General features: G+C 41.8%; 3 protein-coding genes across 5 annotated transcripts; 1 reads left to right on the top strand and 2 right to left on the bottom strand.

The window, feature by feature from the left end:
* Positions 1-80376: 80376 nt before the first annotated feature.
* On the bottom strand, positions 80377-89790 carry bag5 (BCL2 associated athanogene 5). Its single transcript, XM_041215254.1, has 2 exons — positions 89728-89790; positions 80377-85301 (listed from the first exon to the last, which is right to left on the bottom strand). The coding sequence occupies exon 2, from the start codon at positions 85267-85269 to the stop codon at positions 83923-83925; it is 1347 nt and encodes a 448-aa protein (XP_041071188.1). The 5' UTR covers positions 85270-85301; positions 89728-89790; the 3' UTR covers positions 80377-83922.
* A 5631-nt stretch (positions 89791-95421) lies between these two features.
* Positions 95422-112191, bottom strand: LOC121292616 (40S ribosomal protein S26). Of its 2 annotated transcripts, XM_041214812.1 has the most exons (3): positions 112056-112135; positions 96987-97066; positions 95422-95852 (listed from the first exon to the last, which is right to left on the bottom strand). In XM_041214812.1, the coding sequence occupies exon 3, from the start codon at positions 95828-95830 to the stop codon at positions 95480-95482; it is 351 nt and encodes a 116-aa protein (XP_041070746.1). In that variant the 5' UTR covers positions 95831-95852; positions 96987-97066; positions 112056-112135; the 3' UTR covers positions 95422-95479. The 2 variants fall into 2 exon arrangements, 1 of the variants encoding a protein (XP_041070746.1); XR_005946299.1 differs by lacking the exon at positions 96987-97066 and having other exon boundaries at positions 112056-112191.
* Positions 112192-112284: 93 nt separating this feature from the next.
* On the top strand, positions 112285-132885 carry LOC121292615 (cytochrome c oxidase assembly factor 8). 2 transcript variants are annotated; one of them, XM_041214810.1, is made up of 5 exons: positions 112285-112600; positions 118647-118844; positions 127135-127198; positions 131862-131952; positions 132627-132885. In XM_041214810.1, the coding sequence occupies exons 1-5, from the start codon at positions 112430-112432 to the stop codon at positions 132724-132726; spliced, it is 624 nt and encodes a 207-aa protein (XP_041070744.1). In that variant the 5' UTR covers positions 112285-112429; the 3' UTR covers positions 132727-132885. The 2 variants fall into 2 exon arrangements, with proteins under 2 accessions (XP_041070744.1, XP_041070745.1); XM_041214811.1 differs by lacking the exon at positions 132627-132885 and adding an exon at positions 132179-132582.
* Positions 132886-133885: the final 1000 nt, after the last annotated feature.

Raw genomic sequence — 133885 nt, 5'->3', positions numbered from 1 at the left:
TCGCATTGGTCCCTCAGCTCTTCATCACTCTTGTCCTGCGTGGCCCCAGATGCAGTTGGATGAGAGCCCTCTTGAAGCAACTCACAACGTGATGTCACAATGGCTTTTGAAAGCCTGGGTCTTCTCCTGCAATGAGTCTCGCTCAGTTGCAGGTAGCTCAGTCTCTGCCTATATACTATTGGTAGCATAAGATCTTCTGCACCTCCGCTGAGGGTCTCTGGGCTCTTCCTGACCCTCACGGTCTGGCGCTGCTCCAACCTCTTCCTTAAGGGTCACAGCATCCTAAGCCTCCCTGTCTTCTTCCACTCACCTTTCTCCTCCTCCTAATCCTTCTCTCCGCCTCATTGGATGTTGTGTCTCCATCTGAGACCACAATGCCCATCTGTCTCAGAGACTTCACACCCCTGGGCAATGGACAGGAAAGAAAATCATTCAAAAGAGCCCTCTGATTCAGAGGAGAATCCTCCTGATGAAACAATCTCCAAAAGGTTCCTCTACATTCACATGAGCAGTCCCTGCAGTCACTGAAGTGTTAATTGCAAAGCTGAGCCTCTGGTCTCAGCTGCAGTTTTAAAATCTGCCCAAACATGTTTGCCCATCAAAAAACAGATTCCCCACCTGTCATGATTCTTCACCCTGAAGGCTTATTATTGCCTTGCGAGTGTATTATTGCTGAGAGTTGGGTCATTAAGAACCTTAATTGCCTTCTCAATTTCCATTTGAATAACAGGGCGATTTTCTGACTTTTTGACACTCCCCATGTACAGTATTATTGCAAACTGGCGTGGTGACGTCAGAAACGGTGCCTGACATCATCACACTTCATATTACGCTCTGCGAAGCAGCAAACACTCCCGATCTGGCAGCATATTATTTAGCCCAGCGTTTCAAGTCGATGAACTTTCTCAAACTGGAAAATGTTAGAAATGTAACAAGACTGCCCCCCTAGACCCAATATTTCAGTTTGCTCTTGCCCCACAGAATTTATTCCTTCCTATCTTGACTCTATTTTCTCCCCTTGTCTCTTCCCACCTAAGTCCGCAAATCTTCCAATACCCTCCACAACTTTAATGGTTCCAGTTTCTTGGCCTTAACAGTCTCCTTTTCAACACGGACATCCAGTTCTTCTATACCTCCATCCCCACTAGGATGGCCTGAGAGCCTTTCACTTCTTCCTTGAATGGAGGCTCAACTAGTCCCTCTGCACCTCTATCTTCCTCCACCTGGCTGAGCGTGACCCTACATTCTTCTTCTTTGGCTCCATTCACTTCCTCCAAGCAAAAGGAATTGCTATGAGAATTCGTATGCATCCTAGCTATGTCTGCTTTATCTTGGGTTATGTGGAACATTCTTTGTTCTGGCTCTACTTGTGTCCCTTCCCTCACCTCCCTTCTGTATCACTACCACTTCCTGCTCTCTCCCTGAACTGGAAAATTTTATCGACTTTGCTTCCAATTTCCACCTCTCCTTCACCCTCAGTCCACCTCCAACTCTACCCTTTCCTTGTTCGACTTCCCTAGCTCCATTTCTAGGGATGGGCTGTCAACCAACATCCACTATAAACCCACAGCTACCGTGATGACACATCCTCCAGCCCTGTTTACTGTAAGGACTCCATTTTATTCTCCTAGTTTCTCCATCTCTGTTGCTGTTCTGACAATGCCACCTTCCACACCAGTGCTTCTGCTATGTCTTTTTTCCTCAACTGAGAATTCCTCTCCAGCATTGTTGATCGGGCCCTGGACTCTGCCAGTTCCATTTACTGCACTCCTGCTCTTACTCTAACCTCTCCCTCCCAGAATCACAATAGGATTCCCCTTATACTCACCTTTCACCCAACCAGCCTCCATATTTAAAAGATCTTCCTCTGCCACTTCCAGCCTGATGCCACCATCAAACACATCTTTCCCACCCTTTCAGCATTCTGAAGAATGTGTGACCCTGGCCCACTCTTTAATCACCCCCAATAGCCCCTTCCCATCTCTCAGCCCCTTCCAGTGCAAATGCAGGTGATGCAATACCTGCCATTTTACCTCCTCCATTCCCACCATCCAGGACCCCAAACACTCTTTTCGGGTGAAACAGGGGTTTACTTGCACTTCTTTTAATTTAGAATACTGTACTTGTTGCTCAGGTTATGCTCTGCTCTACGGGGAGACCAAACACAGATGAGTAATCACTGTACTGAACCCCTGGTGTTTAGTCAACAAGCATGTCCCTGATATTCTAATCACTTCTCATTTTAATTCTGCAAACTGGCATGGATTAAGGATTGGTAACAGATAGAAAACAGAGATTAGGAAAAAACAAGTCATTCTTGCATTGGCAGGTTGTGACCAGTGGGATACCACAAGGATCAGTATTTGGGGCCCTAATACATAACAATGATTTGGATGTGGGGACTAAATGTAATATTTCTAAGTTCGTGGATGACACAAAGCTAAGTGGGAATGCGTGTTGTGAGGAAGATGCAAAGTGGCTTCAAGGGGATTTGGACAGACTTGGTGAGTGGGCAAGATCATGGTAGATGGGATACATGTGGAAAAATGTGAGGTAATCCACTTTGGCAAGAGGAACAGATGTGCAGAGTATTTCTTAAATGGTAAGAGATAAAGAAAGTGTAGATGTATAAAGGCACGTGGGTGTCCTCATCAATAAGTCACTGAAAGTTAACATGCAAGTGCAGCAAGCAATTAGGAAGGCTAATGATATGTTAGCCTTTATTGCAAGAGGATTTGAGTAAAGGAGCAGCAAAGTCTTGCTTCAATTTTATAGAATCTTGGTTGGGCTGCACCTGGAGTACTTTTTGCAGTTTTAGTCCCCTTATCTTAGGAAGGATATTATTGCGTAGAGAGAGTGCAACAAAGGTTCACCGGACTTGTTCCTGGGTTAGCGGGCATGTCTTATGAAGAGAGATTGGGGAAACTGGCCCTTATTCCCTAGAGTTATGAAGAATGAGAGGTGATCTAATTGAAACCTATAAAATACTTAAAGGGGTAGACAGGGTAGATGCAAGTAAGAAGTTTCCCCTGGTTGGGGAGTCTAGAACTAGGGGACGCAATTTCAAAATTAGGAGGAAGCCAATTAGGACCCAGATAAGAAGAAATGTTTTTACTCGGAGGGTTGTGAATGTTTGGAATTCTCTACCCAGAGGTTTGTGGAAGCTCAGTCAGAGAGTATGTTTAAAGCAGGGATCGACAGATTTCTAAATACCAATGATATAAAGGGATATGGGGATAGTCTGGGGAAAATGGCATTGAAATCAATGATCAGCCATGATTGTATTGAATGGCACAGCGGGCTCGATGGGTTGAATGGCGTACTCTTGTTGCTATGTTCCTATGTCCCTCTCTCTCTCTAACCCTCTACATCATTCGAATGAAGCTCAACAGGACGAGAGGACAGCAGCTCATCTTTTGATGAGGCATTTTTCAGCCTTCCAAACTCAACTTTGAGTTCAACAATTTCAGTCATAAGTACTCTTCCCATTTTTTTTCCAGACAGCAGTTGCTGATAATGTATGTATCATTTTCAGCTCTTCCAGACCCACTTTCTATCTATTCTATTGTCCCATTACCATCCCTTTTGCCTTGCACCATCGTCTTTTTTGTCATTTAATCACTCCTACTTTCCCTTTTCTTTCTTTCTCATCTCCCACCCCCCATCCCTTTCAAACTTGATTAAAACTGTTACATTTCTAACTTTTTCCAGTTCCATGATAGGTCACTAACCTGAATCATCAATTCTGTTTCCCTCTCCACAGATGCTGCCAGGTCTGCTGAGTAACCCAATCTCTTGTCTCCAGAATGCAGGAGGCAGCTATAGCATAGCATTATAAAATATCATGCAACAAATTGTTTTGAAAATTGATTATCGTATCATTCATTCTTCAAATTTTGTACTGGAAATTTCTAAACTTCTATTTGTGAAATTCATCCTCTGCTGAAAGTGTCTGCCTATCTTCTCCAGTTCTGCCAAATACAGGATCTCCCTTCTTCAATCATCAAATGGAATGTCAATTTTTACAATTTGTCAGTATACATTTTCTTTCTATTAAGAAACCATCAATACTAGTTTAAACTTAGATGCAAGGCTGAAGGTCAAACCAGTTATCAAAGATTACCAGAAATAGAGACATGAACAAATTAATTTTCAACTCAGCCAGAAATGCTAAAATTACAGTTCCAATAAATGGCAATTCAGTTGCCATCAAATAGTTTCATTAGATATGTGACTCAACCCAGATGAGTTAGGAACTTGCAATAGTAGAGAACACATTAGGCAGGATTTTCTGGCCCTGCCCAACATTTGGGATCATCCATGGACTTCTGGCTGGGCCGTAGAATCTCCCATGAGAGGTCCCACCACAACGGGGCGTTAACTCACTCAGTGTCATGAAAGCTCAGCAGAGTGAAGTTCAAATGGTTCATTAATGTAATTTCAACTCAAGTTCATTTATCAGCTTATAATACAGTCCACAGTGGATTATTTTGCATGTGTCAGAGATATGGACAATGTATAGCAGACACCTTAAATCCCTGGAGAAATATCACCAGAGATGCTGCCGCAAAATCCTACAAATTCAATGGCAGGATAGGCGCTTCAATATCAGTGTCCTCTCTCAGGCCAACATCCCCAGTATCGAGACACTGGTTATGGTTAATTAGTTATGTTGGACAGGCCACATCGTCCGCATGCCTGACACAAGATTGCCAAAACAAGCTCTTTACCCTGAGCCTCATCATGGTAAGTGGTTACCAGTAGGGCAGAGGAAACATTTTAGAAACGTCCTCAAAGCCTCCCTGAAAAAATGCGACATCCTCACTAATATGTTACGACTGGGATAGGAGGAGCGTGCGAATTATCAAACCCCACTACTCCACAGGCCATACCATTAATGTAAATGGACAACGGTGTACCTATACCTCTAGTACCCAGGAGAAAAGAGATTCTGACTCCCAGGCTTCTTTCAAAATTTCAGAATGATTATTTTATTTTAAAACAAAACTTTTTAACAAGTTACCAGTACTGGTTAACACACAATTGTAATTGTGAAGTATAACTATCTATTTCTTCCTAAAGAATTCCCCCAGCACACACACAGGCACACAAAGGCAAACAAAGGGGAAACAGATGGATTCTCTCTACAGGGATGGGCTTTGGAGGATGGGCATTATAAAATAAAGGATTAAGTCTGCAGGGTTGTGATGCTGTCAACCTAGAATTCTCTCGTGTGAAGACGGGCCGCTGGTCCTGGTGGATGCCTGGAAATTCTCACTGCTGGTCTCAGCCTGCAGGTCCAAATGCAGACTAGTTACGCTCAGATGAGGGTTGTCTGGCTACAGGTTGATAGCCACACACAATTTTAGGCTAGAGAGAAGGAGGCAGTCAAGGTAGCCTTCTTTTCTCAGTTTGGTATCCAAGAAAACAGCCTTCAAAACAAGCAGGTCCACAACTGAAGTTCGTTTCCTCTCTCCTGTGCAATTGCCTTTTGTCTCCCAGCTTTTCATTAATGAAAGTGTTTTGCAGTTCAACACAAAGAAACAACTCCTTCTCAAGTACCATATAGGTCAGATGATTTCTTAGAAGAGGCCTGCTTGTTGACAGTTACAAAGTGAATTTATAACCTTTTTAAAATAAAATCCCCGGTTAGCTTCCAGATGACCAGATGTCTCCATTTTGTAAAAGAAAACTTCAGTCTTGAGAGAAATGGTTCTAACAATGGGAATCTCTTGCTTGACACCACCCAAGCTGGAGAAGAAGCATCTGTGAAGGTGCCAAACAGTTTGATCGTCTCCGACAGACCCAGGTGGAGGCCAAGTGCAAACAAAGGAGCATACCAAAATCCGAGCATCCCACCCACTTGCCTCATCAAGCACTACCTGCCCCACCTGTAGCAGTATGTGCGGGTCCAGCATTGGATTTTTTATTCAGCTCAGGACCCACAACCCCGAGTTGAAGAAAGTCATCCTCTGCCCTGAGGGACTGGCGAAGAAGATTTTGTATAAAATGCAGAATCACGGTGATTTCTTGCTTTTTCCAAAATTTTATTTAGTTCTGATAAAACTATGGTGAATGACACTGGCTAAATGAATTCCTCATTTTCATTGCTTATACTTGTGCTTTGTGGATTTGCAAAGCAGTGATGTCTGGATTTATTTTTCTGACTGATTTAATTTGTAAGCACTGGAATGAAAATCCTTGTCTTTCAATGATAATCAGACCAAGTATTAGATTAATCTGATGGGAGGGATCTACAAAATCTCTTGACAAATATGTGGTCTGATTGTTTCATATGTTCTTTACTATGGGGTTTCTGCTCAGTGTACTTATTATTGGCATCTTATTTGACAGCATTTTATTACCAACTTTAATTGTGATGGAATCTAGTTTGTAATTTTCTTGACCAAGTTCTGTGCTTGACTCTATGACTCAGAAATGACAAATTTAGCATACATACCCATGCTTTCTAAAGGGCACCTTCACAGTTGTCCTAATATCTGTTTATTTGTACATGCGCATATTGCTGAACTACATTGGTGGCACAAGTTGCTATGGTAACAAAGGAACTTGACTCTAGAGGTGAATATTTGCCAAATCTGCAGCCTGCTGCCTGCAGATTCATTCCAGCATGAAGCCTGTCCTTGGGGGTAATGTTCCTTCATGCAAGAATGACTTTGCTGCTTATAATTTATAAAGTTTACATCATTTAAAAAAAATAATTCCTACACACACATATTTACTTGACATCAAAGACAAAAGGTAAATTAATTTTTTTCTATGTTATGATAGTAGCTGCTGTGTGCTGCCACCTGATACAGGCTGCCTAGGTTTGTAGCTTGTGTATCGTCAGGAATGTATGAGGAGTGAGGAAGTGCAGCCATTACTGGCCAATGGAAGCATTTAAACAACTATCATTGTATTTTGGAAGTAAACCAGATGGAGAAATAAAAACACAATGTAATTTTACAATAAATACTGCAGAATTTGTTCACTAAAAGAATTGATTGCTCATCTGAATAAAAACAATAAATACCTGATGGAACAGTAAATATTTCTCATGGGCTTTATTTAGTACTTGGTCATTTACAGTAAAGCTCTATCTTTATGAAATAAAATGTCTCTCTTTTTAAAGCCACAAAAATGAGTTACAGCAGTATCACGCCCAATAAAAGGAGCAATTTCTTTGTGAAAATGGTTGGCAAAACCTTTTTTGTTTGGGATGAGAAAAATTCAGGAGAGTCAAGTATCTGTGGTAATTCACCTGCAAAAGGCACAAGATATCGATTGGCAGAATTTATTTAATTATGTTAGTATTTCATCTGTTGGTAAACAAACAAGATATTTTGCAGACACTTTTTCTTGAAATTTGTTTTATTTAATAATTACATATTGGAGAATTGGAAAGTACATTAATTAAACTGACAGAGCACTGAAGAATTTTACCTGTGGTAGTGCAGTGACCTATACTAGGAATCAGAATGTCATGCAGCTTGGCTGAAAATACTGATACGTGACTCTTTGCTTGAGTCATTAGGAAGCTCTTTAAAGTCCCCTTTAATCAATTGCACACCAACAGTCATGTGTCTGATATATTTGTTCAGGAATACATAACCTTGCACTGAAAGGTTTTTAGTGAAAGCAGGCAATCTAACACCAGTGAGAGATGTCTGCTTCCATAGATTAATTTATTTTGACTTTGATATAGATTCAGATTATTTTAAGAAAGATAACATGAAAGATTAAGCCAAAATGTCTTAATTAACTAATTGCACGTAAGTATAGTATTTAATATTCTTTCATAGTTTTTCTTGATAACTAAATTATCTGATTTTACTTTGGAACTTAATTATATTTTTCAACCTGAAATTTGATTGTAACTAATAAGCAACTGAGATTTTACACAAGGGTAGAACTAAAATAAATGGGCCTGAATTTGTGAACTAGGCATTTTTGGGTTATAAAAACCAACATATTACCATAGCCAAGAAAGCTGTACTGATAGAAATGATCATGGATCTTGTTACTTACAATATTTTCATATATCACTCCTGAGTTATTTTTCCATGTCAGTTTTCTTCTGTCCCATGCTGTCCTGAATGCATTGAAGCTTTGCTGGGGAATGTTTCCATGGATACTGGCCACCCTCTGCTGCGCCATCAGTATCCATGTGTGGCTTTTACTAATGATTTCTGGCAGGCTATTTAACTACAGGGGGCAATGCAATTGATCCAGTCCTGTCCTCACCCAATATCCCCACAGCCATGTTTCCAGCAGGGGTATCCAGATAATGGTTACAAGCAGCACCAACACTGGCATTACTTTCCCTAATACATGGGTACAGAAGCAAAACTGCAGCCTGTTGAGATCAGCTATTCAGCATAAACTAGTGATTTGAATGTGGGATCTGTTGTTCTACACAGCTCTGCTGTCAACAGATAAGCTTGCTGAATCATACGGTAGGCCTCAATTTCCAGTTTTAATGTTAACTATTTTTTGTTTTATGGTGTAAATTTTATTCTTGTTCTAGGTTTGCTTCCAATGAAAAGTTAAAAAATAATATAATGGAGCCATAAAGACAAATCCAGAAGGTCGTTTAACATTAATCACCTCAATTCTGTTCCATAAGTTATTTTCTCTTCACTTTAAAGCCTTCAACTCTACACTTTACTTTCTTAATGTGAGTAGAAAAGCAACCAGGCCTCTGGCATTCTTTTGTGTTCAGTGAATAACTGAACTGGAAGAGTTCATAGATTGACTTATCTTTGAAGTATTTCTCTTCCTCCAGTAATATTTGTCTGCTCGGTGGCTCTTTCAAGTAGACTGAGTAACAACAGGAACTCATGCCATGGGAATCACCTATTGCTCTCTAGTACCAATATATTAGTGTGCCAACATACAGGGTCTTTCTAGTGTGAAAGGATTAACGAATCAGAGGTTCCAATGTCTATTGCAGTTCCTTTATTAAAACAGTGACAAACTTCAAAAAGTATTGGCTATAAAGTGCTTTTGGTTATCCTGAGGTTGCTATATAAATGCAAGTCTGTCTTCTCTTTCTATTTACTAGCTTATTTATAATAATGTTTGATAACACACCCAACTTCATCCTTGCTACAACAATGGCTTAAAGGTCATCAGCTATCAAAGCACATCAAATAAGAGTAAAGATAATGCAACAAAAGATAAATCTCAAGGACACCTATACATAAGAGTATGAAAATAAGAAATCCTCCTAACATAATTTCCAATGCAACTGTCTAAGGCTGAACCAGGCTATCCGTAAATCTCCCAACCACGTATCCGCACAATTACTAGGACCACTTATTTCAATCTCCATAATATCACCTGATTCCATCCCTGTCTCAGATCATCCATGACTTTGTTACCTCCAGACATGACTATTGCTTAACTGGCCTCCAACATTCTATTCTGTGTAAACTTGAGATCTCTAAACACTGCTATCAGTATCCTACGTTGCATAGCATCATACCTGTTTTCGCTCTGGAATTCCCTCCCTAACCCTCTCCAACTCTCTAACTCTCAAGATACCCCTTTAAACCAATGATCAAGCTTCTGGTCATCTTTCCCAATATCTATGTATGCAGCTTGGTGTCAGATTTTGTTGTATAAATGCTCCTCTGAAAGGCCTTGGGATATTTTATTACACTAAAGGTGCTATGTAAATATAAGTCGATGTATTGTATATCCTGATCTATGCACTAATCTGCAAATTCAACTGCTTTTAAATAAAGTAACCATAATCATTGTTAGCAATAGAATGTAATCTTTAAAAATTGCATGCAATTACTATTCTAAATATATTGTGGCTTTTTCCAGTAGTTTACTAGAATAGCTAATGAAGGAGTATAAGATGAAACATGATTGCTACTTCCCTGTCTTCCTTTTTCTGTCAATTTTCTTCCCTTTGCTATCTTGCTATCCTTCATACTAACCTAGACACTCAGTATCAGCAGAGTATGAACCTCTCTTGAAAATAACCTACATGTCACCTTGCAGTAGATATTTCTTTGTGACAAGCTAAAGAGCAGCATTGGCAGAGATTTGAGAGCAAGTCATCTAGCAGGCTAATATATGAGACAGTTAAAATGAGGAAGTCAAGACTAAGCAGAATTCAGAGGCACTTTTTCAAAAATGATAATAGATATCTGATGGACAAAAAGTGCATTCATGTAACACAAGGGCACCAGTAATGGAAATTTTACATGATCTGGATAGGCCAGAAAGGAGGAGAAAATAATTCAAGATGAATTGGGGGAGTGGGAGGACAGGGAGAAAATAAGTCACATTTGCACATAGATTGGTCATTGTGCCCGTTCCTTTCTCTATATTTAATCTTATTAAAATAAAAATAGAACAACTAGATCAAAAATATCAGAAATGTGGATTTATGACTGCTGAACTAGAGACCATGGTCCCGAAATTGGATAATCCTGAAGATGGACAAGGGAATTTTGATGCACAATTAACCTCAGTCGCTTTCAATGCAGGAGCATGCAAACTTCTTGTTGCCTTCTCATTTAAATGATTGTAGCATGCAGCCAGCACTAAGTGTGCTGTCGAGCGGCTGCATGCCTGAGCAGGAGATACAGGATTATGAGAAGCTAGCACAAGTTCAAGCCAGCCTGTGCTATTTAAAGCCAGCCTACACAGCTAAAAAGGGAGGTGCAATTTAACTGGAGCAGTAGCTGGAAGTCGTTGTGAAAGTGAGTTTGACCTGGGAAAGACAAGAGAATGGCTCAACATGACAGAAAGTGGGCTCCGAGATTTGCTGATGCTGCAATGGGGGCCTTGATGCGGGAGGTGCAGAGGAGTAGAGATGTCATTTATCCACAGGAGATCACGAGGCCATCCAGACAAGTATTGCAAAGGCACTGAGAGCAGATAACAATGTCAGCAATCTAGCCCTGAGGACATGGATGCAATGGTATAAGAAATTTCATGAGCTCACACAAGTGGTCAAGGCCTGTGAATATATCTTCAAATGCCATATGCCACCACCTGCACTGCATGCTTCACACGCTGCCCAATTCACCACACCCTTATCACTCACATACCAATAATCATTACTAACTCCAGCCCATACTTAAGTTCATAGCTTCACCGCACTGTCACACACTTAGCACTACTGCAGGACTCACCCATAAATCAATCTGACAATTGTTCAACCATGAGAGCCACGATCACCCAAACACATTACACCACACTCACTGACACTCTCTCCTGCAGGACAAGATGGTACATAACCAGGGGCAGTAACAGCTAAGCAGCAGGGACAGGCATGACTGTCTTTCCTTACCCACCACCACCCCCCCACCACGCACCCCCCCAATTGGAGGAGATGGTGGTTGGCATCATTAGCGTGGCCATGAATGAGATTGTGTCCAACAGTGGAGCTGAAACCCACTGTCTCAGTCTCCATTGCCGCACTAACAGAAGCCACGCAATGTGTGGTTCAGACTTCTCTTAAGCAGGCTCTGTTTGCTGCCATAGAAATTCAGACTGCTGCCACTATGACCGCAAATACCAGTATTCAAAAGGGCTCTCACAGCAGTCCAGCTACTGTACTCCAACATGTGATGCCCCAGGGGAGTGGCAATGGAACCATGGAACAAGAACCTCTGTCCTCTGTCAGGATGACAGCATTCATCCTCCCACCTCTGCCACTTAACCAGTGACCTTGCTGCTATCAGCAGCCTTCCCAGACTGTTGTCACCTATGCCAAGATGGTGCAGTCCAAAGCTGAGCATTGTAGGGCCTGAGCAACTGAAAGGTCAATCTTGCAAAGCCACCTGTAGTCTCCCCATTGAAAATCAGCAGCCTTCACCAACCATGCTGCAGCAATGGGAGTAACACTGTGTTGGAGTGCTAGACTTGGCAAAGCACCAGGAAGATAGGCGCTATGGAAATAAACAATGACAATTAGTTAACATTTATGTGAAATAAGGCATGGTTTGATTTATAAATTTGGTTTGGAATGTGCATTTTGTTGACATTTTTATTTTTGCATAATGGACAGGTGGGTGCTGTTGATGGCAGAGTGACGGAGGAAATGTAAGGTGTGGGACTTTTGCAGAATGTGCTATTGGGTTTGCATACATAGTTGATGAGTCAATCATTGGCAACTTGGCTGTACAGGGGCCTGTTGGTTGCCTCTCCCCTTCCTCCTCCTCAGCAACTTGCCATGTAGATGCTAGCAAGGACTGTGCTCTCATGATGGCGAGGTTGTGAATGTGCAGTGTGCAGTGTGCAGCAGACCACCATGAATCTTGACACCCATAATGCCAATGCTGCATGACTCCTCCAGACCGGCCCAGGCAGCAGGAGAATTGTTTTAGCACTCCAATGGTCTGCTCCATCACAATTTGTGTGACAGTATGGTTTTCAAAGGTTACGGGGAGAAGGCGGGAGAATGGGGTTGAGAAACTTATCAGCCATGATTGAATGGCAGAGCAGACTCGATGGGCCAAATGGCCTAATCTCTGCTCCTATGTCTTATGGTTTTCATCGTAAGCATTTGGTCTACGTGTGCATGGCTTATGCACCGCTGTCAGGAGCCATGTCATCAAAGGATATCCCTTGTCACCCAAAAGCAACCTTCTGGTTTGCCATAGTGGCTCAAATGCTAATGGCATAGTGCACTGTGGCAGAATGAAAGTATCCTGATCACTGCCAGGATACTGGGCATTGACCTGCATGATATGCTGCATATAGTAGCACACCAGCTGGAGGTTGAAGGAGCAGAATCCTTTTCGGTTGCGGTACATCTCAGAGTTGACGTGTGGTAGACACAAAGTGACGTGTGCAGGCAATACCCAGCACCATGGTGGAGCCTGCAATCCTCGCAAAGCTGAGTGCCTACTGCCTACTTTTTTTATTATTATTCATTCATGAGATGTGGGCTTTGCTGGCTGAGCCAGCATTTATTGCCCATCCCTAGTTGCCCGTGAGAAGGTGGTGGTGAACTGCCTTCTTGAACCGCTGCAGTCCATGTGGTGTGGGTACACCCACAGTTCTGAATGCACACTCCACCTGCTGCTGCCTGGCAACAATGAACCAAATGTTTTCAGCTGCCTTTGTCCTTCTAGCTGGTACAGCTTGTGGGTTTAGAAGGTACTATTAAAGGAGCTTTGGTGAGTTGCTGCAGTGCATCTTGTAAATGGCACTGCTGCCACTCTGCATTGGTGGTGGAGGGAGAGAATGCTTAAGGTGGTCGATGGGGTGCTAATCAAGCAGGCTGCTTTGTCCTGGATGGTGTTGAGCTTCCAGCGAGGAAACATCCATTATTTCGAGAAATTCCGAAAATCAATGTGATTGAAGCATGCAATGTTTGAGCCAGCCTAGGCAGTCACTCATTCTCTCTTTTCTCCATCCCAGGTTCCAGCAAGAAGTGAGAGAGGCCAGTCTCCTCCACTGAACAAAGCCCAAACCCCCAGACCTCCTCGGGGGAAGAAGAGTTCTTACCTGTAGAGCTGTCACAGCATTCACTTGCAGCCTCCACCGGCCCAGAGACACACACCTCAAAGATCTAGTGTAAGTTCAGGTTCACACTCTGGTGATCACGGGTCCACAGCAGGTGGAGACAGGGACAGTCAAGATCTCTGGCACTTGGAGGACTGTTAGAGACTAGGCCCAAGCTAAGTCCAAATCCAATGACCAGCCTCTGGAATCAACTATAGAGAAAATGCTGGAGATACAAAGAGAAACATGGGGACATCAGTCAGAGCTGTCAGAGACCTTCAACAGAGTGGAACGAGAGATGGAGGAGTCTGTCCACCTACTCTCTGATGTCGAGGCTCTGACCTGTGAACACATTGAAGTCTCCCTGAGGAGGATGGCAGATGTCATGGAGACCCAGGGTTAGCAGAACGCACAGCTTCAGCCGGAAATGCACTCGGACCTGGACACCATCATGGCTGTGTTCCAGCAGTGGTTAGGTGAGACGTGGATGGGGCACCTCAATCTCCCACCAGGTGGTCCTTCTCCTCAAGGAGTCAGGGCGGGGCCCTTAGTCATGCAAAGGGAGGAAGAGCATCAGCCAAACATCCCAGGGAATCCACCCAGGACACTCCAAGGGTCTCCTGGCATTCCCAATCCCTTCTGCCTGTGACTCGATCAGCTCCAGCTGCTCAGGCCAAGAAAGGTGCACCTGCCCCTGAGCAGGAGACCCAAAGCAGGCTGGGATCCTCCAGACCTCAGACTTCCAGAAGATGTCTGCAAAAGTCATCACAGACCAGAGGGCATAGCAGTCATCAGGCTGCCTCCACCTCTGCAGTGAATGCCAGGGATGCACTCAGACATGACGGTAGGGTTAGAAGGATTAAGAAGTTCTCAATTCACACTGGTGGCACAGATGTACAATCATTGCATATAGTTTGGGCACTTGTAAATATATGTTCAATTGAACTATTTGGAAGTTTCACGGATGCATTCTTGCTGCTAGTTGCTTTAATGTTCACCTATACGCCATCCCTCCCAGGTGAAGGACATCTGGGAGGACCAAGGACGGGTGTCTCGCCCCTTAATGCATGCTTGCGCATGGAGCCATTGCTCTTTGACAAGGGTGATGACAGCCAAGTGCGAGAAGCTTCAGTCTCACACTATTGCACTTGCCTCCACTGCCCTTGAAACTATTAGAAAGACTAACTACTTGAACCCTTGTCAGGCATGACCCCCGGGAGGATGGAGGTTTGCAGTCGTGGTTTGTCTGCCATTCATCTGCATGCCCCTTGTAGGCATACATCTCCCTCTCTCCTTTCACCCCTAGCTATGAATGGAGCTGATGCCAAATGGCTCAGAGTGAACGGCAGCTCTAAACCTTGCTGGGACTTCGTTATGAGAACCCTCTGGGCCAGACCTGCTGCCATATGAGCTTCACCAGGCAGTGAGGATTTCAAAAGAACAAAGCTCTCATAGTTTCCTCATGATTATAAGGGTATACCTTTAATTATCCAGTTGTGCTAACCTTCAGCTCCACTCACCCAAGAAGACTCTGCTTCCACCTTGATGTTTTTCAGTTGGACATCAAGGGCATTGCCTTGCTAGCAAGCTGCCTTTATATTAAGATGCTGTATAACCTTTCAGACTGTCTCCACCACATTTTACCCTCCTCCTGTCACCCACCAACTTCTCCCATCACCATTGAACCCCCCACAATGTAACCTTCTCTCTCCCCTCTATCACACTTGAACCACCCCCCCTTCACCTTGGACCGATAACTGTTAACCTCGACCTGCCTTCCCTGCCAGCTGAGCCCACCCCAGTCACAGTGCCCATGCCCACCCTGAAACTGCCCACTCCTGTTATCCATGGCACCATTCTTGTCCCCATCAATGACCCTCCCAATGAGAACTACACCCACCACACCCACACCCTGACCCTCCTACCGCATCCCACTTCCCCCTCTCACAGTGACCATTCCTTCCTACCACCAGCACCCTCAATTCTCACCCCCAGGACTCTACCACTGACTCGATGGACTCTGCCCTATGAATCACTCTGCCCCATTAAGCACTCTGCCCCCACCCCACCTTCCCCGCTCACTCCCTTCTTCCATTTCAAGCCTTCCTTCCCTGTTCACTCCACCACACCCCTCGTCTCTTCCAACACCCCTTCCCCTGTGTCTTTCACCCCTACCCCTTTGTCTCTTCCAGCAGCCCTTCCCCTCATGTCTTCCACCCCTTCCCCTCCCTTCGTCTCTTCCGTGTGCATCATGTCCTGTGGTCATCAGCAATGGTGCTGACAGCGTTGATTGGCTGGTGAGTAATTAAAGTTTCCCCTGCTGGGATCATGCCACGTTTGTAAAATTGGGAAATAGGACAGTGCAAGTTCCCGCTGGTGGGGTAGTAGATTGGATGGGGCCTGATGATTCCAGTCTATTGGGGTTTTAATGCACATTTATGGGATGCAAAATGGGTTCCCAACATTGACCAGTGGGAAAGGTGACCTGCCATTAACCCCCATGAAAATCTGGTGAGGAAGATTGTGAAATGATTTCCCAATGTCGGGAAACTGATATTTGGTCCACCACCACATCTTCCTTCCCTCCCTTATGCAACAATAGATGGCAAATTGGGAGATATTGCAACTATTGCCTGCTTCATCCTGGATGCATAAACATTTATGGCTACGGTCGCCTTCATAGCTACTGGCAATGCCATCTTCGTCCTGCATAAGGCTGTTGTCCTAGTTACAGCAGGTGACAGATTTCAGCGATGACTCCTTATTGAAACAGTGATGACTGGCACATTGTTCCTTCTTAAAGTTCTGCTAAGAGAAATACTCCCTGAACACCCTGGATGAACATGACTTCCTGCTGAGACCCCTTCTCACACTCCTCCTTCTTCCAGCAGCTTGTCCAGTTCTGTGCCACCTCTGCTTATCCTTCTGTCATGCTGTAGACCAAGGAGGATGCATACTAATATATCCATGTCTGGAACCAAGTGCAGAATATTTGAAGTCAGGACATGTGCCATACCACACCCTGTAGACTACAGGAACTTAAAACAACTCTGGAGACCACCAAATACTTCTACAATCACAGAAATGGCTAGTAGAAACCATTCAGCAACTATCCTGAAAGTAACTGATGACTTTTTTAAATAGTGCCAGTTAGTGGGTGGGAATCCTTCCCTTTGCTAATCACTTGTTCAGTGTTTAAGAGACAGCAGACCATTAAACTCCAAAATGGCAGTGTTGGAATCAAATCAGCAGACTGATGTCACACTCCGCCTCCTCTGCAAACTTCTAGTGGATATTCATTGTGTGCACTAATGCTCTCATCCGTTGACTAGTGTGACTAGCCCCAGAAGCTTACATGGGCACTATGGAAGCGATTTTGAAGGCAACACAGCAACTTGTTGCATTGTTAAATCAAGTGCCCTGGAGCTGAATTTCACTGCATATGCAATTAAACACATGAAGAACAATAAATGAAGAAGAATTATAAAAGCAAATTTAGTATGTTTCTCAATTGTTTAATCTGTATTGATGTATATTGGGTGAGCTTTTTTTGTATCACAATGTAGTTTTTGACCAATGAAGCAAACAAATGTTTTATCCTTTGCAAGGTAGGCAATGGATTAAGATTGCTCAGAGTTGTGGTTCCCGTTCTTTTGCCTCACTTTTTATTTCGGGACTTATAAATCACACCAATGGTCTCTATTATGAGTTAAGATACCACTTGATTATGATTCAGACTGATAGCTGTGACCTTGTTTCCTTGCAGCTACATTTGTAAAGTATTTTAAATGGGGATGGCCAGCGAGACCTCATAGGCAAGGCCTCTCATTAACAAGGATATTTCTGCATGGTAGAAACACTCAGAGCTCATTAGTAATTCTACTTAAGATTTTTAAACAGTTGGTGGTCTCAGCAGTAGACAACCTCCACAATCTTACTAACGGCCAACTGTCTATTCAAATCATTTCCAAACACAAGTTTATTGAAATTCATTTTACTTCATTCATCATTTTATAAGCAGTTAAGTCCAATCTACTTTTCACACACACCATTAGCCTCTTCTACTGAAAACAGCAAATGGGAGACTGTTTCTTTCATCTTTTAGATTTAGTGAAATCTTAAGCTTTTGATGTGTATAGTTATTTTTAACAACACTTTAACAAATACAGTTTATTTCTATCTTTTTTGTTTATGCATTTAATCAAATTTTGCTTTCAAGCAGACATCCATTAATGGAATTTATATAAAATAGGTAAGATTCTGGTCAGCAACTTAGGAGAAGGAAAGGGACAAATTGCATTTCTTCCAGTTGTTATTTAAGTGGAAAGACAAAATAGCTACTTCAGGAACGTCATAAAGCTTGTATTTGTACTGAAAAATTACTCACTTTACTATAAGTAATAACTTATTGGCAGCATTATTTTCATCAGAACTGGAAAAAGCTAGAGATGTAACAAGTTTTTTCACAAGTACAGAGGCACGGTATAAAACAACAGAGGAGATTAATGTTGTTTGTCTCTCACAGATGCTGCCTGGCTGGCTGAATGTTTCCAGTATTTCTTTTTTCAGTTTATAGTTCCAGGTGTTAATGTTGGGATTACCCTTATTAAATTTAATGATTCAGATGTTAGGTAGGCCTCTTGTGGAATATTAGCCAAGATACGGGATTTTCTTATCTCTCTTTCTCTACGGTTGGTGATTCTTCTTCAGCCCCCATATAGCCATACACTTATTGAGCAGGGTATTGGAATGGTCCAGATTGCTTACAGTTCCACACATACCTTTAATACTGACGCCTGATAGACCTTGTGACCAGTTTTGCCTCTTTCCCTCAGATGATCTGGGTAGGACCATTAACCCACCTGTGGAAACCCAACTGTGTGTGTGTCACTTACAACTACAAAGGGCATAACTGAAGGATTTTAAAATATATATATTATTTCACAGGATGTGTGCATTGTTAGCTAGGCCAGCATTTATTGCCCGTCCATAATTCTCCTTGAGAAGGTGGCAGTGAGCCATCTTTTTGAACCACTGCAGTCCTCATGGTGCAGGAACACCCACAGTGCTATTAGGAAGGGAGTTTCAGAATTTTGATCCAGTGACAGTGTAGAAATGGAGATATGATTCCAAGTCAGAATGGTGTTGGCTTGGAGAGGAACTTCCAGGCGGTGGTGTTCCCATGCATTTGCTGCCCTTGTCCTTCTAAGTGGTAGAGGTCATGTGTTTGGAAGGTGCTGTTGAAGGAGCCTCGGTAAGTTGCTGCACTGCATCTTGTAGATTGTACAGACTGCCGCCCCTGTGCATCAGCGGTGGAGGGAGTGAATGTTAAGAGTGGTGGATGGAGTGCCAGTCAAGTGGGCTACTTTGTCCTGGATGGTGTTGAGCTTCTTGAGTGTTATTGAGTGAATATGCTAGTTGCTCAGTTGAATGTCACTTAATTTTCCAATTTTTTTAAGATTAAAATCTATATAACGTGATGGGTAAAATGTTTAGAATTTAAAAGACTCCATAATTTTTGTGAAAATTCCAAATTATCCAAAGGTGCATGCTCCTGGATCCATTTAGAAGTTCACAGGGTGGATTGGTGGTGTTGTGGGGTGACGAGGGTGCAGGGGTGGTGGGCGGGTAATGAAGTGGCATAATTGGAAAGAATTGCTTGTAAATTTCTTACCTTGAGTCCTGGTTGGTAGTGGTGATAAGAATATTAGCATTGTGCATGCCTGTGATATTTACTGCACTTCACTGACATAGGGCTGAATCTTTGGCTCGGCAAGCCGGGGCAGGGCCCACTTGCTCTACTACTGCAAAGTGCTCCATATAGTGATCTAGCTAAAAGCTGATGAAGCTTAGCTACTGATCGTAGTCAAAGCCAAGGTTTCAACTCTAAGCCCTGACTTTCTGCATCATCTTCTGACTTGCTTCTTACCACTGAATCACACTTTGCACAGTAACATTTCTCTAGGAATTACTTACAGAGTCCTCCAGCTACTCCTTTTAGAAATAGTAATACAAGGTCACTTTCAAAGGATCAATGCATGAATAAAAAGCTAGCAGTGAGTCATTACCTTTCAATCCAATGTTTTCTTTATTATTTACAAAGTATTATGCAAAACATTCCACTTTTTGCACCTCGTCTCATTTTCCAGGAGCATTATTAGTAACACCTGAATGGGCTAGTTCTTTGACACTGGCAAAAAATTAAAACAGAAATGATCTCTACAAAGAAATAAAAAAGGAAAACAACAAATACTGGAAACTTGAAATGGAATGATTGGCTAACCTTTCAGGTGTGATTCTTCACCAGAACTGTAATATTTTTAGAAATATTGAGGCAAAACTTAGGATTTACAGAAGGATTCAAATTTCGGGTGGGTGGAGGGTTAAATTCAACTACCACAGAGGTGGAAAACATTAAAAAATTAATTGACAGCCAATGAGAAGGAAGTTTAGTTGGGTGTATAACTTGTTACTAATCCAGCTGTTTTGCGCACCAGCCAAAGTAGCATTTCACCCCCATCTTGTGTAAAAACCTCTTTAGCAGTAGCAATTTTTGCTATGTAGAAAGGTCTTTATGCATTTGTGATAAAACATTGCACAAACACAATTGTGTAAATTTTCATGGAATTATGGAATGGTTACAGCACAGAAAGAGGTCATTTGGCCCAATGTGTCCATGCAGTTCTCTGCAAGAGCACCTCAGCTGGTTCTACTCCCCTATTCTTTTCCTGAAGGCTTTCCTCTTCAGGTACTTACCCAATTGCCTTTTGAAAGTCCCTACTGTATCTGCCATCTGCACACTCTCAGGCAATGCATTCCAGGTCCCAACCACCTGCTGCCTAAAGCTCAGGTTTCCTGCCATGCCTCTAATTATTAGACTAAGTAACCTTAATAAAAGTAAACTAAAGACTTTTTAAAGACTTAGGTAAAAATAACTCACCAGCTGCTCACCAATCGGCAGTTTCCTTTATGTTGATGTCACTTTTAGTCTTAAAGTCATGTGCAATTCACTTATTTTTCATTTGCTCAATAGACAGGTGTTCAATTATTCAGGGAAAGTATTATATTTTGTGATGTATCAGTATCATTATGGTAACATAATGCTTGTGTTTCTAGACTTTTAATCCAGAGGACTGGACTAATGAACCAGAGATGTGGGGCTGAATTTCTAGCCCCTGATGGGATAGGCATGGAATTTCGTGCTGCCGACCAGCATGTTGGTTTCCTGGCTCCATCCCACCCCTGGGCCGTTTTCCTGGAGACAGGATGGGAGGGGCAGGGCTAACCACCTGCAAGCAACGGGTAGCCAATTGACCTGGTGAACAAATTTTCCAGTCACCTTCCAGGTCCCCACATATGGCAAGGGACAGTTTAGCTGCTTGGAGAAGGCTTCCCAGTAGCAGACTGGGGGGAGGGGTGGGGGGTTGTCAGTGGACCAGGCAAGTTTAGAGAACCTCCCTGCTTGCCTAGGTTCAGCTGCAGCCACAGGTCGCCCTATGGAGACATTTGCCATGCCCCCCTTGCCCCCACAATGGTGGCCCAGCTGCAAAAGCCTGTTTCCATTGTAAATTTGTAAAAGTTAGAGAAGGTTTCAGTTTAGGGTGCCCTCTCCCTCACTTGCCTGCCATGGCATCCTGCTGTAGCTTCCAAGCTGCAGGGCCTGCTATTGGCCCTCGAACATCAAGAGTCTGCCCAACATCCTATTAGCTATTCATTTGCTAATTCAGAGAAAATCACAGGTGAGTGACTTTGCCTCACACAGTGAGGCCTCTGGTCCCCATTTGAGCTGGAAGGTGGATCTGAAGCCCATGAACTCAAATCCCATCATGGTAGCTGAGGTATTTAAAATCTGTTAATTAATTAAAGTTAAAAATAGTATCAGAAATGATGTTATTTCAACTATTGATTATCATAAAAAAAACATCTGGTTCACCTTTAGGGAAGGAAATCTGCCATCCTTGGCCAGTTTGGTCTACGTGTGACACCAGACCCAAAGCAATGTGGTTGACTCTTAAATCAGAAATGGCCCAGCAAGCCACTCAGCTGTACGAAACTACTACACAAAAGTATAATAATAAAACAGGATGAACCACCCAGTATCAACCTAAGCACCAGACTGGGATACAACAAAGGCCGACCCTGCTCAGTTGACCCTGCAAAATCCTCCTTATTAACATCTGGGTACTTATGCCAAAATTGGGATAGGTGGCCCACAACCTTGTAAAGCACACACCCTTCATAATCACAGAGTCATATTTTTCAGACAGCATCCTAGAGACATCTGGGAGTCCTCAGTGTTGACTTCAGACCCCATGAATTCTCACAGCATTAGGTCAAACATGGGCAAGGAAACCTCATGCTGATTACCACATAAGGCCTTCTCTCAGCTGATGAATCAGTACTCCTCCATGTTTAACACCACTTGGAAGAAACACTGAAGGTAGCAAGGGCACAAAATGCACTACAAGTGGGGACTTCAATGTCCATCACCCGATAGTGGCTCAGCAGCACCACGACTGACCAAGTTGGCTGAGTTCTGACAAACATATCTACCAGACTGGACCTACAACAAGTTGTGCAAAAACCAGCATGAGGTTAGAAACCTACTTGATCCCATCCTCACAAGCCTACCTGGCACAGCTAGATCTGTCCATGATAGGTAGGAGTGACCACACCATAATCATTGTAGAGACAAAGACTCACCTTAATACTGATGACACCCTCCATCATGTTGTGTGGCTCTACTACCGTGCTAAATGTGATCAGTTAAAGACAGATCTAACAGCTCAAAAGTAGACATCCATGTGGTGTGGACCACTAGCAGCAGCAGAATTGTATTCAACCAATTCTGAAGAAAGGTCCTTGACCTGACTTTTTCCCATGTCGGGCGGGCGATCGGGTGTGCATTGCCATTTTACACGGGCGGGCCAATTAAGGCCCGCCCAGCATAATACACAATTGGTAGCGCTCAGCGCTACCTGTGCGGGCAGGGGGAGGAGGGAGAGTCAGTGCCAACAGTCTTTCACACTGAGCTGCCTCAGGGAGATTGAAGCGCCTTTGAAAACAATAAATAAAATCAATAGAAATTTAATGAAACATGTCCCCTCATGTGACTGTGTCACATGAGATGGGACATGTTTTTATTTTTCAGACAAACTTTTTACTTAATTCATAAAAGCTTTAGGAAACCTCATCCCGCTTGTGGATGAAGTTTCCTAAAAAATGTAAAGGCCGCTTGGCCTTTTCGCCTGCCCGCCAACCTTAAGGTTGGATGGGCAGCATAAATTTAACATTAATTACTTCTCTAATGGCCTTAATAGGCCTAGCAATTATTGGCTGGCGTGCAGCCGACTCTGGTGTGCGCCCGCCAAAAGAAACATCGCGAGACAGCGCCATGACATCCCGACATCAGGACGCACGTCCAACGTCATCGCGCATCATTTTACGCACTGGCATGTCGGGCCCACCCCCACACACCAACTGAAAAATCCTGGCCATTAACACTGCTTCTCTCTTCACAGATGTGGGCAGACCTGCTGTTTTCATTTCAGATTTCCAGCGTCCACAGTATTTTGCTTTTTATTCAACTACATTCTGTAACCTCATGGCCTTCACATATCCCTCACGCTACCAAAGTCAGGTGACAAACCCTGGTTCAATGCCAGAGGCAGCACCAGGTGTACATTAAAAAAAGGGTGCATGCATGGTGAAGTTACAACACAGGACCACAAGCATGCTAAACAACAGAAGTAGCATGCTTTAGTTGGAGGTAAGTGATTTCACAACCAATGGATCAGATCAAAGCTCTATAGTCCTGCAAATTTAGTCATGAATTGTGGTGGACAATTAATTCACAACAGGAGGAGGAGGCTCCACACACATGTCCTTCCTCAATGATTTGGGAGCCCAGCATGTCAGTGCAAAGGATGAAACTGAAGCATCTTCAACCAGAAGTACCAATTGGATGATCTACCTTACTCTCCTGCTGTGGTCCGCACAATCACAGAAGCCAATTTTTATCCAATTTGGTTCACATCCATGTGGTATCAAGAAATGGTTGAGCACGCTGGACACTGCAAAGGCTATTGTCCCAACAAGATCCTGGCTGTAGTACTGAAGATTTATGTGCCAGAACTAGTTGTGCCTCTAACCAGCTGCAGTTATAACACCTGCATTTACCCAACAAAGTGGAAAATTGTTCAGGTATGACCTGTTCAGAAGAAGCAGGACAAATCTGCCCTGTTAGACTACCCTCAAGCAGATGAATATTATCAAGTGGCACTTACCCATTGATAACCTGCTCATCAATGCCCAGTCTGGGTTCCACCAGGGCCAGTCAACTCCAGAGCTCATAACAGCCTTGGTCCAAACATGGACAAAAGAGCTGAATTCCAGAGATGAGATAGAAGTGACTACTCTTGCCATCAAGACAGCATTTAATTGAGTGTGGCTTCAAGTAAAATTGAAGTCAATGTAAATGGGGTGGGGATACTCTCCATTGGCTGGAATCTTGCCTAGCACAAAGGAAGATGGTTGTTTTTGTTGGAGGCCATTCATCTCAGCCCCAGGACATAGCTACAGGAGTTCCTCAGCACAATGTCTTAGGCCGAACCATCATCAGCTGTTTCATTTCAGCTGAGTTCAGTTCCATTCACAACTCCTTAGATAATGAAGCCATCCATGCCTGCATACAGCAAGACCTGGACAATATTCAGGCTTGGGCCAATACTTATCCTTTAGTCAACATCACAAAATAATTATCTGGTCATTGTGGGAGTTTGCTGTGCACATATTATCTGCCACGTTTCCTACATTACAACAGTGACTACACTTCAAAAAGTACTTGAGACATCCAGTGGTTGTGAAAAATGCTTTATAACTGCAAGTCTTTCTTTTTTATTGCTATCGCTAAATCTCCCACCACCAACATTCTGGGGTTTACCATTGATCAGAAACTTAACTGGATCAGTCATATAGATATAGTACATTATCTGTGAGGCACATGTCAGGAATGTGATGTAATACTCTCACTTGTCTGGGTGAGTGTAACTCCAACAACGCTCAAGAAGCACAACAACAGCCAGAACAACAGCCTTTTTGATTGGCCACCATAAACATTTACTCCCTTTGCAACCTGCATACAATGGCTGCAGTATCTACAACCATCTGCAAGATGCACTACAGCAACTTGTCACGCTTATTTAACATCAACTCCCAAATCCAAGTCGCATGAGAACACTACCAAGTTCCTCGCCAAATCACACACCATCCTGACTTGGAAATATATTGCCGTCCTTTCATTATCATTGGGTCAAAGCCCTGAAACTCCATGCCTAACACCATTACAGGATAACGCTCACCACAATGACTGCAGCAGTTCAAGAAGGCGGCTCACCATGACTTTCTCAAGGGCAATTAGGCATGAACAATTAATACTGGTCTTGCCTACATCTCATAAATGAATTATATAGACATTCTATTTTGTAGGGGTACTCATTTGGAGGAATTTTAGCTTTTTTTATTTTGTGCAGATTATTTAAAATCTATTCTCAGAATGTGGGCAAGGCTGCATTTGTCCATCCCTGGTTGCACTAAGAAGGTAATGTTTGCTCAATGTTAGCTCTTACAACTGAGTGATGTGCTGACCATTTTAGAGGATATTAAATGTCAACTACGTACAGTAGTGTGAAGCTGAAGTCACGTGCAAGTGTGGCAAGTCCCGTCACTCATGAGCATTCGTGAACCAGTTGAGTTTTCATGACAATCAACAGTGTTTCTCCAGGTATTTAAGCAAAAGTCTCTTTCTTCATGTCCAGTAATGCTTGAAAAAGAAATTAAACTGCCACTAACAAATGAAAAAGCTGAAACACTGAATACTAGGCTACCTCTTAGTTAAGTAATTCCCCTGGAAACATGAATTTAGATTATGTGTACTAGACAAAAGCAGTTAAACCCAAATGATCTCATTTTATGGGATTATTATATTTGTATACTGAAACTGAACAAAGTTTAGGTTTCTGACATAGTATAATAAAGATATATGAATGTTAGTGGACTTTGTTCATTTGAAAGTTGAATTTACTGTGTTGGTAAAAGTTGTGAAAGAACCAGCATGAGATTAGAAACCTACTTGATCCCATTCTCACAAGCTGGCACAGCTAGATCTGTCCATGATAGTATTGGTATGAGTGACCATACCATAATCATTTTAGAGACAAAGACTCACCTTAATACTGATGGCACTCTCCATCATGTTGTGTGGCTCTACTACCGTGCTAAATGTGATCAGTTAAAGACAGATCTAACAGCTCAAAACTAGACATCAATGTGGTGTGGACTGCTGGTAGCAGCAGAATTGTATTCAACCAATTCTGAAGAAAGGTCCTTGACCTGAAACATTGGCCTGACTTTTTCCCATGTTGGGCGGGCAATCGGGAACTAAGCACAGCAATATAAGTGTTAATGTGATATAAACCATACACTTTAAATGAACTTTGTTCATAGTTCAGTCAGGGGCAAAACATTTTAGAAATCCTCACACTTAATTGTCTGGTGTACATTGTTCTTATTGGAACTATGCAATTGTTAAACTTAATCAAAGATAAGAAACCTGCAGTACTTTACAATTTTAATGATTAAAGCTAGGAAAGTCAGTTTCTGCAGAGTCACTTGTTTTCTCTACTGAATTGTTCATGTTGCTATGGAGATAAATAGTAGAATGGATTTTACCAATAGGAACTAGCGATAAGCTGTGGAAAGCTGCATGCTAACATTTGAATGACACTGTGCCCTCTGCTACTAGGAGATGGATTCCAGCATGCAATTCTAAGAATTTTAATCATTGCATTGTTTTTTTTCTATAGGCAACCTGTTAAGCTGGAGAGTGACCCAGAACAGATAAATATCAGTCTTGAAGCACCCATTATTATTTCTGACTAAAAAACAGGTCTAACGATCAAAAAAGGGCACAGTCTGCATTAGAGTTAAAAAATACAAGGCCATTTGGGTGCTTTCTCATCAGATCATCAACCTACCCTCATGAAATTTCATGGTCAACAACCCAACCTTTTCTCATTTGAGGGGAAAAACAGGGAAAAGCAAATGATAAAAGTCTCCTTAGCCCAGAATATTAACATACAACTCAGGCTCTGCACCAAAATAAATGCTGCTTTCTAAAACTGTTTGTGTCACTACCTCAATAACCAGTCCTTTGCTACCAGGCAGTTGGAATGACATTTTGAATTTTTTAATTCTCCATTTATGTTTTATATACAAGCAACTCAATCATTTTCCTTGTTTTGTGGGTCATCTGGAAAAAGTGCAGTTTGAACAATGTGTGATTTGGTTGAATCACTTGCTTATAAACATTAATGAAAGATCTTACACGATAGGTTAGATCTTAATATATTTAAATGTTACTGCGTATATCCTGTCACATATGCTCATACAGAAACAAATTATGAATGTGTCCTTGGTGCGTTTATTAAAAAATATTTTGAGAGTCTGTGTTTAACTTTCCTAAATAAAAGAAGCAGGTACCACTTTGATTGGCACCCCATCCACAAACATTCACTTCTTCCACCACTGACACAGTGGCAGCAGTGTGTACTATCTACAAGATACACTGCAGGAACTCACCAACGCTCCTTAGACAGCACCTTCCAAACCCACGACCACTATCACCTAGGACAAGGACAGCAGACACATGGGAACATCACCGCCTGGAAGATCCCCATCAAGCCACTACCATCCTGACTTGAAAATGTATCGCCATTCCTTCACTGTCGCTGGGTCAAAATCCTGGAACTCCCTCTCTAACAGCACTGTGGGTATACCTACACCACATAAACTGCAGCGGTTCATGAAGACAGCTCACCACCACCTTCTCAAGGGAAATTAGGGATGGGCAATAAATGCTGACCTAGCCAGTGACACCCATATTCTATGACTGCATAAAAACAGCTCCATGCTATTTAATTTTCAGTTCTTTTGCGAAATAAATCACTGATTGTACGGTTGCCTCAAATTCTTTCCGTAATCCCTGGTCATCTACAACAATAAAAATAATTTATATTTATATAATGCTTTTAACATAATAAGACATCAGAAGGTGCTTCAAATGGTCATTATGAAACAAAGTATGACACCAAATTGCATAAGGAAATATTAAGTTAGGCCTAGGCAACTGAAGGCAAATTGACATTGCTTGTCTGGGAGCCAAAGTAAGTCAAAAAACACAGGGATGATAGGTAAATGGGACTTGGTGCGAATTAGGAATGGGCAGCAGAGTTTTGCATGACCTCAAGCTTACGGAGGGTAGAATGTGGGATACCATTCAGGAGTGCATTGGAATAGTTAAGACTAGAGGTAACAAAGTCATAATTGAGGTTTTTTCAACAGCAGATGAGCCAATAGAGGGGTGATGTTACAGAGGTGGAAATAAGCAGTCTTATTGATGGTGTGAACATATGATTGGAAGCTCATCTCAGAATCAAATATGACACTAATATTGCAGATAGGCTGATTCCGTCTCAGACTGTTGCCAAAGAGTGGGATGAGATCAGTAGCTATGGAATGGAGTTTGGAGGGAAACTAAAAACAATGGGTGGAATTTTAACTGCGATGTGCTGTTCCCTTCAGTGTAACTGGCACCATGCATCACTTTCACTTTCTTGTTCTTTCCCGTTTCCCACACAATTCTAAATAAAAATCTGACAGCTGGCAGTGTGGATGGGAAACACATGTGATTCTGTAGCAGGAATCATTGGTGAAACCCACTGTCAGCTGACAAGACAGCAGCTACTAGATTATAAAAGAGCCTCCTGGACAGAAAGGAAGGCTCTGGCCACAACTTTGCTGGCAAGTGGCAGTGCCCGTCTTTTACAATGTCGTCCCTGGATGGCTGCATCTTTGATCAGCCTCCCCCTCTGGTGCTGCCTGCTGCTGACATTGGGGTCTCTGTTGTTGACCAGCAGGAGCCCTCCTTTGTCACATCCTATCCTCCTGCTCCCAAAGTTTCAGGAATATTGGGTGTATGAGACCCGTAGGTATTCCAGCAATTGAACTGTGTGAAGAAAGCAGACGTTGTTATGAGAACATGTGTGTCCATGGATTTCACCTATGGAAGCGATGAGCAATGAGATTTTCAACACCTTCTATTGTCCACAACCAAAACTCCAACCACCACACACTCGGCTCCTCCCATTTCAATCTCCAATACTGGCATCACACGTGCTTCTGGAGACATTGCAAAAATGGTCATTGTAAGATTTGTGATAGAAACCGTTGACCTCCACTTCTCCTGTCACCTTCAAATCATCCCTATCACCGATGTGCTGTTTGTTTTATGTTGAAGGTAGGATGTAATTATAAAAAGTTTCATGCTGATGTTTTACAAATATGAACCCACCACAAGCCTGCCTGAGGCACAATACGCTACAAACATGCCACTGACTTGATCTCGGCATTTTAACCCACTGTCAGGAAATTGGAATTTCAGCTCCCACCTAATTTCGATGCCTAACTAGCCACTGAAGACCACACAGGAGAAAGTAAGTCTTCAACAGCCCTCCACCCCTGTACCTCCGCACCCCAGCCATCCCCACCCCCCAACCCTACCACAGCCATCAAGCCTGTAGAAGCCTGTTGACTGGGCCGAAGTGGAAAAGACCTCTTGGATTTCAGCCCTGTTTTTAAAGTGCTGATTTGCTTAGCACAAATAAGTCACTGGCATTGTAATAATGAACAATCTAAACAGAGAGGATTAGAATCAACTTGGTGTCAACAGGAGGTTGTCTGAGAAAAAAGCCATTAAGTAAGATTTAAATTCATACATACAATATAACAACAAAGAATTTATGATTAAAGATTAATGCTTGATCCACAGAAATGCATTTGCAGAGGATCTTTGTTCAGGATCACATAATAATTTTAAAAAGTCATGAAACAATTGATATTATGCATGTTCTAAAAATCTGTTAAAATAACTTAATAAATACAAAAATATTCTGAATTTTTGTTGGATGGTTCTTTATTAATATTTACTGCAGCCCTTTGTGTTCTTCAGGCAGGATTCCCACAACGTTCAATTACAGAGATTTAGGCAGCACATAATGACTTTTTGTTTTCACAAGTTACCAGCAATTGCAAAGATTTCAAGGGGGCATTGATCGCCGTGTCACTTTGCTAAAAGGAGAGTAGGGAAAGTGGGACAGAAGCCACATGTGGCGGTTGTCATGGAGCTTTCACCCATTAAGTTTCGTGAGAAGAATAGCTATAGAAGGCTGTTTGGTACATTGAAGACCAAGTAAATTGAAGTTTTGCTGGTGTTGCTGTGAGACCATTAGAAAGTATTCAGATACTTTCTATAAATGATGGCCCTGTCTTGTAGAAAATAGACAGTCCTCAGCAAAGCTCTATGACAAAAGAATCAGGGAAGTATTTTAAAAACCTTGATCTTAGCAACAGTCCTTGCAATGCAATAAAAGAATCCATTAGTGATACTGAGTGTTTTGTGAGGCTTAAAATTATAACAGATTACCTTTAATTTTCTCATCGAAGTGCCAACAAAACACCTTACAGTGCAAACATAAATGAAATTCTGAAATAAATGTTGTTAGTTTTTTTAAAAATCTCTTATATTCTGTTATAACTATTGTTATTTTCAAAAGAAGTTTAACATTTTAAGGGTAATAATATAACATCACTAAATTACATAATTTAAACAAGAATTATGGCCCAAATTTTGCTGTGATAATGACAGCAAAATTGTGTGTTCATCATCATTACTGCACTAAAATTGACAGCAACTTTGGTGTTCAGACGTGCAGAATAGCACAAAAATCCATAAGTTGTGTCAGTGTGTGTGTGTTCTGCCATCGGGTGCACTGAAGAGGTTCTCACAAAGTGCAATTTCCGTTGAAATCATGATTTAGCGAGAACTTCCATGCCATTAAAACCATTGAAAAAGTCACAACTTGTTGAATGAAATGTAACCGGGCTTTTAACAGCATAGTAACTTGGAAGGATGATTTTATATTTGTAGAATGTCAAATTCCTCCACAATGATTAAAAAAGATCCACATTTTTTCGAAAAGTATTTTTTTCTTTTATTAAAAGTCTGTTTATCTTTATTTTAGCTTCTGCCTTATTACAGTCACTTTCTTCTCTGAAAATTTAAATTAGAAGTTAAGAATTTTAAACGTTTTTAACTCCCTGGTTTGCTGTGTGTGAATACTTCAGTGTCATTGATTGTCTACCTCCTTGCTGACATCGCTGTTGTTGTATGCCAAGACATCCCCTTGATGTGGTGCCAGGTTTGAACTGCTGCCTGAAAGAGGAAAGTCCTGCCACAAAAGATTACTGGATAGTTGTGGACAGTTTTCTTCGAGGTCAGCAGCGAACACCCTTGCTTCACCATTGACCATGGAATCTAAGCCAATGTAACTGTGCTATCAAGTAAAAATCAATGGTTCATAGCTATGATTTGCCCTGTGGTGACTTCCTCATTTTAATCACCACTGTAAAAGTAGATAGTAAATGCAGGTTAGCTACTTTTGCATGGTGATGTAGTGAATATTTGCCAGGCAAACCAGCCTGGGATGTTCTTGTATACCTCACAACACCTATCCATCCACTCAGAAATGAGATTGGTAGAGACATAGGAATAGATTATCTTCTCAATCCTTCTTGGTTAGAAATGGTATATATAGATATATATATATATATACACACACATATATATCTAAAACGTATGAGGCCCAAAAGGTATGGAGAAAAACAAACTTTAAGTTTGCATGTTTTTCTCTAATTACCAACCCACCTACTAAATCATTTTTTCAAAACTAAGTATTGTCTCAATTTTGTCAGTTATTTACAGAGTGAAATAGGCATTCTCCTGGTTTCACCAAAAGGGGAACTTCACTCCCATTTTAAAATGTTTAAATTCTGGAGAGGAAATAAATGTGTTTCAGGACTTATCCTTTAAGTACTTAATGCTGAAGCACTTAAACATGACTTAAATTTCTTATTTCACTTATCTGTGTGTATTTTAAAAAAATCCTAACTATGACCTTTATATTGCCTTCTAAACATACTGTTCAACAAAGGATCGATCATTCAAACTTATGTTAGAAAGATCCCATTAAGTGGAGCATAAATTGACATTTTTTAAAATCAAATATTGCCTTTACATCTTGGGTTGGGTTGAGTTGATAAAATATATTTAGAATGGCACAAATGTAAAGAATATTTGTGAAGAGAATAATTAGACAGGAGTAATCTAATCAAGAGGTGCAAATTATGTCATAAACCATGAGAGTAAAGCTTAAGTGTTATATACTAGTTATCTGATGCCACCTCTCCACTAACCCTCCCCACCCCTTATTAAGATCAGATTACTCTTTAGAAGTATTTTCTAATACTTCTTTTCTTTCAGAATCCAGAACTTCAATTTTATGTGAGCACTTTATTTGGTTTAGGTCTATTTTTGTGCCAGCAGCCATCATCAATAGAAACCACTACAGCCAAAGTATTTCAAGTTATTGATTACTGATGACCTTCTCACTGGAGCAATAGCAGCCAGAACATAATTACTGTCAGTTGATTGAAAAATAAACTAAATGTTTATTGGAAAATGCTAAGTCCAGTGCATCTTATAGGCATTGACTCATAATGTTTACAGCACAGAAAGAGGCCATTTGGCCCTTGTGTCTGTGCTGGTTAACAAAGGTCTGACTATACTAATCCCATTTTCCAGTGCTAGGCCCATAGTTCTGGAGGCTATGGCAATGCAAGTGCACATCTAAATAATTCTTAAGTGTTACTATATTTTCTCACTCAACCACCATTTCAGGCAGTGAGTTCCAGACTCCCACCAGCCTCTGGGTGAAAAATGTTTTCCTTAACTGCCCCTCTTAACCTTCTACATCTTACCTTAAATCTATGCCCCCTGGTTATTGACCCTTCTATTAATGGAAAAATTGTCTTCCTATCCATCCTATCTATGTCCCTCAATCTTATACACCTCTATCAGGTCCTCTTTCAACCTTGACTGCTTCAAGGAAAACAACCCCGGCCTTTCCAATCTTTCCTCATAGCTCAGACCCTCCAGCAGCAGCCTGGTAAATCTCCTCTGCACCCTCTCCAGTGCAACCACATCCTTCCCATAATGTGGTGACCAGAACTGCATGCAGTACTCCAGCTGTGGCCTAACCAGCATTTTATACAGCTCCAGCATAACCTCCCTGCTCTTGTATTCTATGCTTCGGCTAATAAAGGCAAGTATCCCATATGTCTTCTTAACCACCTTATCTACCTGCCCTGCTACCTTCAGGGATCAGTGGATATGCACACCAAGGTCCCTCTGATCTTCAGTACTTTCCAGGATCCTACCATTCATAGCATAATCCCTTGCCTTGTTAGTCCACCCCAAGTGCATTTCCTCACACTTTTCCAGGTTGAATTCCATTTGCCACTGCTCTGCCTACCTGACCAGTCCATTGATATCCTCCTGCAGTTTTCAATATCCTCCTCACTATTTACCACCCTACTAATTTTTGTGTCATCCGCAAACTTCTTGATCATGCCCCCTACATTTAAGTTCAAATCATTTATCACCACAAACAACAAGGGCTCCAGCACCGAGCCCTGTGGAACCCCACTGGAAACAGACTTCTAGCCACAGAAACATCTCTCTACCATCACCCTCTGCTCTCTACCATCACCCTCTGCTTCCTGCCTCTCAGCCAATCTTGGATCCAACATGCCACTTTGCCTTGGATCCAATGGGCTCTTACTTTCTTGACCAGTCTGCCATGAGGGACCTTATCAAAAGCTTTGCTAAAGTCCGTGTAGACCACATCAAATGCATTACACTCATCAACACTCCTGGTTACCTCCTCAAAAAACTCGATCAAATTTGTCAAACTTGATTTTCCCTTAATAAATCCATGCTGACTATCCCTGATTAACTCATGTCTCTCCAAGTGCAGATATATTCTGTCCCTCAGAATTCTTTCTAGTTACTTCCCCATCACCGAGGTTTGACTGACTGGCCTGTAATTTCCTGGTCTCTCCCCCCCTCCCTTTTTTAATAATGGGACAATGTTAGCAGCCCTCCAGTCCTCTGGCACCTCACCTGTGGCCAGAGAGGGTTTGAAAATTACTGCCAGAGCCCCTGATATCTCTTCCCTTGCCTTCTCCAACAGTCTGGGATACATCTCATCCAGCCTGTGGATTTATCCACTTTTGAGGCTGCTAAACCCACTAGTACCTCCTCTCTCTCCTGTTAATTTCCTCTAATATTTCGCAGTCTTCCACCCTGATGTCTATACCTGCGTCGTCCTTTTCCATTATGAAGACCGACGCAAAGTATTCATTGAGGACAATACCCACATCTTCCGGGTCCCCATACAGATTACCTCTCTGGTCCCTAATTAGCCCTAGTTATTCTCTTGCTCTTTATATATTTAAAAAAAACCCCTTTGGGTTTTCCTTTATTCTACCCACCAATGCTTTCTCATGCACTCTCTTAGCTTTCCTAGCTTCCTTTTTAAGTTCCCCTCTGTACTTTTTATATTGTGCTAGGGACTCTTCCATATGCAGCCCTCGTTATCTGCCATAAGCTTCTCTTGATTTCTTAATCCTAACCTTTATGTCCCTTGACATCTAGGGTTCTCCGGACTTGGTACCGCCTTTGTCTTTACGGGGACATATTTGCCCTGTACTTTCACTATTTCCTCCTTGAATGCCTCCCACTGCTCTGACACAGTTTTATCTGCAAGTAGCTACTTCCAGTCCACTTGGGCCAATATCTCATCTTAGTAAAATTAGCTTTTCCCCAGTTTAGAACTTTTATTCCTCGCCCAACCTTATTCTTTTCCATAACTATCCTAAATCTAACTGAGTTATGGTCACCAGCTCCAAAATGTTCCCCTACTGATACGCCTTCCACCTGTCCGGGCTCATTTCCGAATATTAGGTCCAGAACTGCCCCCTCCCTTGTTGGGCTTTCTACATACTGGCTAAAAAAGTTCTCCTGGGTGCAACTTAAGAATTTTGCTCCCTCCCTACCTTGCACACTAAAACTATCCCAGTTCATAATTGGGTAGCTAAAATCCCCTATTACTGCCTTATTATTCTTACACTTCTCTGAAATTTGATTACATATTTGATCCTCTATCTCTCTCTGACTGTTTGGGGGACCTATAGCACACACCCAACAGTGTGTTTGCCCCTTTTGTGTTTTTTACTTCTACCCTTATAGCCTGATTTGATGATTCTTCCAAGGTATCATCCCTCTTCACTGCTATAATTGATTCCTTGATCAATATTGCGACCCCCCCTCTTCTATACCCCTCTCTATCTCGTCTGAATACCCTGTAACCAGGAATGTTGAGCTGCCAATCTGCCTTTATTTTAGCCAAGTCTCAGTAATAGCTATGATATCGTACTCCCATGTGCCTTTCTCAGCTCATCTGTCTTATTCCTCAAGCTCCTTGCATTAAAATATATCCCTTTAGCCTTGCTAAACTCACTTCTTCCTTATCTAACCTATGTTTCCCCTACCTTCCAGACTCACTAGCATTTTAACTTCTAATTCGATCTCAGCTTCTCTCCATGCTGAACTACTTTTCGGGATCCCATCCCCCTGCCAATTTAGTTTAAATCCGCCCAAACAGCATTAGCAAATCTCCCCTTAAGGCAGTTAAGCTCTTAGAATTATTTCTTAAATTAAGAAAAAAAGACTTCTATTTATATCGTAGGCTGAATTTTGCTTCAGGTGCAGGAAGCAAGAGTCTTAACAATTTGCAAGTCCAGAACCTGCATCCCGCCACACCCCCACTCCACATCTCCCAACCCCCCTCCTCCACCACCACCACCCCCCCCCACCCACCCACCCAAACAACGGATATAGTCAATGGTCTGGGGTTTACATGGAGATGCCCTTTTAATCAACATGGGGACTGTTCCATGAAGCTGAAGGGCCAGAGAGCAAGCTGCAGTATAGGGTAAGTAATTGAGAGGGTGCTTCAACATGGAGATGCCCTCTCGCCAACTTCTTTAAAATTTAAATAAAAAGCAGAAAAAGCAATCAGGCCACCAAGGTTAGGGTTTAGGGGTGAGGCTGTGGAATCCCTCTACTGCACCCACAACTAGGCAGACAGGGAGGGCCTGCAGGCCTGCCTGGAAGACTGGGCCCCTAGCCTGAGTGCCCATCTCCAGGTAATTAAACTGCTCTCCATCGCATCAGGAAACTGGACGTCAATTGGAAAATCCTAGTCGGCCTCCTTTCATTGCTCTTAACAAGGTTCTTAATGAGCCTAATTGGCTAGATGCCTTGTGGGGGGCATGGGTGTGTTTGGGGGCGGGGGGTGCGTGTAACCTTGTCAGCCCCACACCTGCCTCGGCTAGGAATGCTGCCAGCGTCTACATTTTCAGGCCAGTCTGCCTTTGTTGCTGACCTTGGTGGGGCCCAAAATTTCTGCCCAATGCCTTTCATTACTACCAAAGTGCTTTGCAGCTTTTGGAGTGTAATCATGGATGTAATGTAGGAAAAGATACCATCAGTTAGGCAATGGATCAATTACACTGACTTTTAATTATTTAAGGTAATTTAGGATGTCACTGAGTTAGGCAGTGTGTACAATTCAAAATATACTGTATTTCTCTCCACTCTCTTCATTGTGACATTTGAGTTAAGACACAGTATTCAAAGAATGACTGGTAGGTTTTACAGCTGTATAAATGGTTTAAGCATTTGTCCCAATGATCCAGCTGGAAACAGTAATACACTTAAATATTTCAGCAGTTAATTTTTTAATATTTATCTTCCTATTCCCTATTATTTACCATAATACACCTCATGACAACTCACATTTTGTGAAAACGTTGGTATAAGAATAACTTTAAAGTATGTCCAACAGGTCGATGTGATGTGTCTAGTGTGTGGGTGAAGAGAGTTAGCATGCTTTCTGCTTTTATGTGCTAGTTTGTTTCTCATTTCCAGCTACACTACTGGCTAGCAGCAATGTGAGAAAGAGAACCAAGGCCAGAATCTTTGGCTCGGCGAGTGGAGGCGGGCACAACTTGCCGGCACGTAAAATGACACGCAGTGACTTCGGGTGTACATCCTGATGTCACCATGATAAAAACAAAAAAACTGCGGATGCTGGAAATCCAAAACAAAAACAGAACTAGTTCTGTCGAAGGGTCATGAGGACTCGAAACGTCAACTCTTTTCTTCTCCGCCGATGCTACCAGACCTGCTGAGTTTTTCCAGGTAATTCTGTTTTTGTTCTGACGTCACCATGCGTCATTCAGATCTTCAGTTCGGCGAGCGTGCACTGGAGTGGGTTATTAAGGTCATTTAAAAACTAATTTAACAACTTAACATAGTTTGCCGTCCAACCTTAAGGCTGGCAGGCAGACGAAGAACCCAGGCAGCCTTTGCATTTTTCATGAAACCTCGTCCATGGGCAGGATGAGGTTTCATGAATGATTTATAAGTGAAATAGAGATTTTCATTAAAATTCATAGACATGTCCCAGCTTACGTGACACTTTCACATGAAGGGGACGTGTCCTAAATTTTTTTTCTTTATCAAAATTTTTGAACTCAAACTGATCAAAGTTGCATAGTACAGGACCAGATGAGTATGGTGTTCTCATGGCACGATAGGGAGGTGAAGCCCGAGAAAAGGGGAGAGAGGGGTGGAGGTGCAGGGGTCTTGATGGGACAGAACATGGCAGGGGGGGGGAGGGTGGAGAGAGGAGGGAGCACCTGTGGGAGCAGACTTTGTAGGGTGGGGAGGGGTTGGTTGTTTGATGTGGAAAGAAGGCCTGTAAGGGAGGATTCTTCCCCCCCCCCACCCCCCCCGCCCCCCCCCCCCACCCCTCCCCGCCCATTCCTCATGCTTGAGGCCTGAGCAGGGTTACTTGCCAGGCTTCCCTTGGCCCCTGAACTCCTCCTGTTAGCCTCAAAATTGAGACTGGTGGAAAATGGCCTTAAGTGGTCATTTATTGTTCACTTAAGGGTCTCAATGGACCAAGAGGGGGCCAGCCAGCCTAGGCCTCACCCATCCCCTGTAAAATTGCAGACAGGTCAGGGCAGGTGGAAGGGCGGTGAGAAGGTCATCCAGGGAAATTTACAGGCCCCTGCCTGTGAACCTAGTAGTGGGGGAACCGTAAAATTCTGCCTCTGGAGATCCAATATCAGGGCATTGGCACTAACTGGATTTGATCATCACCATATCTGAACAGCATTATCAACACACAAATCTACCACAGTGCTGACTGCGATACAGGTCACACCCTGGTGTGTGCCAGAGTTAGAATGCAACACTTGAAGCTTTTTCATTCAAAGTAGAGATGCCATCCTTGTATCAAATTTAGCCATACTACCTACCCAGATAAAAACCCAACAGTCCCTCAGCTCAATTAAACAGGTGCTCACCAGCATTCCAATACATAGCGCAGAAGTGAAATGGAACATACTTCGAGACACCATCTACAATCCTGCACTCTCAGTATATGGGAAGCAAGAGCGGGAAAAAGCTGACAGGTTTGAAGTTAACATGGCTACGATGGAACCTGTTTATGAAGCCGAATAGTCCACTCTCATTAATTACAGGAGAGATCCAAGTGACAAGACTCTGAATGTACTAAGAGCTGCTCAAAGTAAAGTCCAACAGACTGCTATGCAGTGCGCCAGTGACTACTGGCTATGACTGGAGTCAAACATGATTGTGTTCTGGCACTGACAATCTTTGGCATATTCTTTGCTGCTGTTCTAATGCCTTAAGATCATCTACAGAGGGTGTCTACTTACAAAGCAGAAAGATGTTCAGAATTGCTCACCTGAGATCCAATGCAAAGATGCACTAAGCCCTCATCGCTGAGGAACATTTTCAACAGCAAATGGGCAGAGCCTCTCAAGTCTGTAAAGAGTTTGATAAAAGCAAAATACTGCGGATGCTGGAAATCTGAAACAAAAGCAAAAAATGCTTGAAAAACTCAGCAGGTCTGACAGCATCTGTGGAGAGAAAGACAGAGTTAACATTTCAAGTCCATATGACTCTTCTTCAGAACTAAAGAGAATTACAAATGTGTGAAATATATACTATTAAGGGGAGGGGCGGAGGGTGTGGAACAGATGAAGCTGGATAGAAGGCCAGCGATAGGTGGAGGCAAAGGAGAGATTGCAAAAGCTGTCACAAACAAAAGGTCAAAGGGGTGTTAATGGTGGTGGTAGTGGCTAAAGAAAAGTGCTAATGGTGGCATTAAGAGTAGAAAGCAGAATGAGCAAGTGATAGATGGCCCTAGTAGGGGGTGGGGTGCAGGGAGGGGACAGTGGTGGGAATTTAGCCTATTTTCGATCTTTTATCCCCACCAGTGTCCCCTCCCCCCACCCCACCCCCACCGCGACAGAGCCATAAAATTCCACTGACATTTGACATTTCTTGGCAGGCCAATGTCACCACTCAGAGGTCCCAGAACTTGCTAATCCCATCAGCAGACACTCATTGCTAAGCCAACAACATCTGCGCTGGCTCAGCCATATTAATCGGATGGATGACGGCTGTATTTCCAAAGACTTTCTGTACGGTGAACTGGCCATTGGGTCATGATCTCCTGGGCATCCACACCTCCACTACGAGGACACATGCAAGCGAGATATGAAGATGACAGACATTGACACTGACAACTGGGAAACAGTCACTGATGGCTGTGACCTCTAGAGGCTGGCTGTTTGGAAGGGTAATGGAAGAGGTGAGCAGAAACGAATAAGCTCAGCTGGCCAAGAAGAGGGCCCAGAGAAAACAGAGGCCATTGAACCATGCACCTTCTCAGTCCATTGTCTTCCTCTGCAGCAAATGCAGCAGAGACTGCTATGCCAAAGTAGGACTCCTAAGCCACATCAGGTGATGCTTAACACATAGTTGACCACCACGGTGCAAACCATCATCTTATGAGACAGAAGGCTGCCACTGGTATAAAAGGCCTTAATGTGACTGATGCCTGTGTTACTAACTTTAGACATTGCTGACATTAATATGTAAATCCAACATGTTCATGTGGACTTTAAATGCCCCCTTGAGGACAATTTAATTTTGCCTGCAGACTCTTTCATTTCAGAGTGATAAATAAGAGAACCAGTATTGCTAATGTACAAACAGATTATCAAAGCAGAGATTTGAGAGTGTCAGTGTCACTGAGAGTTGTACATTATTTCTGTCCCTGCTATGATGAGCAGTTGTTGATAATTTTTCATATATACATATGCAGCAAGTTCAAAGAATATCGTAAAACTGATAGAGATCACAATTGATTTTATATAAAGTATGCAAAAACAATTTTGCATACCAAAAGCTGACTGATTTTCATGTTTTTTTCTGAGCGGCTGTCTGTTTGTCTATGGTGCATGGAGCAACTCACCAAGGATATTTCAAAAGTACCTCCTTCCCCATAACTTCTACCCACTTGAAGGACAACAGCAGCAATGTCATGTGATTTTCTCCCAGTTCCCCTCAGAATCACAAATCATGAAAACTTGGATGTATATTGCTGTCCTTCCACCATTGCTGATTCAAAATCCTGAAATTCTCTATTTAATACCAGTGTGGGAGTTTTCTCATCACAAGGATGGCATAAGCTCAAGGAGAAAGCAAATAAGGGCAACTAGGAATGAGCAACAAATATGTTTTTCCAATGGCTGCCCACATTCTGAGAACAAATAAAAATTTGCATGGGAGGGAGAAAAATAGTTCTAAAAATAATAGACTAGTAATATTATTATTTCATCTAATTTTAATATAACTATTAATATTAAGGATGAAGGGCTTATCTTATGAAAAAAAGTTGAACAGGTTAAGCCTATACCCATTGGATTTTAGAAGAATGAGAGGTGATCTTATTGAGACATAAGATCCTGAGGGGACTTGATAGGGTGGATAGTGGAAGGATGTTTCCTCTTGTGGGGGAGACTAGAACTAGGGGACACAGTTTAAGAATAAGAGGCCTCCCTTTAAATGTTTACAGGGTTGTTAGTTTGTGGGATGGTCTTCCCTAGAAAGCAGTGGAGGCTGGGACTTCGAATTTATTCAAGGCTGAGTTAGATGGATTTTTGATAGACAAAGATCAAGGTTGGCTGGGGGCGGGGGGTGGGGGGGGGGGGGTTGGTGTTGTGGGTGGGGGGAGTGGGTGTGGTGCAGACAGGAAAGTGGATTGAGACCACAATCAGATCACCCATGATCTTATCAAATGGTAGAGCAGGCTTGAAGGAAAGAATGGCCTGCTCCTGCTCAAAGGTCCTAGGTTCCTATGTTCCAATTGCTTACATGTCTGTTGTAGTTTTTTGTGAAGATAGAACTTTGCATTTATATACTATTACGACTTCAGCCGATGTTATTCATTGAGAAAGCCAAATCCCAGAGGGAAATTTGTCTTACTGATCATAACTTTTTTTTTGTATTCTGAAATCAAGTGAAAAACTACTAATCCCAGAAGCATTGAATACCAGTAACACTTCTCGGATTTTAAAATTAGAAAATTTATTAACAAGAAGAAAAAAAACTTACACATACAAGATTAGAATTACAGAGTTAAACGGTCTTACAAAACATTCACCCTAAAAAACCCACTTGGTCAAAACACACATAAACTACTTGGCAACAGCTCTTAAATTGATTTTTAACCATAAAAATCCAGTACTATTACCCAAGGCAAAAACAGCTGTTACTTTAGTAATGTGTACCACACAACTTCTCACTCTCTTCCACTCTGCTGTGGAAATCCAGAAACAGACTGCTTTCTGAAAACAAAGACTTCTCTGGCTTGAAACTGGATAGCTGCTTCAAATTCATAACTTCTCTCAGCACAGAGCTGCTCTGAGGGCATCTCCCTCACAGAGCTACCACAACTCAACTAAACATCTTTCCTTAAGTAAAAATAAAAATACCTGGAAAAACTCAGCAGCTCTGACAGCATCTGCGGAGAGGAACACAGTTAACATTTTGAGTCTGTATGACTCTTCAACAGAACTAAGGAAAAATAGAAGAGGTGAAATATAAGCTGGTTTAAGGGGGGGCGGTGGTGGGGTGGGACAGGTAGAGCTGGATAGAGAGCCAGTGATAGGCGGAGTTAGCCAAAAAATGTCATAGACAAAAGGACAAAGAGGTGTTGAAGGTGGTGATAGTATCTAAGGAATGAGCTAATAGGTGACATTAAGGGTAGAAAGCAGGATGAGCAAGGTACAGATAGCCCTAGTGGGGCTGGGGTGGGCGGAAGGATCAAAATAGGCTAAAAGGTAGAGATAAAACAATGGATGGAAATACATTTAAAAATAATGGAAATAGGTGGGAAAAAACCCCCACCAGGGCTATCTGTACCTTGCTTGTCCTGCTTTCTACCCTTAATGTCACCAATAGCACATTCCTTAGATAATATCACCACCTTCAACACCTCTTTGTCCTTTTGTCTATGACATCTTTTGGCTATCTCCATCTATCACTGGCTCTCTATCCAGGTCTACCTGTCCCACACCGCCCCTGCTCCCCACCGCAAACTCCCCGCCACCCCCCCCCCCCCCCCCACCCACCCACCCCCCACCCCCCCCACCGCCCTTAAACCAGCTTATATTTCACCTCTTTTCTATTTTTCCTTATTCTGTTGAAGAGTCATACAGACTGGAAACAGTAACTGTGCTCCTCTGCGCAGATGCTGTCAGACCTGCTGAGTTTTTCCGGGTATTTTATTTTTGTTTTGGATTTCCAGCATCCGCAGTTTTTTGCTTTTATCTTTCCTTAAGTTTTCTTTTCCCCTTTGATCTTAGACTCCATTGATTTAAGCACCACTTTGAACTCATTTTTTCCAAAATATAAAAATCCTTTGTGTTTCCCTACTGTCTCTACTTTCAGATAAAATAAAATGTAATAACCTCCCCTTGTTTACTTCTGACACCTTTGTGAGTTGTAAAAGTCCTTTGTCACTTCTAAACTCCCTTTGAAACTTAAAAGTCAAGTTCCTACTTACAATGCAAATTTCAAATCCAATCTATTTATTCACAGGGGAGAATTTTCCCCATGTCGGGCAGAAGCAGGCACGAGTGGGCACGGACCTGCTGCCCGTGGTTGGGTCTGCATACCCATTTTACATGGGTGAACCAATTAAGGCCCGCCCAGCGTAGTTCACGATTCCTGAGGATAGCAGCAGCGGGTGTGCACAGACTGCTGGGTCCAATGGCGATCCGGTAGCCTGTTTAAATGAAGGCCTGGCAGCCTTTGCAAGGCTGCTTACAATGGCCGGGAGAAGAGCACATCAGAGAGGCAATGTGCATGACGCAAGTCTGGAGGGTAGGCTATCGGGGCAGGCCAGGCCGGAGGGTCGGCCATCGGGGCAGGCCAGGCCGGAGGGTAGGCCATCGGGGCAGGCCAGGCCGGAGGGTAGGCCATCGGGGCAGGCCAGGCCGGAGGGTAGACCATCGGGGCAGGCTAGGCCGGAGGGTAGGCCATCGGGGCAGGCCAGGCTGGAGGGCAGGCCAGCGGGGCAGGCCAGGCTGGAGGGTAGGCCAGCGGGGCAGTGTGCCCCTCATTTCTCCGATGAGTGCCTAGACGCCCTCCTGGAGGAGGTGGCAGCACGGCAGAAGGTCCTTCTTCCGAGGGACAGGAGGTAGAGGCCTCCCCACCTGACCAAATGTGCATGGGAGGAGGTGGCCAAGAGTGTCAGCTCCCATGATGTGTGGCGCATACGGCTCCAGTGCCGCAAAAGATTCAATGACCTCCTGCACTCGGGAAGGGTTAGTACCATGTTGCCTCAGGTCACTTGCAGCCGTCACCCTTTCGCCCCAACCAGCACCCCCCACCCGGCAACTCTGAGTATAGTAATGGCATTGAATCCTTCACAGCATGTATCCCTCGCTGGATGTGCCAGCAGATATTGCCCATGCCTAGTTAACCCTGACAGGTTTGAGCTAGGATGTGTTCTGCATCCGCAGCATGTGTGACACTGACACCCAGAGTATAGAATGGGGGTGAAAGTCAAGGGTCTGCGCCTAGGCAGAGTGCTGGAACTGGGAAGCATGTCAAAGTCAGGGTGCTAACATGCTGGGATGGGAGCTTCCAGGCGGTGGGGCACCAATCCATCTGCTAGACTTTGTGCTCCACGTGCTTGTGCCTCCTTGCTTAGCAAAGTTACACCTTGTCGTGCCACATGTGAAGGAGGCAGCATTTGGGCAATGGGTGGTGGGGGTGTCAGCCCTGGCTTGTTTGGGTGAGTGTGCAGCAGCTGCAGGGTGAAGAAGAACTGGAGTCCTGCAATGTCCCCCTCTGGTTGGGTTGGCAGGGTGGTTCAGGTGCAGGCTGGACTAATCAATGCTCCTCCCTCCTTTTCAGGAGAAGATTGCGCACAATTCCACAGAATGGATGGGGACTGGCAGAAGCCAGGCCCAGTGGTGATTCTAACACCTTACAAGCAGCAGGCCATGGATCTGGAGAGGCACCATGCGCCCAGGTCCACTGGTGATGGTGAGGCTGGGGAGGTATGTTTGGCGAGCACTCAGGTCACCACGTGCGTCCCAGAAGCCATGGCACTACTGAAGGCTCAGTGATTGAAGTTAGCAACATGAGTTGACAATTGAAAATGGAAGGATGAGTGCATAATGCTCCGGGCGAGCAGCATGCAAGTTGACATTGTCTGCACTGTAACTAATCAAATGTCCTTTTTCTTCCTTTCAGCATCACCAGAGCAGGGCCAGGAGGAGGAGGCAAAACGCCCATCTTTCACCCCTGAGGCCCCAAAGCAAATCCATTCACCAGCATCACACTATCTTAACCAGGCAGGCACCAGCGCAGATACTAGCACCTTGGTGGGAATTAGATCTTCAGCTAGTGTCCCAGGGCACGGCGGTGAGGGCACTTCATACTTGTTTGAGGTGTGGGCAGAGACAGTGCCCAGAGCGGCGGCAGTCGGAGGACTGCTGGGGACCAGGTACATGCTCGGTCGGTGGCTGATGATGTGCGTCTGGAGTCGTTCCTGAGGCAGCGAACGCTGGAAATACAGCAGGGTATGCAGGACGATCTGGCGGAGTTACGTGGGGCTATGCATGGCATGGTGCCTATGCTGGAGGAGTCCATATGGAGCATCACCAATGCAATGAGCCTCAAGGCTGAGTCCCATGTTTCCTCCATGGAAAGATTGGCGACTCTCATGGAGAGGCTCCTCCAGGAGACCAAGCAGGGCCTCCTGGGGTTGTGCTCAGACCTGCAAGCCCTAACATCGGCACTGGCCTCAGATGGTCAGTGCCTGTGTGGGAGATGGTTTAGGCACCATGTATCCCAGCTCGGTGCCCATCCATCCACGGTGAGCAGGGAGGCCTGAAGCAACCTCACGTTGGCACAGCAGCTGCTTGTCGTCTCTGCTAGCTCCTCTCAGGGCGCCCCGGATGAGGGCAGCAGCAACTTCACCCCTCTCCCGTTGACTGTCTCATCCAGTGAGGCTGCTATGACTGGGGTGATGCCAGCTGTGGAACTGGCAGCTCCCTCCCAGGTGGGGCCAGCACAGGCTCCACGGGCCAGAGGACAACTGCCAAGGTCATCGAGGCCAGCAGAGTCAGCAGGCTGTCTCAGATGCCACTCCGAGCGATGGAGCAGCACCAAAATGTAGCACTCAGAAACGAAAGCATAAGGCACCATAGGCACACCACGGGTTTGTCACTGGTGGTTATTAGTTGGCCTGAGATGAGGTCCTCATGATTTTATTTGATCTGTAACATTCTTGCCTTTTTTTTTAATAAGCTGCTTTGTTTCACACTTTAAATTCAGATATGTCACCAAGGCTGAGGGTGCTTCTTTTCTTCTGCTTGTGTATGGTTTCCAAAACTGTAATGAGTGCTTTTTTGGATAGTCAGCTTTATTAACAATTCCTTTAGTAACTGTTGCTAACCTGACAGATTTTGCACTTAGATGTCGAGTGCCGAGCTGACAGGCCAGGCTTGACATGATCGACCATCTGTGGTGTGCTAGCTGAAGGTTCGTTGGATTATAGCCTCCCAGGTATCCCTGCTTTCCTGGAATATGCCCAGGTCAGCGTCTACCCCCTCAGCATTTCCCTGTGCATGCTCATCCTCAGACTCACTACTGGACTCATTGTGTGCAGCCGCAGCCACTGCGTTGACATCTTCATCATCCACAGCATCCCCCCACTATCACCGAGACATGATTTGGGGGGTACTGGAGTGCACCCCCTGAGCGGTCCAGGCATCGGAAGCGCATCTGGAGAAGACCGATGGTTCTCTCTACCACAGCCTTTGTGGAGGCGTGACTCCTACTGTACTGCTGCTCAGCCTCTGATCATGGATGGCGGAGAGGCGTCATGAGCCACATTTTGTGGGGATAGCCCTTGTCACCCAGCAGCCACATCCAGCCGGGCTGGAGCACTGAAGAGCCCCGGCACCTGGGAGTATCTGAGGATGTAGGCGTTGTGAGAGCTGCCTGGGTAACTTGCACAGAATTGTAGAATCAGCATCCTATGGTAACACACTATCAGCGCGTTCATGGAGTGGAAGCCCTTCCTGTTGACAAAGGCACCAGGCTCACCTGCTGGCGCCTCGATGGCCACATGTGTGCAGTCTATAGCACCCTGGACATGGGGGAAACCAGCAATTGCTGCGAAACCTCTGGCTCGCTGTATCTGGCTTGCCTGGTCCCAATGGTAGTGGATGAAGGTCAATGCACGCCTGAATAGAGCATCTGTAACCTGCTTGACACAAGTGTGGACAGCTGATTGAGAGACACCGCAAAGATCACCCATCGAGCCCTGGAAGGAGCCAGAAGTATAGAAGTTAAGGGCAGCTGTGACCTTTAGAGCCACTGATATGTCCACCCACACAGTTAGCGGAGATCTCAGGCCCAATCATCTGACAGATAAAGTTGACTGTCTCCCTTGAGAGATGGAGCCTCCTTCGGCACTGCAGCTCAAACCTCTTGAGGTAGCTGCTTTGCTGCATGTATACCCTGGCAGCAGGATAGTGGCGTCTTCTGCAGCCCCTTGTACCTTGGACTTGCTGTTGGCCCTGTGCCCCTTGTGCCTGTGCCTGTACTCCCAAAGGTGGCTCCCCTGGAAGCTGAATGTGCACTCCTGGCCTCCTCCCCTTTCTAGCCCTCCCTTACTCCTCAGAGGAGCTGCCTCTAGTGGACATTACAGCTCCCATTCCCAGGCTAAGGGAAGGCTTCCTGAGACTTTCAGGCCCAGAAGATTCCTCACTGCAGGATGCTGAACTGAAGGTTAAGAGTCCAGAAAAAGCAGCTGCTATGCGTTCTGAAATACTGCAGATCACACAGGCAAATTTGTAAAACTTTCACAAATAAATACTTGACTGTGCACATTCACGACCCCAGTCAGCCCTCTTATCCCACCCGTGAATGAGGTTAAGTCAAATATGTCCTACCCGCCTGCCCGTTGCGCCCGTGCGCCGACCCGAAGATTGCACCGGTGCAGAAAAATTGATGTCAGTTGAACACTTAAGGGCTTTAAGTGGCCCATTAATTAATGGCGGGCGTGGATCAGACATCATCACGCACCTGCCCAGCCAAATATTGCGATGACAACGTCACCACGCGTCATTTTACACGCAGAAGTGCAGGGCCTGCCCCCACATAACAACGGGAAAATTCTGTCCATTAATATATATCAGGAGATGCAAGGGTCCCAACACTGACCCCTGGGGAACTACATCACAAACCTTCCTCCAATCTGAAAAACAACCATTTATCACTATTCTGTTTCCTGTCAGTCAGCCAATTTCTTATCCGAGTGCCTACTTTCCCTTTTATTCCATGAGCTAGAATTTTGCTCACAAGTCTGCTGTGTGGCACTGTATCAAATGCCTTTTATGTACACCGCATCAACAGTGTTGCCCTTATCAACCTTCTCTGTTACCCCCTCAAAAAACTCCAGCAAGTTAGTTAAACATGATTTTCCCTTAAGAAATCCATGCTGGCTTTCCTCAATTATGCTGCACTTGTCTAACTGATTATTGATTTTGTCCCAAACTATAGTTTCCAGAAATTTCCCTCCCACTGCAGTGAAGCTGACTCATCCATAGCTGCCAGCTTTATCCTTGCACCCCTTTTGAATAAGGGTGTAACATTCGTAATTCTCCAGTCCTCTGGCCTTACCCCTGTGTCTCAGGAAGACTGGAAGATTATCACAAGTGCTTCTGCAATTTCCACTCTCACTTCCCTCAGTACCCTGGGATGCATTTAAAATTTAATTTAATTTAAAAGCAGTTACATATGCAGTGATTGTTCAGAAGTTTAGGAGCAACCAAACTTATATTTTCTTGCTGTACCAATGCCTCAACAGGATGCACTTGAGCAATTGTTTTAAAGGGACGGTTCAGGTTTGCAACCGAATATTACAGGCTGAATTTTTCTGGGGCATCTTGCTCACCCACACCCCTCTGCCCGTTACAAAAACCAGTTCCAAACCAAATGACATTAAAAAAAGCCGCCTCTCAATGATAACATGCTGCCGGCGGCCTAACCGAACAGAGTGGGACATTGCCCCTCAGTGGGAGAAAGTTCCGTCCTAGAGATCTACTGGCGATTCTGATTGGTCAGCAGGTCTAGCAGTCCCAGTAATGCCAGGACTCAGCAGTGGGCGCTGCTGAGACTGCAAGCAGTCCCTGGGAAGACGAACAATGGATCCCAGACTAAAGTAAGTCATGGACTTTTACGGTGGGAAGTGATTGGGTACCCTAGGGAGGGGGAACAAGGGGACTGGAGGTGGGGGGGAGGATGTTTCGGAGGCCAGGCTGTGCCAGGCACAAAGGGGGTAACCCCAATGCACACAGGACAATCCCAAAAGATGCATACCCTCTTCTTTCCTACGCTTTCACCCCAGATGGTGATAAAGCAGATTTCCCACTCTCGCCCAACTGCCCACACCAAATGCTTTATGGTGTGGGTGGCAAAATATTTGGGTAAATTGCTCGTCAATGTTAATTCTGTTTCTTTATCTACAAATGCTGCCAAAACTGCTGAATATTCCCATAATTTTCTGTTTTAATTTTGATTTACTTCTTGGTTTACTGTCTGTGAGAATACTTCAATATGATTGGCTGCTCACCCTGCTTAATGACATCACTGTTGCTTGACATCTTAAGATCCCTTTAACTTGGTGCCAGATTCAAACTGAAGTGGGGAAAGGTGAAATCCATGCCACCGAGATTGTTGTGGGCAGTTTTTTTCAACATTAGTGGGGAATGTTGTCCCTTTGCCAATGACCACAAAATTCAGGACAATATTATTTTTCCTCATTTTGTATTCGATCCAAGACACAGAAATTATCCTTAAACAAATTAATGCAGAGTCACCTTTACTCAATATTGAAGAACAGACTGTATTGTTGCTTTCTAGGTGATCTCAAAAAAAGTTGAATAATCAAAGATGCACTATTTATGATTGCAACTGATCTATTTGAAACTATCTTGGACAAACTACCTTAAATTTCTTGAAATAAAGCTTATTTTCCTCTTTTAACACCTGCAGTTCAAACTAGAATACATAAACAATAGCAGTAAGTTTAATATCCATCATCGACAGATAGATAATGAAGAGACAACTGTTTGGTTTCCCAACCGGTATTCAAGAACTAGTTCTTTACATCTGAGATCTGAACAATGAGAGATAGATTTACACATTTTAAAATTTACTTTCATAAACATTGTTAGCAATGTGAATACAGTCTTTTTTTTACACAAAACATTAAAAAAGAATGGTGTCGAATTTACAACGTTAATAACTTGCAATGTATGTTAATAACTTCTAAAATTCTACAAAATATATACAAGATAGAAAACTTTTTGAAAATTAGTTGTAAGAAAATGTCAGTAATTTGGTTCAATATATCTTTGGCATGTCACTATTGAATTGATAATACTCTTTGTCATCTGTCATATTCATTTCCAAGTAACATTGAGAAACAACTGGATCAAACAAGAAACTTAGAAAAAAAGTATCTTAATTTGAAAATTCATCATCAATCCCAGGATGATGTAATATGGTGGTATAGGAATGTGCTATGCCAAGGAAATAATATTTGTGACCACAATTCCCCATATGGTGCATTATCAATCAGGGAGATGACAATGCATGGATGCTTCAATGCTTTTCCATGGCAAGGGAAAGACTAGAGTGCAAATCATTCTGGTATCTAACCTTCTTCTAGAAACTGACCAGACAAGCCTTGGCACCACCTAATATTTGTGTATTCTCTCAAGGAACAGTGTGTACTGCTGAAATATGACATTTTAATAGAGAAAACAACAGGACTATTTGTTATGTCCTGGAGATTATCATTGTTTCTTGTTATGTGACTTTAATCCATTAAGTGGGGAGTTCAGGTGGCTTGTGCTTTTTTTGTACTATTGGATGGAATAACCACTTTTTAATTCTCCTACAGTCATGTGTATTATCTAAGTTCCTTCATTCTATGCCAACTGTATGTTACACATTAAAAATTGCCAATTTGTTCCACTAAATACATGGGTGTTCTCATGTGCCTGCTCCCCTTGTCTTTTGAGATCGTGGATTGGAAGGTGCTGTTGAAGGAGCCTTGGTGAGTTGCTGTAGTGCATCTAGTAGATGGTACACACTGCTGCCAACATTCATCGGTCTTGGAGGGACTGAAAGTTTAAGGTGGTGGATGGGGTGCAAGCAGGCTGCTTTGTCCTGGATATAGTTGGTGCTTCTTGAGTTTTGTTGGAGCTGCACTCATCCAGGTGAATGGGAAGTATTCCATCTTATTCCTGACTTGTACCTTGTAGATGGTGAGCAGGCTTAGGGGAGTCAGGAGATGAAATTCTCGATTAACAAGGGGGTGAAAGGTTATTGGGGATAGGCAGGAGTGTGGGGTTGTAGTTACATTCAGATCAGCCATGATCTTATTCAACGATGGAGCAAGCTCAAAGATTACTACTGCTTACTCATGCTTACTAAGGGTTACTCATGGCTTACTACTGCTCTTAATTTGTATGATCGCATGAGTTACATACCACGGAATTCCGAACTTCTGACCTGCTCTTATAGCCACAGTATTTATGTAGCTGGTCCAGTTGAGTTTCTGCACAATATTTTTTATTCATTCACAGGATGTGGGCTTAACTGGCTGGGCCAGCATTTATTCCCCATCCCTAAATGCCCTTGAGAAGGGGATAGTGAGCTGCTTTCTTGAAGCGCTGCAGTCCCTGTGGTGTAGGTACACCCACAGTGCTGTTAGGAAGGGAGTTCCAGGATTTTGACCCAGCGACAGTGAAGGAACGGCGATATAGTTCCAAGTCAGGATGTCGAGTGACTTGGAGAGGAACTTCCAGCTGATGGTGTTCCCATCTATCTGCTGCCCTTGTCCTTCTACATGGTAGTGGTCATGGGTTTGGAAGGTGCTGTCGAAGAAGCCTTGGTGAATTCCTGCAGTGCGTCTTGTAGATGGTACACACTGCTGCTATTGTGTGTTAGTGGTGGATGGAGTGAATGTTTGTGGATGTGGTGCCAATCAAGCGGTCTGCTTTGTCCTGGATGGTGTTAAGCTTCTCAAATGTTATGGGAGCTGCACTCATCCAGGCAAGGGGAAAGTATTCCATCACAGTCCTGACTTGTGTCTTGTAGGCGGTGGACAGGCTTTGGGGAGTCAGGAGGTGAGTTACTTGTTCTAGGTTTCCTAGCCTCTGACCTGCTCTTGTAGCTATAGTATTTATATGGCTAGCCCAGTTCAGTTTCTGGTCAATGGTAACCCCCAGGATTTTGATAGTGAGGGATTCGGCGATAGTAATGTCATTGAACGTTAAGGGACGACGGTTAGATTCTCACTTGTTGGAGATGATCATTGCCTGGTACTTGTATGGTGCGAATATTACTTGCCACTTGTCAGCCCAAGCCTGGATATTGTCCAGATTTTGCTGCATTTGAACATGGACTGCTTCGGTAGCTGAGGAGTCGCGAATTGTCCTGAACATTGTGCAATCATCAGGAAACATCCCCACTCCTGACCCTATGATGGAAGGAAGGTCATTGATGAAGCAGTTGAAGATGGCTAGGCAGAGGACGCTACCCTGAGGAACTCCTGCCGTGATGTCCTGGAGCTGAGATGGCTGACTCTAACAACCACAACCATCTTCCCTTGTGCTAGGTATGACTCCAACCAGTGGAGTTTTCCCCTCGATTCCCATTGACTCCAGTTTTGCTAGGGCTCATTGATGCTGCACTAGGTCAAATGCGGCCTTGATGTCGAGGGCAATCACTCTCACCTCACCTCAGGAGTACAGCCTTTTTGTCCATGTCTGAGCCAAGGCTGTAATGAGGTTAGGAGCTGAGTGGCTCTGGTACACGCAAATTGGGATTTAGTAAGCAGTTTATTGCTAAGCAAGTGCCATGTAACAGCACTGTTGATGACCCCTTCCCCTTTACTGATGATCGAGACGAGATTGTTGGGGCAGCAACTGGCCGGGTTGGATTTGTCCTGGTTTTTGTGTACAGGACATACCTGGGCAATTTTCCACATAGTCAGGTATATGCCAGTGTAGCTGCACAGGAACAGCTTGGTTAGGGGCTCAGCAAGTTCTGAAGCACTAGTCTTCAGTATTATTGCTGCAATATTGTCAGGGCCCATAACCTTTGCACTATCTAGTGCCTTCCAACTGTTTCTTGATATCATGTGCAGTGAATTGAATTGGCTGAAGACTGACATCTGTGATGCTGGGGACCTCCGGTGGAGGTGAACTGCAGGATGTTGATGATGTGGAATTCAGTGATGGTAATGCTGTTGGATGTCCAGGGAAAATGGCTAGATTATTTCTTGTTGGAGATGGTCAGTGCCTGACACTTGTGTGGTGTGAATGTTACTTGCCACTTATCAGGCCATGCCTGAACATTGTCCAGATTTTGGTGCATGTGTGCACAGATTGCTTTGGTTTTTGAGGAGTATATAAGTGTACTGGACTGAACACTGTGCAATCATCAGTGAACATCCCCACTTCTGACCTTATCATGGAGGGAAAAGTTAATTGATGAAGCAACTGAAAATGTTTGGGCCTAGGAGACTGCCGCGCTATCTTATGTGGGCAGGCCAATTAAGGCCCGCCCAACGTGACATCCGCCCGGAAGTGCTATACGCTCCCTGTGCGGGCGGGGCGGTATTCCCTGAGCCGGGAGTGTGCTCTTTAGCCCATGCGTGTGAAAGAGTTTAAACATTTTATACAAATTTTAATATCCTTATGAAACCTCATCCCGCCCGTGGATGAGGTTTCATGTTTTTTCCGAAGGCCACCTGGGCTCTTTGCCTGCCTGCCAATTTTTAAATTACTTTTTTAATGGCCTTAATAGGCCTCTGATCCAGCTGTGCGCCCGCCGAACTGAAAGTCTAAACGACGCGGGGTGACGGGATGCACACCCGACATCACCCCGCATCATTTTACTCGTCAGTGAGTGGGCCCCGCCCCCCTGCTCAACGACCAGAAGATGCAGCTCTAGGAGATCGATAGAGGAACAAGCAATGCTCATGTCTGAGCCATCATTGAAGAATATATATGGGAAAGTTGTAACCTTTCATTGTGAATAATGAGCTGAAAGGAAAGATTTTTAATCAAACTCCTGTGTTCAAATGTTTTTTTTCCCATTTGGAGGGAAAGTGGGAGTTAAGTATTATCGTGGTGGTGCATTGCATTAAGTAATTGCTTAGTGGGAGCACTTAAGAAGTATCTCTGTATGAAAGCTGTTTGATCTGAGTGGAATACTTTTCTTTAATTAAACTTTTTGATGAAAAAAAGGGTATAATTTCAGAAAGTAATATTATAAAAAATTAGCTCAGTATGTCTACTTGATTAAATGACTTAAGGAAAGAGCCCTTGCGTCCACTTTTTTGGCAATGGCTTTAGTGTGATTGCAAGCATAAATGTATCAATATTTTATATAGAATAGACAGGAGTGCACTTAAGGAGCTGTAGAAAACATTATTTCAAGGGCAGTGTCTGCAATATTATTGAGACTATCTACTTTGAGCTAGACATCGAAATTTGGAATTGTTCGGTAAACTTACTTTTCTCCCCTTGTGTTTATGTTGAATATTAACACTTAAATACATTTGCTATAGTTCAATAAGAATGCAAACTCACTTGGTTGTTTTTATGTTGTATTTCAATGGAATGAGCAAAGTAGAGATTATTGCAATATTTCAAGAAATCTTCTGTAGGCAATCCAAGAAACATTATGAGGAACATGAATAGAGTAAAGTTAGTGATAATTTACTCATGGCAAACGCAACCAGAAAAAGCAATTTGCTAAAACAGTGATGCAACAAATCTTTCTTATGAAAATCAATAAGTAATTCCAAAGTTATTTTGCAATTGCCCTACTTGGATTCCAAGCTAAGTAACTTTCTAATCAATTATGATTGAGAATGAAATACAAAAGCACACTGTAAAGTGAAAAACTTAAATAAAGGGGTTTATGAATTGGAAAACCCAGGTAAAATTGAATGCAACCCCTGACTTTTGACTGCTTCTCAAAGAACTTCAACTTCATTTCAATTTTAACATCATGGAAAATTATCCGAATATGACAATAAATAAAAGAAATTTAAAGAGTATAACACAGCAAATATATATTTTCCACTGGTTATGCAGAAAATGCTGTCCATTTAAGATTCAGGTTCCCTCCTGCACAATATGAGTGCCCTCAAGTGGCCATCTTTTTCATGCACCTTGTGAATTACAAAAGGTGAAAACAATTTTTCCTTCTCAATCATTCCATCCTATTGACAGGAAAGCTTACTTTGTGGTCTTGTGAAAGCAAGATAAAGCAATTCATTATCAACTTCATCATCATTAACGACAAGATTTTGAGAGTCAGATGAGGGGATGAGAATATGGAATGTGAATTACTTCTATTCAAATAATTTGAACTAAATGTTTTTCCCGTCTTTGAATTCATTAGCCCTCACATGAATAAGTGATCTCAGTCCCTGTTTGGGAAGTAGCTTCTGCTACATTACTAAGTCTAATGTTGAACAGAAAAACTCAGAAAGCAGCAATTTTTTGTGAAAGCTCAGCCACACCAATTGGTTGTTTTGTAAATGTTCCTGTTGATGCAGAATGTGCAGCAACAGAAGGTGGTCTTGTTTGGTGTTCAAAGGCACTCAGTTCAAATTGGAAGTGCAAGCTGTATGGATAGTGGTGAGTGAATGCAGTCCGTCAGATTCACTATTACTGAAACAAATGAAGAAAAAGTTCAATGACATTGGGCAAAGTTAAGTGTAGGCACCACTTATATGCAGACATGGATCCAATGTTCATCTGCAGCACCTTTCAAGAGACATTGAGGCGGTGGATAGAGGAAGATCAGTTTATGACATATTAAGTCCCATTGCCCCATCACCCTGTTCTTGCTGATCTACATTGGCTTCCCACATAAAATTTGAAATCCTCATCTTGAGATCCCCCCACTGCCTTGCCCCACTCTATTTTTGTAACTTCCTCAAATCCTATGGGCAGAATTTTGAGGTTGTCGGGCAGGCACGATGGGTGGACCTGGGAACGGCTAGCAAATGGTCCGCCACCCGCGATTGGCCCCTGACTGCGATTTCATGTTGGCAGGCCAATTAAGGCCCGCCCAGCATGAAACACGGCTCTTCACTGGTCGGCAAGTGGCGGATGGGGCGGGGGCCTGTTGGCTGCTGGGTCCAATGGCAACCCGACAGCCAGTTTAAAACTGGTACAGTCAGACCCTGGAAGGCTGCCGGTGACAAGGAGAACTCCATTGTTGTGAGCAGGCGAGTATAAATTATAGAGGGTAATGCAGCTGCAGACACCAGGTGGGAGGGCAGGTCAGGTGGGTACTCGGCCCCCTAGTTTTCTGATGAGTGCTTCGCGGTCCTCCTGAAAGAGGTGGCTGTCAGGAGGGACACCCTTGTCCCCAGGGGTGGAAGGAGGAGGCCAATGCACCCAACGGAAAGAACTTGGGAGGAGGTGGCAGTGCTATCAGCAGCTATGATGTGGTGCAGTGCCACAAGAGGTTTAATGACCTGCTGCACTCAGGAAGGGCGTATGCTGGCATAGATCGGTGTGGTGAAGTGTTAAGGTCTGGCCGTTCCCCTGTGGAGCTCAGGGGTGTTAGAGTCTGAGTGCCAATTGTCAATAATGTTGGAGGGGGTGACCTCTGGCTGCTTAGAATGAGTGCCTTGCAGTTCGAGGCCCACAACTCGGGTGTGCCCTGCAAGGTGTTCCTCAGGCAGGGTTGGCCAAGCTGCGATGGTGCTGCAGGTAGAAAGGGGACTAATCAATGCTCAGGAGAAGACCGCCCATAACAACATTGAAAGGTTGAGGACCAGTGGAGGCTCAGCTAGCCTCCTAATCTTTCCCAGATTTGAGCAGGACACCTTGGACCTGGAGAGGCACCAGGCACCTCGGTCAACCGGCCGCGGAGAAGTTGAGGCGTCAGACGAAGGTAAGAGTACAGTGCACAGAGGTGAGAGTTTCAGGTGCTGCAAACATTCTTGTGTTGTCTCATCATTGATGGGAGCCTCGAAACTGCATTCCCCATTGATCACTGAAAGACGATGGCACCATGATGCAGATCTCCATTGTCTCACCAGGGTACCTGGCAGGCACAGTGACAGTGTGATGACTTAAACGAGGGACATGTTGTTGTTGTCCCTTTGGGTGCTTGGTGGCAAACCTATCACAGAACCCTGAAGACCCAACCTGACACCAGAGGACCACCAGGCTCCAGAAGAACCTGCGTCACTCCCGCTCTCTAAACCAGGCATCAGCGCAGATACCAGCACCTTGGTGGGCATTAGATCTTCGACTGGAGTGTCGGTGCACAGTGGTGAGGGCACTTCAAACTCGCTTGAGGTGCAGGCGGAAGAAGAGGGTGCCTAGGACGCCGGCATTCGGAGGACTGCTGGAGACCAGGACAATGCTGAGTCGAAGGCAGATGATGAGTCTCTGGAGTCATCCATTAGGTGGTAGATGCTGGTTGCCCAGTGAGATATTCAGGAGGATCTGGCAGAGATCATTGAGGGTATGCAATCCATGGTCTCCGTTATGGAGAAGCATGAGCACTGAGGTGGCCCTCATGGCCGAGCGCACTTCCTCCTCTATTGGGAGAATGGCAACTTGCATGGAGAGGCAGCTGCAGGAACAGAATCAGGGATTCCTGGGATTGGACATGGACCTGCAAGCTCTCACACAGGCACTGACCTCAGGCGGTCAGTGTCCATGTGGGAGATGCATGAGGCACCCAGTAACCCAGCTAGGTGCCCATCCATTAATGGTGAGCAGGGAAGTCCAGAGCGGCCCCACGTTGGCATATGAGGTTGCGGCTACTGGGGAGATACCAGCTGTAGCATTGGTCACTCCCTCCCAGGTGGGGCCAGCACTAGTTCCACTGGCCAGAGGACGACCACCAAGGTCATCACGGTCAGCATCAGAGTCAGCAGGCTGCCTCCAATGCTGGTGCCAGCAAGGGGGAAGCACCAAGATGTAGCATTTGCAAATGTAGGGACTGGTCATGAGTGATCTTCTGTTGTGCAATGTTTTGTTTATTTTAACTGGTCTGGTGATGAAGACCAGAGAGGTTCTGTTAATTTGTTTTGAGTGTCAACATGAGATAATTTTTTTTTTTTGTTGCAATGGCCTGAGTATGCTTCACCTTTTTTGTTTAATGTGGTGCAGAGTGCACCAGTATGTAAAGCTGGATGTGGGTGGCTTGAAACTTTATTGCACAGACACTGAGTGGATTTTGGGTGCAAATGAAAGGGTCATTTCAGACATCTGGGATGGAGGCGGCAGCCCTGGCATGACGTTGAAGCTGATATTTGGTAGCCTAGTTGAAGGAGTGTTAGATAAAGGTGTCCCTGCCTCCCTGAAGGATACAGAGGTCTGCCTCCATGCCCTCTGCATTCTCCTCACCATGCTCCTCTTCTGACTCACTACTGGACTCATCATCTGTTGCCTGTGCAGCTGCGTCAAGATCCTCTTCCACCAGAGGATCACCCCTTGCCAGTGCCCGAATGTGGAAAGTGCAGCATGCAACAGCCATCAGTGACACGCACTCTAAGGGGTATTGGAGTGCACGCCTCGAACAGTCTAGGCATCAGAAACGAATCTTGAGAAGAGCTATGGTCCTCTCTATCAGCGCTCTTGTGGAAGCATGACCCGTATTGTAACCCTTCTCTGCCTCTGTTCTTGGGTGGCAGAGAGGCGTCATGAGCCACCTTTTCAATGTATAGCCCTTGTGACCCAGCAGCCATCCATCCAGTCAGGCTAGAGCACTGAAGAGCCTCGGCAGCTGGGAGCGTCTCGGGTTGTAAGCACCATTGGAGCTGCCAGAGGATCTTGCACAGACTTGCAGAATCTGCATCCTGTGGTCACACAATATCGGCACATTCTTGTTCCTCTTGATGAAGGCACCTAGCTGTCCCACTGGCGCCTTGATAGTCACGTGTGTTCAGTTGATTGCACTCTGGATGCAGGGGAACCCAGCGATCGCTGCAAGCCCTCTGGCTCACTCAGCCTCGTTGGCCTCGTCCGTATGGTAAAGAATAAAGGTCAGAATCCACCTGAACAGAGCTTCTGTCACCAGCTTAATGCAACTGTGGACAGCTGATTGGGAGACTCCACAAAGATCCCCCACTGACCCATGAAAAGAGCCAGAAGCATAGAAGCTGAGGGCCACAGTGACCTTCAGAGCCACTGGCATGGGGTGTCCACCCATGCAATTGGAGCTGATCTCAGGCCCAATCATCTGACAAATGTAGGTCACTGTCTCCCTTGAGAGGCGGAGCCTCCTTCGGCATTGCACCTCAGACATATTGAGGTAGCTGCATTGCCGCCTGTAAACCCTGGCAGCAGGATAGTTGCGTCTTCTGTGACCCCTTCCACCTTGGACTTCCTGCTGGCCTTGCGCTCCTTGTGCCTCCGCCTCTCCTCCCACAGGTCCCTCTCCTGGAAGCTGCATAGGGACATGTGGCCTCCTCTCCCTTTTGACCCTCTCTTCCTCCTCCCAGGAGGTGCCACCAGCGGAAACCACAATCCCCCTTACCAGGTAACGGAAGGTTGTCTGATACCTGGAAGGGGCCACATGGTCTGAATCCTCCGAGACATCACCTTGGAGACACCAGTAAGTCCTGAAATGAAGCCTGGAAATGCTAAGCATGAAGCCCCAAACAGAGATGAAGCTGCCAAGTACCAATAAGTCACCAGCAACAAGCTATCTACCAAATTCCTCACTACTCACTAAGATAAAAGCAAAATACTGTGGATGCTGGAAATCTGAAACAAAAATAGCTGGAAAAACTCAGCAGGTCTGACAGTATCTGTGGAGAGGAAGACAGAGTTAACGTTTCGAGTCCGTATGACCTGCTGAGTTTTTCCAGCTATTTTTGTTTTTGTTCCTCACTACTCACACTGGCAATGCTACAGACCCTTTTTAACCTACCCTTGGATGAGGTTTTTGAAACTGTTTGCAGTCCACCTGCCCATTTTGCCTGTGCAACAAGCGCAAAATCGCGTGGCAACGAAAAAATCACTGTCAACTGGCTCCTTAATGGCCTTATGTGGCCTGTTAATTCTTGGTGGGTGCAGCTCCGGTAATCGCCCGTACCCGTCAACTAAAATATCGCACAAGTGCGCAATGACGTCAGGACGCTTGCCCGATGTCATCGCGTGCTATTTTACGCCTGATTGGGTCGGGCACACGTCTGCCCGCAGGACATAAAATTCTGCCCTTTAATTCCTGTTCACAAAAACACTGTTCTTCCTGTTCTGCCCTTTTATCCATTCTGCCCCCCTTTGCCCCACCCATAGCAGCAGCTCTTGGGACCCTAATCTCTAGCAATCTCTCCCTGAACATTTCTACCTCCTTCGAAAATCGCCTCCGTCAGACATGTAAACTGTCCATTCTTGATACACTATCAGTTTTCCTTAAGCCTTCATCTAATGAATGTTGCTATGTTCCCTTTCTTAAAGACACCAAATAAATGCAGTTAGTTGTTATATACATGGATTTTCAGACAGTGAAAGCTTCTGCACAGGAAATTGTTAGCTAAAATTGAGGTGCACAAAACTAAAGGTAGAATCAGGGAGCTGGAACACGAACATACGAATTAGGAGCTGGCGTACAGCCTGCTCCACCATTTGATAAGATCATGGCTGATCTGAATGTAGCCACAACTCTAATTTCCTGTCTACCCTCTTTACCCTTAGATTCTTGAATGACAAGGGAGTCAATATAACTCAGCCTTAAAAACATTCAGTTATCCTGACTCTACTGCTCTGAGCATGAAAATTCCATAGATTAATGACCCTTGGAGAGGAAAAATTTCTCCTCACTTCCATCTTAAATGAGAGGTCCATCATTTTTAAATTGGTGTCCCCTCATTCTAGACTCTCTCATAAGGGGAAACATCCTCTGAGCATCCGCCCTGTCAAGTCCCTTCAGGGTTTTATAAGTTGCTTCAATGAGATCACCTCTCATTCTTCTAAGCTCCAATGAATACAGGCCCAACATTTCCTCAGAGGTAACCCCTTCATTCCAGGAATCAGCCAAATGAACCTTCTCTGAATTGCTTCTATGCAATTATATCCTTTCTCAAGTAAGGATTCCAAAACTGTACACAATATTCCAGATGTAATCTCGCCAACATGCTGTACAACTGTAGCAAAACTTCCCTATTTCTATATTCCATTCTCCTTGCAATAAACAACAACATTCCATCTGCCATCCTAATCACTTGCTGCACCTGCATACTAACTTTTTGTTATTCATGTATCACGACACCCAGGTCCCTCTACATTGCAACATTCTGCAATCTCTCTCCATTTAACTGCTTTTCTAGTCTTCCTGCCAAAGTGGACAAGTTAAATTTTCCCACATTACACTTCATCTGCCATCTTTTTTGCTCACTCACTTAGTCTATCTATATCCCTTTGCAGATTCTGTGTGTCCTCTTCACAACTTTCTCTCCTACCTATCTTTGTGTCATCAGCAAATTTAGCAACTGTACATTTGGTCCCTTCATCCATAGATAGTTGAGGCCCCAATACTGGTCCCTTTGGCACCCCACTAGTTACTGCTTGCCAACCTGAAAATGACCCTACCCTCTGCTTCCTGTTAGCTAACCAATCCTCTTATCTATGCTAATATGTTATTCCCTACACTATGAGCTCTTATTTTGTTTAAATCCTTTGATGTCACACCTCATCATATGCATTTTGGAAATCCAAGTACACTACATACAGGTTCCCCTTTATTCACATTGCTTGTTACTTCCTCAAAGAGTTAATAAAGTAGTCAAACACAATTTCCCTTTCACAAAACCATGTTGACTCTACCTGATTGTATTAAGGTTTTCTAAGTTAATAAAGGATTCTAGCATTTCCTTATGATAGGTGTTAGGCCAACTGACCTATAGTTTCCTGCTTTCTGTCTCCCTCCTTTCTTGAACACAGGAATTACATTCACTATTTTCCAATCTGTTGGGACCTTTCCAGAATTTTGGAAAATTACGACCAATGCATCTACTTTCTCAGAAGCCACTTCCTTTAAGATTTTAGGTTGAAATCCATCAGGTCCTGGGGACTTTCATTCTAATAATTTTCTTATACCCTTTCCCTGGTGATTGTAATTTTTTAAGTTCCTCCCTCCCTTTCACCTCTTAATTTACAAGTATTTCTGGGATGTTATTTGTATCTTCTGCAGTGAAGACAGACACACAATATCTGTCCAGCGTTTCCACCATTTCCTTATTTCCCAATATTAATTCCCCAGGCTCACCCTCTTAAGGAGCAACACTCACTTTAGTTACTCTTTTCCTTTTTAAATACTTGCAGAAACTCTTACCATCTGTTTTTATATTTCTAGCTAGCTTTCTCTCATACTCTAATTTCTCTGTCATTATTTTTAAAAATTATTTTTGGCTGATTTTTAAGTTCTGTCAAAATTTTCTTACCTACCACTAATCTTCGCAGAAGTGAACTTTTTTTTCCAATTTGACACTACCTTTAACTTCCTTAGCTAACCACAGATGGTGCATCTTCCTCCAAGAGTAGTTGTGGTTCTTTTGCTGAGTATTATGAAGTAACCCCTTAAATGTTTGCCACTGCATCTCTACTGACCTACCCCTTAACCTAATTTCCAAGTTCACTTTAGCCAGCTCTGTCTTCATACCATTGTAATTCCCTTTAAGTTTCGACCCACTCTTCTCTCCCTCAAACTGAATGCAAAATTCAATCATGTTATGATCATTGCTACCTAGAAGTTCCTTTAAACGAAGTAATTAATTAATCCCATCTCATTGTACATTACCAGTTCTACAATAGCCTGCTCTTTGGTTGACTCTAGAAGGTGTTACTCTAAGAAATTGTCTTCAAAAGACTATGAATTAATCTTCCAGGCTACACTTGCCAATCTGATTTGTTTAATCTATATGTAGATTAAAATCACCCATGATTATTCCATACCTTTCATACAAGCCCCTATAATTTAATCTTATATACTCCATCCTGCAGTTTAGCTACTTTTAAGGGACCTATAAACTATTTCCACAAGTGACTTACCTTTACTATTTCTTATCTCTAGCCACTGATTCTACACCTTGATCTTTAGAATTGAGGTAATCTCTCACTGTAAAAGATAAAAACGGGCATTCTCATATTGGCAAACAATGGTAATTGTTGGCCTTTCAGGGAGTGATCAATGCAAGACCCCAGCTTTTCACTTAATTACCCAAATCTTCTTGTTTCCAGGTTGTTGAAGATGCAATGTATGTCTTGAGATCCATGCCAGGTCCATGTGGGAATTGCCCAGGAAGTTTGAACTTCCGATGGGCTGATTCTTTGCTGCCCGGAACCCTCCACAAACGTCTCCGGCTCTGAGCTCAAGATGGAGACTTGGGCTGGAACAGCAGGACTTAATTACATACTCACCCTGGAAATGTTAGACAGTTTAATACCTGTTCTAATAGCTGCACAACTCAACTCAGCACTACAACTGACGCACCAGCAATTGCCTGCCGACCAACTGACTACACCCCCAACTCAACCCCACTATCCCCCGACCATCCGACTACTCCCCTGACCACCCCCAACCCGATTGCACCCCGACTAGATCCGACCATCCCTCAACCAACCACCTACTCTCTGACCAGGCCCAACCATCGTCTTGACCACTACACACTCACCTACACATTCATTAAACGACTTGGACTTTTAAAAACGTATTTCAATTCGGCAGCTAGCGCTGTAAGGGGGAGGAGTGCCCTCTCCTTCTCCAGACTCTACGCTCGCTGGACTTACCTGGGGACGCTGTCAGCCGCGATCGGAAGATCCTGGAAGAAATGGGCAGTATCGTCGGGTCAGTAAAAACTTCGCGGGCAGCGGCAATGCGTCTAGCATTCCCACTGACTGGAAAATCGGGCCTATATTTAAATGGCCGGAATGAGAAGTAGAAAAGAGTTGATCCAAGTATGCAAAAGATACGAAGCTATAAGATACAGTAATTTGTGAAGTAGGGAACGGAAAATTGGAAAAAAGGCTGTTTAAATGATTGGATAACACAGTTTATTAGAAATGAACTTGGGTAGTGTCAAATGATTTAGGGGTCCAGGTATGAACATAGGAACATGAGTAGGTCATTCAGCTAGTTGAGCCTGCTTCCCCAATCAATTAAATCATGGCAGATCATCTACCTCAATGCCACTTTCCTGCACTATCTCCATATCCCTTGATTTATTAGTCTCCAGAAATCTGTTGATTTCTGTTTTGAACATGTTCAATGATTGAGCTTCCGTAGCCCCCTGGGGTAGAGAACTCCAAAGATTCACCACGTTCTGAGTGAAGAAATTCCTCCTCAACTCAGTCTTAAATGGCCTACCTCTAATGAGACATTAAAACTTAATTTGCAGTTGCAAAAATGATCAAAAAAGTCAGTGGGATACTCTGATTCATCATAAATATATAGAGCACTGTTCAGACCTTATTTGCAATATTGTATTCAGTTTTGTAGACCCACTTTAGGGAGGATATTCATAAATATCCTTTTAAGGGAAATAATCCAACAGTCTGAGGGAAACAAGTTACGCTTCGATAATATTCACTGTGGATGAGGAGGTTAATGGGCAATATCATCAAGAATTTTAAATTAATGAAGGAAATTTGATAGGTTTGATAGGCAGGGAAATTCAGAGTAAGAGGAAAGCAACTAGAATCAAAGCAAATTGGATTAAAATCAATTCTAGAAAAGCCATCTTCACACAAAAAACATTTTTATGCAGAGAGTGGTTAAGACCTGAGAGTGTGGTGGAGGCAGATTCAATCTTGGCATTCAAAAGTGAATTGGATAAGCACCTGAAGAGAAGGATTTGCTGGGCTATGGAGAAAGGACAGGTGAGTGAGACTAGCTCAGCTGTTCTTGCAGAGAGCGCACAGACACGAGGCCTAAAAGGCCTCCTTCTGTGCAGTATCCATTCTATGTTTCCATGATTCTATGAATGGTTTGTGAAAAGTGAAACATACTGCCCCAAAAGGTCAAACCTGTTTAAGTATCTCAAAAGCTGATAGATACTTAACTGGGAGGTAAATGTATTGAAGGAAAATGGAAAAAAATGTAAGGAATTATGATTAAAAGAAAGAGCTACCATGGATAATGAAATGGCTGAGCCAGCCTGATGGTCCATCTTTTACAAAAAAATCTAATAAGTGATGCAAGTGTAATGACTATATCTTTCAAGTAGAGTAAATACATCTGCATCTTTTGGCTATCTCGAAATCCAGCAAGCCTGACTTAAATTTACTCAAATCTGTAATTCCACTGTAAGCCCACTGATTCCCACAGCTACCTTAATTACACTTCCTTCCACTTGGCTTCCAGTAAGGACTTGATTCCATTCTTCCAGTTTCTCCATGTCCATCTCCATCTCACCTATTCAGGTGATGCCACTTTCCACACTAGTGTTTCTGATATGTCTTATTTTTTCCTCAGCTGATGATTCCCCTCCACCAATTTTGATAGGGTCATTGACCATCTCCATTCCATTTTTTGGATTTCTGTTCTCATCCATTCCTCTCTGTCCCAGAACCACCCACCAGCCTTCACATTAATTGGATCATCCTCTGCGATTTCCACCACATCCAGGGTCATGCTACTACAAAACATATGCAGTCTCATCTACATTGGGTAAGCCAAGCACGGATTGGGTGACCACTTTGTGGAACATCTCCATTCAGTCCTCAAGCGTAACCCTGAGATTCTAGTTGACAGTCATTTTAATTCTCCACCACAGTCCCACACTGATCTTCTGACCTCAGCCAACTGCACTGTTCCAATGAAGTTCAATGGGAGCTCCCAGAACAGCACCTTATCTTTCAATTAAGCATTTTACAGCCTTCTGGACTCAACATTGGTCATAACTGTAGTATTAGGGTGTTCAGGACCAAAAGGGTTAACGTGGGACTGGGGAAACAGTACTGCAAAGGTAGTGATATAAAGGGAGTCACGTGACTAGTCTAGTAGTTCAGTAGTGGAGTAGCATGTAGTAGGGTATAAGTCTGCATGAATGTAGCCATTCAAAGAGAATACTGTACATATGGAAATAGTTGTGTGTTAATAATAAACAGTTACTGTTCTGACATTCAAGCCTTTGGACCTCTTTTCATGAGACAACCACAACAACATACAACATGGTGGCAGCAGGTGATGGACCCCAAAATCTCCAAAACTAAAGACGACAAAAACTGACCTAAGAAAATTGTGTCAAATTGAACACTTCGAGGGCACAGCTGGAAATCACCAGAGTAGCTCCTTCACAGGCACGGAAACAAGGGCAGAAAAAGAACTCCACCACGCAACTCAGAAGGACTCCCCCAAAGCACATGGATGTTCTTTGTGAAACCCAATTGATAACAGAGCCAGAAGGTCTACTGACAATCCAAAGTGGGTGAGATTAAACTTTGGAAAAGGCTTTAAAAACATTTCATATACAAGGCAGCACTAGCATACTGTTTATTTAAAAAAGCATGGCTGAAGAACGCTGCAGCCTGGTCCAGAGATGGCACCATACCGTGGGCAACAGCACAAAAAGAAAAAAGTTGGAGAGAACTAGAGGCAAAAAACAGCTTAAAACTATACCCATCAGACCCAGCAAAGCAACTAACTGTCAACTATAATAACTTCTAGCGATTTTTCCTGAAAAATTGCCAAAGTTTAAACCAGCTCAGTAATTGTGGCAGCTATCAGAGAGAAAGTTTGGCAAGCGCAAGGAAAGCTGATTACCACAGCACCATGTTAAAAATTTAAAGCAGACTTCCCCGGAGCTGAAAACTGCCATGGATGGAAAATTTACACTGCCAGATCTTTTGGGGCAGATGGAAAGGCCTGACCAAACACAAAATTGAGTCCGATGGAGAAGATGATTTTTAAGATATAGAATAGCATCATGCTTAAATACTAAAACAGAAGTTAAACAGATTAATACACTATTGTATTCAGTTGATCCAAAGCCAATGATATAATAGCCAGACAAGGAATGAATGAAACTTCTGACAAGTTTGAAGAGGTCATGAAACATTTTGACATCTATTTTAATCTCAGAAACAACAACATTTTAGAAAGAGCTAAATTTACTAAGAGAGTTCAAAAGCCTGGAGAATCTGTAGACTTCTTCATAAATGATTAGAGTGATTTAAAGTCTAGGTTGATTTGAGATCACATAGTGGTTGGGACAATAATCTTTCTGACATGCTCCACTCTAATGAAGATTTGACATTGGAAAAAGCCATCCAAATTGTCAGACATTTGGAAGTCCAACAGCAAAACAAATGTATTTTGCATGGTAAAGTTAAATTGTGGTACAGAGCAACCCCAAGAGTCCACTCAAAGCAACAAAAAGACAAGGAAATTCCAGGGCAAGGAAAGCAATATCCATGCTAAATGCAAGTCAAGATGGTGGTAGCGCTGTGGCGCCAAAAGATCCCAAAGGCAAGAGCAGTGCCTAGCAATCATTATGCAGTGCTTCCACTACAACTGGCTGGGGCACTTGGGTAAAATGTGTAAATCCAAAACCTTGAAACACACAGAGGATCACAAGGGAATTAACGAGATAGAAGAAGCATACCAAGAAGACGACCAACTATGTTTTATGGGAGAAATTAAAGATCCCAGAATCACATTTGGAATGCTGACATGTGTGTCAACGGACACATCACAAATTCTAAGTTAGACACGGGAGCCATGTCATGGTCCTGTCGGATCAGGAACTGTGGCTAAAAGACCTCTGGCTATGGGCAACAGACACAGCACTACATGGTCTCAGAGGAATCCAACTACTGGTCACAGGTATGATTCAAGAGCTGCTCCAGTATGGCAACAAGCAAATAATCAAAATTCTGTATGCCATCCCAATCAACCCTTTTCTCTCCTGAGCAGAGAAGTATGCGTTACCCAAACCTCCTCAAAATGGCAGAAGATATCAAAACAGCCACTGTAGTCAACTACACTGAACTGGACACTCCCGAGAGGTTTGCCAGTGCTGATGATCTCAACTTGGACTTCAGTTTGGAATTGTTCTCACTTTTTGCAGAGTCAGTTATTCGAGCTCCTTTGCAGATGGCAGTTACACCAGCCAAACCTCCAGGTGAACAGCAACATACGTTCAAAGAAGATAGAGGAGAAGGAGCAGGAGCAGAAGGTTGAGCCTGAACTTCTGAGTCAAACAGTTGCTGTCACAGAATCAGGAAAAACTACAGGAACAAAGCTGGAGCTTCAAAAGTTCATATGCACAACATGAACTTGATCCTGGAGCAGGAGAGAAGGAACCACTAACTCACCAAGACAAAACTCAGGGGGTACAAGTGCAGATTAAGAAACAGAGTGCATCATTAGAAGCCAAATGGCAGGTTGAGCTCAAGGATGAAATTATAAGACCATAAGACATAGGAGCAGAAATTAGGCCATTCGGCCCATCGAGTCTGCTCCGCCATTCAATCATGGCTGATAAGTTTCTCAACCCCATTCTCCTGCCTTCGCCACGTAACCTTTGATCCCCTTACCAATCAAGAACCTATCTATCTCGGTCTTAAATATACTCAACATTTAAGTAAATGGATGGCCAAACTGGGTTACATAAAAAAAATACCATGCATAGAGCTGAAGGAGCAAGAGACCTCATTCTAACTGACTGGGAACTGCAATCCAGGGGGACAAGACCTGCCCCAAAGAACCACCCAATGACACATTCCAGGCTTCACTTGTTTCTTTGGGCAAAAAAAAGTCTTAAGTCAATACGAGAGAAGGAAAGACATCTCGCAAACTATGACAAGTCCTCAGTTGGTTAATGCTTAGTTTTCTGCACACCCACCCTCCCCTCCCTCCCTCCCCCCAGCAGTGCACATCTGGAGAACAGTTGTAACAGTAGCACCCAAGGCAGTGACTTGCAGGCAAAGGCACAGGCAATTTCTTCTCCACAGGTCACTTGTCTTAAACTTCAGGACTTTGGCCTTGGAAATAAGCATGTTGCAGGGTGTTGAAGGCAGAGATTCTTTTATAGGAGCTGTTGAGGAACATACAAACATTAGGGAGGTAAATCTTCAACTTCCAACAAGAACATGATGGACCCAACTGAAAAAGAAAATCTGAGTCCACTCTATTAATGAACGGAGCAAACATTTCTTCCGGAAGGAAAGGAATAAGCCAAGGAAGACAGATTGCTGAAAAAGAAAAATACAACACTAAGGAGTGCAAGAAGCGAACCAGATGTTGACACACGAGTAAATGAAACATTGACCTAAGTACTACACTTCAACCAAATCAGACCATAGAAGTCGAGTCTCTAACTCTTCCAAACGTCAAACGAACATGATCAGGGAAAATTGTCAAATCTCCAGACCATTTAAATCTGTTAAGTCAGAGGTGAGGTAGGGGGTGGTGAGGGAGAGAAGGGTTGGCATGTAAATATTATAGAAATAGATTTGGATAAAGTCTTGGGAGGAGATATGGTTATTAGGGTGTTCAGGACTGAAAGAGTTATTGTGGGAGTGGGAAAACAGTACCATCCACATGCTGATGTAAAGGGTCACGAGTCACATGACTATAGTCGTTCAGTAGTGTGTAGTAGGGTAGATGTCTGCATAGAGATAGCCACAGCCAAGAGAATACTGTACATATATAAATAGTCATGTGTTAATAACATGTTACGGTTCTGACATACAAGCCTCTAGACCTCTTTATGAGACAATCATAAAAACATACAACAATAACATTTCAAGTCATAACTTCTGCTCCCATTTCTTTGGACTGTGGTTGTTGTTGACTCCCACTTATGCCCCCACCATGTCCATCTTTTATTTCTTTACTTGATCGATTACCATCTTCTTTTGCTTTGCATCATTATCACTTGTGTCACTTAATCTCTCCTGCCTTCCACTCTATTACAGACCTTTCTTGTGAGTCCTTCTCCACTTCTGTACTTGCTTAAAATCTGTTACATATTAATGATTATGAAAGGTTATAGATCTGAAATGTTAATTGTTTCTCTCTCCACAGACGCTGCCTAACTTGCTGAGTATTTCCAACACTCTACTTCATCTTCAGATTTCCTGTCAGCAATATTTTGTTTTTATATCTGCATTCACCCTATTAGACCAAGCCAAGAGTCTAGCCAACGAAAAGAATCTGTTCTTTTGTTTAGACATTTAAGTTTGACCAGCCTCAATTGTGTTTTTTAAAAAATTATGATAAACAAGATGAGGGACAATAATGGTGGAGGAATGAAACACTTGCAATTTTTAGCACCCAGTATCACTAATGACACTCCCAGATCAGGCATAGCACAGTCTGCTTAACTCTGCCCCTTAAGTCAAGACAGCCTCAAAAGAACATCCTTTAAATTGTCTATGATTTTTTTTTTCATTTCCCACCTCTAACATCTTGCAGCCCCTCTGGAGTGGATTGCCAGTTGGTGTCAAACACAGGATAGTTTTGTGCTATATGTATTCATTGAGAAACTGAATTGAACCACACAAACACAATCCACATAGAACCTTTACTGCTAGTGCTAAAGAGCAGGATTCCATCCCATCAGTCGGGGCTGAATTTGAACCTAGCTGACAGAGATCAAAGGCCATTGGCTAACCCACTGCATTGGACAGAGACATAAAGTACAAGTAAAAAGAAATAATACATTTATACAAAGTATTTCGTTTGGCCATAGTTAGAATATCATGTGATGCTTTGGGCACCCCATTTAGAGTAACATTAATGCTATACAGAATGCAAAACATAGATTCACCAGAATGATGCCAGATGAAGTTAACTACGCTTGTGAGGAGAGAATTGAGGTATTGCACTAATTCCACTGGAGCAGAGAAGGTCAACACACATAATAAGGTTTTGTAAAATGATTAAGAACTTTGGGGAAAGACTATTTCCTCTGATTCAGAAGTCAGGGATTTGGGGTTATTCATTTGAAACTGTCAGTAGATAATGAGGGGCTAGAATAAATTTCAACACACAGAGAGGCTGCTGGACCATGGAGTGCTTTAGAGAGTGGTTGAGGCAGAGACTATTCAACTTAATAAGGGAATAATGGTAAGTATTCGAAACAGAGGAAGATACAAAGGAGAGAACAGGGCAGTGGGATTTGCTTTGGATTGCTCTTGGCAGTCACAATAGGTCAAATAGCCTCTTTGTGTGCCGTAAATTTAAAGCTTTAAATGCATTATTGCTAAGCATTGAAGAGGAGCATCAAACTCCCTGGAGCGAATCTAAATTGGCTTCCTTTGTCAGCTTGAAAATTCCAAAAATTATAGGAGGACCACAATGAAGACTAAAAAGCTTTTGAAGTTATAGAACATTCAACCACTTGTTTTCTTTCCTAATGCTCCATTTATATTCTATCAAGACAAAAATTTACTCATGCAGGCCAGCAGCTGTATTATCTATTTGTGCCACTTTTGGGTCAGGGAGAACAGACCCCTGTGCAACTTTACATATAAAATGCTGAGAGCTGTACTCAGCTTGGCTCAGTTGGAGAGTACAATCTTTCAGATGAGATTTTAAACAGAGATTCTGTGGACCATCAAGCAGTAAAAGGTTATTAGCCATTACTGTGGCAGCCATTTTGACTTTCCAGTTCCCAAGGAAGCCCGAGCTCACCAGGAGAATAGGCGGTGGCCTTGCACTTAGGCATGGTTCACAGTGGTAGCCTTTGAGGTTCTCTTGGAAGTAATGAGAGAGAGGAGGGGGGGTCTTTTATCCAGTGGGTGGCAGGAAAAGGCCACCTAGCCAAACCAAGTGGGGTGGCAAATATTGTCAGTAGCCAAAGTTTTTTAAAACCTTTCATGGGAGGTGAGCATCATTTGAGGTGGTGGTGCTGTTAAGAAGAGAGTTCCAGAATTTTCACCAAGCAACAATGAAGGAACAGCAATATTGTTTCAAGTTGGGAGAGGTCTGTGGCTTAGAGGGGAACCTGTAGATAGTCTTTCCATGCATCTGTTGCCCTTGCCCTTCTAGCTGATAAAGATTGCAGATTTGCAAGGTGCTGTCAAAGGAGGCTTGACAAGTTGCTGCAGTGCACTTTGCATATGGTACACACTGCTGCCACTGTCCATCAAGGTGGTAGAGGGAATGGATGTTTAACCTGGTGTATGGGGTGCCAATCAAGTGGGCTGTTTTGTCCTGGATGGTGTTGAGCTTCTTGACTGTGATTGGAGTTGCACCCATCCAGGTAATTGGAGAGTATTGCATGGCCAGGATTTTATGGCATGTCTCCCCTCAGCGGATGCAGTGAGCCACTTAAATCTCCATTCAGCTTGGTGGAACCATAGTATCTTGCCAGGTGGGAGGGGCCGTAAAATCCTGGTCCATCACACTTCTGACTTGCGCTTTGTAATGGTGGACAGGCTTTAGGGAGTCACGAAGTGAGTTACTCAACAGAATTTCCAGCCTCTGACCTGCAGCCACAGTATTTACATGGTTGTTTCAGTTCAGTTGCTAGACAATAGTAACCTCCAGGATATTGATGGTGGGATATTCAGCAACGGAAATGTTGTTGAATGTCCAAGGGGAGAGGGTTGAATCTATCCTGTTGGAGACAGTTAATACTTGGCACTTGTGTGGCACGCTTGTTACTTGCCACTTATCATCCCATGGTCAAACGTTGTCCAGGTCTTGCTACGTATGGATGTGGATTGCTTCAGTATCTGAGCAGTACAGAATTGTACTGAACGCTGTGCAAGCATCAACAAACATTCCCACTTCAGACCTTGTGCTGGATGGAAAGACATTGATTGAAGTAGCTGAAGATGGTTGGGCCTAGGACACTACCTTGAGGAGCTCCTGCAGTGGTGTCTCGGGGCTGAGGTGATTGGCCTCCAACAACCACAACAGTCTTCCTTTGTGCTCTGTATAATTCCAACCTGTGGAGTTCCTCACCCTCTAAACTTAATTCCCATTGACTTCAATTTTGCTTGACTATACTTGGTCAAAAGCTGCCTTGATATCAAGGGCAATCAGTCTCAACTCACTCTTCAGTTCGGCTCTTTAGTCCATGTTTGAACCAAGGCTGTACTGAGATCAGGAGCCAAATGACCCTGGCGGAACCCAAGTTGAGCATCGATGAGATTATTGCAGTGTCAAAACCACCTTTCATTGCTTTGCTGATGATCAAGATTGATGTGGTAATAACTGGCTGGATGGGTTTGTCCTGCTTTTTGTGGACAGGACCTTCTGGACAATTTTCCACATTGTCAGGTGGATGCCAGTGTTGTAATACCGATATTGGAACAGCTTGGCTAGGAGCGAGGCTAATGGAGCACCGGAGGAACTGGATGCAGTGCTGCAAGAGGTTTAATGGCCTTCTTAACTCTGGCAATGTGAGTCCTTCTTCAACCTGAAAATGAGAGTGCATCGCTAGAACCAGATGACACGCCTCCAGCCACCAACAGATGCACCAGTTGTGCAGCGAGGTGTGCACGATGCTTCTGAACAAGGGAGATATGTGCGCCCAGGGTATTTGAGCCATTAATAATGCCCAGAGCCCTAGCACTGTTGAAGACTAGCAACATTGATACATGCACATTTTTAAATAAGCCAATGGCATTGGTGAGAGGCCAGCATTGCCTTACTTCTCTTTTATCCTTGAAAAGGCCACAGAATTCACAGGAGAGGGCGCACAGGAGGCAGAGTGCCTCAGCTCACCATCTTCACAACCATAGAGGCTGCAGCAATGAAAATCACCAGCGTGGTTCTACATGATCCAGTGGGTGATGGAGATGGACATACTTGGAGGAGAGAAGGAAAAGATTTGCAATCTACAGCTGAAGGGGATGGAGTACACACCTCCCCTTCCAACAACATGCCAAAGCCTCAGCTGTATCGGGAAGCCTCATGTTCTTCTCCTTTTGTTCTGTCTTTCCTGCAAAACAGTTACTATAATCAAATAAATTTATTGGCTGTAAAGTACTTTGGGACACCCAGAGGTGATCAAAGTTTCTTGCAAATCTTTTTCTTCCTTATTCAATGATGTCCAACTACTAGTTCCAACCAAAGTATGGCACTGGTGGCTCAATATCATCTCAAACCAAATGTGCAGTTCTTTTATTCATGCATGAATGAAATGATGTAAGCATCAATATCAAGCCCAACATTTATTGCTCATTCCTAACTGCCTTGAACCACTGCAGTTCAAGTGGTGGTGGTATCCCCCAGTGATGTTAGTGACATAGTTCCAAGATTTTGACCCAGTGACAATGAAGGGACAGCACTATCTATTTTCAAGTAAGGATGGTGTGGAACTTGAACAGGAACTAGGAGGTGGTGGTATTCCCACATGCTGCCCTGGTCTTTCCAGGTGGTAGAGGTCATGGGTTTGGGAGGTACTGTTGACAAAGTTTTGATGAGTTGTAGGTCTTATATACAGTACTGTAGCCACAATGCACCAACAGTGGAGGAAATAAATGTGTAAGGTAGTGGATGGGTGTCAATTAATTGGGCTGCTTTGTCCTAGATCATGTTAAGCTTCCTGAGTGTTGTTGAGTTCTTTGGAGTGTTGGAGTTGCATCCATCCAAGGAAGTGGAGAGAATTTAATCAAACTTCTAATTTTACCATGTAGGCTCTGGAAAGGCGTTGGCGAATTAGATGAGTCAGTTGCCACCGAATACTCAGGCCCTGATCTGCTCATGTAGCCATATTCTAGCTATGCTGTTAGTCAACAGTAACCCCCAGAATGCTGATGTACATTTGACAATGTTAATGCAATATAATGTCAAGGGGAGGTGACTAGACTCTCTTGTTAGAGATGGTTATCACCTAGCATTTGTGTGGCACAAATTTTACTTGACATTTATGAGCCCATGACTCAATATTGTCTTGGTATTGCTGCACGTTGGTAAGACCTGTTTCATTATCTGAGGAATTGGAAATGGAACAAAACGCTGTGCAATTATCAGCAAGCATCCCCATTTCTGACCTTATGATGGAGGGAAGATCATTGATGAAGCAGCTGAAGAGGTTGGGCTTAGGAGTAGGCCCAACCATACAGTATAATATGGCTGACTTCACAAAGATCACTGATGACTTCTGGAGAGGCCAGGCATATGATACTGTGTATTTGCTACCAATGTGGTGCAAAAAAAAAACTGTGACTCAATATTTTTAAAATGAGAATTTTGTCTTGTAGTTGAATGCATTGGATAATAAATAATAAACTGGCAAAAGGTTATACTATGTTTTATTGTATTTTATATGCCAAATAATTCAACTTAACATATATTCACATATACACAATTAGATTTCAGGTGACAAACAATATCAGTTATTTAATAAATCAAAATTTAAAACTCAAAAAAACTCTCTCAAAGTTAACACCATTCAACAAGAAACAAAAAGTAAACACACTCTTGAGCCTTGCATGACTGAATCATAAGGTGACATACACAAAAAGGAACAGCAAACAAAGATATTTATAAACACCAAAATACAATACATGGCAGGGCCATTCATAAAAACAAAACATAGAATGTGGTCAAAGCCTATTTCAGCAAAGACAAATTAAAAGTACACACCCATACTTGATTCATTGATAAAGAAACAGTAAGTGGTACCTACAGGATCTTTTGAGTACAGCAAAGCAAAACTCAAACTGAACCATGCAAATATAAATGCTAGATCACTCGAAAATTAATTGTTTTCTATAATGAGGGCACCCTAGTGGCTTATGGCAGGAAGGGTCAATCTGCAAATCTAGGTGCCACATGCAATCACCATGTCCCCATAACTTGGCTTTGGAAATCCAAACATCTCAGTCCCGTTAGTACAAAAGCAAAAGACTACAAACGCTGGGAATCCGAACTAAAAATCGGCTGATGACCTATCATCTGAACCTGAAACGTTAATTGTTTTTCTCTCCACAAATGCTGCCAGTTTTGATGGGTATTTCCTGATGTTCTGTTTTTATTTCAGGCCTATTAGTGTTTATTTTTTTATTTGCTAATTTGTCACATTTAAATTTGAAAATTGGAAGTTTAGAAAGGGCTGCTTTTAGTGTCATTGCTATATTGATGGACAAATGCTCAATCAGAACAAACCAAAAAAACTTAATACACAGCCCTTCAAATACATATGACCAACAAACACAAAAACCTGACACCCCTGGTCTGCTCTGACTTTTATATTGGCATGTTTAATTCTAGGTTTGTTTATCCACACTTCTCAATACTGATTGGTCTCCTCAGAATACATTAACTAAACAATTTCAGTTAAAAAAAAAATTCATCCACAGGATATGGGCACTTCAGGCAATTTGTTACTCATACCAACTGCCTTCTTCAACTCAAAGTGAACTCCAGTCAAAGTGGTAACAGTGCGGGGATATTGACTAAACAACCACAAAGGAATGACAGTAACACATTCTGTAACCTTATAGCCCAGCATACCTCTACCACTGCCATCAAGCCAAGGGATCAACCCTGGTTCAATGAATAGTGCACGAGGGCATGCCAAGAGCACCACCAGGTATGCCTAAAAATGAAGTGTCAACTTGGTTAAACCACAACACAGGGCTACTTGTATGCCAAACAGCTGAAGTAGCATGTGAAAGACAGAGCTAAGATATCCCACAACTAATGGATCAGATCTAAGCCCTGCAGTCCTGCCACATCCAGTCGTGAATGGTGGACAATTACACAACTAACAGCAGGAGCAGGCTCCACAAATATCCCCATTTTCAGTGATGGGGAGCCCAACGCATTAGTGCTGAGTGGATGATCCATCTCAGCCTCCTCCTGAGGTCTCCGGAATCACAGATGCCAGTCTTCAGCCAATTTGGTTCACTCCATGTGATATCAAGAAATGGCTGAAGGCATTGCATATTGCAAAGGCTATGGGTGCTTACAACATCCTGGCAATTGTACTGAAGACTTGTGGTCCAGAACTAGCTGCTCCCCTAGCCAAGTTGTTCCAAAACAGCTACAACATTGGCATTTACCTGGCAACATGGAAAATTCCCCAGCTATGTCCTGTCCACAAAAAGCCTGCCACTTACCAACCTATCAGTCTACTCTCAATCATCAGTGACGGAAGGGGTTGTCAACAATGCTATCAAGCAACATTTACTCAGCAATAAGCTAACTCTCAATTTGGGTTCCACCAGGGTCACTCAGCTCCCAACTTCATTACAGCCTTGGTCCAAACATGGACAAAAAGAGCTGAATTCATGGTGAGGTAAGAGTGATGCAGTGGTTCAAGAGGCAGCTCACAACCAATTTATGATGGGCAATTAAGAATGCGCCAGCGACACACATCCCATGAATAATAAAAAAAGTTCAACTTAGGCTAATTATGACTTAGTGGTGATGTTGTTCCAATGTACCTGCTACCCTTGTCCTTCAAAGTGGTGGAGGTCACAGGTTTGGGAAGTATTATCAAAGAAGCCTTGGCAAGTTGTTGTAAATTGTGTACATAGAGCATAATACGACCACAGTATGCTGGTGGTGGGAAGACTGGCAATTTCTCAGTCTACATATAGAGATTTAACATAAATTTAAAGTATTCAGTACCTGATATTTTGTAAACAGATTTGTACTTTTTGCTCAATGCTGCTTTTTGAAGATGGCTGAACACTCAATACATTGCTGCAACTCAACTGGCTACCTTAGGATGCTTAAAAATTATTTTTTCAAATGTTACTGCATCTATTTCTATTTAGAAGTGCTAATTAAATTATATATCTATGCATTGCAACATTGCATTCACTTTTATGTTTGATAAAAGAGCTTTGTCCAAGAAACTCTCAGCATTTATTCCAAGTACTTAAATTAGGAGGCATGTTTTTATTCCTTTTAAGCAATTCAAATGCTAACACACTATTAACTTTTCATCATGAATCCAAATAAAACTTAGTGCTGATCTATAACATTTAAATACTTACACTACAATTACCATGAATCTTTAGCATGACAATATTACTTAAATGAGTACTTTATATGTTGATGGTAAAGTGTGATTAGAGAAATAATTTCTATATCTTTTGGAAATACTTATATTTTAAATAGAAATTGCATGAAGAATTAAATTGATATTATAAGTATTGAGTAAAATGATAATGTAGAGGTCAACAATTTAAATATCATCCCATAAGGTAACAGTTCGAGTTGTCATTGGCTATCATGAAGCTATTAATGTATATTATTGGAAATTACTTTTCTTTTAAAATAGAGGTTTAGTCTGTGGGTGTCTTAATTGGATTAAAGACAGCTAGTCTGGGTGCTTTGATGTAAGAGAGGTAGAGTGCATTTGCATTTTGTTGAATACAGCATTCAAGAATGGGAGTGAAATCTGGCACCTAGCTAGCAGAGACCAAGCAAGGCTTATATTACTAATAAAATCGGTACTATGAAAGGGATTTTATTTTTTTTAGAACAGGTGGAGTTCAAAGGGGCTGGTGTTACAATGAGAATTTACATTCAAAGAGATGTGCTTGATACAACTGATAGCAGTTTTGTATGTGAGGGGCAGAGGCAATGGAAGATCAAAGTCTGTAAGCCTACCATGTGTCTGCAAAGGAACCTAATTTTGAATTTATAAGGTGAAAATGCTTAAAGTCTATGGGTTGCTGTTACCTTAATAGAGATCAGTTTGGGAATTTGTTAAAAGTTATGATAGTAGTAATTTGTAGCCATGTGTATATATTTAACTTGTGTAAATTAATAAATGTCTCATGTAGCGATATAAAACTTTGAAAACTGGTGGTCTCATTCCTGAATTTAGAGCTGCATCTCAAACATACTACTTAAAAGTATAGGTTATGACAGTTGTTTAAAGTTTCCCTTTTAAATAACTCAGCTTTATCAACTGCTGTGTCATAACATTAACCAAAATCCAACTTGAGCCATGGAAAAATGTTCAATAGGAAACTATATCTGCTGAAATTTAAACATGTATTTTTTAAAAATCTATTCATAATTGCTAACTTTTTAAAAGTGTATTTCAACATCAATTGAGCAAATGTTAACAGCGTTAAGTTTGGTTTGCCAATTCAAAACAAATATAAATTAGAACAGAATTGTTCTTTCCAAAAAAGAATAATTTGGTAAGAAAATTGGTGTAATCTCAAACTAATTTTGCAAGATTAATGTAATTTTCTAGAGATTGTATTTGAACTGCCCATTTCAATTTTATCCATGCAACTAATGTGAGGAAAAAATTATAATAAAGTTGATACATTCATAAAAATTGTCACACAATTAATATTTCCTAGGAAGCAAGGCAGGTTTGGCCATCTCAGCCAGTTGTGCTAGTGGTCTTCTATGCACCCAGTTATAAAAGATACTGGAAGGAATCTATGACAAGGGCATCCCCTTTTCCCCCCTGCCCTCCAACCCCCCCCAACCATTCCCCTCCCTTAATTGCAAAATCATAAAGTTAACCACTCAACAGGACAAATTACTGAAAGAAAAAATGTAACTTAGCCAAATAACTCAATAGTAATAGTTAGAAAATTTGAAAAACACATGAATAGAATCCACTGATGGTATGCACAATCTGGATGTTGAATTTAACCCTCATGTTAGAAACAAACCCATGTTGCAGCTATTAGGATCAGCTGCTGTAAATTAATTTGTCACAATAATAGTGCTAAAAATCTAATCTCTCAAATGTTATTCTAAATGAAGACAATATTTGGGTATTGAAATATATTGATTCATTACAAAACTGGGGTATTCAAAGATATGTTTTCAGCAATTGCACATTGTAGATATTTTCTTTGATTAATAAGTTATCTTATTAGAGAATCCTTAAGTGTAATAATTTTGGGAAGCTCATAGTTTAGCTAATTAGTATCAGGAATAATGGTAAACATTACAAGCTCATCAAGATCTTTTAAATTCTATGTTAGAGAATTGATATGAAAGCTTAGAATATGGTTGTTACATGTTTCTGCCCACCTGCAGCTTTACTATGTTTCCCAGTGTGAGAGGCTCCTTATCACAGCTGTTTTGCTACTTTATCTACTCATATGGTGAATAAACAATCTGTGTAATGAGTGTCAAAAACTATTATTCATAGTGATGTAGAATAACAATATACCTAGGGATCGAGATATAGACAAACTGCAAGAGCAAACCTTAAGCAATTTATCATTTCTGATGTGTTCCTCTCTAGAAAAAAAAGAGGAACTGTTTTTATTTTTTACAATATATGCAAGTGGAGGTGGTGGGCGGTGGCATGAATGCCAAGCTATTGCAATTGAATCCTTTGATTTGAGCTGCAGGTATATTCAGTTTAATTACACACATCAGAGATACAGTATATTTAATGTATGTTTTATGAGGGAATATCAACTCTCACTAAAATCAAAAACAAAAATTTAAGAGTCTTAATACAAATCCTTACTTTTAAAAACTACTTGGCTTTTTTGTTTCTGACATAGAAGAAAAGACAATATTAACTCAGTCTAAATGCTGATTATAAATGCAAATTATTTTGTTCAAATTGCTGCAATGCCCTCATCCATTGCAAATATTAGCGATGTTTTTAACCATAATTCTCAAAGTTGATGATCCATATTCAAAACAACTTTTGATTAAGTCAATATTCAGTGGTATCCATACAAATAGTTAAAAGCTACTTAAATTAAGTGTATCATCAATTTCGGTAGAAATTCAACTGGGGACACATTGATACTTAAATTATTTGATACAACAAATTGAACCAGCCAGTACTTTTGTGGGGTAGGGACAGCCATGATGTAGAGTGTTACATTATTTTGTATTTAATTATTTTAATGTCCATATTTAATGTGCTTCTTTGATTTGATTAATTATACTGTATGACTGATCTACTCAACCTTGACCTTATCCACCAATGTCCCGAAAGATGTATAATAATTATTTATTATTGCATGATGTAAACACATTTTCATTACTGCTGTGCTGTAAAATGTTGGAGTTGCCATTAAGTTATAGTCAGAATAAACCGACATTTTTTGAAGTTCCCTTGCTAAATGTTTGAAGCAGTGCGAGATAATTGTGTCACTCTTTCCCCAACCCTATCCTTGTTTAAAATAGCTCATCAATCTCTATATAATTTTATAAAAATTGACACATTATGATTCAAATATGTTAAACTCTCCTTTACTTTTATTGAGTGTTAGTTGGTATCACTCATACTGCACTTTGATTAAGGAAAGTTGCCCATACGGAATCGCTGTAGCCATATGTGCTTGCATACACCTATTGTCAGACTCTCAAAAATCATGGAAATTTCGCAAGTGCAGTGTGCAAATGTTTGACAAAATATTATGCAAAAGCAGGCACCTAATGCACCCAAAATCAGAGCGAAGTCTGAGAGTCAAGTCTTTATCTTTAAAATTATCATTTTTGAATGTTATTTATTCAATATAGCTGTAGTCTTAGGAGAAAGCAACAAAACCAATGGGAAACATGCTGGCATTCTACATGTGAACTAAGATACTTAAATTCAACTGTTAGCTAAGGAATGTTCCCTGGAATTTCTCTACTATGTGCAACTTATTTGTTGCATTGCTGTTACTGCGCAGCCATGCAAACGTGCAACTTAAAGGGAATGTTGCTTGTGCGCAGCATGTTTGTTGCATGCACAGTACATTCTGGATGGCTACCACAGCTACACACCCGCACAGTTTAGAGGGAACACAGGAGGCTAATTTCAATTCAAATCAAATAGAAATAAAATGCACATTCTACAAAAAAGAAAATAATATCAATCATATATTGTTCAGTTCCAACACTCCATCTATTACCTATGAAATATTTGCAGCTATAAACCCAGTTGTCTCAGGTAATGTCCTGGACATGAATGAACCCTAAGAAAATATAAAAGGGTTGAAAACCAGTGTTGGATCGGAATCCCCTCCAACTGGACTTTATTAAATGTAAAAACCCCAAAGGCCATGCTTCATGGACATAAACATTGCAAAACAAAACAGGCTAAATCTCAACACAGAGGCAGGCTGTACTGCAAGGGGTTAATCTTCAAATATGTCAACACCGCATCCAAATCGATACTCTGTAAAGATACTGGGACATTATTATCTCAAAGAGACAAAGCAGGTGCCATCAAACAATCCAATTAAAGAAACTGGGAGAATGTCACAGCAAGTGGCCCTAGACAAAAGACATCACACAAATAAACATTGACAACAGCGAAGGAGAAATGGATCTTATCACATGCACACTAACTTGAGATCCAGAGACATCACACTGGGATGGGGTCCATCGTTTCGATCGTGGAAACAACATTGTGATGAATGGGTTGTCTGAACCAAGGCAGGAACCAGACTAAAGAGATTAAGGGATGCTAAGCACCAACCATCCAAGCAGAATGTGCTCCAGGAAAAGTACTTGAAACTGTAAACAAGATTTGTAATAAAAAGGGGTCTGGCACTGCAGTCACCAAGAAGGATCAGGAACGGTCAACCTGACTCACGGACCTACAGCTGACATCGAAACAACCAACCGTGCGGGGAGTTGTAAGTTTCAGCCAGATCCACAGATCTTGGGGCTGAGAATTAAGGATAGTTTTAAGGGTAGTAACTAAATCCTGAAAGGGGATTTGAGTTAGACTGACCAAGTTTTCAGGCAGAAACGTGGGGTTGCCTGTAGTTCTACTTTTCAGTGGAGTTTTATGAATTAATTTGTGGTTTAGAGCTTTGTGTAGCATCACTACACTTAGTTTAGAGCTCTTGTTTTAGGGGCAGTGGAAGTGTTCTGTCAATAAGTAAGTTTGTAGTTGAGTCTAAACCTGTGTCCCTGTGAGTTTGTCCTTTATAAGATCCTAAATCAAGAACCAACAGTAAGGGTAAACGAGCACTGATTGAATCCCTTACATATCTGGTGACCGTGGCAGGACTTTAAGGTTAAGAACAAATTATGGACGGGGCTAAGAGCAAGAAATCTTCAATGGAGTAGAGGACATCCGAGTGTGTAGGAGGTAAATTGAACTTTTCTGCATCGTGGATGCAGGAGTTGAGGAATGCTGCCTGCTCAGGGGAGAAGGTAGCCGAGTGGGCGGTAGTAGTTCACACAAGAAATCAAAAGAAAATGCAGTTTGGCTGCTCTGTATGCAGAGACAAAACCAAATTCTAGCAGTGAAACTTAAGCAAGTGCAGGAGGAAAAGGAGGAGTGGGTGAACAGGGCAAACGATAGGGAGGCCGTGGTGGGTCAGCTAGCGGCAGAATTAAGAAGCAAAAGGCAGGAGAGGAGAGTGCACGAGGAGGCTTCAAGGAGCACAGTGGAATATTTGCAATGCCAGATTATGGAAAGTAAAAGGGAATGCCAGGCTCAACGAGAACAAAGTGCCAGGCAACTGGAGAGAGCTGGTAAGGCTGAGGGGCAGCTGAAAGATAGTAAGACAGCTTAAAAGGTAGCACAGTCAGACACATGGAGAGGCTGACCGCGGGCCCTGTAGGGAAAAGATCTGGAAGCTGACCCTAGCATTATCAGGGGCCAGAGGTTTGGCCAACCTCATGGCACAAGGAGAATGTGGTATAGGCACGGATGAAGTGGGGAAAGAGTCTGATGAAGGGATTCAGAATAGCAGGAGTCAGCCAGCTCCCGAAGCACCTGGTCCACAAAGATCAATGTTCCCTCTACGATAGCAGAAGTTTGGCCCACCTCCAGTAGGCGATGGTCCACCACCATTGCAAAGTGACTATTTAGTCCCATATACAACCCTCCAGTTGCAGGAGATGCTAGCCAACATGCCAAAGTTAAAAACTGGAGGGGAAGCCTCTGCCCACTTTGCAAATATAGAACAGAAAGGGGGAATTAACAGCTGTGATGAGCACTAGATTAAAAAGCTGATCTTGTTCTCCCTGGACGATGAGTTATATCAGAGTTTATCAGCAGCTACTAAGGTAGGGGGTGGAAATGTGAATGGGTTGAAGGATGAGATTTTGATTGCACTGGGACATGGTCAGGGCAGCACGTTCTTGCAGGTCAAACAGGCCCAGCAGCCAGTGGGAGTGGCATTGGATGGGTTTGCAGACAGGTCATGGACTGTGTATCTGAAGGCTACAGGAGGCAACTAGGATTGGTTACAACCAGTGGGGGTTGATAGAAACCATTGGCTGAGGACCCTTGCATCCCACTGCCTGCCATGGATTAAAACGATGGCAGAGTCATGGTTTGACCCTGAGGACCTGACGAATACAGAGGCAGGGGTACTGAGGAAACTGATCCTAGCATTTCAAGCTGACTTGGGGGGGGGTGGTGGTGGTAGAAGAGCTCAAGCAGAAGGGTAAAGCACATGCAATGAAGTGAGGCCCAGGGGGCAGAAATGAATGGAAGCAGGAAGGGGCTAACAAGGCCAAAGCATGTTTTAATTGTGGGAAGACTGGATCATGGAATATCGGTTTCCGAAAAAGGGTAAACCAGGAAGAGGGGGTTCCCCAGGGTCGAAGTCGCAGGAAATAGAGGCGGAGTCTAAGCGAAAGGAAGCAGAGAGGCAGAAGGCAGACGACCCAGTAAATGATCGAACCCCTTACTCCAGCATAATATAGAAACAGCCAAGGGTCTAAATTCATCAATACTTTTAGCCATTATATTTCACTGCCTTCCTTTTATGGTGTTCCCAAAGCATACATTGTGTCTGAAATCTTAAATGACGCTGTAATGAAATATCAAATATACTGTCAAGCATTCATTACTATCCATATTTAAAGAACACTTACTGTTTAATTTTCTTTGAAAATTTGAAAAATCTAGTTAAATCAGTTACATAACCTTATGATATGGACTTTAGCCTTCCTGAAATTGTTAAATATACTAGTAGCCTGAACAATTCTTCTAAATTATTACAAATAGTGCAAAGCATGAGTCACAAAAGCACAAAAACTATACACTTCATGCACTGAACTACTGTTCAGTATTCCCATTCATCTGTTTTCATGTCTAAATAATTCAGAATATTCTGGGCAAATTTCACTGCTTGTTTTCTGGCAACCTTCGCACCATCATTCCCTTGGGTTTCCACTGCATCAAGTGCAAGGAGTTGCTTTGTGAGCATTTCTTCCAGTCTCACGTAATTCTTGTCTGTTCTGTCTCCATCAAATGACAGTACCTGCTTCTGAAATTCTGACAAATGGCTCAGGACCTGCCATACAGCTTTCTGTGAAGGATGCTCATCTTTAAGCTGTTCTTCCATGTTCTCTCTTTTTCCAAGTGTCTCCTTCAGGTCAACATAAGCTATCACAGCCTGCACATCAACTACGGATCTTCTCCTAGCTTCACGAATACATGGATTTTTACCAATGTCTATTTTATCTAATTCGGTGAGAAGACTTTGCAGCTCTGCCTTTGATTTGAAATGGAGATCAGAAACATTTTCTAATTGCAGCAGCTGTTGTTTCAATTGTGTCGTCTTCTGGCGTATTTCTTCTATCTGTTTGATGGATTGATTTTGTGCTAAATCATAACTCCCTGCAGCCTCGCCTTCCGATTCTATCTCCAAGTGCTCTAGTAAACAATTGATTTCATGCACTACACGTTTCCGGTAGTTTCTCACTTCTGAGTGTCCAGTCACATCTGCAGCATCCAATTGCATCAACAACCCTGTGAGGACACGGGACAGATGTGCACAGTTCTCCAAAGCATTTAGGTTCATGAGCAGGCCAATCACATCCCATCTTGCTTTGCTAACCTCACACAAAACAGAGTCGATCTTGGGAACAGAAGGATGCGTATCTGTGGACAGAGGCAAAGATAACGCTTGCCGACCAATACAGTTTTCAATGATGTCCTGCACTGCACAAATCCTGGTCAAAGCTCGATACCTCGCTTTCCTCAAACTAAGTTTTCCTCCTGTTTTTACCTGCGTCAGTTGAAATATGATTTCTTGGATGCGATCAGCAAATTCCTCAGTTATCAAACCCCCAGCTGAAGCTAACTCATTGGTAACCAACTGTTGTGCGTCACTGAAGACCTTTTCCACCTTCAGTCGAGATGGGTGAGTTGCAATTTGCTCTAGCTCTTTGAGAAGTCCCTCCACATCCTTCACTGCACTTTTGCGGCCATGCTGGATATCAGACTTGCCGTCAGTATCTACTGCATCTAAGTCAAACAGCAACTTGGTCAAAGTGCTCTCCAGACGCTTGTATTCTCTGTCAGACTGTGTACCGCTGAACGAAACTACAAGTCGCCTAGATTCATGGATTTCCTTCTGAATTTCTTGGATTCTAATCATGGAAGGATGTTGTTGACCCATGGCCATATTCTCTTTTTCCCTAATGAGTCATAGTGGGTCTGAAATTGAAGCAAAACATGTTGGTCAAGGGTCACTTCTTGGCATCAGACCTGAACTGTACTTGTAGTTGCCTCCAGAATTAAAATGCTATCAAGTGGAGGACCTGTAAATTGGCTACTGCTCCATCAATACATTTAGTAAATGTAACGACGCATGTTCCTTGCATGGTCAGAAATTGTAACAATTAACTATACCTAGCATTTGACTCTGGCATGTTGAGGCAAAATTCTGAGATAAGCCCAACCAATTTCTGTGGCAACAGAATCTAGATTTTGCAGCAAGTTGACCCAGGATTTTAAAACATCACAAATATTTTTTAGAAAAATGATGGTGCTGAGCCTTAAGAGTCTGTGTGCTATTTAAACTGGAAGAGGCACCACATTTACTAAGCTCTGCCTCCTATCCCTCAGCCAATTTCACACACATTGCCATTGTATCTTTAATATCATGTGCTTCTCTTTTTGAATAAATCTGTTATGCAGTACCCTATCAAATGCTTTTTCAAAGTGCATACATACAATATCTACTACATTACCTTCACCAATCCTCTCTGTTACTTCATCAAATAACTCAATCAGGTTAGGCAGACAGAATTAATTAACAGTTAACCTAAATGGGTCGCCACTCAAATTTCCTTCCTTTTAACTATATTAGTCATAATGTCCCAATCATCCAGTTTGTTTTCCCAGAAGAACTTTAACCAGTAGAAAAGACGACAACTCTTCTTTAACATCCCAACTACTGAATCAAACACAAGATCAATGATTAGCATTCTTTGGCATTTTTTGCTAAGCATCTCGGGACCATTGTTGCTCACCATTTACATAAAGCTATTTGGGCTCAGGAATTACATAGGATTTCTTAGGATATACAGCACAGAAACAGGCCATTTGGCCTATCTAGTCCATGCTGGTGTTTATGCTCCACTCAGTCCTCCCTTTATCTTCTGCCATCTAAACGTACCATCATTACCATCTATTCACTTATCCCTCATATGTCTAATTTCCCCTGAAATGCATCTGTACGATCCATTTCAACTACTCCCAGTTGCAGCAGGCCAGGCATTCTTAGCGGCATTTGGACGAAGTTTCTTTTGAATTGCATATTGTATTTCCTGGTGACTATCTTATATTGGTGGATTCTAGTATGCTCTTCCCCATGATAACAAACATAATTTTTGTGTTCATTCTATCAAAACCTTTCATAATGTTAAAGACCTCTATTAGGTCGCCCTCAGCCTTTCTTTTCGGAGAAAAAAGACCCAGCCTGTCAATCCTTTCCTGATCTGTATACCCACGCATTTCTGGTATCATTCTTGTAAATCTTCTCTGAAACCTCTCCAGTACCTCTATATCTTCTTTGTAACATGTGAACCAGAACTGCACACAGTAGTCTTAAGTATGGTCAAACCAATGTTCAATATAGGTTTAGCATAACTTCCCCACTTTTAATTCTATTCTTCTAAAAATAAAGCCTAATGTTTGGTTTGCCTTTTTGTAAAAATGGCCTGCTAACCTGCAACGAAATTTGTAGTGATTGGTGCATTTGTATTCTGATTCCTTTCTTCCTACCAAAATGTGCTACCTCACATTTATCTGAGCTGAGCTTCAATTGCCAATCGCTTGCCCATTCAACAAGTTTATGTTCTCTTGTTACATATCGCAGTCCTCCTCAAAATTGACTATTCACCCCTCCCCCCAATTTGATGTCATCCACAAGTTATATTTTTGATTTCAAAGTCCAAATAGTTACTGTAAATTGTGAACAGCAGTGATACCAACATGGATTCTTGTGGAACACCACTTCCCATCTTCTGCCACTCTGAAGATCTACCCTTTATTCCCACTCTTCTGCTTGCTGTCTTAAAGCCAGCCAGCAATCCATTCTGCCACTTGCTCCCCGACTGCAAAACAATTATTTAATATTTCAGTAATTTCTTTATTGTTACCTGTGATATTATCCTGTCTATCCCTTAGTGGTCCTATTCCCATCACAGTTTTCCTTTTTTATTGAAGTGCCTGTAAAATATTTTACTCTTTTCTGTTACGTTCTTTGATAATTTAATTCTATGGTTTCTATTTGTCTTCCTAATTGACGGCCCCTCCTAACCTCTTCATATTCTCTGATTTTGCACTCTTCTGTGATCTATGTAATTAATGCAAGCCTTTTTCCTAACCCTCAATTGTTCCCTTCTGTCTTTATTTGTCCATGGAATCCCACTAGTGTTTAGTTTGCTGTTTCCTTTTAGAGGAATATTTTGTCCTTGCACTCTGTTGAAATATTTTAAATGCTCCCAATAGTTGTTCAATATCACTGTTTGCCAATATAGTTGCCCCTTTTATTTGCCTAAGTTCTATTCTCAGCCCTTCAACTTCAGCTTTTCTCCAATTTATTAACTTGGTTTTCGTCATGCTAATGTCTTTCACTACCATTATCTTAAAGAATGTTATATTACAGTCACTATTGCCTGGATGTTCCCCTATCTTTGCCTCTCTTATTTGCTTTGGTTTATTTCCCATTCCCAGACCCAATAGTAAATCATCCCTTGTTGGCTTTTTCGATATTGGGTCAGAAAGGAGACCTGTACGCATTGCAGGGACTCCATTCCCTTTTTCCCTTTACCTGCTTCTTCCGTCCAATTAATATCAGGGTAGTTGAAATTCCCCTTTTTTTTTTACTCAATTCCCTAATTTGTCTGCATATTTCTTCCTCCAATTCGCTTCTATTGCCATTGTTATCCTAAATAAGTAGTGATTCCACTTTCCTGTTTTCCTTCTCTATCTTTCCTAAATATGTTATACCCTGTAATGTTTAATTCCCAGTCCTGGTTTTCCTGTAGCCAGGTCTCAGTAATACTATGTCTGGCATGATTGCTTCCAGTTCTCCTGTTTTAATACAAGCTACGTATGCATTGCTGCACAGGCATTTTAACTCAACTTTAATAGATTTCCCCTCAGTTTATGTTTAACCATTTTTAGACTTCCATTCTATAAATATATTTATTCTCTTGCCATCAAGGTCCTCCCTTATGCTATTCTTTCCTGTGCTCAACTGCCTGTTGTGTTTACATTTAGGCTGTTTCTTGTAGATCCCTTCTCACCCCCTTACTAGCTTAAAGCCTTCACCACTTCCTTTCCACCAGGGCATGGGTTGCATAACCTTGTTCAGGTGAACCCCATCCGATTGGCACAGCTTTTCCCTGTCCCAGAACTGATGCCAGTGTGCCATGAAAAGGAACCCCATTTTCCCACTCTAGCCCTTTAGCCAAGTGTTAATTGTCCTGATCTGTCTGCTCTTACGCTAATTTGCATGTAGCTCAGGCAATGATCCAGAGATTACCCTTGAGATCTTGATTTTTAAATTTAGAACTAATTCCTGATCTCTTTCAGCAGGACCACCTCCCCATTCCTATCTACACTGTTTGTTCCAACAGGGATGATGACAAATTGAGTTACTCCCACCCTTTTCTAGTTCTTCTCTAGCCACCCTCACCCTGGCACCGGTAGACAACATACCCTTTGGAATTCTTGTTCTTGGCTGCAGACAAGGCTATCCATTTCCCTAATTATACACAGTCCCCTCTTTCTACCACATTTCTATACTGCTCTCCCCATTGGGACAGCCTTCTAAGCAATGGTGCCTTGATCTGCATTGGGGCCTACCTCCCTGCAAACTTTCTCCCTGCTCTCACAGGTAGCAAGCACATTGCACCTGTTGGACAGAACTAGTGCCTGCAGAACCTTCTTCTCAAACTTTCCTAAAACTGTTACCCGGTTTCCTGACAGTCATACCTTTCCTGAACCTGTGTTTTCCCTGAGGTGTGACTTTAGTCAGATTAAAGCTGACCAGAAATTCCTCCGCTCCCTTGTGTCAGAGTCTGACTCTGAGTTGGAGAGATTTGAGATGAACACAGCTCTTGCAGATGTGTTAGCTCAAGACAGTTGTGCCACCCGTAAACTCCCACAATGTGCAGTCCAGACACAATGCAGATGTACAATTTCAAAATCTGCAAATGACACTAAAGGGGTATAGGTAATGCAAAGGAGAAACTTGGCAAAATACAGGAAGACATTAATAAACCTGCAAAATAAACGAGTGTGTAATTGGAAAATTAATTTAAATAAAAACAAGTGTGAGGTGGTACATTTTGGTAGGAAGTTTAAAGGGGGTACATGTTCCTTGGAAAATAAGTGTCTAAATGGAGTACAGGAGCAGAGGAATCTGGAGCTCCATTTACACAGATCACTAAAAGCAGTGATGCTGGTTAATAAGGCCATAAGAAAGGAAAGCATTGGGGTTCATTTCTAGAGAGAGACAACAGAAGAGCAGAAAAAAATTAAAACAAAATATGGACACTGGAAAACTAAAATAAAAAACAGAAAATGCTGGAAATACTTAGCATAGTCCAGATGAAAGATCATCAACCTGAATGTTAGCTCTGCTTTTCTCTCTCCATAGATACTGCCAGATCTGCTGAGTATTTCCAGCATTTTCTGAAAAGCAGAAAAATTACGTTAAACTTGAATAGAATCTTGGCTAGGTCGCATTTGGAGTACTGTACACAGTGCTCATCTCCAGGGTAAGAATATAAAACACCGGAAAAAAAGTGCAAAAAATATTTACTGGACTGATAACAGAACTGAGAGCTTATACCCATCAGGAAAAATTGAACAGGATGGGGTTCTTTTCCCTAGAAAAGAGAAAATCGAGGGATTACCTGATAGAGATCTTCAAGATTCCAAAAGGGTTTGATAGGATAGACTTGAGGGTGTTTCCATTTGTGGGGGCGATAAATATAAGACAGTCACTAATAAAATGATTAGGGAATTCAGGAGAAACTTCTTTTCTCAGAGCAGTTAGTATAGATGAATTTAAGAGGAAGTTAGATAAACACGAGTGAGAAAGAAATAGAAGGATATGTTGATGGGGTTAGAAAGGTAGGTGGCGGCTCGTAAGGAGCATAAACACAGGCATGGACCTGTTGGGCCAAATTGCCAGTTTCTGAGCTGTAAATTCTGTATAATACTTAGAAATACTGTGATTTCTCTAACAAATCCATGCTGTCTGTCCATTATTAACTCATGGTTCTCCAAGTGAGAATTAATTTTATCCTTGACAGTAGTCTCCTGTAATTTACCTGGCCCTGACATTAGACTGCTTGACCCGAAGTTACCAGGATTATCCCTCTTCCCTTTTATGAACAGGGATACAGTACTTGGAATCTTCCAGTTCTGTGGCAATATGCCCATTTTCAAGAATTAAAAGATTATCATAGTGTCTGCTATTTGTATCTGAACTTTCCTCAGGAACCTAGGGTGCATCTCATTGTGACTGGGTGAGTTGTTAATTTTAAGTGATGCCAGCCTATTCAGAGCCTCCTTTCTAAATATTTTTATACTATCCAATCTCCTCCACTTCAATATTAACTCCATTTTCTTTTAAGACAATTCAGTGTATTCATTCAGTACAAGTCATGCCCCGTCTCCAAAAGGTATCTTGATTGTTCCCAGTTGACCCACCATTCCTTGAACTATCCTTTTACTTTTTATATGTAAAGATTTTTAGGTTCCTTTTTATGTTAGCTTTTATGTGTCAACTGTGGATCGTTTGGCAGCATTGTCACCTTTGAGTCAGAAGGTTGTGGATTCAAGTCCTACTTCGGGACTTGAGCACAAATATCAAGGCTGATACTTTGGTGCAATACTGAGTGCTGCACTTGGAGGTTTCATTTTTTGGATGAAATATTAAACCAAGGCCCTGCCTTCTCAGGTGGATGCAAAATTTCCCATGGCGCTATTTCAAAGAGGAGCGGGGAGGTATTCCACGTGTCCTGTCCAATATTTATCCCTCAATCAACATTCAAAATCACAAGAAAATAGCATTATCTGGTCATAATTGCACTGCTATTCACAGCAGTTTGCTATGTGCAAATTGGCTGTTGCTTTTCCTACATTAGAACAGTGACTACACTTCAAAAGTATATTATTGGCTGTAAAGCCTGTGGTTGTGCAAGGTGCAATATAAATGCAAGGGCTCTCCCTATGTCCTTCTTGTATCTGTTCTTAATTTTTCACTGCACTATATTTTTCCTATTTTTTGACTGTGTTTGGTATCAGTCATTTGTCATGACCCTACTTTTTCTGTTTTATTTTAACCTCAATTTCCTTTGTAATTTGGGAAGTTCCGGGTTTGGATTACATATATTTTCCTTAAGGGAATAACTTGATTTCTACCCAAACTATCGCCACCTTGAGGCATGCCACGACTGGGTTACTGTTTTCCTGGATAATCTTTGTTTCCAGTTCACTAAAACTGGCTCGCATCCAGTTAGACATTTTAACTGCTGATTTTTCTTGGTCCCTTTCCAAAACTACTGTAAACTTAATTATACTATGATCATTATTACTTGGGTGTACTCCCACTACAGTACACACCACCTGCCCTACTTCCTTCCCCAGAACTAGATCCAGCATTGCTCCTTTCTTCGTTTGACTAGAAATATACAGGAAGTTCTCCAGTATGCATTTTAACTATTCTTCACCCCTAGCTTGCCCTTTACTGTCCCCCACCACCCCCCCAACCCTGTCAATATCTGAGTAATTGAAATTCCCTATTACCTCCTTTTTTTACATTTCTGTGAAAATTTCCTAGATTTGCTCATTCATCTCCTTCCCACTATCTAGGGTTTGTACTAAACATCCCTGCAATGGAAAAGCTTTTCAGTTTAACTTTAACCAAATAAGTTTAGTCTCTGAACCCTCTAGTATATTGTCCCACTGTAGAACTGTAATATCCTTCATTAATCTCTGTCACTATGCATCCGACCAACCCCACCCGCCCATCTTTCTTCCTTCCCTATTCCTCCTGAATAAACTGTAGCTAAGAATGCTTGGTTTTCATTCCCAACCATGTTTAAGCCAGGTCTCCATTACAGCCAGCATATAAACCCACAGCCAGGTCTCCATTACAGCCAGCATATAAACCCACATAGTAATGTGCACCAGTAAGCTTGTCAACCTTATCTGTAACAGTCCTTGCATTAACACACACACATTCCAATACCATGCCAGATCAGTTTAAACCCTCCTCCACGGGCAGAATGTTGTTCAGGTACAAATTGTTTCTCTCAGAACTGGTATCAACGCACCAGAATCTGAAGTCCTCCCTCCTGCATCACATCTGCAAGTACACAGTCGTCTGCGCTATCCTCCCATTTCTGTACTTATTAACACGTAGGACTAAAAACAATTACCATCTTTTAGATTTTGTCCTTTAATCTTTTATCTAGCTCATGAAACTCTGCCTCTAGGATCTCTTCCTTTTCCTATCTATGTCATTGGTTCCAAAGTGAACCACAACTTCTGGCCGTTACCCCTGCCTTTGGAGAATGCCCTATGCCTGTTGACTGATATTTAGTAGCACTGAAATCAGAATAAAACATGCTAAAGCTGTACAGTACTCTTGTCAGGCAACACATGGGAGTGTCCAGTGGTTGTTTCCAATGCAATCTCACTCTGTTGTACTGTTGAAAAGAGCCTCAAGCCCCAAGTGTTACAGAACTGAAGGAGGAAAGGTGAGATAACCTTGACGCTTCAGGTTTAGAACAAGACAACGGCGCAAATGGTTTGAAGTAAATTTGAAGAATGACTTCAAAGTAAAATAACAATAACAAATAAAATAACAAGTGAGCAAACTGAACAAAAACAAATTTAGAGGTTAAGGAATTTTATATATGCAAAGAATAATTAATGTTCAAATGTATATCAGGGTAGGGTGGGGAGGCAAAGCCCTTGAGGTAATTTAAGAGACAGTAGGGTGGGATGATTGGGGATTTTTTTTTTACATGAATCAATTAAGTTAGGCCAAATAACCTCCTTTATCCAGATTTATCTTATGATCTTGGGATGTAACTTGCAATAAATTTTCTACAAATGTGCCACCTCGATGTTTTAAACATCATCAATAATGGCATGCAAATATATTGAATATTCTCATTAAAGTGCAAAATATCTTTGAAAGAAATATTTCAGCATTGTTTTAGCTTCTAGTATGTGATAACATGTCATTTATATTTAACTACATTAAGCTTTCGCAGAGATTTTAAAAACTTCACCAATTAAGGCGCTGATTTGTTTTGGAGAATGGATACCTTGTCCAAGTTGCATTCTTCATGTGTCAGCCTTCGCTCACTGGTAGCACAGTCACTTGTGGCAGGTGATAATTAATTCAAGTCCCACACCAGAGACCTCAGCAAAATGTAAGCTGGCACTTCAGTGTAATACTGAGGGAATGCACTGTTGGAGGTTCTGTATTTTAGACAAGATGCTAAACAGAGACTTCATCTGATTTTCAGATCACACAAAATATCCCATTGCACAATTCAAAGAACATGGAAATTATCTGAAAACTGATCTATGTCATTGCTTTTGTGGGAACTTGGTGTGCAAATTAGGTGCCACACTTGTCTACATTACAACAACATTTCAAATGTATTTCATTGGCTATGAAGCTCTTTGTGACATCCACGGATGTGAAAGCTGCTATATAAATGTAACGTTGGTTCACGCAAGTGAGTAGTGGCAAGGTTTTCAAACAGGGACATAAGAGCCAAGTTTAATTATTCTAACTTTTCAGTCCCAGGTGAGATCAGCTAACTTAGCACATGAGAGTTTCTTGGCCTGTAATGTTCAGTACCACACTGGGCAATGCACTGAGTCATGAGAGCTTCAAGTGATATTTTTACTGCATTAAGTATATATATATAAAAGCTGAAGCAGAGTCACTATATGCAAGTAACATTCACGCCACACAGGTGCCAGGCAATGACCGTCTCCAACAAGAGAGAATCTAACCATCTGTCCTTGATATTCAATGGCATTACCATTGCTGAACCACCAGCTATCAACATTCTGGGAGTTATCATTGACCAGAAACTGAACTAGACCAGCCATATAAATACTATGGCTACAAGAACAGGTCAGAGACAGGGAATTTTGTGTCGAGTAACTCACCTCCTGACTCCTCAAAACCTGTCAACCATCTACAAGACACAAGTCAGGAGTGTGTTGGACTACTCTCCACTTGCCTGGATGAGTGCAGCTTGCAACACCACACAAAACAAAGCAGCCCACTGGATCCATCCACCACCTTAAACATTCACTCCCTCCACCAGACATACAGTGGCAGCAGTGTGTACCATTTACAAGTTGCACTGCAGCAACTTGCCAATCCTCCTTCAATTGCACCTTCCAAACCCGTGACCTCTATTACTTAGTTGAACAAAGGCAGCAGATGAAGGGAACACCACCACTTGCAAGTTTTCCTCATAGTCATACAACATCCTGACTTGGAAACAGATCATTCCTTCACTGTCTCTGGGTCAAAATCTTGGAACTCCCTAAGAAAACTGCGGCTGTACCGACACTACATGGACTGCAGAGGTTCAAGTAGGCAGCTCACCATCACCTTATCAAGGGCAACTGAGGATGGGCAATAAATGCTGGTCTTGTCAGCAATGCTCACATCCCATGAACGAATGAAACAAAGGATAGACTTACAGATTTTTGATGTCTGCTTAAGGGCAACTTTAAGCAAGTCCTTGTAAACAGATTTATTGTAGAGTGAAGATACATTGATTGCTAAGAAAAGTTGATGTATCCTGTGCATATGAATGTAGTAAACGTAGATAATTCTATGTTGCTAGGCAATTTAGATCACAGCAGCTCCATTATTTCATTGATGATATCATAATAAAGCAAACACCACTATAAATGACAAGTTATAAGGAGCACCACCACCTATTTTAATGATAAATTTTTAAAATTACTTCTATCTCCTTTTTAAACATTTCCCACATTACAGAGACAAAAAGACAAGTAGGAAAAAACCTTCAACATCTCTGCCAATGCCACAGTGTAAAGAGCTGCAGAAAGGTGTGTGTGACCTGGAAAATTCAGTAACTTTTCCATTTATCTCTCCCTAATATAATATAAATTATATTGTCTATCATTCCAAAGTTCAATCAGGAACAAACGTGGTGAATTGCAGTAATAATTACTGATGAAATAGTAGGAGTTTTATTTAAAAAAAACTTGAGACTAAAATGAAAATGACGAGTTGTTTTTAAAGCGGTTTGACAATTTTATTATTCAAATCAAATTAAACAATCCGCTAGTGTTTACATAGGCTTGGGAGGAGGTCCACGTGGGAGGTTGGCGCCTGGCCTGAAACGTGGAGGAGGAGTTCGGTCCTTCCTGGCCTCTCGTGAACGATTTCTTACCACTTTGCTATGGATGGCACAGCTGACGCAGTAATGTAATTTCACGTACAGCTTGGGGAGCACGTATGCATCAAAAACACTGGCCTCCGAAATATCTCGAACTGCAGCAGCTTCCACGATGTTGCGGATGACAAACTTCTTAATGGCTTTGTCTTTGGGGACGCAGCGGGCGCAGTTTGTGCATCTGATGGGCTGGACATGGCCACGGCCCTTCTTGGCACGTCCATTATTCCTTCGCTTCTTAGTCATCTTCAGCACGAGTCACCCCTTACTATTTTTGAAAGGAAAAAATGTTGTTTGACAAATTACTATTGTTTTTGTTGTGAATGAATAAAATAGCCTTCCAAAATGTAATCTGTTCGCTCTCATTTAGACCATTGAACCATTGCAATGTGGTAGGTAGATTTCTTGTTCCTAGCCATCAAGCTTTCACTTAGAACTGGATAACAGTACATTGCTGTGAAATTTTTCCTCCTTACTGAGATGCTTTGTCTTGAAGAACTTCTATGAACGTCATAAGTTAGCATTTGGAATTCCATGGGTTGGATATTCTCCATTATACCCATTTTAAGGGCTGGACTTTATTTTCACTGGGCGGCTGGCTGTGGCCAGAATTAAGTGCCCTGGGCTGCCACGGTTTTGACTGGCCCTCAACTAGAGGAATGTGGGTTAAGGGATGTAGGGGGACTGATCTGCAAAGGGAAGAGCAGTAGCAGCCGCGTTAAACTTCTGAAGCCTGGAGCAACACTCCTGCTCCTCACTATTTCAAAAAAAATGAAAAGGAACTTTCCTTCGGTATCTTCTCCAGACTGCCACTTGATGGTGGTCAGAAACAGCAGTCGGATTCCTATGTGCGCCATAGGGCCATTATTAGTAATTTAAATAGGCCTGCTTCCCGACTCAGGGACTGGTGGCTCTTGTTGCTGGGCAGCGAGACTGGGGAAATAATGCTGCAGCTATTTCTGAGTTTGCTGTCCCATTTCTACTGGGTTGGAGACTTAAGAATTCACCCTATGTACTGGGCCTAAAACCCTCAAACTACTATTCAGAACCTTAGCACATTTGTACACCTACATTCTTTACTACCACATAATATTCTCCAGTGCCCTATGCTAAAAATTGAAGTTACATGCGGATGGGTATTTCCCATCTGGCATAACTAGATAGGGAGCCCACTGGTTTGTTAGAACTCATGCGTAGTGCTAGATGTAGAACACATTGGTTTAATGCACTGCTACAAACACTTAAGCTTCATTCCTTAAAAATCACCCTGCCATCAGAACTAGATTACATAAGTGAACAGTTGATGATTAACAATTAATAGTCGACCAGATTTACAAAGTTGCAAACAAATTCTAATCATAAAATTCTATTATACTATGCTCTGAAGCAAGGTGCAAAATACCTTCAAATGTATTGAAGAAATTGATATCAGGAATACAGCAGCACTGAAGCACTGGCTCAGGTCAGGCTACACCTCAAATACTACAACAGAAGTAAAATATTGTGAATACTGGACATCTGGAAAAAAAACGATGCTGAAAACAATCATCAGGTCAGGCAACACCAGTGGAGAGAGAAACAGTTAACATTTCAAATTAATGACTTTCCCCTCCATTATAGTTTCTACTTCTTGCACTTCAGCCCTCACCCCTTCCCCTCCCTCTCCATGATAGTGCCCCCCCACCTTGTCCTTATCTTCCACATTCATGGATCATCTATTTCTGCCACCACCATCAAAATACATCACCCCCTCCCCTTTCATCATTCCAAAGGGATTCTGTTCTTGCTCCCGAGTCCATTCTTCTATCTTCCCAGTACCTTTACACGCAAGCACAAGAGGTGAAACAGTTACGCTTTTACCTCCTCCCTTCACACCTCCAGAGCCCCAAACACTCCTCCTGAGTGAAACAGTGATTGACATGTAACGCTTTCGAGTACAAACACGTTTCCATCTGTTCCTATTCAGATGAAGTTACATTGTTTCATAGTTTTGCCATTGTGAGATTTGAACTCTTGATCTTGGGGTTACAAGCCCAGTACCATAACCACTTGGCTAGATTGACATGTACTTATTCCAGAGTGATTGCTTTGCTAATCACCTCAGTATGACTCTGAACTTCTGGTCACTGGCCACTTTAATTCTCCATTCCATTCTGACCTTTCTGTCTTTGCCTTCCTACACTGTTCCATTGTAGCTCAATAGGAATTTGAAGAGCGGCACCCCATTTTTTTTTTAAACTTACCACGTCACAGCCTAAACACTGAGCTTGACAACACTGGATCTCAACCACCCTCCCACTCTCTCTGAGACAACATGCTTTGGACTCGGAGGGTGCCTGCACCAGAGCCATGAAGAGTAGAGATATGAGTTAATGTTCGGATGGCGATCACCTACTGGAACATGGCCAGTAGGGTGGTTTGCACCCCTGAGATTTTTTTGACCTTAGTGACTTTCTGACTACAGCAACCCTCCCTGCTTTGACAGATTTTCCGGGGTTTCCCTCTCCTTCCCCCCACTGTTATTCTGCTGTTTACACTTCCTCTGGATCCATCGCATCCTTTTCTTGTGACCATTAGCATCCCATTATGCCTTGTACCATCATCCACTTAGTTATTTAATCACTCTTCCCCTCCACCCTCTCATTGACCTTTCCCTTTTGCTCCTTCCCTGCCTACCCCCACTTTCCTTTAGTTCTGCAATTGCTTAAAAATAGTCCACCAATACCTCTTTCAGTTCTGATGAAAAAGGCATTGGCCTGGAATACTGACTTTGTTTCCCTCCTCAGAGGTGCTACCTGACCTAAGTGTTTCCAGCATTTTTGTTTTCTCAAATGGTGTGTTCGGTTCTGCTCAGCAAGATATAGCAAACATCCGAGTTCTAGAAATGGTGTGGAGAAGAGCATGAGGTGTCAGGGAACTGTGTTTTATGAGTAAAGGTTAGAAAAACTCTTCAGTTCTGAAGGAGGCAAATAAGAGGAGGCTTTATAGAGGTATACATGATACTATGTGAAATAGAAAAGATAAACTTTGACAATTTCAAGTTATATGACAACTACAGGAAAAGAAAGACTTGCATTTAAATAGCACTTCTCAGGACCACAGCATATCTCAAAGCACTTTGCAACCAGTGAAGTACTTCTGAAGTGTAGTCACTGTTGTAATGTAGAAAACATGGCAGCCAATTTGCACACAGCATGCTCCCATAAACAGCAATGTGATAATGACCAGATAATCTTTTTGTGGATGCTGATTCAGGGATAAACATTAGCCAGGGTACCTGGGATAACTTCCTTGCTCTTAGTTTCGTGGGATCTTTTTCTCTGGGAGAGCAATTAAAAACTCGTTAAATATCTCATCCAAAAGGCCGCACTTCCAGTAAAACAGCACTCCCTCGGTACTACAGTGGAGCCTGAACTTGATTCTGACTGAGGCAAGAGTGCTACCAACTGAGCTACAGCTTTAACTGACAAAACAGGGACAAACCAGTAAAAGAAATTACTGCTCCTCAGGCTAAGATATTAGAAGCAGATACTTAAGACATTCAAGAGCAGTGAAATGGGGGTGGGGCAACAGGAAAGAGGAATGGGGGCACAGGTCAGTGAGGGATGGAGTGCCATAGGTATCTATGGCAGGAAGAGCCAGGTGAGCCATAAAAAGAATAAGACTTGCATTTATATCGTGCTTTACATAGCCACTGGATGGCTCAAATTACAACCAATGAAGTGTAGTCACTGCTGTAATGTAGGAAATGCTGAAGCCAATATACACTCAGAAAACTCCCACACAAAGAGCAACGTGATAATGACTAGATAATTTGTTTTTTGTGATGTCGGCTAAGGGATAAATATTGGCCACAACACCAAAGGCAACTCCCCTGATTATCTTCGAAATGGTGCCATGGGATCTTTTGCATCCACCCAAGCAGTCGGACTGGGCTTTGCTTTAATGTCTCATCCGAAAGACAGCACCTCCAACAGTGCATTGCTCCCTCCATCCTGCACTGGAGTGCAGCCTTGATTTGTGTGTTCAAGCCCTGGAGTTGGACTTGAACCTGGAATCTTATGACTCAGATGCAAGTATGCTACCAAATGAGCTTTGGCTGACACCAAATGGCTCTCCTAATCTGTATTTCTCTTTGCAAGCTTTGTGAAAATGCAGGCAAGTTGCATACATTTTACATACAAGAGGTACAGTGTGCTTTATCATAGGAGCCAACTAACACATTGTTAGCCAACTGATCACAATGAATATCACCAAAATTATAGTAAACAGATTTAATATCGACAAAGATCTCCCTTGGCAGTCTGGAGTGTGGGAGACAGGTATGATGTTCATTCAACATGTCCCTTTAAGGTTATTGCTCAAGTACTGCTTGTGAGATTCTTGTAAATTGCTGATGTCACTTAGAGGTCAGTGACTGCAAAAATGTAAGCAGTGCAAAATTAATTTGTAGACAAACTAAGACAAACAGGTGCATAACTGTAGTTTAAAAGTGATGTCTGTTTTCACTTCTATCTATACCTTATTTCCTATTGTCAGCTTTTCCTATACACATTAGTGTATTCACTTATAAAAACTGCCTATGTAAACTTGCCATGCTGAAATTACATCCTCGCAGCCCCAGTGGTACTGCAGAGATTTAATTTTGTTCCCAGCTCCTTAGTCTATAGAATCATTCAGTCTATTGTCCAGCCCGCTGAGTTGCCAATGATCTCACCCCCCTGCTCTTTCCCCAGAATCTTGCATTTTTCCCCCTTTTTAAGTAGAGACCCCAATTCCCTTTTGAAAGTTAAAATTGAATGTGCTTCCACTACCCTTTCAAGCAAGCACTCCACATCATTAACACTCGTTGAGTAAACTAAATTCTCATCTCATCCTTCTTTTAATATAAAGAAACTCCTGTGCTCCTACTAACGCTATTTTGCTGCTTCCCAAATTGCTGCAAGTTTCAGTAATTAACCATAAATTGCAAAATATTAAAGTCTTGAACAAAATAAGGACCAAATGTATGACTTTAAATAGTGACTGAATTACATCTGTGCACTTCATTTCAATTATGCCCATTCTCTAATCTCGCTTGACTTGAAGAAAACACTTGGTCTTTACTCCGCATGTATAATGCAATTGGAGATGAACACACAACATATATGTTGCATACACACAAGTGCATTATTTGACTTGTAGGGACAAAGGAGATGAGGTACTGACAGGGCCAGACTCTGCCCTGAGCACAGGAAAAGCCAAGTGGAATGAGAATTGTAAAATTTGGTAGATAAATATCCATAGTAGAGATTGGTGTAGAAAATCCATTAATCTCAAATTAATAAGTACTCAAATCAATAAGTATCTTATTTTTATAATAAATAATCTACTTTAGGGCCTTTTCTTTATTTCTACACAAGGAAGAAAAGCCACTACACATAAAAGATATGAATGAGATTTAAATTGTAGAGTTCACTGACTAAACTGATATAGTAATGTTACTTGATTAAGTTTTCTCAGTATTTATGCCCATTATCAGAATATCTTTAGGACTACAGCAGCTTCTATTCCATCATTTGCTGGCATCAGCTTGAAACTATTGGCTATGGACAATAATACAACATCTACAAGTCCCAAGAAAGCATCCATAACAAGTACAACAGCAAAATCTGGCGACAATGGAAGGATATCATACAAGTTGATGCCATGCCATGTTCACAATTTGTAACATTCTAGTATTCTAATAGTTTGGCATCTGATTTGTGCATTGGTAAGTGAGAATAGACATAAACTGAGATTCCTGTTGTATTAAGGATATAACGTATGTATAGATAATAAGATCTAAGAAATAGGAGGAGTAGGCCATTTGGCCATCAAGCTTGTTCCGCCATTCAATATAAACATATGAATTAGGAGTAGGCCATTTGGCCCCGCGAGCCTGCTCCACCATTCAATAAAATCATATCTGATTGTAACCTCAACTCCACATTCCCACGATAGCCTTTCACCCCCTTGCCTCTGCCTTAAAAATATTCAAAGATGAGGAACAGTTCCAAAGACTGACAACCCTCAGAAAAAAAGTCTCCTCATCTCTGTCTTAAATGGGTTACTCCTTATTTTAAACAGTGGCCTTGTTCTAGATTCTCCCACAAGAGGAAACATCCTCTCCGCATCCAACCTATCACGATTCCTCAGGATCTTATATGTTTCAATCAAGCTGCCTCTTACTCTTCTGAACTCCAGGGGATACAGGCCTAGCCTGTCCAACTTTTCCTCATAAGACAACTTGTCCATTCCAGGTATGAGTCGAGTAAACCTTCTCTGAACTGCTTCTAATGTATTTACATGCTTCCTTAAATTGGATCAATGCTGTACACAGTACTCCAGATGTGATCTCATCAATGCCCTATACCTGAAGCATAACCTCTCCACTTTTGCATTCAATTCCCCTTGCAATAAATGATAACATTCTATTAGCTTTCCTAATTGCTTGCTGTACCAGCATACTAACCTTCTATGATTCATGCACTAGGACACCTAGGTCCATATGCATTTCGGAGCTCTGCAATCTCTCACCATTTAGGTAATATGCTTTTTATTCTTCCTGCCGAAATGGACAATTTCAGGCTTTTCCACATTATACTCCATGTGCCAGATCTTTGCCCACTCACTTAACCTTTCTATATCCCTTTGTAGCCTCATGTCCTCTTCACAACTTACTTTCCCACCTACCTTCGTGTCATCAGCAAATTTAGCAACCATACTTTCATCCAAGTTGCTTATATAATTTGTAAACAGTTGAGGCCCCAGCACTGATCCCTGTGGGCATACCAGTCATTACATCTTGCTAACCTGAAAATTACCAATTTATGCCTACTCTGTTTCCTGTTAGCTAGCCAATCTTCTATCTATGCCAATATTTTACTTCCCACACCATGAGCTTTTATTTCCCACAATAATCTTTGATGTGGCACCTTATCTGGAAATCCAAGTGCAGTCCACTGATTCCCCTTTATCCACAGCATCTGTGACTTCTTCAAAGAACTCCAATAAATTGGTTAGACACGATTTCCCTTTCCAAAACCATGTTGACTTTGCCTGATTACCTTGATTTTTTTCTAAGTGCCCTGCTATAACATCTTTAATAATAGTTTTTTTGTTCTTCAAAAGAAAAAAATTAACAACAGTCATGAGTAAGCGTGCAAAAAAGCTTACTGTGCAGCTATAATTCAATACACTTACATTTGGAAGAGAAAGAGAAGGAAAGGAAAAGAAGAACAGGAAGAAGAAAAATGGAAAGAAAAAAAAACCCCTCCCTAACCTCCCAAAAAATAAACAATAAAATGAACAACAATAATAGGTCAGGTATAGTTTCACCTGATATATATGAAACTTATATGAAAGCAGAGAGCTGTAGTTCTTAAAGTAATGTAGGGATAGTTGCCAAGCTACATAAAAATCCATCAGTGGAGCCTCTTATAGTGCACTTAATTTTCTCAAGTTTAAGATTCTACAGAAGATCATGTTTTCAATTAGTAAAAGGTGGCAGGGCAAACTGTTTCCAATTTAATAGAATAATATGTTTAGCCAATCATTTTGAAAAGGCGAGTACATCAGTCTGAATTTTTGTAAGAGGGGTGGCATTTGGTTCCAGTCCAAAGAGTTCTGTAATAGGAGAAGGTTCAATGTTATGAAAGCAATCTAAAAATTTTTTCCCAAAACAAAGCCAATTTAGGACACGACCAGTACATATGAATTAGAGAAGCTGGGGCTGTATGACATTTATCACAGGCTGGATTAAAATTTGGATAAATCTTAGATAATTTCACCTTGGATAAATGGATATGATGTAAGATTTTAAATTGTAGCAACCCATGTCTTGCACATACAGATGAGGAATGTACACAAGAGAGAGAATAGACTTCCAGTTATCTTCTGATAAGTCTTAATCAAAATCTTGCTTCCTATGAGTTTTTAAAGGTAGGAAGTGAAGGGCAGTGCAGCAAAAAAAATTAGAGAATACAATTTGGAAATTAACCCCATAACAAAAGGATTTAATTCTAACATAATATCTATCGGTGATTTAAGGGGCAATAAAGGAAACTGGGCGATTTTTTTGCATACAAAATCTCTGATTTGTAAATAGTGAAAGAAGTGTGTGGGGGGTAGGCCATATTTACAAGAGTCAAAAGAAGCAAAAATATTATCAATGTACAAGTTAGCAAGGGTTTTTACGCCTCTCACGTGCCAGACCTGAAAGGCAGAATCTCCTAATGAAGATGGAAATAAATGGTTTGCATTAATAGGGCTGTTTAGTGAGAGATTGCAGCCCAAAGTGTGTTCTGAACTGGGCTCAAATCTTAACTGACTGTCTAACAATAGAGTTTGAAGAAAAGTGACTGGTTGACAAAGGAATGGATGAGCACAACAGAGCAGGCAGAGATATGGATCGACATGAGGGGTGCCTCCAATTGCACCCATGCTAAGCTAAGCAAGTCCAAATGAAGCCAAAAAATAAAATTATGGATATTAGCAGACCAATAATAAAACTAAAAATTTGGCAGTGCCAAACCACAAATGCTTGGGACTTTGTAGAAAAACTAAGAATTCTGGGTGTTTTTCATTCCAAATAAAGGAAGCATTGCAATAAAAAAACGTTTCGAAATAAACAATGGAATGCACTGAAATAAGTATAGAAATTTTGGCAAAATATTTATCTTTACAGAATTTATATGACTAACTAAAGAAAGGGGTAAACTCAACCAATGTGCGAAGTCCTCCTTCATACGTTTCAACAAAGGGTCAAAGTTGAGCTTAAAAAGGTCTCCAAGGGATTGAGTAACTAAAATGCCTATGTGTTTAAAACAGTTTACTTGAAGGGACAGGAAGAAAGAAGGTAATCGTTTGCAATAGAGTTAATAGGAAAAATTTCATTCTTATGCAATTTAATTTTAAAACCTGAAATATGACCAAATTACTCAAGAATAGAGAAAATATGTAGGAGACACGAGGCCGGATCAGAGATGTAAAGAAGGTCATCAGCACATAGGGAGAGTTTCTGCCTGACTCCACTGTGTATAACACCCTGTAATATCTTCACAGGTCCGCAGTGAAATTGCCAGGGGTTCAATAGCAATAGCGAAAAGTGGGGGGGGGGGGAGAGAGAGAGAGAGAGAGAGGACAGCTTTTTCTAGTACCTTGATGGAGGTCAAAGACTTTAGAGTGGATATTATTTGCATGTATGATAGACGTAGTTTAGGGGAAACAATAGCATTGTGGTATTATTGCTGGACCAGTAATCCAGAGACCCCAGGGTAATGCTATGGGGACCCAGGTTTGAATCCTGCCATGGCAGATGGTGGAACTTGAATTCAATAATAATCTGGAATTAAAAGTCTAATGATGACCATAATGAAACCATTGTCGATTGTTGTAAAAACCCCTCTGGTTCACTAATGTCCTTTAGGGAGGGAAATCTGCCATCCTTCCTGGTCTGGCCTACATGTGACTCCAGACCCACAGCAATGACTTTTAAATACTGTCTGGAAAAAGGCAATTAGGGGATAGGCAATAAATGCTGAACTGGCCAGCGATGCCCACATCCCATGGACAAATCTTTAAAAACCAGTGAGGAATACAAAATTTTATCCATTTCATAAAAATGGGTCCAAATCCAAATTTTTGAAGAGTAAAGAAAAGGTAGTCCCATTATACTCTATCAAAAGCCTTTTCTGTATCCATAGTAATAAGAACTTCAGGAAGAGGAGTAGTTGAATGTGAATAAATAATATTGAAATGATGCCATAAGTTAGAGAGGGATTGCTTGCCCTGTATAAAACCTGTCTGGTCAGGAGGGATAAGAGATGGAAGGACAGGTTCAAGATGGTGGGCTAAGGCTTTAGCTAGTATCTTGACATCCACATTTAAAAGGAAAATGGGCCAGTATGAACTGCAATGCAGAGGATCCTTATCACTCTTTAGAATAGACAAAGATGCCTTAGAGAGAAAGCATTCCGAAAACAGAGACATTAACAATGGAGAAAGCTGTGATAAGAATATTTTATAAAATTCTATTGGAAACCCATCAGACCCTGGTGCCTCATTACTCTGCATGGATTTAATTGCTTTTAGTATTTCATCTTGGGAAAGAGGTACCTCTAACGCATTCATAGAGTCAGACGTTAGAAATGGGATGTCCATATTATCAAAAAAATTGTGAAATAAGCCAAGATCTGAAAAGGAGTCTGAAGTGTAAAGAGTGGAATAAAAAAGTTTGATTTGATTATTGATGATAGTTGATCCTGTTGGAGTAATTTTAGCAATAAGCTGAGAGAAAGCAGACTGGCGAAGCTGGTGAGCCAGGAACCTACTGGCTCTTTCACCATGCTTACAAAATATACTAAGTGATCCAAGTATAAGATTTTATGTTTGTTTAGTGGAAAGATGATCAAATTTAGTTTGTGGAGCCAGATATTATTTGTATAATACTGGGGTTGGTGCAATAGCTTACTGCAGGTCCACTAAGAGAATTTGGTCAATCAATTGGGACAATTTTGAGGTATTGTGTTTGTTAAGTTGAGCAGTATATGAAATTATTTGTCTACTTGGGTAAGCCTTCATATTCTCCCAAACAGTAGCAAAGGAAATATCTGGAGTGTATTAAGTTCCATAAAAATATCTATTTGAGAGGAAATAAATTTAGTAAAATCCGGGTCCGCCAAAGAAGAGAATCAAGGCCCCATGGTGGTCAAGAAACAGGTTGGTTATGGAATTGTATTGCTAAAACTAAGGGGGCATGATCAGAGATCATAAAATTATCGTGTGTGCAATATTGAATTAACGTAAGCAGCCTCTCGTCAAGGAAAAATTAGTCAATATGTGAATAGGTGTGGTGAACAGGGGAGAGAAAAAAAGAGTATTGTCTTGCTGATAGATATAGAAAACGCCATGAGTTTACCAATCCGTGTGGATCCAGAAAAGAACTGATGGCTGCAGCTGATTTTGATATTGGAACAGATTTTGTGGATGAGTGATCTAAATTTGGGTTATGAGCACAGTTAAAGTCTCCTTCATGGAGTAAGAGATATGAGTCTAAATTAGCTGTGGAAAATAAGAAATTTGAAATGGAACAGTGATCACCCCAGTTTGGTGCATATACATCAGCTAGGATCAGTGGACAATTAAAAAGTCTGCCTTGTACTATAACATAGCGACCATTAGGGTCAGCTATAACCTAAGACTGAACAAAGGGAATGCCTTTATGGGTTAAAATTTCTGCACCTCTCGCTTTACTATGAAAATTAGAATGAAACATCTGCCCAACCCAACCCCACTACATTTGAAAATGGTCAGATGTACATAATTGAGTTTCCTGCAGGAAGGCAATGCCCACCTTCAAATGATGTAAATGAGAACTTTATTTCTTTTAACTGGGTGATTTAGACCTTTCACATTCCAGGTGATAAAATAGATTGGACAACCACCCTGTGAGGCCTTAATATTAGTGGACATGATGATGATCAAAGCACCTGGGTCCCATAGGGCTAACTATTGCAAATAAAGGATTAAATATTTTTGAACCAAAGCTTATCCACCTAAAGAATGTTAAAAACTGACCAAAAGGAAAGCATATATGTATATCTGGAAAAGACCAAGAAAAAGTAAAAAAAGAAAAGGGAGAAAAAAAGGAAGGAGAAAAGAAAAGCTTACATCACCTCCCCAAACGAGGTGGATGCTAACCCTCACAGCTAGTGTACTATTCATACCTATCTTACCAGTGTGTCTTAAAAAGACAGCCCACATTAAAGCAATATACAATCCAATATCCCAAACAAAAGAAAGGTAAAGCTCAGCATATGCTAAACAAGGTGCAGAATCTGTCTGAAGCAACAGTTTTGTAATATGGTACTCAACAAGAGAGGGAGAATATAAAGAAAGATTCAACTCTCAAATAATTCAATTGTACTTGCGGTACAAGGTAAAAAATAAATATCCATAGGGTTTATGTAAAACTTGCCACGATTAGTGTAGTTTGGACATAAGATACAAAGAGATTGGTATAACCAACAAAACTTATCATGTAACAGAACCATCATGCAGAGTTACCTAATTAAGCACTGAGTACCGTTTTGTCCTGGGTGAAGTCAAGATATGACTCATTAAGAGACGGTACAATTGTGTCCTTGAATAAGGCTGAAGCTTCTTGCGGCGTGTTGAAAATCTTATTCACGCTGTTGAAAGTTATGTGCAAGCAAGCAGGGTGGAGAAAGCCATATTTAAGTCTGGCTTCACAAAGTTGGGCTTTAACTAATTTATATTCTCCACGATGCTGGGCTAGATCCATGGTGAGGTCAGGGTAGATGAATATCTTGCTTTCATGAAAGTATAGTTTCTCTAGACAGATGCATAATTTGCTCCTTCACTCTATAGTGATGCAGTCTTAGTGTTAATGGCCTTGGGGCTCACCACGCTGTGGCCGTGACACCAAAGGGCGATGGGCTCGATCCACTACCAGTGGTAAATTGAAACTCTCCTTGCCAAAAACCTCCAAAAGTGCCTCAGTAAAAGTTGTAGGATTTCCCTGCTCCGCACCCTTGGGCTCCGAGAGAATCCATAAATTTTGACTTCGGCTGCAATTTTCCAGGTCATCCACCTTCTTCAACAATTTAGTGTTTTGGGGTTCCAGCTGGTCTCCAGAGCCACAATTTTGTTGCTCGAGTCCTGATCGTTCAACATCCCGCAGCCTTAGATTGAAGGAAGCGGTAGAGGCTTGTAGAGTAGCAACAGAGGCTAATAGAATAGCAACAGAGGAACGTGGTTCCGAACAGAGTACAGCAAATTCAGCGAGAATAGTGCTCTGTGAGTCAGCAGGTGTGCTGACAGAATTAAATTTAGCATGGAAAACCGCCATGTTACCACAAGCTGTAAAATCGGACAATGCAGTCGATAAAGCACCAGGCCTGGTTTCATTCTGATTGCGTTTGCCTCTGGGTTTAGACATTGCAAATGTATGTTGTGTCAGAGCGAACCCCAAAACACTGAGTGAAAAAGCTGAACCTTTCAACCCAACATCAGCAATTTCCAGAGAGATAAACCACTGGAATCATGGGAGCTATCTTCAGCCAACTCTTACTCCACTCCCATTGCATTACCACTCCCCTAATAATAGCTTCTAACATTTTTTCTACGATGAATGTTAAGCTAACTGGCCTATAGTTTCTTGCTTTGTCTCCCTCTCTTTTTGAATAAAGGAGTTACATTCATCATTTTCCAATCTAATGGAACTTCCCCTAATCTAGGGAATTTTGGAAAATTAAAATCAACACATCAACTATCTCACTAGCCATTCCTGTAAGACCCTAGGATGGCTTGGGACTTGTCAGCCCGCAGTTCCAACAAACTGCTCAGTGCCATTTCCCAGGTGTTTGTAATTTTCTTGAGTTCCTCCCTCCCTTCCATTTCCTGATTTACAGCTATTTCTGGGATGTTATTTGTATCCTGTACAGTGAAGACTGACACAAAATAACTTTTCAATTCATCTATCTCCTTATTTTTCATTCCCCAGACTCACTTTCTGCAGGACCAACGCTCACTTTGTTACCTCCTTTCTTTTTTAAATATCTATAGAAACTCTTACTATCAGTTTTTATATTTCTAGCTAGCTTTCTCCTGTACTGTAATTTTTCCCTTCTTATTCATCTTTTAATCATTCTTTGCTTTTCTTTATATACTGTCTAATACTCTAACCTGCCACCCATCTTTGCACAATTATATGCTTTCTCTTAGTTTAATACTACCTTTAATTTTTTTTTAGTTACACACAGATGGTGGGTCCTCCCCTTGGAATTTTTCTTTCTTGTTGGAATATATCTATTGTTGGAATATATCTAATATATAAAATATCCCCTTAAATGTCTGCCACTGCAACTCTATTGACCTATCCCTCAACCTAATTTACCAGTCCATTTTAGCTAGCTCTGCTTTCTTGTCCTCATAATTGCTCTTATTTAAATTTAAAATACTAGTCTTAGAACCACTCTTCTCTCCCTCAATCTGTATGTAAAATTCAATCACATTATGATTGCTGCTACCTAGGGGCACCTTCATTATGTCATCAACTAATCCCACCTCGTTGCACAATACCAGCTAAGTATAGCGTGCTCTCATTGGTCTCACCAATGCTCTGTACAGCTGTTACAAGACTCTTTTATACTTGATTCCTCTTGCAATAAAGAACAACATTCCATTTGCCTTCCTAATTACTTGCTGTACCCACATGCTAACTTGTGATGCATGTACAAGGACACCCAGGTGCCTCTGTACTGCAGCATTCTGCAGTCTCTTTCCATTTAAATAACATTCAGTTTTTCTATTCTTCCTGCCACGTTCGCATTCAGTAACATTGTACACTATTTGCGAAAGTTTTGCCGATTCCCTCAACCTAACTATATCCCTCTGTGGACTCTTTGTATCCTCCTCACAATGTGCTTTCCTACTTATCATTGTATCATCATATAAAACATTTAAAAAGTTTCCATAGCAAGAAAAAAAATGCATTTCAGTCTACTCGTCACTATCTCACTGCATTTGGGGGCTTTGCTGTGTGCAAACTGGCTGACACAATACATGAGTGCAATTCTTCACTGGGTGTGAAGAGCATTGGAACACCTTAAGGTTGTGAAAAGCACTATTATCAATGATGCACATTATTTCTTTCCTTTTAAGTTGAATTTTGTGGGAAATGGTTACATGACCAAACATTTCCAAGAGAACTCTGGCAAGTAGCTAGAGAGGAAAGGGCTCAATCAGAAAAAGACTTCAGTGGAGTGAGAAAGTATTCTGCTTTAGAGTTGTAACCAAGTTAGCTGGCAAACAGCTGGTCCTATTTACTTTAGAAAATGTCACAAAACTATCACATATGTCACAATATTGTGGGGTATTGTTTGTACAGGCTAATGCTTGTGTGTGTGTGGATGATTCTGTGTGGCTGACTTAATTAGAGATGCATAGACTGAAAGGTTGAAATTATCAAAAGAGGTAGGTGTAAAAGGGCAGGTGAAATGCTAATGAGTGAGCTAGGGTAAAGTCAGCAGATAAGGTGTGAATGAAATTTGCAATTTTAGATTGATGGAGAGGTGTTTGATTTTCAGAGACATGGTAGGATGTTTACAACTAACAAAATAAGGCAGGTTATTATGTTGATTTTTCCCAAAAGGGCTGATCATAATGTCAACCTAAAAGATTTTTGTTATGGGAAAAGCAAATTCCAAAGACCATGTGGGAACAATGGGATTTACAGATTAAAGAGGAAGAAATATATTTAAAGGAAGATTGGAAGCCTTGGGGGTGGCCATGTAATATCTGAAAGATGCACCATGTGAAACAGATTTGGAAAAAAGCCTCTAGCCACTTTGCAGAAGTCTGCTGTTCCAGTAACCAGAATTGCACTGTCAAGTGGGTGCTTCTGGTAACCTTGCTGGATTGTCACTATAAATTTAAAATCTATTTTGGACTGTTACCTTAAAGAGGTGTGTAGTTGGGAGTCTGGTTAAATAGGAATTTTGGAATTGTTGTAATAGTAAGTAACCATGTAATTATGTAATTGTAATCTTGTGCACATGTTTTATTCTTTTTTGTTAATAAATGTTATATTTAATTTTTAAAATCTCTAAAGGTGTTAGTGGACTCATTAGTTCCAAATTCTTCTCATAATAAATATAAATTGCAAAACCATTGCGATAGCATGGCTAAGTATCCCTTGTGGATTTGGTCAGCCTGGCAATAACCAGCTGCCGTATCATCTCAAAAAGCCCAGACTCAGTGGAGTGGGATGTGCTTAAATAATGAAGAAGCAAACAATCTGTATGTAGGAAGAACCAGTGATCATGCACATGAATTATAGAAGAGTAGAACACGGTTAGATATGACATTCTTCTTCCTAAGAGGTTGTTCACTTATGGAATAAATTGCAGGCTCACGCAGCAGAGTGCGCAGATTTGCTGCATATTTTCAAAGGAGTTCCACCTGGATGGGTAGAAATCATGGCAAACAAAAAGGTGAGATACGAAGAAAGACGATTAATGTCACGAGTAATACTCGGGGTGGGGCGAGGCGGGGATTAAGAAAGGAAATTCTTAGCCTGCTAATTTCACTAAATTGACAAATAAATTTTGCTTTCCCCAGATAAGATGACGAACGGGAATTAGACTGGATGGGGCCAACTATCCGCCAGGGCAATTTACGAGGTGTCGATGCAGTAAAAGATCTGGGGCTTTCGGCTCAGGCGGAAGCTGTTATCAGACGGCCTGTTCGCTCAGGCCTTGAGAGTTGTGGTTCAGTATCAGCCTCGGACCCAAGTCAGGCCGCAAGGCTCACTCCCAAACCGCACGCCCGGGTCAAGCGCACCAACCGGGGGGAAGGAGGTGGGGGACACAAGTTCTCTCCCGCTCAAACCCGCCAGAATCTCTATTCTAAACTCATCCACTCTCACCGACAAACGACCAAGCCGGAGACTCTCCGTCCAAGCGTACGCGTTAACTTCACCGGAAACTGCTCACCAGATTTTTTTTTTGGACCACGCGCATGCGTACAGTCGACTCCCGTGTGATTGCCCTGGGATTGCTTCACGACAGGAAGTGATGTCGTGAAGCAGAGTCATACGGACTCGAAACGTTAACTCTGTCTTTCTCTCCACGGGTGCTGTCAGGCCTGCTGAGTTTGTCCAGCAAATTTTCTTTTTGTTTTTGTTTCAGATTTCCAGCATAAGCAATATTTTGCTCTTATATTCGGAAGTGATGTCGGTTGCCTCACTGCCGTAAACTGTGACGGCCGGGATTGCGGCAAAGGATTTTTTTCCGTTTAGCGATGCGCTGCAGTTTTCGGGCTGGGTTTCCATCCGTCGGAAAACTGTTGTGGGGAAGAGTGTTGCCCAGTACTCGGGGAAAAGGAGTTGAAGCGGAGAAATGCGCAGTGTTGTCAGGAAGATGCTGTCAAATCTCGAATAGCGACGCTGATCCAAGTGAAAATAGTGCCGAGGTAAAAGAGAAACCTTCCCACCTCCAGTAATGTGAACTGCCTCCAGGTCGTTTGAAGTTTGTTAGCTCCTGGGATCTGCTCCGTTCTACTTAAGATAGGTCAAAATTGAATAAAATATTGTATCGCCTTTATATTTTCCTTCACAAACTGTGTTAACGTAGATTTAAGTTACTAACCCAAAGGTGCGTCAGACGCTGAGCAGCATTGCCAGAAGTGGACAGCATAGAAAAGTTTTCGTTACAGTATAGCTTCATTGGTTGGCAGATTCATACACACACTTCACCATCTCATGGTGTCACGTTAAGTGCCGTAACTGTACCTTCCCTGTTCGGGATAGGCCATAAGACATAGGAGCAGAAATTAGGCCGTTCAGCCAATCGAGTCTGATCTGCCATTCAATCATGGCTGATAAGTTTCTCAACCCTATTCTCCTGCCTTCTCCCCGTAACCTTTGATCCCCTTACCAATCAAGAATCTTGATGCAGTGTCATAAAACATTTCATACATGCTGCCAGTGATAAAATGTAGCTTGATCCGTTTTGTTGATCAAAAATACTTCTTTGATCACTTTGATTTACAACATATGTAAAGAATGACAAACTGCATCTTAATTGCCATTTTATTGCATGGCTTACTGTACTTGCGATGAAACAGTGCTCCTCCCTGTGTTCGCATTTAGTTGCCCTTGTGTACTATAAAATTTCTTTTTGATTTACATACATTTATGCATAGTTTATCTGTGCAGCAAACTTAAGAGCTTGCCCAACACCATAGGAGTGTTTTAATTCATTGACTGGATGTGGACATGGTTGGCAAGGCCAGCATCACTAATTGCATTTGAGAAGGTGGTGCTTTGCCACCTTCTTTGAACTGTTGTAATCCGTGAGGTGAAGACCACAGTGGTGATAAGTAGAGAGTCCTAGGATTTTTGACCTGATGATACTGAAGGAATGGCAATACAGTTCCAAGTCAGGATAGTGTGTGACTTGGAGGGGAATTTGCAGGCGGTGTCATCACATACACTTGTTGCCCTTGTTCTCCTAGATGGTAGGGTTTGTGTGTTTGGGAGTGGTTGTCAAAGAAGCCTTGGAGAATTACTGCAGTACATCTTGTAGATGGGAGGGAGTGAATGTTTAAGATGGTGGATGGGATAGCAATCAAGCAGGCTTCTTTGTCCTGGATGGTGTTGAACTTTGAGTGTTGTAGTGACATTCATCCATGGAAGTGTAAAGTATTCTATCAAACTCCTGACTTATATCTTACAGATAGTGGCAAGACATTGGGGAGCCACTTTTGACCAGAAACTTAACTGGATTAGCTGCATACATATTGTGGCTATAAGGACAGGTCAGAGGCTGGGTATTCCATAACAACTGACTTGCATCGTGACTCCCCAAGATGTTGACATTGGGAGATTCAATGATAATGTGACTGAATGTCAAGGGACAGTGGTTAAGCCTTTCTTTCTTGTTGGACATGATCATTGCCTTGCATTTAGATGAGACATTAAACTGAGGCCCCATCTGCCCCCTCACATGATCCCATGACGAGTTATCCCTGGTGTCCTGACTAATATTTATCCCTCAGTCAGTTACTAAAACAGATTGCTGTTTGTGAGAGCTTATTGTGCACAAATTGGCTGCCACATTTCCTATATAATGTAAGGGACTACACTTCAAAAGTACAGTCAACCCCTGTTGTTTGTGGGGGTTCTGTTCATGCAAAATCTTGTGAAGGGTAAAATTTCAAACTGTGAACTTGAGCATGCTCAGAGATGCCACATGCACAGTGCACGCTTTCTACGTGGGGAAGATGTTGGAAAGGTGAGAGTTCAACATTCTAAATTGCGGATGAGTGACGTTTTGGAGACATAAACTGCAATTTGGCGAACGTACGCAATCGCATGGGAAAACAAATTTGCGTTAAAGGGGGTGGTGAATGATGGGAGTTGATTGTATTTCACCGGCCGTAAAGCTCTTTGGGACATCCTGAGGTCATGAAGAGTGCTATGTAAATGCAAGTCTTTTTTTTTCCCAGAAGATTCTTGAGGTGGCAGAAAGCAAATTTAACAGTTTGAATGATGAATTGGGCTTCAACATCTAGTTAGTTTGCCACATTGTTTTTAGTGGTAAATAGTGTTCACTATTTATTTGCAGACCATTGGACTTGCCTTGGTCTGAAGGAAGGAAATAGGATCTTATTAATATCTTAGCAAAGTTATTTATTTGACTTTTTAAAAATTTCATGGGCTATGAAAGACTTGCAGTATTTAATGAATATCTTGCACCTGTCTTCACAAAGGAGGATGATGCTATCCAGGCCATAGTGCAAGGGGAGGTAATTCAGACACTAGAAGGGTTTAAAATTGATGAGGGGATATTGGATAGGCTATCTGTACTCAGAGTTCTATTCAGAGCTGGTAAGGTACCAGACCAGATGAGATGCATCTAAGGATACTGAGAGAAGTGACAGTAAAAATTGCAGAGGCACTGGCCATAATTTTTCAGTCTCCTTTAAACTCAGGACTGATGCCACAAGATTGGAGAATTAGAAACATTGCACCCTTGTTGAACAGAGGGTGTAAAGATAAGCCCAGCAACTACAGGCCAGTCAGTTTAACTTCAGTGGTAGGGAAACTTCAAAAAACAATAGTTCAGGGCAAAATTAATAGTCATATGGACAAATGTGGGTTAATAAAGGAAAGTTAGCATGGATTCCTTAAGAGAAAGTCATGTTTAACTAACTTGCTGGAGTTTCTCTGAAGAGGTAGCAGAGGGGGTTAATGAGGGCAGCGCTGTTGATGTGGTGTACATGGATTTCCAAAAGGCATTTTGATACATGGCCACACAACAGACTTGTGAACAAAGCTCCAGCTCATGGAATAAAAGGGACAGTAGCAACATGGATACAAAAATTAGCTGAGTGATAGGAAACAATTAACGTATGTTTTTCGGGCTGGAGGAAGGTTTGCAATGGAGTTCCCCAGGGTCAGTCTTGGGACCCTTGCATTCCCTGATATATATTAATAACCTAGACTTTGGTATGCATGGCGCCATTTCAAAATTTGTGAATGATATTAAACTTGGGAGCATTGGGAACTGAGGAGGATAGTGTAGAATTTCAAAAGGACAGACAAGTTGGTGGAATGGGCAGACAGGTGACAGATGACGTTCAATATAGAGAAATGTGAAGTGATTTATATTAGTAGGACTTCTAAAGCGGGTGCAGGAGCAGAGTGTCTATGTGCATAAATCATTCAAGGTGGCAGGACAGATTGAGAGTGGTTAATAAAGCATATAGTATTGTAGGCTTTATCAATGGGGATATGGAGTATGAGAGCAAGGAGGTTACGTTGAACTTGTTTAAGACACTGGTTTGACCTCAACTGAAGTATCACATCCAGTTCTGGGCGCCACACTTCAAGAAGGATGCGAATGCGTTGGAGAGAGTGCAGAAAAGATTCACGAGAATGGTACCAGGAATGAAGATAAATTGAAGAAATTAGGACTGTTTTCCTCAGAGAAAAGAAGGCTGAGAGGAGATTTGATAAGAGGTATTCAAAATCATGAGGGGTTGGAATTGAGTAAATAGGGAGAAACTGTCCTGCTCATGAAAGGTTTGAGAATGAGAATGGGACAGACTTGAAGTAATTGGCAAGAGAAGCAAAAGCGATATGAGAAAAAAAACCTTTTCACTAAGCGAGTGGTTAAGGTTTGGAATGCACTGCCAGAGAGTGTGATGGAAGCAGACTCAATCGAAGCATTCAAAAAGGAATTAGACTATTCGCTGAAAAGGAAGAATGTGCAGGGTTACAGGGGGAAGGTGGGAAAATGGCACTGATGAATTGCTCATTCAGAGAGCTGGTGCAGACATGATGGACTGAATGGCTTCCTTCAATTCTATAAAAATTGTGTGATTGTGCACTGACAGAGCACATGAAGTCATTAGTGTGACATATGGTGCTTAGTATAAAGTTGTTTAATGTGTCTTCTAATTGGTGGGTCAAGATGCCCTCACCTTTTCAATTCTAATAAATTGCATTGTTTGCATTTTCTGAGTAATTAATATGCCTCCTGGTAAGCACTACTTGTTGTTTTCCTACCCATTTTATTCAGGTTGATTTGGTTTCAAGACAGTAAAACAAGAAAACTAGTAAAGTTAATTAGCAATATGGCATATTTGAGTAATATATGTGACTTCATTATATTAACATTTGTGTGCAACAGAATCAATTTATATTTCTATATTTGCAGACCCATTTTATTCAACTGCTACACATTGTAATATTTTGATGTCTTAAAATTTATTCATAGATTGTACAGACTGCAACTTTACAGTTCAGCAGTCAAATTCTTATCTTTGCTTGGATGGAAGCCGTAACTTCTGAGCTCCCCAGCGTCAGATTTGGGGGGTGGGGGTGTCCCAGAGATGCGCTGGGGAATCCCCTTTAGAAATTCCCAGGTAAGGTTTGCACGGCAATTGCCCAGCAATGCAAACTTCCTCTGGACAATTGCCCTGCACTGGTAACTATCTGAAAACGTGATTTAAATTGCAAACTTTGCATGGTTCCAACTGGCTTACAACAATAAATTACTCAGAAAAAGTTAGAAGGATTGAAATCACTTCTAACTTATGGGTAATTATTGTACAGACCCAGACCGACCCTCCACAGGACTGCCCCGTCCCCCACGGGACCCTGCACCCCACCAGGGGTCTCTGTCCTACACACCCCACACCCACCCCCACGGGATTCCTTAACCCGCTCGGCACAACCCAACCCGAGGCTCCTTCTCGGGGACCTACTTGCCCCCTCCCCTGAGGCCCAATTGGACCCAAGACACACACACACACACACACACACACACACACACACACACACACACACACACACACACATACACACTGACCCTCAGGCACTGTTTAAAAAAAAAAGGGGCGGGTCTCCTTCACTTCAACTCTCCTGCACTTCGCTGCTGGGCCTCGAGGGTGCATTGCACTGCCTGGTTCTCGCCTGGCCTGAGTCAGAATGTTGGGCGAGACAGATTCGGAATATTCATGTGAGTAATTGGGCACGGAGTGGCAATTCTACGCTGATTACCGCTCCAAGGAAGCTACGACCCAAAATGTAAACAGACCAGGTTATTGAATGCAGTGTTCCCAGTCTGCACGCACCTCTCCTCCACTCCATGCATGGGTTGAACGAATGGGGTTAAACCAATCAACATTCAATCTTTATCTGATCATGTTCTGGCATGACCTGATCTCATTACAAATTAAGTACAATGAAGATTTTTATATTTTTAAAGTATGTTTTATTTTTATTCCATTTCTTTTCTATCTGGATGTGATGCCTCCAAAGTGCTACATTAGTTTGCTGTCACCACTTCAGGCTCAGCCCAAATTCACATGTCAGTTTAAGTTAAATACACTTGAAGTCTTCTAATTCAAATTTCAGTACATTGTTGTTGAATCTACTGGGCTATATTAAAATATATATTTTGGTCATACTACTACTCTGAAAGCATTGTTGGAGAGTTATTAGTAATTGTTAATATATTTAAGCTGTTCCAATTTTGTTTAAAACACAAAAAAACACTAAATAATTGTCCATGACCTTGGCTTGTCCACACTCCATGAAAACTGTCACCATTCTGCTTCCACATGGCAAAGAAAAATCAATTCATCTGTGATCTTCCACAACAGTGTCACAAGAACTCATTCTTACTGATTTCAGCTTGAATTTTTGCCTGGCTAAGTTCTTATATTCAGCATGGTGGAAAAGTTCTGGAGTTCATGCTTTTGGTAAATACTTAGCTCTGTACACCTCCTACATGGAAGAACCTATTCTTAACCTCAGGTATCCACATGTACCCATATTGAAGTGTGTATTAAAGATCTGTCATTTTTCAGACAAACATTCATGAAATGTGTATTGTAGCTTCAATGGCTGTACAAATGTGGTCTTACAGTCTGAGCTGTTTTAATTCTGTAATTTTAAGAGAAATACTAATTCTTTATTACCTAATCTGAACTAATTCTTTTTCAGATTTCAAATTTTCAGCCTCCTGCAAACTCGCACCATGACTGGGTTGGCCCCCCAGATAAATTTTCAAACCTAAGACCTATAAAGTTTTATTCACTCAAGAATGAATCCAAACTGGAACAGCAGCTGAGGAAGTTAAGGATAGAGACACAAAATTGGAATCAAAAATTTTGGTCCAACCAGAACATAACTTTCAACCAGGTGGGTATTATGAGTTGTTTAAGCTTGCATTTATTAGAATGCTTTTAGTGGCAGGAATTTCTGATTTTTTTAAGTCACAAGATGCAACCAGTCTTTCTTTGTATTATTTACATAGGACAGACAGCACAGAAACAGGCCATTCAGCTCAACCAGTCCATGCTGGTGTTTATGTTCCCTTGGGCCTCCTCCTATCTTTCTCATCTAAAGCTAACATCATAATCTTCTATTCCTTTCTCCGTGCTGGGTTTCGGATCTTGCTGGTTTCTGGAGAAAAAAATCAGAATCTTAATTCAATTCATAGGAGACACATGAAATCGTGAATAAGTTTCTTTTTATTAAAGTTTTAAAAAAATTACATAATAATGAAAAAATAATGTCTGGAAAAAAAAAAATAAGGTAAGTAAGGCTGACTTGCACGCTGTGCTAGATTCAAAGTACAGATTGGGCGGATTGGGTCGTGTGGGATCAACGGTTGCTTGGAGCGTGGGATAAAGACTGGTGCACAAAGACACTAACTAGTCTGGTGTGCCGATGCAGCACACATCCATTTTTGAATAGCCAGATTTGAGACACTGTACCACTTCTACCTCACATTTAACTGTGCTGAAATTAATTTTCTCGCGCTCGCTCTCTCTTGGGCTCTCTCTCTCTTGCGCTCTCTTGGGGGTTATTCAAAAGATAACGTTGGGGATTCCATCATGGAGGTTCCCAGGTAAGGATTTGCATGGCAATTGTCCAGAAGTGCACACTTCCTCTGGACTATTGTTCTGTGCTGGGAACCATCCAAAAATGCGATTTATATCGCAAATTTTGGATAGTTCCGCCACGGTTACATCAATGGTTATCCAGAAAAGGTTAGAAGAATTAAAACCTCTTCCACCTTCTGGGCAATTATTGTAAGCACCCAGACCAACTGCCATGGGACTTGCCCCACTCCACCGACCGCGCGCACCCCCCCCTCCCCCCAAAAAAAACAAGGCTTCCCCCCACACCCCGCACCTCCAACATCCCCCGACTTCCAACCCCACCACGTCCCCTAACCTCTGACCCCCCCCCCTACCTGATGTCTGGCCGCCCCCCGAGATACAACACCCCTGTCATCTGATCCCCCCGCCCCCAACATCCAATATCCTGACTTCCTACATTCCCACTTGCTCCCCCCAAACCCTGACCTCCCAAACACCAGCACCCCCCCACCCCCCCCCCCCCCCCCCCCCCCCCCCCCCCCCCAAAAAAAAGCCATGCTGACCCGCACCACGCCACCTCTGCTGCCCTGACCCACCCTCCCACCCGGCTGCGACCCCCACCTACCCAATCTTCCCCTGCCCCAAACCTCCCAGCCGACCACCCCACCCACCGCCCGAATCGCCTGGGCTCCCAACCACACCAGACCTCTGACCCACCTCACTTGACCCCTAACCTCTGACCCTCTCACCCACATGCCTGACCTCCAACAATCCCCACCCACTCACCTGACCTTTGACCCTCCCACCCCTGCCACACCCACCCCTAACCTTCCCCGACCAACCCCCCAATCCCTGACCTCTGAACCCCCCCCCCCCCCCCCCCCCCCCCCCCCCCCCACAAATCCCAGACCTCCAACAACCCCGACCTCCGAATCCCCCCACACCCAACCTCGGACCTCTGGCCCCCTCACCCCCGACCCTCCCCCAACATCCGACTGCCCCCAACTTCCAAACCCCCCCTCCAAATCCTCTCCACTTACCTTAGGCACTTAACTTCTCCCTGGCCTGTCAGTCTCACTGGCCCTTTAAATTTACATGATTTACGGTAGCTAGTGCCGTAAAAAGGGGGCTTGGCTTCCCTACATCTGCCGGAGGTGCATTTTGCTGGGGCCTGCGAGGAGTCTTTCGATGCAGGCCACCAAACAGCACCAGTGATCAAAAGGGTCAGTGTAATTTTCAAGGTCAGGAAAGTATGTATTTATTTCTTCTAACTCCTGCAGACCATCTCTTTCCGATGCTAGTTGGAAGTTACGGCCCCATATTTCTTGCTTCTAGATATTGCGCACTCTCCTTTAGTAGGGATTCCATTATTTTTCCTGCCATCGATGTTAAGCTGACTGGTTGATAATTCCCTAGGCACGTTCTGTCCACCGTCTTAAATAGAATAATTACGTTAGCTATCTGTCAGTCCTCTGGCCTACACCTTTTTCTAACAAATTATTAAATCCGTGTAGAAATGCCTCTGCTACCTCTTCCCTCGATTCTTTTTAAATACGTGGATGCAATCCAGCCAGACCAGGAATTTTATCCTCTTTGTTTAGTTTATTCAGTGAATCCTTTTTTTTGTTTCAAATGCACTTATATCATTGTTCTTTTCATCATTCAATGTCATGTCTGCCTGTTATCCTGTTTATCCCTTAATGGTCCAATTCCCATCATAGCATTTTTTGTTATTGATGTGCCTGTAAAATATTTTACTATTTTATTTTATGTTCCTTGATATTAATAGTAACCTATGATCTGAGAAATCAGCATTGATTAGTCAAACCACAAAAAGTTGGAACATAGGAACAGAGGAATTAAGAGCAGGAATAGGTCTTTTGGCCCTTCAAGCCTGCTCCACCATTCAATAAGATCATCTTTGGTCTGACTGTGGTCTCAACTCCACTTTCCTGTCTGCCCCCCACCTCCCACCCTCCCCCAATAACCCTTGACTCCCTGGTCTGTCAAGAATTTGACTCAGCCTTGAAAAAGTTCAATGACCCAGCTTCCACTGTCTTTTGGGGGGGGAAAGAGAATTCCACATGCGTATGACCCTCTGAGAGAAAACAAAAATCTCTTCATCTCCATCTTAAAAGGGAGACCTCTTATTTTTAAACTCTGTATCCTAGTTCTAGTCTCTCTCATGAGAAGAGACATCCTCCTGGAATCCACCCTATCAAATCCATCAAGATCTTGTATATTTCAATAAGATCACCCTTCACTATTCTAAACTCTATTGGGCATCGTGTGCTCAATTTAGTATTATAAGGAGCAAAGGATTTGATCAGCTCAGGTAGAACTTGCAATTGTTCTACTTGTAAAATAACATTTTTAAAATATTTTTATAACTTTTAGCGATGAAGTATGAAGATCTTAAAAAAGAAAAAAATTGAAGTAAAGTTGATCAGTATGCTTCTGTATGTTTTGTCAACGAATTGTATATAATTTAAGAGGGGACCCAGCATGGGAATTTGGGCTATGCCACAGTAGCCATGAAGAAAAGCCATTGAAGGTTGTCATTATGTTTATATCCTTACACACTTTCCTTGGAGGATAGTGCAAAGTGGTGGAAGAATTCACAGGCTGACCAGCTCCTTCCATGGACATCTTTATATCAGCTGATTTGGGAATGGTGGATGGGGAGTGGGGTTTGTTGTCTCCCACAATTCACACACAACCACTGGGAATATCCTGCTGGATGTCAACCCAGAATTCAGAGCAGGTGCTCTGATTTCTTACGTTTGTACTTCCACTTGCCGTTTGAACCCTGCACCTTGTTACTAGGAGGCCGTCTGCTACCACTAAGTCAGGTTTGCTCTGCCATTGGAGATAATTTAATTGTGACAAATAAATTAATATTATTGTAGGTTTCAGCCCAGAAGAGATGCAATTGGAGTCTGAAAAGCTACTTGAAGTTGGGGTAGTTGTATTGGGTAATCCATTCACTCTCCGGGTAAACCAGTTACAGCTTAGGGACATGTTAGATTGCACTCAAATAAACTGACATTCTCTTCTAATTTGCCCTTAATATTTAAAAAAAAATATAGATTTTGCATTGTGAACCACAGCACCAAATATTTGGTAAATGATCATTCTTACATTAGGAATATCTGAAGCTATGCTCACCATCCGCAGAACTACCTAATTAATTTCTAATATTAAAAATCTTTTGACTGCCAACACATTTCTGGTCATACTTCCTGTGTCATTATTTTGTCTCACAATGTGACACTAATACTTAACTATATTGAATGGGTAATGCTATAAAATCTCCTTTATCAATCCATTCCTTCGACTATAGGTGGCACTGCCAACTTTCTTTCACATTCCTATTTCTGTTTGTTGACCTAAGCTGTTTTCTGCACTACAACAAAGTTAAAGTTATTTTAAAATAGTTACAGGCTGATCTAAAATAATGCATTTACAATATATTTATGGTCATATGTTTTGATGCCCCACATTCCTCAATTCCTGATATTTCAGCAATGCACATAATTAACTAACATGTTGCCATCACAGTTGCTGCATAACACAAACTAGGGAAGAATTTTAAGTCTTAGAACCTGTAAATTGATATGATTCTGTTTAATCTTGTCTAATTTGTGCCATGTTCTTCCAATGTAGATAAATAATTATTGTGCCACTATTGCAGTCCATTAAAAAAGATGAAGGAAGAACTTGAACTATTAAAGCTTGAAAATTGAATTTATTATTTTGTTCTGATAAGAATTTAATGACTACTTCCCAATATTGACACCACCCTAATAGTTGCTGGTACAGCATAAAAAATTAGAAATTTTAATTTGGGAACCTGTAAATGTGTTTTACTCTGTCCCCTTCTGTGGGTTTCTAGTTTTTTCTGCCTCATGACATTGCAATATTCTCTTTCCTTGCAGAATTAAATAATTAAGTTGCACGTACACAGGTACACAGCATAGAGATATGCTTTGAACAATCAATTGCGAAAACCACATTTAATGAATGCAGACCAGGTATTTTTTAGCAAGTTATAAACCAGTACTACCAGATCTGGGATGCTGGGACCTTCCCCTTCACTTTACTGACAAAAATTAATGTACCAATTGTATTTCGTCTCCCCTCTTCTAAGTATAGCAACCCTATTCTATGCTTCCAAAACCAAAGAACAACCCCAGTGCAAGTAATTACGCTCCACACACTGCACCTAGGATTCCTTGGGATAGAGTTGCCGAGAGGGCACCAGGGAAATACACAAGGCATGTGCGCAAGTTGGGGGCAGGGGTGGGGATGGGGGTTGACATAATTAGGTAAGTGACCCAGTTCAGACAGTTTTTTATGGCAATGAGAAAATCTGATAAAAGAGCTGGGCACCTGGGTCTGTGCAGTTCTTTCCACTGACCCCAGAGAAGAGACACGATTAGCAGTTTTGCAATCTTTGTACCACTGCACAATAAGACTGTATTTGCATTACACTGACGGAAGTGGAGCTTAAGTTTATTTCAATATATTTTTCACTTTTTCCTCAGTGTTTTGTTCTCAACTTTCCCTGGCTGCTCCCAACAAATACCTCCCTGCACTGCCATCACCTTAGCTTAGATAGAAAAGACTATTTATTGGACTGGACCAATTCCCACAGCTGTTTGCATTTGCCTTGGCTGGCAGCTTTTTCAAATCAGTCTGTCAGTATACATGACTAGCTTGATGTCCCATGTTCTGGGAAAAGCCTATATTTTCTTTTGTGTGATGTCCCTTTAAGAACAAAGTGGGCTGGGGAGTATATTGAAAAATAGTTAATTGGTTTCCTGATTATGACATCATTAGTTTCCAAGAAATGCCCAGGTGACCTGGAGTTGCCATGGGGATGAACAGCTAAGAAGCAAAACGTAAATAGAAAGATGATTGCAGTGGGTTAAGCCTTTTTTCTGTTTAACAGTTTAGAATTTGTGCAAAGAGAAAACAAACATGGCTCTTTCTGAATGGAACAGTTTTCTGTTTGGCAATCTTCAGACAGATACTGGTGTTAAATCATGCCTCTGAGAATAGAGCAGAAACTGTTACGGTTTGTGTTATACAGTTAGAAAGGACAGAACACTGATAACAGGAAGAACGAGGGATTGAGCATGGACAATAACCAATGCTGCTGTTAAAGTGGTGCCAGGACCCACCAGATGGTTTAAATTAAATAAGGTTTTTAACATGCTTAAGAAGCTACATTTAAAACTAAATTAAAATTAAATTTTACCAGTTTAGTGTGATCCATGCCTTTGCTTTTCCTTGCTGAGTTTTCCAATGTCCAACATATATATGGATACTTTAAGCTGCACCCAGGCATCTGAGTGATCAGTTGTTAACCAGCTCCAAGAGAGACAGAGGACTGACTTCATGTGTTCACATAGGTTTGTGAATCCAAATGTTGAAAGCATTGCAAATGCAATTTTCTTCAAACAATTAAAATTCCATGGCAGGGACAGTCAGCTCATCACAACAGAGGCCCCATGATCACTTTCCGTAGCTTAACGTGCACTCTGCAGATCTCTAAACTTTGCCCATAATTCCGCTTCGTCAAGAATGGTTTTCTTGTGCTTCATTTGAAAATGTCGTTGAACACTTGATGTGTGACAAACAACACTTTCAAACAGAAAGCATAGACCTTCTTTTGAATAAATCATAATATGTCTGTCCAAGAAGGCTGAAATGAACGGACATCTAACTTTGCTTTTTTAGGAGCTGGTATTTTCTCAAATGTACTCCTCAATTTACAGTGAAAAAAAATTATGATAGACAATGTCAAACACGCACTGTTCCATGTTACGTGATACTTATATAAGCAGCAAACTGGGACTTAAAAATATCCCAGTAATGAACAGAACCATAAGCATTTACTATTTAAATTCTATATATTTTGGAACAATGTAACATACCTTCTTGGGATAAGGAAATTACAAAATATTAGATTTAGAACTTTTTGTGCCATTAATTGGACCAGCAGTGTGAGTGCCACTCAAAAACAGGCATGATTTTGTCAAACCCTGTTCTAGGATTTTGCCACAGCAAATATATACAGATTGTCAGTGGAATATTTTCCACAGAAGCTAAATGCTTTGCACCATTGCTAAACCTGGAGTATAAATCGAATATGAAGCTATCTTATACTCCAATATTCACAGTAATTACACAGTCCATGTGAACCACTAGGCGACCTGTGGTCAGACACAGCATTCTGAAACCAAGCGGCAGATGCCACACCAAACAGGTGCTATGGATTGCTCCTCAACTCCCCAGACGCTTGTCACACTGTGAGCCAACCAGTCTCACTGAACTTCGTCTTTAACGCAAGGATTTCCAATCTCCAATCTTTAAGAACTCGCATTGGAATCTTCTCCCAAAGTGACGCTTTCTCTCAGGCGCCTTCTGCAAAGGTCCACCTTCCAGGTTTCAAACTCTCCTTCCAATGATCCTCTCTCCTGGATCGCCACATGCATTCAAGCTTTCTTCCATGCACGCTCTCTCAAATGGCCAGCTACGCCAACAGTACACCACTGCTTCCCATGCCCATAGTAAAGAGTTACAGACTTTCAGCTGTCTCTTTGGACTTTCTGTCTTCTCATTTTATATCTGCTTCCTGCAGCTTTCTTCTCTTTAAGCCTGAAGCTTGGAGCATTCCTCTCTGCTCTTTGCTTTCATTTCCACAGAACAGGACCTTTTCCGGACTCCTGTTCTTCCTTTGACTAGAAGGTCTTCTTGGGACCCCTCCTTTCTGTCTCATTCCTTGGCTTTGGGATCTTTCGGTTGTTTTGGGAAATGTACTCGCTCTGCAGTTCCCTCTCCCAGTAGACTACTGACAACTTGGCATCTCCCTTGAGATTCAGAACTCACTTGACATCACTGTTAATTTAACTTTACAGTAATTCGTCTAAGATTCTTAGACTTATACAAGCAGACTGCTGTGGGAAATGTCAGCTAGAGAGAGATTTAAACTGCTCCCTTCAACTTGCAGCTTAATGACCAACTGAACTTAAACTGCTTTTGGTTTCTGTGTCTGTAGGTGGGTCCTCCCTCTCTGAACCCCTGTTGCTAGGCAACAGCACAGTTTTTTCTACTTTTGTTGGCTTTAACTCTCCTTCAACAGTCATAGAAAACTCATTAGAAATGCAGGTACACAAACAGAGCTTTAGACTTGCTGCCTCCACTCAAATGAAACTAGATCCCAGGTTTCACCTTTTAACCCACAAATAGAAAAAAATTGAACTTAAACTTAAAGATATACTCTATTCGTAACACACACAAATGCAAATATAACTTACTTAAACCATCTGTATTTCCTAATAGTTTTCCTGAGTTACAGACTTTTTCAGGCTCGTGTTTTGATTCGTACCTAGAATCTGTCACATTTTTTAAAACGTGCACTAAAAATAAGACTGCACAGGGGAAGATTCCTCAGCCTTTGATACTAAATATTTTCCTTCCAATCTGCAAGTAATGTTGGAGGACATCACTGTTAAATTCAAAATTGGACAGATTTGTAAAAGCTTTAGGTTGGATGTCTGCCTGCTTTTTGTAAAATGTTATTCATTATTTGCCAGGAGAAAGAGAAGTTCATACACTCCCGCTTAAAGGCAAAAGGAATAGGATTAAGAGATGAGGAAGGTGAGTAAACTGTATTCTATTTTTGTATTTCAGTTAGGTACCTATAAAGGTTTTTTCGATTCATGTGGTCCAATTGTAAAAGACATTTTATCTCTAAAATATATAAATGAGGTTGTTTAGAAATTCTTCTTGGAATGTTATGGATGTTTTGTCATATTTTGGAATTGATTGGTAGGGAAGTATGAACCACTGAGTTTTCTGCATGTCTTAAAATTATCCCTGGTTACCATGTTATGTTTTAAAACTGCATTGGAGGAACTCCAACCTTATGTAGAACATCCACTGTGAGGGGAGAGGGTGTGCATAGAACTTAATGATATCAGTATTGCTGAAAAAAGAGAGATGCTGTCAAAGCTTTTCATCTTGCACTCATCAGGACAGACACAAGAATGCCAAATTTCAAAGGTAACAATGGTTTATACTGCATGAGAAAATGGTGCTAATTGGTTAGCACCAATTAGCTAACCAATTAGTTCTGATTGGCTGAGACATTGCCATGGTGAATGCACCAGAGAGCTATTGCTTTTGTTTATTCAAAAAATGTACAATGTCTGAACATATTCCTTTTACCTGCAGGGGACAGGTACCTGCATATGAATATATGTAGCTTCCAGCAAGCGTAAGTGAGCTACATTGCAAGCCCGACTAATAATCTTAAATTGGTTGTTGGTGTAATTAGCATACTCGGGGTTGTTCAGAAAATGCTGCCTAATCATGGAATCACATCTAACGTTAAACATTATGTTCTGAATTTTGCAAGCATGGATTGGTTGAGTATGGTCAATACTCTGCCTAATGCGAACAGCCCAAGGGATGTGCTGTTTGATACGATCCACCAGTCGATGGGACCTGTGGCCTATGTACCTGGCATCATACTGGCACTGAAATTCATGTACCACATTAGTCATTTGTGTTGCAGGCAGAATGTCTTTTTGGCTTGATGGTAGCATCCTGTTAGTGGAAAACGCCACACGTGTTGCCACTGCATAGTAGCAGCTTGCTCAAATTGTTGAGAAATTTTATTCTTCCGGGGGAACTTTGAGGTAGACTGGGCACTTTTCAGGTCTGAAAGTGGCGGCCTTTGGCCCATTCGTGAGTATGTACGATACACAGTGAGCAATGATCTGTGGATATGCAGGTTGTGTGTAGTCTTCACGAAAGTGAAGGAATCCTTCATCGAGTATATGGAATAGTCACTCAGAACCAGTTGTAGCAACTCGCTCAACCATTTGGCTAATTTATGTTAAGCAGAACCAGTCATAGATAAGATGGGGACATAATGGGATATCACTTTTGTGTGTCTTGGGCAGCCCCGTACATATGTGGACATAGTGAACCATGTGAACGAATCCTATAATATACACTACAAGGCAGCTCATTACTCTCACACAAGTCTAACAAAAGTTTTTGTAACTTGCTTTCGAACAGGGCTATGAGGTCGTACTTTGTGGTGGATCCAATGAATATGAATTTTGATGTGTTATTAAGAACAGTGTGCATTTTGTCAATATAGTTGTGCTTTTTAAGGATGAGTATTCCAGTTCCTTTGCCCAGCTCTCAAATATGTATGCCTAGGTTGGCCTTGCGACTTTGCAATGTCACCAGACATTCACGCTGCATGTGAAAATGCAGCATGACAGCAATGCCATGTCTATGTGCCTATTTGACATTGCGAGCCTATTCAGTAATGTGTTGCTTAAGGAAACCATAGACATTTGAGCTGCGTCACTATAATATGGCAATCTAGACGCATTGCCAACTTATGAATTTAGCAACATGCACAGTTGAATTCAATTTGAATGACACTGTGTATGCCCAAATAGATTGTGTTGCCACGAAATCCATGTAGGGCCAGCTCTCGCCAACATTTTCATTGATTTTCAGGAGAAATGTGTTTTTGATTGAATGCCCCCTCACTACCTAACCCTGCATATTTCTGATACATAGATGATTTGTTTGCTATATTTGAATCTGCAGCTGCTTATAAGAATTTCCCTACACACCTTAATGTTCTCCATCCATGCTTAAATTCACCTTTGAAATGGAGCAGTCTAATGAGCTCCATTTCCTCAACATGGTAGTTGAGAAATCCGCTAATGGGTTGTCTGCTACTGTTTACCACAAGCCTACCTTCACTGGTCAGCGTACGCGTTTGAATTCCTACAGCTTCATGCACTACAAGATTGGCCTTATCGGCAATCTTGTAAATAGGGCCTGAGCTGTTTGCTCTTCGTGAAAGCTTGATGCTAAATAGGGTGCATTAAAGCTATCCTGAGTAATGCAGTATATGAATTTCAGTGCCGGTGCAATGCCAGGTAGGTAGGCCAGATGTCCCAACGACTGGCGGAACGTATCAAACAATATGTCCCATTGGCTGTTCGCGATGGACAGTGTACTGACAGTACTCAACCAACCTATGCTTGCAAAGCTCAGAATATAATGTCTAACATTAGATGTGACTCCATGATTGGGCAGCATTTCCTGAACAACCATGAGTGTTCTAGCTCACTTACACATGCTGGAAACTACCTATATTCATGTGCAGGGACTTGCCCTCTGTGAGCAAAAAGAATTTTTGCTTTTCTCATGCAATATAAATTATTGTTCCCTTTGAAATTTTCATATTCGTGCACCTGTCCTGATGAGTGCAAAATGAAAAATTGACAGCATGTCTCTCTTTTCAGCAATACTCAAGTTCTGTACTACCAAGTGACTATTAATAATATCAGTGAAGGTAAAGTACTGTACATGGCTGGATTGACTGACTGATGGATAAAGAATCCATAGCTATGTCTTATCACATTTGTAAACGTCCATATTTTTCAGTCACATTCAGATTATTTGAATTGATGCAAATTGTTAAGTTGCAAACCCAGTTCATGCAGTTCTGGCTTAAAAATTGGGACCTAACCTGGGCTGTAACAACCCTTTTGGATAATATGTAGGGGACTAATACCTGATCTGCAACATTGTGGTATTGCAAAGGTTGGACTGTGACATGAAGTAACTCACTTTGCTCATCCATGTGCTTTTGGACTGCAGTAACTCCGATACCAAGAATTTGTTTTGCTGTCTGGCAACAGGCAGTAACTTTGCACAACATTGAAACATTGGCCATTCACCTCAGTTTAAAAAAAATCTATTTTTCAAATTTAATATTATACCCTGCTTCCTCTTTGGGGTTCCCACTGGCCGTCTGCTCTGCAAATCTTTTTCAAGTGATATTTTGTAGCTGACCACTAGGAGGTGTGCAAGAGTGTCCTTGGGTGATCTTCAGTGATTTTTTTCTGTGCTTCCTCTCTGTGGACTAATGTTGTGTCTCTACTCAGCACTTGTGATATTAGCACATCAGTTGGGAATTCCAGACACCAATAACTATTTTATCATCAATGCTATAATATATTGGAGCTCCAGGGCACAAAGAATTGAAATTAATTACTTTTTTAAGATGAATCTATGGGGACGAAGCAAAGTATAGGATTTGAATTGAGTTGTCAATCACTAGAAATATTTTTCATCAAGCTTAAAATTTTAAATACATGAGATTTAGCAGTTACCTTATAATCCTTTTCACATTGTGACACTTCAGTCAAGTATAAATTTAACTAAGTATAAATTTTACAGAGCAGACAACTGTTTAATTTTCCAGCAATGTGATGAATTTAAGTCTCTAATTTGCATTGTGTTGCACCAGAATGGTAGAACATGGGGTCAGAAATAGGGCCGGCTGTGTAACTGAATCTATTTACTCTCATCTCTTTCCTCTGCCCTTTCCTCATATTCATATATATCCACACATGAATATATACAAATATATATATTCCTCTTTTTTAAAAATAAATGTGCAGTTGTTTCTGACTCAATTACTTACAGTGATGCAGTGTATATTCTAATAAACCTGTCTCAAAACATTTCTTCTGACCTCCTTTTGTTCTTTTTTAGTGATTATCCTAATTCTGGTTCATGTTCACAATTTTCCATTATGTGAGATGCTGATGTGCACTTGGGAATACTAGTTCATATTCCAGAAGGAAGAAATTAAAATGTGGGAAGATCAATCAGGCCATGTTGATATACTTACGGTATTAGGAAAAGTCTGAATCCTAGTTAGCTACACACCAATTTGGAACAAGATTTATATAAATTTATTTATTTTTTTTACAAAAATCTAAATCTTCCTGTAAAACTGAAATATACAGTTAAAAGATTCACCCTAAATGCAAGGTCACCATAGAATTTGGTCATCATTGAAATAAAATTCAATTAATAACAAAAATAAGAGAATGCTTATCCTTCTTCATAATTAGTAATGTGAGAAGAAACTTGTAAGAACTCAGCAGCTTTGAAATGTGACTGCTGAGAATATGATTTTAATTAATTGATTAATTAGAGAAAAATTGCTAATTTGCTATTTTTATTTGAAAAAAAAATGTCCTGATACCTAAAAGTGGAATAGTGTGAATTGAATCAGTTTATCTTCTTGTATGTATTTGCTTGTGTTTAATAAAATGACCAGCTAAGAATAAAAAACTAGTTGCAGTTCTGCTTCTAGTTGCTAAATGTCTCCTTTTTACTCAAGGTAATTAAGTTTCATAGCTTACCACAAAACCTTATATACTCTACACAGTACTTATGATTTTAATCGGTCATTTTAAATTTTCAGGGAGAAAAAACACACTGAGTGCAGAAGAGATGGCTGACTTTTATAAGGAGTTCCTTGATATAAATTACAAAAAGCATGTGAACTACAATAAGTAAGTAAATTTACTGATTAATTTTTAAGTAGTGTAAACAATGTAAAAGCTGGATTGAGTTTATTAAGAGGACTAAGAATAAATTGGCAGTGTAATAGACTATTAAAAAGTAATTTATTTCAGGACATTAGGAATAAGGCTGCTGTAATCAATCATTTAGTGATTATAGCTGTGTACGTACAGTGATTAAGAATAAATAAATAACTCCTTGCTTCACAATCTACAGGTACCCCATCAATACTGAGATCTGCTCCATAAATCTGACAGCCTTAAGCATGTTGCTTAAGTAGAGCATTTCCATCGTATTGTAATATTGCATTCTTGAGTGAAGAATAAAACCGACCAGGAATTGTAAAGAAGCCCATTTCTTCTTCTGTCCATGTACCCCACCTAAAGTAAATTGTGATGAGGTGAACAATAGCCATATGAAAATAAACAGAGGTCAATAAAAATAGATTTAAAGTTTGTGATTCTGTTCAAAGTTCATTTTAACCTCACCATAATTGTGATGTTATTATTGTCGCCAGATTATAAGTAAAAATATTTGTATGCTACAAGGCAGAAAGTATTGCTCAAAATTGAATTATTTCAAAGTTTACTGTCTAAGTGTAACTTTGCAACACAGTGAATGTTGTCAAATGAGTAAGTCATTTTTTCCATATTCCTTTGATTAGGGAATGGTACAAGCATAATTTTACTATCACGTGGTTAATGGGTCGAGCGGTGCTGCAAAGTGCCTGGAGAAAACTGAGATGGAAGAAGGAAGTCAGATGATGAAGATCCTGTTCTGTGAAAAGTCTAATTGGACTTAAACGCTTGAAGTTGGAACTTAACTTTGCTATGAAGCTATTTAAATTTAGGTGTAACTTTAGCATCCCAGAGTAAATGAATCCTAAAATATACACACTTGTTATTAAAGTATAATGTATTTTCTGTGTTTGACTTATGTATATATTTTTGTTACAATCCTTGTATTTGTTCAGCTTCTAATAGTATAAGTGATGACATAAGTTTAACGAGTGGGAACTCTTAAATTAATTGCACAGTAACCAGATATTCTTCTTTAATGAAAAATGGGACAAAACCAGTTTTCTGCCATGTTATAATCTCAGTAGAGACCAGTAACACATCTTAAAAAAAAAAATCCCAGTTATTTACTAAAAGAATGAAGCCACCAGATTCCACAGTTTAAAACACAAGAATTTTTACTATATAATAGTCAAACAAAGCAAATGTTAAATACTATTTTAGCTAACCACCCATTCTTTCTTACCAGAAGCAACATGAGTTAAACATGAATTAACAGGCAAATTGTGGTTGATTATAAATGATAAATTACACATTAAATGGCAGGTACACCTAAAGCAGACCTTCCGAATTGGCTCAGCATATAGGTCACCAATCTAAATCACAAAAGTCCTGCAAAGAATTTCAACTCCTCTCTAAGAGCTAGTCTGATCCCCAGCCAACAGCAGTGCACAATCAACCTGAGTTCCACGAGCATGGTCTCCACCAAAATTGGCACATGTCAGCAGAGCCTCCACAACTTGGTCTGAATGTCATAGATTCACCAACATTATCTTCAAGTAAAGAAACAGCTGCAGCAACTGTACCCTTTGCTTATTCTCAGTTTCTGGATCTAGTCTGTTTTCTTCAGCCTGCCCATATGATGCTGATGGAATCATCATCTACTACAGAGCTTGGATTGATCTGTGTTCTTGTTATATGTTCTATTTTATGTATAGCTATGTTCCTTTTATATGCTTTCAACCAGATCCAATCTCCCTAGAAGTTTTGGTTTCCAATCTCGGTTTCAGTCGTTGTTTCCTTAGAAACTGGGAGGCCCAGTTTTCTTTTTGATTTTCTTTTTCAGTTTCCCTTTTCAATTAGGGTGTCTCAAAAAATACAGGCTTTGAAACTATGAATTCCATCG

This window comes from Carcharodon carcharias, chromosome 20 (genome assembly GCF_017639515.1).
Source record: "Carcharodon carcharias isolate sCarCar2 chromosome 20, sCarCar2.pri, whole genome shotgun sequence".
In the NCBI taxonomy this organism is placed as follows: Eukaryota; Metazoa; Chordata; class Chondrichthyes; order Lamniformes; family Lamnidae; genus Carcharodon; species Carcharodon carcharias.
This window is presented reverse-complemented; position numbering and strand designations above follow the sequence as displayed.

Bases quoted from the DNA above. Each gene is read 5' to 3' on its own strand.
- LOC121292615 (XM_041214810.1), top strand. From the start codon at position 112,430: ATGCGCTGCAGTTTTCGGGCTGGGTTTCCATCCGTCGGAAAACTGTTG. The intron at 118,845-127,134 runs GTGGGTATTATG...ATTATTTGCCAG, and splicing joins AGAACATAACTTTCAACCAG to GAGAAAGAGAAGTTCATACA. The intron at 131,953-132,626 runs GTAAGTAAATTT...TCCTTTGATTAG, and splicing joins AAGCATGTGAACTACAATAA to GGAATGGTACAAGCATAATT.
- bag5 (XM_041215254.1), bottom strand. From the start codon at position 85,269: ATGGCCATGGGTCAACAACATCCTTCCATGATTAGAATCCAAGAAATT.
- LOC121292616 (XM_041214812.1), bottom strand. From the start codon at position 95,830: ATGACTAAGAAGCGAAGGAATAATGGACGTGCCAAGAAGGGCCGTGGC.